The sequence below is a fragment of the Oryx dammah genome, unplaced genomic scaffold (assembly GCF_014754425.2).
Source record: "Oryx dammah isolate SB20612 unplaced genomic scaffold, SCBI_Odam_1.1 HiC_scaffold_1, whole genome shotgun sequence".
Classification (NCBI taxonomy): Eukaryota; Metazoa; Chordata; class Mammalia; order Artiodactyla; family Bovidae; genus Oryx; species Oryx dammah.
Genome location: NW_024070185.1, coordinates 70,548,572 through 70,692,750, shown reverse-complemented (window position 1 = coordinate 70,692,750; position 144,179 = coordinate 70,548,572).

Genomic DNA, 144,179 nt, shown 5'->3' with positions numbered 1-144,179 from the left:
GAACTGTGGTGTTGGAGAAGACTCTTGAGAGTCCCTTGGACTGCAAGGAGATCCAACTGGCCCATCCTAAAGGAGATCAGTCCTGTGTGTTCATTGGAAGGAATAATATTGAAGCTGAAACTCCAATACTTTGGCCACCTGATATGAAGAGTTGACTCATTGGAAAAGACCCTGGTGCTGGGAAAGATTGGGGGCAGGTGGAGAAGGGGATGACAGAGGATGAGATGGTTGGATGCCATCACCGACCGACCCAATGGACAAGGGTTTGGGTGGACTCCGGGAGTTGCTGATGGACAGGGAGGCCTGGTGTGCTGCGATTCATGCGTTGCAAAGAGTCGGACACGACTGAGTGACTGAACTGAACTGAAGGACAGACAGATATGTGTTAAAGACTCCAACTGTTCTGACACGTATCTAGGCCACCTTGCTTTTAGTTTGTATATTTTGATATTGTTATACAACTAGCAGTGTTTCAAGAGTTTTATATTTCATCAAATAGAACTGAAAGACAAATAGTTTTTTCCTTTGTTGATCCTCATTACCAGTTTTGCATCTTAAAGACAATTGAAGCTTAATTATTTCTTAAATTAAAATTTTATTGGAATATAGTTGATTTACAATGTTGTGTTAGTTTCTTCTGTAGAACAAAGTGACTCAATTATTCATATACATATATCCACTCTTTTATAGATTCTATTCCCATATAGGTCATTACAGAGTATTGAATAGAGTTCCCTGTGCTATATAATAAGTGCTCTACAATAGCTAATAGCTGTCTATTTTATATATGTTATGGTGTGTACATGTCAATCTCAATCTCCCAATTTATTCCTCTCCTACTCCTTTCCTCTGTGGTAACCACAAATTTGATTTCTACATCTGTGACCCAACTTGTGTTTTGTAAATAGGTTCGTTTGTACCACTTCTTTAGATTCTACATATAAGTGATGTCATATGATATTTGTCTTTGTGTGTCTGACTTAATTATTTCTTTTTGTTCTGGTTTGTTTTTTATTTCTTAACCAGTCTTCTTTCAAATGTGTAAATGCCCTGAGCTCTTTCTCACTCCAGATCTCTGGGTTTGTTTTCCCTCTGGCTGGAACCCTTTAACTCAGCTCTTCCTTAGGCTGCTTCCTCACTCTTTCAGTGTCTGGTCATTTCTTCAGAGATGCGTATGGAGACCACTCAATCTGTAACAGGCCCTGCCTTCCCACTTCCTTTTTAAAAAATTTTACCTTGCTTTGTTTTCCTTACAGAACATGTCCATGGGATTTCCCAGGCAAGAATACTGGAGTGGGTAGCCATTCCCTTCTCCAGGAGATCTTCCCGACCAAGGGATTGAACCTGGGTCTCCTGCATTGCAGGCAGATTCTTTATTGTCTGAGACACCAGGGAAACCCCTTTCAGAACACATGATGTTAAGTCATCTTATTTATCTCCTTGTTTAAATATCAATAGCTAGTTGTTATTTATCCCATTAGCATGTAAGCTCCCAGAACACTTATAACTTCTCTCTTCAAACATCCTGGACCTTCAGACTTAGAAGAATAACAAGCATGTCGTTGGTGATCCATATAAGTCTCTTGAATGAATGCAGCAGTGTTGGACTTACCTCTCTAATATGCTGAAGTTGAAAGATCGTTTTCATGTTCTGTGTTCTGTCTTCAAGTTTGGTCCCATGATTGGAATTTACACTGGCTGCTTCTGCTCCTTGGAATACTTTTGCACTAGATATCCACAAAGCTCACCTCTTCACCTTTTCCAAGAATTTGCTTAAATAAAATCTTCTCAGTGAGATGTTATCTGAGCACCTTTAAAAGTGCAGGTCCCTTCCTACACCATCATTTCTGATTCATCTTACCATAGTTTCCTTTCCCTTAGAGCATGTGTCATCTTCAAACAACTTAAGACAACATCCTTTATTTATGATGTTTTATTGGATGTCTTCCTCATCCACTCTTCACCCTAAACCTCTGTGCTCTGTACCCTGAAGGTCAGCTTGCGTGGACCTGAGCTCTTGGCAGGATCGTCCTATACTGGCCTACTGACTTGACCCAGGCTCACTGTTCCTGTATGATGGCCTTCTCTTGATTCCATGCTTCTGTAGTGGCTCCCTTCCTTAATCATAGATCTATTGCTTATTGTCTGTTTTTCTCATTATCATGGAAGCTCCATGAAAAAGAGCAGTTTGTTGTCTGTTCATAGGTCTCATGCATCCTGAACAGTGCTTAATGCATATAAATGTTAAAAAAATATTTGCTGAATGTTTAATGATCACTGACTCTGGGCTCAGAAAAATGTTTAACCCACTAATATTATTCCTTTTCTTCCCTTTTCCTATCCCCTATATTTTGACAATTATATTGTTGTTTATTTTTATTACTCTCCTGATTTCCTTCATAACTTTAAATAATATGATTAGAGCTTTATTTCTTATTCTATAAAATTTAGATCATGTCCTTTGATTTCCTACTGTCTAAAATGAGAAGATTAGAGCTGTTATCATACCCTCTACCTCTTCTTCCATCTGTCTCACCTTTCTATTTTATACTATTAAATTCAATATGCTTTGGTGGATTTTCTTGACCCTATTTTCCAATTTTTGTGTTAAGTCTTCTATTTTAGGTACAGTATTTTAAATTTCAAAGAGCCCTTTCTTAGATGGCTATATCTGTTTTATAGATATTTCATACATAGATATTATTCTTAAAAAAACTTAAAAACTATACTTTCCAAGCAATGTCAACAATAAAAAGGTCTCTCTTATTACAAAAGTCAGTTAGTAAATTTTACTGCCTCCAATTTTTCTTCACTCATTTATTTTCTTTTGTCAGAAAAATTTAGAAATTTATTTGGAGTTTATTACTCTTATTTTAAAAATACTTAAAAAAAGACTTAATCCAAGTTTAAGGCTACATATTTTATTCAAATAGTACTTTTGATATGCACAATAAAACATTTATATGAGATTTCTGGATTTAATTTTATATTTTACTGTTTTGCTGCTATTCTTTGTAACAGTGTATATTTTCAGAGTTTTAGTTAATGTTGCCTTTTTCCTATTACTTTGAAAATAGTTCTTTTTTCCCAGAAAAATTATATACAGAGGTTATTATCTGAGTACTTGCATATTTGAGTGACTTTCTGTTGCATGTAAATGATAAGGTGGCTGGCTTTAGAATTCTTGGTCATGGTATTTTCATTCAAAAGATTTTAGTTCTTTGTTCTTTGGCAATTAGAGTTGCTATAGACAATTGGGAGTTCAGCTAGCTATATTTTTTCTTTGTAGCTGCCTAGATGCTGGCATCATTAATTCTTCAAGCTTAAAGTTAAAAAAATCACTGGCATAAATCTAAATGTTAGTTTCTATCATGAATATTCTTTTTAATGATCTGTCCTACAAATTTTCAGATGTACATATAGGTGGGAAAATATTTCTTTTATGCAGTTGATTTTTGCTTTTATAATGTTGATTCTGATTTTACTGAAGCACTGAGTATCCATGTTTTAATTTACAAGCTATTCATAATCTAATTTCTTCATTCGGATTGCTTTCACAGTTTTTCATTTTAGGAGAATTCTCAAGTTTGTGCTTTAATCCATTTGGACTGCTATAAAAATACTGCAAACTGGGTGACAACAAAATTTGTTTCTCACATTTCTTAAATTTTTTTTTTTTTTTGGCTGTGCTGGGTATTTGTTGCTTTGCCTGGGCTTTCCCTAGTTTTAGCAAGAAGGGGCTATTCTTGGTTGCGGTGTATGGGCTTCTCATTGCAGTGACCTCTCTTGATGCAGAGCACTAGCTCTAGGCTTCAGTAGTTGCAGCATGCGGGCTCAATAGTTGTGGCTTGTGGGCTCTAGAGCATAGGCTTAGGAGTTGTGGCACAAAGGGTTAGTTGCTCTGTGGCTTGTGGAATCTTCCTGAACCCACATCCCCTGTATTGGCAGGTGGATTCTTATCCACTGTGCCACCGGGGAAGTGCCTAGTTTTCATATTTCTGAAGGCTGAGAAATCCAAGGTCATGGCATCCGGAGATTCAGTGTTTGATGAGAGCCTGCTGTAACCTTACATGGCAGAAGAGACAAGCTACTTTCTGGAGTTTCCTTTATAAGGGCACCGTTCTGCTCACATAACCTAGTCACCTCTAAAAGTTTCCATTGCCTCATATCATCATCTTGGTGGTTGAGATATCAACATATGAATTTTGCAGGGACATAAACATTCAGATCATAGCAGTAAGTCTGTAATCTACAACAGAACATAGATTCTGTCCTTTATTGTTGCCAATGCCACCTTGAATCTTATCATAGTTTCCCTGTGTTCTTTCCTTACAATGGTTTCTCAATTTTAATTGCTATCATCTTTTACCTTTTGCTTTATGTTTGGTTATTCTTCACTTTCATTGGGATTATAAAACCAATGTTTACTAGAATAAATAATTTTTACAAATATGTCCTTTCTCTGCCTTGTGTGCTGTATTTTTCTCTTTTATGCTGTTCCATTCATTTTTCAGATTTCATTGTTATTTTCTATTTATTCATCTTTCAGTAAGGAAAGGTCTATTATTTTGTGATATTTGTCCTAGTACAGTGATTTCTCTTTGGGTTTCAGAACTAATAGAAATTGTTACTATTCTCTAGAGGTATCTTATGCCAAAAAGCTGTGACTCATCTTCTATAGAGTGTGGGTTTTGTGGAAGAACCTGGTCTGTTGTCACTTCTAACAGGGACCTTCATCATTGCAAGTATTGTTCTCCTCTAGGGTTCTGGAACTGCTATACCAGTGGCTTTGTTAATACTGGAGGCAGTTGATTCTGCAAGTTTATGGGACAGATTAGGAAGCCTCATCCCTATCTTCTTCAATGCAGAAGGTGTAGAAGTGGGTCTTTACCCTCCCCAGCCTTCTGACTGCTCTCTGGACACAGCAACTTTCTCAGGAAGAGAAATTGGGAGCTACCTTTGTGAATGTCTGTAAGAAACATTGCAAGTAGACCAAAGTTCCCCACCATCCTTTCCATCTCTTGTTTCTCAGACTGATGCCTGTTTTCTTTATTGCCATGTTTGTTGCATGTTTGGAGAAGTTTCGGAACCTCCTATGAAACTTCCCCATAGTCAAACTCAGTGTCAGTCAGTCAATAAAATGTCACTTTCACAAAAGTGACTAGCTTCAGGAACAAGCTATAACTCAGGAGAAATGTAGTTTATAAATTGGGGTAAATAATATTCCATTCCTCAAAGTTTTGTTGGAAGAATCAAATGAGATTCACCAGGGCCACACACAGTAAACTCTCAGGAAAATCTAGCTCTATTATCTATATTGGGTAATTTTTTTTAAAATATTTTTTTGATGTGACCATTTTTAAAGTCTTTATTGAATTTGTTACAATATTGCTTCTGGTTTATGTTTTGGATTTTTGGCCATGAAGCATGTGGGATCTTAGCTCCTTGACCAGGGATTGAACCTATTGAAAAGCAGAGACATTACTTTGCCGACTAAGGTCTGTCTAGTCAAGGCTATGGTTTTTCCCGTGTTCATGTATGGATGTGAGAGCTGGACTGTGAAGAAAGCTGAGCGCTGAAGAATTGATGCTTTTGAACTGTGGTGTTGGAGAAGACTCTTGAGAGTCCCTTAGACTGCAAGGAGATCCAACTAGTCCATTCTGAAGGAGATCAGCCCTGGGATTTCTTTGGAAGGAATAATGCTGAAGCTGAAACTCCAGTACTTTGGCCACCTCATGTGAAGAGTTGACTCATTGGAAAAGACTGTGATGCTGGGAGGGATTGGGGGCAGGAGGAGAAGGGGACAACCAAGGATGAGATGGCTGGATGGCATCACTGACTCAATGGACGTGAGTCTGATTGAACTCCGGGAGTTGGTGATGGACAGGGAGACCTGGCGTGCTGCGATTCATGAGGTCACAAAGAATCGGACACGACTGAGAGACTGAACTGAACTGAACTACTACATTGGAAGACCAAGTCTTGACCACTGGTCCTCTATCAGTTTTCAAGCTAAGGAGTTGTTTCCCTGTTTTCCTCCAACATGACTAATTGATTATTTTTCAATTGATTTATTATATGATTATAAACACCTAGTTTAAAATATAATTTTATGGGCTTCAATCTCTTGCATTTCTTATTATTGATGCTCAATGGAAAGAACATACCATGTACCTGAAAATATAAATCTAGAATAACCAATGTCAAGACTTATTCTAGTAAAACTACTGGACTGTAAAGAGAAACAAAAAATCCTTTGGATGTCTAAATAGAAGAGATGTTTAAGGAGAAAAGTTAGGTTATCATCAGACTTTTCAATGGTGATCTTTCGTACCTAAAGAAAATGGAGTAATGAAGATATTCAAGGGAAGAAAATGTGAACTAAGGATTTTAACAGAAACTGACTTTCATTTATAAAGGACACAAACTGTAATTAACATGCATGAACTAAAGAAATATTGTTTCCATGAGCTTTTCTTGAGGAATCTACTAGAGAATATTCTAGATGAAAATGAGTAGGGAGATGTCAATGATGAGCATTAAGTTACCTGTAGAAATAAGACTAAATGAGGATTAAAAGAGAGAATAGTATATAACAGCTATATGCCCTGATAATGTTAAAAAATTACTTAAAAATGGGAGCAGAATGGGGTAAAAATATGCAAAGGTTTTTAATTGGTTTAAGTGATCAAAATTGCTATATTAGTATCACTTTTCAAAGATTGTTGTTTGTATAATGTGGGATAGAGCAAAAAGAAATTATGGGTTATTCTAGTTCTATCATGTTCTATGCCTTGAGAATTAAGATTCTCAGTGTGGAAAAAACGCAGAAGTAATATAGGACTGGGTAAAGGAAATTCCTCTAGGATTTATTTAAAAAGGAAATATGAATATGTACTCATGAGGCATCTTATCTTAAAAAATAATCTCCCTGCTTCTCTTTCCTCTTATCTCTATTTCAGTTCTTGTTACTGAACTCAGGTCCTGTTCTTCATTCTCAAAAATCAATGCCCAGGAAGCAGTGGTTGGAGAACAACTTTTGATCAGAATGTTGGCAATCTGGGCAGATGGTGAACTCAGTGTCCCCTCAAACTATCTCCAAAGATTTTGCTCAGCTGTGAAATTTTTTAAAGGGAAAAAGGAAAGTAGTCTCAGTTAATCATTGAGATGGGGGTCAGAGTCATCACCATCGCTCACTAGGTGCAGGCTTGTTGACTTCTTGTGATCTTTCCTCAGAGGTTATCTTTTGCATGCAGTGTGTTTGTGAGATTACTGAAGGGAAAGCTAGGAAAGAGATCTGGTCATCTGTAAAGTACTGGTTTTTAATTTTTACTTATTTGATCTATGGAAAGAACCAATAGTTCAAGAAAGATATTGTGTAATCAGATGATATGAAAGATGTACAAGGGCCAGAGATGAACAGAGCATGGGGTTGCCTGATTTAAGGTTCCTGTCAAAACAAAGTGGCCTCCTGCAGCGAGCTCCGTCCTGGAAAGAGGTCTTATAAATCCCCACTTGTCAGAACATCATTCCATTTCTATTAGATTATGGATGAAGTTTCGTCTTCTGTAACTTCTTCATGCTGACCTAGGGTGTCATGTTCTTAGAATGGAAGATTTTGACATGTCTGTAGTAGCTCTTTGCTGACAGTTGTACTTGCCTGTTCATGTATATGGGCAGAACAATCTTCAATTATTTTGATGCTTGAAAAGTAAGTATAGATTATTATAAACAACAGTGTTAATTCCATTCTCGTTTTAAATTTATTTTTCTTACCTATACTTAAATTAGGTACTCTAGTGCAATATTGAATAAATAGTAGCAGGTATAGCAATCGAGTTTTATTCTTAGTTATGAATCCTTATAGTATTATTATAGATTTTTTTTTATCAGGTGAGACAGTTTGTCTTATTTTTAGTTTGCTAATGGCTTAAATTTTTTTTTAAAATCAGTGTTGAATTTTATCAAATTCATTTACATAAATCATGTATTCACTGCTTTCACATTTTTGAAGTAGAAAAGCACATCAATCCTATTCTCTTAAGGCCAGTTTTGGAACTGTGCTAGTCACAGATTCAGTACTGCTCAAAATGGAACAGTTTGTCATGGCTGCAGTCTGGTCCTCAATCAGTTAGCTTTTCCCCTCTTGTGGTAGTTATAGTACCTGTAAAACAACTCAGGAATGTACATCAGACACGGGATCTTTGACTCTATTGTCCTAATCATTAGCTACTCGAGCTTGCTCTTTTGTGATTCAGGGAGGCCCGGGAGACCAGCTTTTCTGGCAGGGGACATCAAGGGGGCTTTGTACCACATGGAGGGATGATGTTCCACAAGGTACCACTTCTCAGTTCCACTCTGTCCTCTGAAAAGGCCCATAAAACAATGTCCAGCCCAGTCTCAGTGAGTATCCCTAGCTTATCTTGATTGTTGTCTTGAAACACTGTTTTCCACTGAATTGTCTGTTTCTAAGTGGAAACAGGAAATAAACAGGATGAGACTGGAACATCTTGTCATAAAAAATAAACAAGCTATTGAAGACACTAGATTCATATAAAAATGACCCAGGAACAAAATTGCAGAGTCTTCTGCTGGTCAAATTTGGTCCAATATATCCACAGTTTCTTCAGCATTTTATTAGGAAAGTATTCATACATATAGCAATGTATATACACCTTTCCTCCTATCCCTAGATTCTACTGTTAAACTTTTACTCTAATGGTTCTATCACACATCTTCATTTTAATGTATTTTGTTTTAGATGCACTTTAAAGTAAACTGTAGCTATCAGTTCAGTTCATTCACTAAGTCGTGTTCGACTCTTTGTGACCCCATGAATCGCAGCACGCCAGGTCTTCCAGTCCATCACCATCTCCCGGAGTTCACTCAGACTCACGTTCATTGAGTTGGTGATGCCATCCAGCCATCTCATCCTCTGTCGTCCCCTTCTCCTCCTGCCCCCAATCCTTCCCAGCATCATAGTTTTTTCCAATGAGTCAACTCTTCGCATGAGGTGGCCAAAGTACTGGAGTTTCACCTTTAGCATCATTCCTTCCAAAGAAATCCCAGGGCTGATCTCCTTCAGAATGGACTGTTGGATCTCCTTGCAGTCCACGGGACTGTCAAGAGTCTTCTCCAACACCACAGTTCAAAAGCATCAATTCTTCAGCGCTCAGCCTTCTTCACAGTCCAACTCTCACATCCATATATGAACACAGGAAAAACCATAGCCTTGACTAGATGGACCTTAGTCGGCAAAGTAATGTCTCTGCTTTTGAATATGCTATCTAGGTTGGTCATAACTTTTCTTCCAAGGAGTAAGCGTCTTTTAATTTTGTGGCTGCAATCACCATCTGCAGTGATTTTGGAGCCCCCAAAAATAAAGTCTGACACTGTTTCCACTGTTTCCCCATCTATTTCCCATGAAGTGATGGGACCGGATGCCGTGATCTTCATTTTCTGAATGTTGAACTTTAAGCCAACTTTTTCACTCTCCAGAGGGTTTTGAGTTCCTCTTCACTTTCTGCCATAAGGATGGTGTCATCTGCATATCTGAGGTTATTGATATATCTCCCGGCAATCTTGATTCCAGCTTGTGTTTCTTCCAGTCCAGCGTTTCTCATGATTGTAACTATTAGTAACCTTCTAAATACTCCAGCATGAAAATATCCACTTTTAAAATGTAAATCTGGAAATCAAACACAAAGTTGACCCTGGTGACAGGCTAAGAGCACTGAGGTAGAGCTAAAAAGCAAAGAAAAAGGAAATCTAACAAAGAGAAATTAAAGGCAGCTAGAAAGAAGTTCTTAATTTTGACAGTTTTGTCTGGGGCCATTCATGGGTGGATGGGTTTTTTCCTCTTCCAATCGAAGTCATTCATCTTCACACATTTTTCCCTTTGCTGTCTGTGACTTTAATTCTTTTGGTTCTTTTGCATAATTGAGTAGGAAATTCTCCATATTGTATTTTCACCTAGGGTAAAGTAGCTGCTTTTAGGTTAGGCTTTGAGTTTATAAAAGTGGAAGGAAAAATAACTAGTAAGTTATTCATTGAGACTCATTATGTTCACTTAGGGATGTAGAAGTCACCAACTTCGTCTTCCACAGTCCAGAAACTTAGCATCACTTGGAGCCCATTGAGCTTATTGCCTTTTCACTGAAGAAACTTGGAATATGGCTGGTGTCGAGGAAAAAAAAATAATCAGTTGATCTAAGAAAGAAATGGAAAATTTTATTGAAGCCAAATTGTGGATTAGAATCCAGGAATAGCCTCTCAATAAGCTCTGAGAACTATTTCCCCTTGTTTAAGGTAAAAAAGCTCAGTTGTATAAGTTTTTGAGACAAATGACTTAGTTTGCACAACCAAGGTTTGTAGGTACAAAGTGGAGGTCATCATGGCCTCTTATCAGATCAGGAAGGAATGCTGTTTTTGAAGGGGCTGTCTTGTTGGTGCTAGGAGAATATTGCTATTTCTGGTTGAGCAGGTAGTTCTGCCCATGGGGAGGTTTGGTTGATGAGATTTTACACAATGCCCAGCAGAGGGGAGAAAAAAGGGGAGAGACAATTCTTTATGTCTAATTATTTTTCTTGTCTTGCCATAAAATTTGAATTTTATTTCACACTGGAAAGCCCCCTCTCCCACTGCAAAGTGTGTACATTTGTATAAAACTATGTATATGTCAGTTATATATATTGTGCATTATGGTGGTTTAGTCATTAAGTTGTATCAGATTCTTTGCAACCTCATGGACTGTAACCCACCAAGCTCCTCTGTCCATATTTTCCAGGCAAGAATACTGGAGTGGGTTGCCATTTCTTTCTCAGGAGATCTTCCCCACCCAGGGATTGAACTTTGGTCTCCTGCACTTCAGGCAGATTCTTTACCAACTAAGCCACCAGGGAAGCCACAAGAAGAATTATAAGCAACTTCAAATTGAGGTTTATTTGCAATGGTTTACAAGAGATTAAAATGTGCATTATGTTACTGCTGCTGCTAAGTCGCTTCAGTCATGTCCGATTCTGTGCGACCCATAGACAGCAGCCCACCAGGCTCCGCCGTCCCTGGGATTCTCCAGGCAAGAACACTGGAGTGGGTTGCCATTTCCTTCTCCAATGTATAAAAGTAAAAAGTGAAAGCGAAGTCGTTCAGTCATGTCCAACTCTTCGCAACCCCATGGACCACAGCCTACCAGGCTCCTCCATCCATGGGATTCTCCAGGCAAGAGTACTGGAGTGGGTTGCCATTGCCTTCTCCTATATATACATATTTATATATGTAATATTCTCTATATATGTTCTCATGTTTAAATATAATACACATATGCATATTTATTTACATACATGCACGCACTCACCACATGAATCAACTGTCTGTTTACTTAAGCCATTTTCCATAACAGCAATAGCTCAGGAGAGACAGCAGTCAATTCATTCCTATATATCTTCTTATAGATGTAGGTTCTTCCATTTTCACTGTTGCTTTGATCAAGGATTTGGGAAAATGCTTTTTTAAGAACTAAGTGAAAAGCCAGACAGAATACTGAAACACTGGCATTAACCACAGTATAGAGGAAGTTTCAATTTATAAGGGACATCTAAAATTTATAAGGCTAAATTATGTACTATAATCTATGGACCTGCCTGTGTACATCAGTCATGACTGAAATCTTTCATTCAGAGCTAGGCACCAGCTTCTGGAGAACAGTAGGCTTCTGGCACTTTAAAAAGCTTGAATATACTTATTATTGAAGATAAAGATATTATCTACGATGATAGAAGCTGTGGAGTTACTCTTAGACCAGTTACTCTTAAAATTTTTATCATTACTGGCATTTGCTCATGGGGTACAGAATATTTTGACTTCACCATTTTAATGCAAACATTTTAGTCACCATTATGATGCAGATAAAATTCTAAGACAGTAGTAAATGATATTAAATCAATTTAATTTTGTGGCTGCTTTTTAAAAGAGCAATTAAACCATTTCCAATTTTCCCATTTTCATTTTTATTTTATAAAGTTAACTTTATCAAAATCAATTCTTTTCAATTTAAATTTTAAGATGAATATTTGGTTCATCAATCACATATTAGCTATCTAGGCTTTTGGCCACTGGGGGATTTCTTTGGTGAGAATAATTCCCTCTAAGTCCAATACTCTTTCATCAATTTTTAAGGCTTTAAATGCATCAAAATTATACCATTCTTTGATCAATTTTACTCAGTTTTCTTAATTCAACTTTAACACATTTATTTTGTGTTTATGTCTCTTGTAATGCTTGCCATGAATTAGGTATGAGATTGACTTAGAGCTAGGTGTATTTAGCAATCTAAGACAAAACTGGGAGTGATTTTGTGATGGAGAGGGAGAAAAACACACATAAAGAGATATGAAGGAGAGGTGTGGGAAGAAAAAAGAGAGGGTAACAGTAGGAGCATAGGAGGAGAAAAAGGAAGATATGAAAGAAATTATTTTGGTGTATTGAGTGCTAAGCCACAGATATGAAAGTGATACATACGGAGAGTAAGGTATTCAAAATATCCTTGGGGTGTTTTACATGCTTTACCTGTCAATGCAAATCATTGTTGTAAAGACATTTTTGGACAAAGCTTCTTCATTCACAGAAGCTTGAAATCAAGGTTTGCCCTTCTTGGTTTAGGAGCAAATTTATTTCCCTGGTGTGGAATCCTTTTCTGTTCCCGAGAGACAGGAGAAAAAACAACATTGCACAATTCATTATAAGTAACTTAGGAAAAGGGTAAACATTTTAATCACTTGTAAACCATTGTAAATAAGTCTTAATTTTAAGTTGCTTTTAATTCTCCTTGGGGCTTGCCGGGTGGCTCAGTGATAAAGAATCTGCCTGCAATGCAGGAGACATGGGTTTGATCCCTGTGTCAGGAAGATACCCTGGAGAAGGGCATGGCAACCCATTCCAGTATTCTTGCCTGGAAAATCCCATGGACAGAGGAGTCTGGTGGGCTATAGTCCATGGGGTCTCAAAGAGTCTGACATGACCTAGCAACTAAACAACAACATAATTCTCCTCACTTTTTTTGATGCGGGGAGAGAGGATAGAAGAAATATCTTTAAGCTCTGTAGCATATTTTATGGGTGGCTCACTTTCAAATGCCACCGCCCTCCCTCGCCCTTTACTGGGCTCGCCTGCATTTTTGCTAGAAAATCATCTGAAATCTTATGGTGTGTTGAAAATATCATGCCACCATCTGGACCTAAGGTAAGTGGTTTCTCCCTGTCAGGTTCTAACTTCCTCATGTGTGCAAAAGGGAGTTAAACTGTGAGGTTTTCTAGGTCTGGTATTACAAGTTTGCTGTCTTTGAGATGTTTATATACACCCCTTTGGACATTTTGTAAATGATGAGAGAGCAGTACCAACACAGCTTTGCTCTTCTGCATACAATCTGGTGACTGGAATGCTTTCCCTATTGAGCAGCTGCCAGACTTTTCTTCCATTATTGACCCCAGCTTGTGTTAGGTCAGGGGCAGGGACTCGGCTCAGGCTGACCCTGGTTAATGGGAACCCAGTGTAATTACATTAGCTCAGCAGGGAGTTTTGAAAATTACATTAGCTCATCCAACAAAAGTGAATCTGCCAATAATTTATATGATGGATTTGCAATTAGAATATATAGGTCTTTCTTCTTCTTCTTTGTGTCTTTTAAATAAAGGAACAAAAATAAAAACCACCTCAAAGAAATGTAGATTTCAAAGCATCTTACAGGTTATGTTTTAATAAAATTTCATTCTTTAGCTATTAGTTTGTGTCCCTAAGTGAAGGATACTTTGCAATGATTTTTAATTGGTTGTTTTGTATAATCTACTATGAGTTTTTGGTAAAGATCACAAATAAATAAACTTGAATAGTTATTAAAAAATTTGTCAGAGCTAAAGACTTCAGGAATACTGCTTTGATAAAAAGTTCAGAAGAATATTTCATTGCTAGGTCTTTATAATCCAATTGTTTGAAAAGTACATTAATTGAGATTGTGTGAAGTACTTAGCACCTAGATTTGGGAGCCTTTAACTCTGTCTTTGAATAGGAAAGTGGTAAGTGAAAGTGAAAGTCACTCAGTCATGTCCGACTCTTTGCCACCCCATGGACTATACAGTCCGTGGAATTCTCCAGGCCAGAATACTGAAGTGGGTAGCCTTTCCCTTTTCCAGGGGATCTTCCCAACCCAGGGATCAAACCCCGGTCTCCTACATTGCAGGTGGATTCTTTACCATCTGAGCCACAAGGGAAGTCCAGGGAAGTGGTAAAGAGACCAAAAAGGTAAGTAGGCATTTATTTGCATAGTTGGATTTGCCTAGGTAGCAACCATGAATCAAGTATAAATTTTACATCAAATATGGTGTAAGTGTTTTACATGTATTATATTAAGAACCTATGGAATATGCATTATTTATATTTCATTTCATAGGTGAAAAACTGAAGTTCACATTCTTTAATAGATTGAGCAAAACTTCAGAGTCTTGAGCATTGCTCTCAACTCAAGCCTTAGATAGAAAAATCACCTATGAGCTCAAAAATAACATCCACATCAACAACAGCAATAACAATTAAGACACTGAATTAGAATCCTTGGGAGAGGGGCCATTTTAAAAAGGACATTTAAGAAATTGCACAGGTAATTCTGATGCAGCCAGTACTGAGATGTGTCGTTGAGGGTCAGTATGGGCATTGTGGGAAGGTCCTAGTTTTGAAAAAAACCTAGTGTGTTGCTGCTGCTGCTACTGCTAAGTTACTTCAGTTGTGTCCGACTCTGTGCGATCCCTTAGATGGCAGCCCACCAGGCTCCTCTGCCCCCGGGATTCTCCAGGCAAGAATACTGGAGTGGGTTGCCATTTCCTTCTCCAGTGCATGAAAGTGAAAAGTGAGAGTGAAATCGCTCAGTCGTGTCCGACTCTTGGCGACCCCATGGACTGTAGGTAGGCTCCTCAGTCCATGGGATTTTCCAGGCAAGCATGCTGGAGTGGGGTGCCATTAATGGTAAAACAATGGAGCTTTCAGTTGCCTTCAGGAGATATGGCATACTTGTCTTCTTGTGGTAAACAATTATCAGCTATATGTATGTAAACTAAAAGTTAGTCCTGCTCTCAGAAGACTGGCAAACACCTTTCACCCTATGTTTACTGGAAGAATTGGAGTTACCTTCTTTTTTCCACCAAGAAGAAAGATAAGGTACTGAAACTAGAACACTGAAATTCCATGAAAGGAGAGAGAGGCTCTTTCTAAGTAGGGTGAGTTCCAGTCACCTAGGGAAGAGAAAATAACATCAGCTCTGAAAAAGGGTGCAGTTGTAAATGGAACAAGATGCTGGAGGCAGCATGATATAGCTGGACAATGGAGAAATGGTATTGAGATGCTGTATCTGAAACACAGACAGTCTTACTCTTGTTGCTCTCAGGAGACACAGACATCAACACCTGAGGATGAGGGTTGTATCTAATTCTGTGCATACGCTTGAAGAGGAGGATGAAAGAACTGGATGATGTCTTGAAAGAGTTAAAGGAACTTTAAGAAATTAAAAAAAAAAACTCATTTTATAAATTTTCTGAAGGAATTTGGATTGCCCCTTATCTCAGAATGGGGAACAGCAGATTTAGATGGGTGACTTCTAAAATCTTTAAAAATATTCAAAGAAACCATGTGGAGGGTGGAGCTGGTAAATTCTGTCCAGTTCCAAGGAGTACAGCTGAAACCAATGAAGTAGAAGTCAGAAGGAGACACAGTTTATTTGAATATAAGAAAATATTCTCTGACAGCCAGAAATAGCCAGCTTAGTTATGAGATACAAGTGGGCAGGCAGGGCTGGATAATTGTATTATTATTGAAGCTGCTGCTGCTAAGCTGCTGCTAAGTCGCTTCAGTAGTGTCCGACTCTGTGCGACCCCATAGATGGCAGCCCACCAGGCTTCCCCGTCCCTGGGATTCTCCAGGCAAGAACACTGGAGTGGGTATTGAAGCTACTGATCAACTGCCAGAGCTTACTCAAACTCATGTGCATCAAGTCAGTGATGCCATCCAACTATCTCATCAGTGGACAACAGAGGATGAGATGGTTGGATGGCAAACCAACTCAAGGGACATGAGTTTGGGTAAACTCCAGGAGTTAGTGATGGAGGTACAATTACAATGGTTGTACTTCCCCGTGGCAATGGTTGTACTGGTAGATCAGATAGCATTTACTGTTTCCTCTAACATGTTCTATAACCTCTGACAAGCCCTGGAAGAGGAATGCTCAGTCCCAGATAGTCCAAGCATATATTCTTCTTGTCTTATGTTGTTCTTATATAGAGAGCAAATAACGAAATTATTGGGTTGGCTAAAAAAAAAAAAATTGTCCAACTCTTTGTGACCCCATGAACTGCAGCACCCCAGGCCTCCCTGTCCATCACTAACTCCTGGAGTTTACCCAAACTCATGTCCCTTGAGTTGGTTTTGCCATCCAACCATCTCATCCTCTGTTGTCCACTGATGAGATAGTTGGATGGCATCACTGACTTGATGGACATGAGTTTGAGTAAGCTCTGGCAGTTGATGATGGACAGGGAGGCCTGGCATGTTGCAGTCCATGGAGTCGCAAAGAATCAGACATGATTGAGTGACTGAACTGAACTGATCCAGAATAAAGAACTAAAACTCAACAAAAAAACAACAACTACCAAAAAATTGAAAACAAACAAGCAAACACTAACTTCAAAACTGGATTAAAAAAGGTATTTCTTCAAGGAAGATACACAAATGACCAATAAGCACAAGAAAATATGCTCCTATACCCCACATTGGTAGTCGTTAGGAAAATGAAAATCAAAACTGCAATTAGATGCCACTTAACAGTCATTAGGATGTCTGTAATCAAAAATAATATATTATAAATTAATAACAAGTATAGGTATGGATAGGGTTGACAGTTACACAACACTGTGAATGTATTGAATTATACACCTATGAATGGTTAAAATGATATATGCTAGGTATATTTTACCACAATAATAAGATTGTTTAGAAAGAAAGACACATAGCAGAGTGATGATAATAGATGAAACTTATTGAAGAGGATGATAAATTCTGCCAGACACCATGCTCTTACAAAAGAATAAGGGAAATTCCTGGCGGTCCAGTGATTAGGAGTCCATGTGCTCACTGCCAAAGCCCATCCCCCTACCCCAGTTCAATTCCTGGTTGGGGAACTGAGATCCCACAAGACATGTGGCAAAAAAGAAAAAGAAAGAAAAGAAAAAGAAAGAAAAAACAGCAAAATATCTTAAGGCAGGACTTCAAAGACATTCTGAGGTCATTTGGATTATATAGCTCTGTTTTTCAGACTGTTGCTAACATAATGGTTCAGACAATTTGTCTCTATACAATATTTACAATCTTGGTCCAAAGCACTTTTGGGCTGTTTGAGAGAGAATACCAAGAATAATAAGGGTAGTGACTACAGTAATTAAATTTTAAGGATATAAATATATAATGTAATTATGTAATTTTAAACTTGAAGAACTGGCTGTGGCAGTCATATTTAGCCTGGATATTTTGTCAGTGATAAATTTGAGGTACAAACAAATGCTTATTATTTGTTTAAGGTCAAAGAGCAATTTCTACCAGAGTCATGTTTCCTGACTTCTAATTCAGAGGCTCCTCTACTTTGTCACACTAATGTAATCTTTATTTATTCAGACACAATAAATACAATGATTTTGAGAGTTTAAGAGCTATATGGTTATTTGGCAACATAAAACCCATAACTTGAAAATTCTGAATGACACTTAAAAATGAACTAACACTATTTTCAAAGAGCCCAGCTCATGCATAAAAGTATATTGGACCAGAAGAAAGGCTGTCGTAGTTATAAGGACTCTGTTTCAGGAAGTCATCTGACCACTTTCCAGTTATCTCTGACTCCTGTTGCTCCTTGATCCTAGCTTTCCTAATTAACCAATCCTGTCCTCATTTTGGTTCTAGGCACTGTTTATCTAAACTCTGTGATTCAGTTCAGTAGCTCAGTCATGTCAAACTCTTTGTGATCCTATAGAGAGCAGTACGCAAGGCCTCCCTGTCCATCATCATCTCCTGGAGTCTACCCAAACTCATGTCCATTGAGTTGGTAATGCCATCCAACCATCTCATCCTCTGTCGTCCCCTTCTCCTTCTTCCTTCAATACTTCCCAGCATCAGGGACTTTTCAAATGAGTCAGCTCTTCGCATCAGGTGGCCAAAGTATTAGAGTTTCAGCTTCAACATCAGTCTTTCCAAAGAACACTCAGGATTGATCTCCTTTAGGATGGACTGGTTGGATCTCCTTGCAGTCCAAGGGACTTCCAAGAATCTTCTCCAACACTGCAGTTCAAAAGCATCAATTTTTTGGCGCTCAGCTTTCTTTATGGTCCAACTCTCACATCCATACATGACTACAGGAAAAACCATAACCTTGACTAGATGGACCTTTGTTGGCAAAGTAATGTCTCTGATTTTGAATATGGTGTCTAGGTTGGTCATAACTTTCCTGCCAAGGAGTAAGCGTCTTTTAATTTTCATGGCTGCAGTCACCATCTGCAGTGATTTTGGAACCCCCCAAAATTAAATCTCTCACTATTTCCATTGTTTCCTCATCTATTTGCCATTTATGTGCTACTTATTCTGGATACTAGTCCCTTATTAGATATATGATGTGCAATTATTTTCACTCTTTCAGTACTTTGTCTTTTCATTCTTAATAGTGTCTGTTGATGAATGAAACTTCTCAATTTTGATGAAGTGGATTAATTTTTTTCTTTCATTGCCTATGCTTTGCCAAATCCAAAGTCATGAAGATTTTCCCCAGCGTTTTCTTTTGAGAATTTTGTAGATTTAGCACTTACATTTAGATTTTTGGTCCATTTTGAGTAAATTTTTCTGTATGGTATCAGGTAAGAGTCCAACTTCATTGTTTTTTTTTTTGGCATGTGACTATCCAGTTTTCCTAGAACCATCTGTTGTCCTAGGACCAATTTTTTTTTTCCACTGAATGGCCTTGGCATACTTGTTGAAAATCAATTGATCATATATGTGTGAGTTTACTTCTGGATTTTCTACTCAATTCCATTGATTCATATGTTTCCACTTATGCCTGTACCATACTGTTTTAGTCACTGTAGCTTTGTAGATAGTTTTATACTCAGGAGGTGTGAGTCCACCAACTTTATTCTTCTTTTTCAAGGTTGTTTTGGTGATTCACGGTCCCTTGCAATTCCATATGATTTTGAGGCTTGACTATAAGGACTCTTAACATTTTCACGAGAACTGCATTGAATCTGTAGATCACTTTGGTTAACATTGATGTCTTCATAATATCAACTCCTCTTATCCATGAGTGCAGAATGTCTTTCCATTTGTTTAGATCTTTAGGTTCTTGCAGCAATGCTTTCTAGTTTTCAGTGTACAAGTCTTTTACCTCCTTTGTTAGATTTATTCCTAAGTATTTCTTTTTGATGTTGTTTTTAATGGAGCTGTTTTCTTAATTTCCTTTTCAGATTGTTCATTACTGTAAACAGAAACAAAACTGACTTTTCTCAGTGAAATATTATGAGATATTATGCCATATTTACTGTATATTTCCTCTATTTGATGTGTTTTCTTTACTTTTTTTTGATGTTTCTTTCTGAATGTTTGAAGGCTTTGTTTTTATTCTAGTCATTATTTTTCCTATGCTGATATCAATCCTCTTTTCCTTATTTAGGCTTCTATTATTTGGCTTTCAGTTTTAAGACCAGAATACTGGAGTGGGTAGCCATTCCCTTCTCCAGGGGATCTTCCTAACCCAGAGATCAAACCCAGATCTCCAACACTGCTGGCAGATTCTAAGCCATCAGGGAAGCCTCTTTAAATAATATAAGCTAATTCTCACTGATAATCTAAGGATAGTAACTGAGATGATTGTACTCTTTTTTATTCTCCCATTATTTTAGTGCATCACTTCTATTTTTTTTTCTTTACATTAAACAAGAGTTAAATGTTATCCTTTCACTTGTCCTTTACATTTGTTTTTATCTTAGATGTCCAGGTAAATATATTAAAATTTTGTTATTATTCTTTTTGCTACAATATCCTCAGATTCTTGGTTTAATAAAACTTGTCGTCTAGAATATTCCCCAAGAAATGTTTTTTTTTTCTTTAAATTTTTTCTGAGTTTTTAAACCTGTCAACTGTGGGTTTTTTTTTTTCTTTTAACTTTGATATTTAAAGAAATATTTAACTATGTCTAAAACTATCTCACACTTTTCTCCTTGACATTTAAAAACACTTTTTCAAGTTGTGTGATAACAAGATAATTTTATTTCTTTTGTGAGTAACTTGGTCTGTTACCTGAAGGCTCAGACTATATTTTTATTTATCTTCAAAGTCTAATAGTTTCTAGTACGTACATAGCTGTCAACCATATCAGACCTATTTTTCCAATTCCATCCTTAAGTATTTTGTACCTTTATTTTACTTTCCATGACTGTTTTTTTCATCTCATCATTTGGATGGTCATTTCTGTTAATCATTTCAATTCTTATATTTTGAATATTTGAGTCAGGAATTTTTTTAATTTGCAAATGCTTTTTAAAGGTGTTTAGTTTATGTTGGAGTGTTTTTTTTAAATAGTTTTCCTCACTGTACTGTTGAATGGTTGATTTTTAAGGGGAGACTTTACATTAGCTGCAATATTTTTATTCTCATTTTCTTCACAGACTGGTTTTGTAAGTATACAGTTTTCTGTCATCTTTCCCTTCATCTTTAAATGTTGCATTTTTCTGAATCAGCATTAGTAGGTATATGTTGGCAGGAATTAGAGGTTTCATTGTGTTCTTGGTTTCTTATATCAAAGTTACTTTATTCTGTTAGTAAAGTGCAGTTTCTTGAATTGGTGATAATTCTTATGACTCGGTATGTTTTCTCATTTTGTGATTCTGATAAGTGTCAATAATTTCCATTGTCATTTTCTTCCTTTTCTTTACCTTTAATCCTCCAAGGGATGCTTTTCCAGCGCAAGTCACTCTTGCCTTCCACAGAAATAATTTCTTCCCAAGCTTGCTGCTACTCCAATGTGTTTCAAATCATTTTCTTACAAAGGTAACTACAGAGACATGGTATTAAATGCATGTGTAATCTTCAAACAGGTAGACATTGTCACTGGGCAACTGGCAAGACTTGATGATGGACTGTAGACTATCGAGTAGTATCGTATAGTGTATCAAAGTTAAATCTCTTGAGTTTGAAAGCTGCAATGTGTTTATGTAAGATAATTTTTTTCTCAAGGGATATACACTGAAGTACCAGGTAAAAGGGCATGATGTCTCCAACTTCCTTTCAAATAATTGAGAGAAAATAATACTCATACATAATATATTCATGTATATATTATATATAATATTATTCACATACATACTATATTTATATATAATAATATTGATATGTATTCATATGTGGGATTACCTGATGGCTCAGCAGGTAAGAAATCTGCCTGCAGTACAGGAGACACAAGAGACACAGATTCGATCCCCAGGTCAGGGAGATTCCCCTGGAGAAGAAAATGGCAACTCACCCCAGTATTCTTGCCTGGAACCCCACGGTCAGAGGAGCCTGAAGGGCTACAGTCTAAAGGGTCACAAAGAGCTAGACATGACTGAGTGACTAAGCACACATACACATATTCATATATATTAATATGAATCTACCTAAAGGCAAACAATTAATTAATTTGGAAAAGTGTCATGATTACTCCTTGTATTCTTTCTGTAATATTTCTTAAAGCTTGTATTGAAAAGAAAAAAGTTATAAATAAGAAGAGTTCTTCCTTTCAGTTTTGTAGTAAAGAGATCCATGAGGTCACAGAGCTGTTTTTGTTTTAATTTTTTTACTTCTTTTTCCCCAGCTTTATTGAAATGTAATTGACATATAGCATTGAGTAAGTTTCAATTGTACAATGTGAAGATTTGATACACATATATATTGCAAAATGATTACCACAATAAAGTTAGACAATACATTCTTCACCTCTCTTGATTACTATTTCATTGTGTTGTATAGTGAGGACATTTAAGCTCTATTCTCATCACAACTTACAATATTATAGTTACTTCTGATACAGTTACTTCTACATTGCTAAAATATCTTTTTCTACTATTTCTGTGTGTGTAAATTTGGATGTCAAACCTGTGTGAAGCACAGGTTCAACATTAAGAATTGCTAAGAATTGTTCAAACTTAAGAATTGTTAAGAAGTTTATTTTCCTACCCAGAGTCCAGAGAAACTTCCTCAATGCTCAGGTCATAGAGCTATTTTTAGTATTTCATCACTCATGGTGGAATTCTTCACTGAAGATTTACAATGTTTGTTTTTAAAACTTGTAATCCTCTATCTCTTTTGCTTGCAGAAGCCCCTGCAGTCATAAATGAGTGAGAAACTTAAGTCGTTATTTTGATAAATTACTGGGAACTGGAGGCAACATTCTTAGAGGGTCTCACACACTTTTGTGGGCTTCACCTCCATGAACTCCACCAGGTTTTCCTCCTGAAAACCTAAAGAAAAGCTCCTCAAAACTCTGGCTAGGAGAAAGTGAAAGAAAGTGTTAGCTGCTCAGTCAAGTCCAATCCTTTGCAACGCGTGGACTGTAGCTCACCAGGCTCCTACGTCCATGGAATTTCCCAGGCATGAATACTGGAGTTGCCATTCCCTTCTCCAGGGGCTCTTCTTGACCCAGGGATTGAACCTGGGTCTCCTGCACTGCAGGCAGATTCTTTATCATCTGAGCCACCACTGCCTTCATAACAAATGCCTTCTCTCCAGAGAAAGAGACTTTGCCAGTCTTAGCTGGGGAAGGATGTTCTTGCCACTCTTGAAACCTCTACCATTCCTGTATCACCTACAGGTGGTAAATATATAGCAAACAGGGATCAGAGCTTTAAAGAAATAGACTTGAAATATTATAGCCTGAGAAACTAATGGGGAAGAAAAAAAGCTATATCACTGGAGAGTCACTTGTAAAGGCCAAAGACCATAGACAGAGTCCTGCTAAAAGCTGAGATTTAATTATAAGATGACAGAATGCTTCTCTTCCCCTATACCTTATCATCACACTAACAGAGTTCTGGTATTACAGTGAATTACCATGGAAAGAACCCCAAGGCATAGATTCTCCCCAAGAGAAGTACCTAAGGAAGCCCAAAGTCAACAAGGGGGACAAAAACAAGGACATTAAGAAACCTGATGCCTCTGGCTATAGAAAACATTAAATACAGCCAAGGTCCTTGCCAAGTTAATATAAATCCTCACGTCAAAGGCCTAGTTACCTCAGTTCCTATTACCTAATACATCAAGTCCAGCTTTCAACAGAAAATTACAATATATGCCCAAGGCAAGAAAAACAGTCTCAAGAGACAAAGTAATCATTGGAACCAGACAGGTCACAGAGATGTTGTAATTATCAAAAAGGACATTTAAAATAACTCTGATTAATTTGTTAAAGACTCTAAAAGTGAAAAGTGGACAAGCTATAACAACAAATGTATAATGGAAAAGCAAATAGGAACTAAGGAAAAAGCAAAAGCAAATGTTAGATCAAAAACACTGTAATACAATTGAAAGTATTTGATGGACCATCAGTAGACTCAACACAACTGAAGAAAGAATTAATGATCTTAAAATTAGATCTATAGAAACTTTGCAAACTAAAATTCAAAGAGAATGAAGAATGAAGAAAAAATAGAATATCTAAGAAATGTGGGACAATTTCAAAAGGTGTAATTTTTGCTTGATTGAAATACCACAAACAGAACAAAGACAAGATGAAGCATAAGAAATATTTGAATTAATTATGGCTGTAAGCTTTCCAAAGTATAGATGACAAAGCAGAGATTTGGGAAGCTGAGAGTAGACTATGCAGGAGAAATACCACAAGTTAACCACATCTAGGCATGTCATGTACAAACTGCAGGAAGGAATAACAAGACGATACTCTGGATAGAAACCGGGAGGGAAAATCATTTTACCCATAGCAAGGATAAGAATCGTACGAAACTTCTTTTCAGAAACTATACAAGTTAGAAAGGAGTGATGTGAAATATTAAGTGTTGAGAGAGGAAATTCTATATTCAACAACATTATCTTTCAAAGTGAAGAAAAATAACAACAACAACAAAAACTAAGAGAATTTATCAGCAGCAGACCTCTACTGCAAGAAGTGTTAAAAGTTCTTCAAGTAGAGGAAAATGACACAGGGTGAAAAATTGGATGTCCATAATAAAGAGCATCAGAGAAGAAATAAAAGTAAAATAATAATTTAACTTTTCATATTCTTTGCTGATCTAAAAGATAATTATTTATTTAAATAAATGAGTAACAGTCTATTAGCAGATTTACATCATATTGATGAATGAAACAATTTTACAAGAGACAGGAAGAAGGAATTTGGATTCCTCCCTATGTATGTACTCCATGTGAGGTCATATAATGTTATGTGAAAGTGAACTTAGATTAGTCAAAAATTTTTATTAGTAACTCTATAACATCACTAGCAATGGCTAAAAAAGAGAGGCATAAGTGACATGCTAAGAGAATGGGGTAAAATGGAATCATAAAATGCTTAATTAAAATCAGAGAAGTCAGAAAAAGAAAAAGGTAGGAAAAAAAAAAAACAAACAGAACAAACGTGGTGAATGGAAAACGGTTACAAACGTGGTAGATATCAGTTCAACTATATCGGTAATTGCATTAAATGTGAATGTTATGACACACCATTCAAAATACAGAAAAAATTGAATCTATATAAAAAAAGAGCATCAGAGAAATAAAGATAAAATAAATACTTTCAATTTTCATATTCTCCATTGATCTAAAAGTGTAGCTATAAAGGACCCATTTACATATAGTATACAAGAAATTCACTTAACTGTAAATACTCAGACAGGTAAAAAAGTAAATGGAGTGAAGAAGATATATCACTCTAGTGAAACCTGGAGTAGCTATGTTAGTTTCAGAGGAAGTAGATGTCAGGGCTAGGAAGATAATTAGGAGAAGCAGAGAAGAATTACATAGTGATAAAGGAGTCTATTTTCCAAGAAGACAAATCAATCCTAAGTGTTTATGTAACTAACAGCACAACATTAAAATATGTGAGGCAAACACTGAAGGAAATGAAAGGAGAAATGGACAAATCCACTATTATTAGAGAATTCAACATTCTCTGATTAGTGATTGAAGGAACAAATAGCTTGGAAATCAGTAAGGAAACAGATGACCTGAACAGCACTATCAATCAAAATTGACCTAATTGACATTTATAGATTACTTCATCAAATAATGGGAGAATAGGCTTTTTTCTCAAACTCTTATGGAAGACTCACCAAGATAGACTGTATTCTGGGCCTTAAAAGGTTACAAATTTAAAAGAATAGAAATAATACAAAGTGGATTTTCATACTGCAAAGGAATTAAACTGAAAGAAATTCCCAGAATAGTTGTAAATTGAACAACATATTGTTATACAATCATTGACCAAAGAAAAAGTCTCAAAATATAAATACATTTTTAGTAAAGTAAAATTAAAAAAAATCAAAATTTGTAGGATGTAGCTAAAGCAATACTTAGAAATTTATAATAATTATATCAAATTATATATTAGAAAATAAGGCAGATTTAATTTCAGTGACTTAATCTTCCACCTTAGGAAACTAGAGAAAGAAATCTACAGCAAGCAGAAAAAGATGTAATAAAAGAGCAGAAGTCAGTGAAATGGAAAATAGGAAAATAATAAAAATAATCTGTTGTATCAAAACTGGTTATTAAAAAATAATCAGTAAAACAATAAATTGTAGCTAGGTTAATGACGGAAAAAAGAGAAAAGACATAAATTACCAATAATAAAAATGAAACAGAAGCCAGCGTTACTGATTCTGTGGACATGGCGAAGGTATTAAATAAATATTGTAAACAATTCTGTGCCCACAAATTTGATAACTTAGATAACAGGGACTAATTCTTTGAAAGAAACCAATCACCAAAACTCATACAAAGAGAAATAGTCCTAGTAGACTTATGTTTATTTTATTAAAAAATTAAACTGAGATTTAATTGACATATAACATTATATTAGTTTCAGGTATACAACAATATGGTTCACTATTTGCATATATTGTGAAATGATCACATAACAAGTCTAGTTAATATCTATCACCATAAATGTCGGTCACTCAGTTGTCTAACTCTGATCTCAGGGACTGTAGCCCATGAGTCTCCTCTGTCCATGGAATTTTCCAGGCAAGTGTACTTGTGTGGGTTGCCATGACCTCCTCCAGGGGATCTTCTGCATCCATGGATTGAACCTTCATCTCCTGCATTGGCAGGCAGATTCTTTACCATTGTGCCACCTGGGAAGCCCTGATTGTGGATGGAGGTAATGCCCAAATTTATCAGAAAAAAATTTGGACTACTAAGCATGTTTATCAAGGTTACAGAATTCAAGGTTACATACAAAATCAATTGCTTTTTCTATATATTAGCAATGAACAATTGTAATTTGACATAAAAAATTAAAAATATTTACCATTGCAAAAAATGAACATGCTTAGTGACAAATCTAAAAAAAATATTATGTATAGGATCTTAATGATAGAGAATACTGATGAAATCAAAGGAGGTCTAAATAAATGAAATTATATTTTGTGTTCATGAATTAGAAGACTTAATATTTTTAAGATGTCAGTCCTTCCCAGTTTGATCCATAGATCGAAGGCAATCCTAATCAAAATCTCAACAAGCTATTTTGTAGATATCAACAAATTATTCTAAAGTTTATATGGAAAGGAAAAAGTTTACATGGAAAGCTGACACAATACTAAAGAATAACATAGGACAGTTTTAAGACAATATAAAGCTATAGGATGAGATGGTTGAGATGGTTGGATAGCATCACTGATTCAGTGGACATGAACTTGGGCAAACTCCAGGAGACGGTGAGGGACAGGGAGGCCTGGCGTGCTGCTGGCCACAGGGTCACAAAGAGTTGGATATGACTTAGCCACTGAACAACAAACTTATAGGAATTGAATAGTTTGGACTTTTCATAGAATAGATTTCTTGGGGTGAAATTACTACATTAAAAACCATGTAAATCCAAATGATGACAGACTGTATGACTTTCCCCTTGCTGTTGTAACAAACGACTACACATTTAGCTGCTTAAAGAACACAAATTTATTATCTTACAGTTCTAGAGATTAGAAATATTAAATCAGTTTCACTGAGTTAAAATCAAGATATTGGCAGGTGTGCATTCCTTCTTCTGGAGGATCTAGGGGAGACCCACTTCGTCACCTTTCTCAGTTTGTAGAGGTTGCCTTCATTTCTTGGTTTGACTCCTCCCTCCATCTTTAAAACCGGAAGCCTACCATTCCTATCTCCTCTTTTACCTTTGCTTCTGTCCTCACATACTCTCTTCTTGACTCTGGTCCTCCTTTCTCCTTCTTACATGACTGTTTTGATTACATTGGGCCCACTCAGATAATCCAGGATAATCTCTGGTTTATATTTGGCTTTTTTTCCCCTTAAGCACAAAGAATACAGTTCTGGAAAAAAAACAAAAACAAAAACAGATGAGGTCTATTATGTAATCTGTATTCCAGGAAAGACTTAGAGATGGAATGGGTGGAAGGGAGATGGGCAAGTAAATGAACAAGAGAACTATTTGGAGTTTATATAAGGCATGAAAAAATAAATTGATTATGTGATAGAGAGTGATGATGATCTTATTATTTTAGGTTACGTGGTTAGAAAAAGTTTTACTGAGATGTGAAATATAAAAAAAGATAGCCATCCAAATAGAGAGCTAAGAACAGAGTGAAACAGGAATAGAAAGGCACATAGACAGATCCTGAAACATTTAGTATTTTGAGGGGACTTAGATCTGGGCAGCTAGAGGCTATGAGAAATAATAAGCTTGAAGGTATATGTTGAAATCAGATGAATGCAAAGTCTTTTCATTCTAAATCCAGTGGAAAGCCATTGCAGAGGATCTGATTTATGTTTTTGAAAGCTTTCTAATTGCTCTGTGGAGAGTGGATTTCAAATAGACAAGAGAGAATACTAAAAATCCATCATAATTTAATGAAGAAAGGAGAGTGGCTTGAGATATTATTAGCAAAGTGGGAAAAATTAAATGGGCTAGAAACAGGTTTTGTAGATGAAAAAGATAAGACTTGGTTATTAATTTCATAAGTGATATGATGAAATAAGATAAATAGAGTAACTATTAGAATTTGGGATTAAGCAAATGGTTGGTTTGTGGTGGCCATTTACTGGAATGGGAAAAATAAGAAAAAGTAGACTTGGATATAATATGATATATGAAGAATTCTGCTTTGTCTATGTTAGTTTTGTAATGATTGTTAGGCTTCCATGTGGTGGTATGAGAAGGATCTTAGATTTATAAACTTGAAGTTCAGTAAATGTTAGGAACGAAGGTGCAAATTTTACAAGTCACCAGCATCTAGACTGTAATTATTAAGGACACAGGAATGAAAGGGATCTCTTAAGGACAGAGTATAGACAGAAAAGTGTACAACATAGAACAGGGTCTTGAATCGTTTAATGTACTGATGTCAAGTGAAGAAGGAGAAACCAAAAGCAGTCAGTGACATAAGGAAAAGTCTAATAGTTTGGGGAGCGACAGAATTCACGAGTAGGAAGTTCTTTAAATAGGGAGAGGAGGTGAAATTTGTTGAATGCTGCTGAGAGGTCAAGTAAGATGAGGACAGGAAAGTCACTGGCAGCAGGAGTGACTGGATGTTACTGATCATGTTAATTTTCATAGCTTCAGTGAAGTGGTGGTGATGGAGGCCCAGTGCCTCAGACTAGAGAAGATGTGATGAGAGGAAGTGAAGAAAGCCTTGCTAGATAACTCATAGGATGAAAGTTTTGCTTGGAAAGGAAACAGAGAAATGGGGTGCTAACTGGAGGAGGGCATGGGGTGTGAAATACCAAATAGATGCTGATGACTCCTGGCTTCCCTCATAGCTCAGTTGGTAAAGGATCTCCTGCAATGCAGGAGACCCAGGTTCGATCCTTGGATCAGGAAGATCCCCTGGAGAAGGAAATGACAACCAACTCCAGTATTCTTGCCTGGAGAATCCCATGGACAACGGAGCCTGGCAGGCTACAGTCCATGGAGTCGCAAGAGTCAGACAGGACTTAGTGACTACCAGCTAGATGCTCTGATGCTCTGTGTGTGAAGATGGATGAGGCTAGATTAAGTTTGTATGCAGATAAAACAGATTCAGTACAGGGATAAATCAGTGATGATTAATGTGAGATTAAGACCCTGATGCTGGGAAGGATTGAGGGCAGAAGGAAAAGAGGGTGACAGAAGATGAGATGGTTGGATGGCATCATCGACCCAATGGACATGAGTTTCAACAAACTCCTGGACACAGTGAAGGACAGGGAAGCCTGGTGTGCTGTAGTCCATGAGGTGACAAAGAGCTGGACACAGTTGAGTGACTGAATGGCAACAAAAAGTCCTTTAAAAAAGTGTGGTGAGATCCAAAGAACAAATGCAGGATTGTCCTTAAATTGGATTAGTGATATTTTATCTATAGTAACAAAGGCAAAGAAGATGGTATAGGTGCAGATGCAGATAAATTGGTTGATTTAGTGATGGCAAAATGAGGCATGACTAATTGCATATTTTTTAATAAAATGTCAGACAAGATTAGCTGTAAAGGAAGTGACTGTAAAGGAAGTTTGGAAACATTCAAGGTTTGAAAAAAATAGAAGCATAAAGCTAACAATAGTTTTGGAGAATGGGAGACTGAGCATCCTGGAAAGGGTAATGAGATTTTTGGATGGTGTTTTGTGCCTAGAAGAGATTTGTGGTCATGAGTTTGCAGTTAAACTTCAGGGTGATTGTGTATTTTTCTCCAGATTGTTCTGGTTGTATATGAGCAGCTAGAGAGTAAGCAGATTTATTTAACCAGGATAGATGGAACATATGAGAGATCTTTCTCCATAATTTGACTTATTGTTCAGTCGCTCAGTTGTGTCCAACTCTTTATAACCCCACAGTCTGTAGCATGCCAGGCTTCTCTGTCCTTCATTATCTCCTGAAGTTTGCTCAGACTCATGTACATTGAGCTGATGATGCCATCTAACCATCTCATCCTCTATTGTCCCCTTCTCCTCCTGCCCTCAATCTTTCCCAGCATCAGGGTCTCTTCCAATGAGTCAGCTCTTCGAATCAGGTGGTCAAAGTATTGGAGCTTCAGCATCAATCCTTCTGATGAATATTCAGGGTTGATTTCTTTTAGGATTGATGAGTTTAATCTCCTTGATGTCCAAGGGACTCTCAAGAGTCTTCTCCAGCATCATAGTTCGAAAGCATCACTTCTTCGGCACTCAGCCTTTTTTGTATAATTTGACTAATTCTAGATATTATCAGTTTTAAATCTTTGTTAACATGGTAGCTAAAAAAAAAACCAAAAACTCATTTTATTTTATTTTGTGTTTTTCTGACCTCTAGGGAGACTATCCTTTTTGATGCGTTTCAGTCATTGTTTTTTTAATCTCCCCAAAATGGTTCAGATTCTTTGTCCATTTTTCCTACTTAGTCATTTACCTTTTTTCTTTTTGATTTTTAAAGATTTATGTAATGGATACTAACATTTCATTTGTTATATATCTTGCACTATTTTCTCTCTGGGTAGTATATATGCGTGATTTACCATGTCTTTCATTATATTGATGACTTGATAGTTTACATGGTCAAATATATTCATGTTTTCCTTTGGAGCCTGTGGATTTATGGGCTTCCTCTCTTCTATCCCACTGTAAGTTTATGAACATTGTCTCCCATATTCTATTATAGTATTTTTCAAATTTTTTACATTTGAACCTTTAACATTTAGAGTTTAATTTTGTATATAGTATGGTAAGAAACCTGTTATTTTGATGGATGGAAAGCCAATTGTCCAATAACATTTCCCAATGATTTAAAATACCATCTTTTCATATTTTATATTTATATACATACATACATAGGTGAATATATAGTCATGTATCAGGTTTCTCGTCTCTGTTCATTGGTCTGCTTGTCTTCACTTGTGTACTGTTTTAACTCTTTTTTTTTTTTTTTAGCATGTTTTGATATTTTCTAGGGTAAATCCCTCTCTTATTATTCATCCTATTCTTCCTTTAAAATGTTTGTTGACTCTGTTTTTAAAAAATGTGTTTATTTATTTGGCTGCTTTGGGTCTTCACTACATTATGCAGGATCTTTAATTGCGGCATACAGACTCTAATTGCACTCCACAGGCTTAGTTGCTCCATGGCATGTGGGATCCTAGTTCCCTGACCAGGGATTGAACTTGTGTCCCCTGAATTACAAATTGAATTCTTAACCACTGGACTACCAGAGAAGTCCCTTCTTGAGTATTCTTGTATATTTACTCCTCCAAACAGATGTTATAATTTGCTCAATTCCAGTGGGACTTGCTTGTATTGAATTTACAAATTAATATGGGAAGAGAGTTTTGCTTTGGAGAGGAAGAAGAAAGCAAAACACCTATAGATTAAACAGGGTTAGTTGAGTTGATCTTGTGGATTTAAACACATGGTCAGAGACACTCTAGATAGGAGAGTTTCAAAGGCAGAAGAAATAAGGGGGCAGATATTGAAATCAGCTTCCTTATCTCCATGTATTTGTTAAAGATTAGACTTGAAGCTTACAAATACAGTAATTTTGATAAAAACTACCTGCTGGAATAATGTCCAGTAAGTTACATCATAGCCATTTCCCCCCAAACTGATATTTACATTTGTTTAAATAAATTAATATTTGCAAATTGCTGTAAATTTTTGGGAACAAATTCAAAAGAAAACAGAAACAAACAGTAGGAGAAAAAGGCAAGAATGGTGATGGGTAGGAGGAAAAGTTTACAATTTATCAAAATAAGAGACTGACAAATTAAAATAAATTATTTTATGTGAACATCTTGGATGAAAGAAACTTTGCAAGGGAATTAGAGTTTATTCAATAAAAGAAAAGATACTAGATTACTATATTAATTCCCTCTTTAGGACCCATGAAAAACAGGCATTAGATGCCAACCCTGAAAGTACAGCGACTGAACTCCTCCCTAGCTTAATACTGAAGGAGTATTAATAATGCATATGCATTATTTTCATAGTTGCATGAGTTAAAATTCTTGTGTAAAAGAAGCCCTGCAGTCTTGAGTTATACATCTATCCACACTTCCATTTTCTTTCCTGTGAAATTTATCTTTCTGTCTGACAGAAAGCAAAAAAACTGGAAAAAAGAAGTGGTTAGAATTAAATTTCCTTCAGCAGCACACAGAGCTGCAGTGTTGCTACAAAACCTTGTTTCTAACGGGGCTAATGGCAGGGAGCTATTTATAGACCAGTTCTGAAATTTCCTTAGTAACAAGGGTTGCAAAGAACTCTCTCTCCTTGCTGCTGGAAGTGTCCCCAGCCACCCCGGAGCCTTGTTCCCGATTCCTTTAACTTTGGAATTCTTCTCAAGTGTTCCTAACCTCAGTATTATTTCCCTTCATATCAACACATATTTCATGGTTGGAGAACTTTCATGAATATTTACCAGTCCAATTTTGTACTATACTTTGTTTTGATGAGTGTGTTCTCTTGAAGGGGAGATATTTCATGTTGATGGCTAAGCTTTGTACTGAAACAACTGATGTCTTTGCCTAAGTTTCTCATGCTTTGAGATTTTTCAGCTTTCTATTATATTTCAGATTTCTGGGCATTGGCCAGAATCTCAACATTTTCTTCCTTCCCTTTACGTTTGTTCTCTTTTTCCTTCCCTCCAGCTTGACCATCTGTCTCCCTACTTTTGCTTCTGTAGAACTGTGGACTGGGACCTAGGGGTGAAACAGCACATGCTATCAAAGGATTCAGTTTTTGGAAGTCATCTCTGATCTATATAAATACCGAATGACTTCTGCAAAGTGTTCTACATCTTGTTACCATCTGGACCTATTACCTCACCTACTTAGAGCACGGCTAACAAGGCCAAGGTCATGGATTCAGAGCCCATATGATCCAGTTTACAGAGGACAGAAATTTCTTTTATGGCTGTAGTCTGAAATTGCAAATGCTAGTGGGTTCATCTTGGAAATGAGTCCATACTGGAGGACCTGGTGAGTGTTGGGTTGGAGCCAGGCCCTCATCATTATTATAGAAAACTTCAAAGCATATGTTCTACGGCTGGACAGTCAGCAGGACTCCTATCTCAATGCACTCTTTATATTAAGCTTTGGAATAGATAGGACACACATCTAAGGTCACACAGGAAAATAAGAATCCAAAATTCAGTCCAGTCTTATGTGCCGTTTTGCCCTTCTATTCATTTTTCCCTGTTAATATCCCTATAACGTGAGTCTCTGAGGAGTTACAAATTTTACGTATTGAAGTGAAGCTACTGGCACAATTAAACCTGGAGAGATGTACTGCCACATGTAACTGGGAGAGAATTGTCATTAAATGTGTACAAAATCTGAAGACTTAAAGGAGGAGAAATTTTGAGAATCTCCATTTGGCTTTTATGATACTAATAAAACATTTGCAGGATGATTTAAAATTTGTACACTGTTTTCATATCTTCCATCTTGTTTGGTTCATCCAACATGAGATTGGCTTGACAAATGTTATTTATGTTGCAGGTTAGACAAATTATGTATATAAAGATTGTATGATTTGCCCAAAGTCATACAAACTCTAAGGTCTTTGGATCATGATCCAGGGAGCTTTCCATGCTGTAACACTGTATTTTATCTCTTGACTTGTACCTACAGAAACCTCTCAATGGCAAATTGATTGTATTATTGAAACCATTTCTATTTTATTTTTGAGTTGATTTAGAGAGGGCAGATTTCATACAACTTCTATAGTCACAATTACACATCAAACCAGTTTTATGAAGCTTGAGTATGGCCTCTGAAGGAGATTGAATAAATGGTTCTGAAAATCACCAAGAGCCCTTTTAGGGAGACTAGGTCACATGGCAGCTAATAAAGTTTTTGAAATTAGAGACTCTTGCTTTTAAAACTTGGATCTGCTTTAGTTTATTTTTCAAACCTTCTTACCCTACATGATTAGGAAATAACCTTGGCAATAGTCTTTCTGAAGTGGATTTGCCAAATTGTGTAATAGCCCTGCTCAGAACTGAAATCAAAAGTGTGAAAATGATTAAAGGGATTTCAGTTCAGAATCCTGGGAGCAGGAGGAAGCAAAAGTTCTTAGTCTCCCTACCCCCGCCTTGAGACCACTATACCTCAATCGTGTGACATTTCCCTTCCAATTAAAGCCATGTGTTGTAACCAAGGGGTCTCATTTACATATTGCTGCTTTGCAAGCCCCAGCATCATCTTACCTTAGTTTTTACAATATTGCATAATGCATTATGTCTTGATGCAATTTAATGCCTCCTGCTGACTATTTAAAATTACTAAGCAGAAGGTCAGACTAGATCAGTGAACAGCTACTAAAATGCATAGGCAGCAACACGAACAGTAGATAATTAGTACTCAGTGCAAGCCAAAGCAGTGAGAAAAGTGAAGAAAAAAGATAAACAAGATGTTTGCTTAATTTTATGACAGTATCTTCCATTCATATTGATGCCTGTGGATTTAGATCTATCATCAATTTGTCTTTTTAAGGTTTGTTTATTTTTCTTCTTGTGAAATGTCTGATACATACAGAAGAGGACATAAAACATATGTACAGGTTAAACAACAATCGCAGAGCAACATTTGTGAATCACTCAGACCAAGTGGAAACTGGCCACATGCCTCTCCACAGTCAGAACAGACTCTACCGCCATCAGACATAAAATCAACCAAAGAAAGGTGACTATTTGGCCTTGCTTATCTCTATAGATATTTCACTAAGGATAAACCCTTAGTTTACCCACTAAGGGCTTCAGCTGGATTTTGTTTGCTTTCTTAATTTATACAAGCAAATTGTAGTGTTTTTTTTTTGATGGCTTCTTTCACTCAACAGTATATTTGTAAGGTTCATCCGTGTTGATGGATATTTCCATAGTTTATGCCTTTTTATGGTTGTATAGCTTAATATTATATTGGTAAAAGTTTTTGTATTGATTCTGTCTCAATGTACCTGGGATCATTTCCAGTTTGGAGCTAATTTGAACTATGCTGCTGTGAACTCTTCGGTACCTAATTCCTAACTGTACTAGAGATTCTCCAGTGTGTCTAATTCGGGGTAGAATGCTACCTTTAACTTTATTAGAAAATGCTAAACTATTTGCAAAGAATTTATATCGGTTTTCACTCCTGAGAGAGTTCTTGTTATTCATCTTTCTAACCAACACTTGAAATCATCAGACAGTATGTTTTTTTGTGAATCTAATTTCAAGATTGCCGGGAGAAACATCAATAACCTCAAATGCAGATGACACCACCCTTATGGCAGAAAATGAAGAGGAACTAAAAAGCCTCTTGATGAAAGTGAAAGAGGAGAGTGAAAAAGTTGGCTTAAAGCTCAACATTCAGAAAACAAAGATCATGGCATCTGGTTCCATCACTTTATGGGAAATAGATGGGGAAACAGTGTCGGACTTTATCTTTTTGGGCTCCAAAATTACTGCAGAAGGTGAATGCAGCCATGAAATTAAAAGACGCTTACTCCTTGGAAGAAAAGTTATGAGCAACCTAGATAGCATATTGAAAAGCAGAGATATTACTTTGCCAACAAAGGTCAGTCTAGTAAAGACTATGGTTTTTCCAGTGGTCATGTATGGATGTGAGAGTTGGACTGTGAAGAAAGCTGAGCACCAAAGAATTGATGCTTTTGAACTGTGGTGTTGGAGAAGACTCTTGAGAGTCCCTTAGACTGCAAGGAGATCCAACCAGTTCATTCTAAAGGAGATCAGCCCTGGGTGTTCTTTGGAAGGAATGATGCTAAAGCTGAAGCTCCAGTACTTTGGCCACCTCATGCAAAGAATTGACTCATTGGAAAAGACTGATGCTGGGAGGGATTGGGGTCAGGAGGAAGAGTGGACGACAGAGGATGAGATGGCTGGATGGCATCACTGACTCGATGGACGTGAGTCGGAGTGCACTCCGGGCGTTGGTGATGGACAGGAAGGCCTAGTGTGTTGTGATTCATGGGGTTGCAAAGAGTTGGACACGACTGAGCGACTGAACTGAATTGAATAGGTCTGTAATGGTTTTCTGTCAGACCTTAGTCTTAATGGTCTTAATTTGCTTTCACTTGCTTGCTAAGGAGCTGATCATATCTTCTTTTTTTAGTAACCATTTGGATTTCCTGTTTTGAGAAGAGTTTATTCAAATCTTATACCCAGTTTCTTTCAACTGGGGTATTTGTCTTTCTTATTTTTCTTTTTTGGGTTGTATGTTTTATGTGGTTTTTGAAGCAATGACCTGAAGGAGATAAGGGATTAGCCATGGGGATATACCTAAGGGAAGAGCATTCCAGATAATAGAAAATGTCCAGTGCTAATGTTCTATGCCAGAAGCTTGCCTGGAGTAAAACAATAGGAGGGAAATTTTAGTAGCAGATGAAATCATAGGGTAATGAAATGAGGTCTTATAGACCTTATAGAAATCTTTGGCTTGGACTCTGATTGAAATGGGGAGAGCAAAGGAATGACGTAGCATGACTCTTCCCTCTTTTTAAAAATTAGCATACTATTTATTTATTTAATGGAATTCCCTCAAAGCTCAGTCATTAAAGAACTGGCCTGCAATGCAGGAGACCTGGGTTCTATCTGTCTATCCCTGGGTCAGAAAGATCTCCCGGAGAAGGAAATGGCAACCCACTCCAGTATTCTTGCCTCTAGAATCCCACGGACAGAGGAGCCCAACTCTCCTCATTTTTAAAAAATTAATACATATTTATTTATTTAACATGTTTTGGTTTACAGAAAAAAATGAGTGGAATCTAATGTCTTTTTGGTAGAGTCTGTGCTTCCCATCTCTGCAACTACAGGCTCTACAAAGTTAGAGATTCTGGCCCCAAAGGAGGCACCCAGTTACTAGGAGACACTGTAAGATCTTATTGAACTGTATGCCATCCAGCCTGCCAGGGTATCTTAGAGTCCTTTTTACAGGGACCAACAGATGAGAAGAGGAGAAATTTTATTGGCAGGAGTAATTGATGACAAGAGTAGAAAGAGGCACATCTGCTTTTTCATATTAAGGTAGAGAGCAACATTTGTGGTACCCAGCTGATGCACTTACATCTCTCTAGTGCTCTCTTGCCCAATTGTGACTCTGACTGAACACAGGCATCTCTGGGGATAGTATGATTCATATCCCCAGTATGACCATACATTCAGATTCTTCAGAAAAGGTTTGGTTTAAAGTACCCAGTAAGACACAAAAGGCTTCTTTGGTGGTTCAGTGATAAAAAATTTGCCTGCACTGTAGGAGATGTGAGTTCCATCCCTGGGTCAGGAAGATCCCCGGGTTGGGAAGATCCCCTGGCAACCACTCTAGTATTCTAGCCTGCAGAATCCCATGGACAGAGGAACATAGTGGGCTACATACAGGCCATAGGGTTGCAAAGAGTCTGATACAACAAGCAACTGAGCATGTACGAGCATGCAAAGCACCAAAAGCTTTATAGGTACCAGCAGAGGGTAGAGACATTTATAGTGAATGGTAAGGGAGGGAGATGATTAATATTGACTGTAGCCCTGAAACCAACTGTACAATGAGGGCTGTAGGGAAAGAGGTCAACAGAAGCATGGAAGACGTCTAGCCACACGCCTCTGTGCAAGACAAAGTGGACCGTGGTGGCCATGGAGGGAACTGCACACTCTCTCAGCAAGCAGACCTTCTGCAGGAAGCATAATTAGACAAACATCTCCAACTATACCTTTAGATGTAACAGAATGCTCACTCTGAAACCGTACTTTCTTTGGACTGTTCCCAGCATGGTAGAGTTATTAGTTGGGACATTCCTGCCTCTAATGGGAGACCTTGCTAGTGAGATTTCATTAACCTGCTGTGATACTCTCAGAACTATGAAATGGTCCGAGGCTTCAATTTTCTTTTTCATTTTTTGCTTCTTTCACAGATGTTGGATCTGTATCATGGTCTAAAGGCTCTTCTAGCATACCCCAGTGGTCTCCCTGTGCTCCTTCACAAGTACGTTCCTCAGCAAATCTCTCACACCTCTAATCTCATTTTGGCATCTGTTTCTTGGAAGACCTGAGCTGAAATAAGGTATGTTTAATATAATTATCAGCATAATTTAGTTTCAATCTACCATCTTGCTCTTCATTGTCATTTTCTCCTATTTTCTCTTTGTTCCTTCCCCCTCCTTCTTTTGGATTGAGTTTACAAAAATATGATTATTTTATTATCTATACCTCCTTATTTTGTTTTTTAGCATTTAACTTTAGTATCATTGGAAAGTTAGGGTTTAACTTTCAAGTGCTATTCTACCACTTCATAAATGGTATAAAAAATGTACAGCAGAATTCACCCAAGCCTTCCCTCCTGTCTTTTGAGCTATTTTCAGACATTTTACTTTGGTGTATGCCGCAAACCCCACAACACATTATTATTTTTACTTTCAATAGTCAAATATCTCTTGCAGAGATAAAAAATGATGAAAAATGTCTTTTGTACTTGTCCACATATTAACCCTCTGTAATGCTCTTCATTAATTTATGTAGAACCAGTATCTAATTCGGAGAAGGCAATAGCAACCCACTCCAGTACGCTTGCCTGGAAAATCCCATGGACGGAGGGGCCTGGTGGGCTGAAGTCCATGGGGTCGCTAGGAGTCAGACATGACTGAGCGACTTCACTTTCACTTTTCACTTTCATGCATTGGAGACGGAAATGGCAACCCACTCCAGTGTTCTTGCCTGGAGAATCCCAGGGACGGGGGAGCCTGGTGGGCTGCCGTCTATGGGGTCACACAGAGTCGGACAGGACTGAAGAGACTTAGCAGCAGCAGCAGTAGCAGCAGCAGCAGCAGCAGTATCTAATTGGTAATATTTTCCATCTTTCTTTAATATTTCATAGCATGAAAGTATACTGCTAATGAATTTTTTCATATTTTGTCTGAAAGTGTTTATTTCTCCTTCATTTGTTATTGTAAAATATATAAAACAAAATTTACCATTTTAATCATTTTAAAATGTACTGGTCTATGGTATTAGACACATTTACATTGTTTGGTTTCCTTCCTCACTATCCATCTTCAGAACTTTTTCTTTACCCACAAATGCAACTTTGTACCTAGTTAAATATTAACTCCTGATTTTCTTCTTTCACAGTCCTGTCAACCACCATTCTTACTGTCTCTAGAATTTGACCATCCTAGGAACCTTGTGTAAATGGAATCATACAATATTTGTCCCTTTGACAAATCATTTAGAGTCTTTAATGTTCATCTGTGTTGTAGCATGTGTTAAAATTTTCTTCCCTTTTAAGGCTCAATAATATTTCATTGCATAAATAGATTATATGTTGTTCATTAATCCATCAATGGACACAAATTGTTTCACCTTCTTTGCTGTTGTGAATAATGCTGCTATGAACATGAGTGTACAAATATCTGTTTGAGTACCTATTTTCACTTCTTTGGGGCATATGATCAGAAATGGAATTGCTAGATTACATAATATATTAGTTTTCTAGGGCTGCCGTAACAACGTACTACAGACTCAGGGGCTTAAACAGCAGTCATTTATTGTCTCATAGTTCTTGAGGCTGGAAGTCTAAGATCAAGGTGTCTACAGGGTTGGTTCCTTCTGAGGCTTCTTTGCTTGGCTTAAAATGGGTCTTCTTGAGTCTTCCCTCTTGGCTTTTCTGTGGCCAAATTCCCTCCTCTTATAAGGAAATTTGAATCCAGTGTTAGGACTTACATTGAGTCCAGTATTAGGACTCAGTATATGAATTTGGGGGGACACAAATTCAACTCATGATATTTTATTCTCTGGCTCCCCTAAATCATATTCTTCTTGCATGCAAAAGACATTCACTCCATCTTAATAGACCCCAAGGTCCTAACTCGTCCTGCAGCCCCAAATCTCATCTCAATATCATCTAAATCAGGTGTGGGTGAGACTTGAGGTATGGTTAATCCTGAGGCAAAACTTCTCTCCAGCTGTGAAACTGAGAAACCAGACAGCAGATTGTATACTTCCAAAATATAGTGATGCACAGGCATAGACCATACATCTCCATTCAAAAGGATAAGTTGTCAAAGTTTCCTAACGGGGCCTTTTTCTTATTGTGGTAAAGACAATTAACATGAGATTCCTTTTTTTGAGAAATTTTATGTGCACAAGATAGTATTGTTATGGAGAAGGCAATGGCACCCCACTCCAGTACTCTTGCCTGGAAAATCCCATGGGCAGAGGAGCCTGGTAGGCTGCAGTCCATGGGGTCGCTAAGAATCAGACATGACTGAGCGACTTCACTTTGACTTTTCACTTTCATGCATTGGAGAAGGAAATGGCAACCCACTCAGTGTTCTTGCCTAGAGAATCCCAGGGATGGGGGAGTCTGGTGGGCTGCCGTCTATGGGGTTGCACAGAGTCAGATATGACTGAAGTGACTTAGCAGCAGCAGCAGCAACATAATACTGTTAACTAGACACACAATGTTGTACAGTAGACCTCTCGATGGAAGTGTATTTCTTAATGTCAAAATAGATGATTTTCTAGATAGTTTGGTTTTTATATAATAATTATTTATGTTAATGAGGCTTTGATTAAGCATGTGGTTTTAATGTTTTAAAATGTGTGAGGGTGTCTCTGTGGTTACTTAGATCAAGTGTGTCAATAGTGTTGTTCAGTCTCCTATACAGGCTTCAGAAATGTTGTGTATTCAATTCCAGACCCCTGCAATAAAACAAATATTTCAACAAAGCAAGTAACGTGAAGTTTTTGGTTTTATACTTCATATAAAATTTATGTTTACATTATACTGTAGTTTATTAAGTGTATAGTAACATTATGTCTAAAAAACTACATACATACTTTAATTAGAAAATACTTTATAGCTAAAAAAGTCAAAGCAATTACAGTAGTAACAATTTGCTTTAGAAGATTGTCAAGATTTCTCTGTTTTCTTACTTCATGCCAAACTGGCATAGTGGTGATAGTAACAGTATAAATTTGAGAACAAATGCCATCTATGCCAGTTGGTTTTTGAGAAGATCTAGGCTTGACATCTGGAGAAGGCAATGGCACCCTACTCCAGTACTCTTGCCTGGAAAATCCCATGGACGGAGGAGCCTGGTGGGCTGCAGTCCATGGGGTCGCTAAGAGTCGGGCACGACTGAGTAACTTTACTTTCCCTTTTCACTTTCATGCATTGGAGAAGGAAATGGCAACCCACTCCAGTGTTCTTGCCTGGAGAATCCCAGGGATGGGGGAGCCTGGTAGGCTGCCGTCTATGGAGTCGCACAGAGTCGGACACGACTGAAGTGACTTAGCAGCAGCAGCAGCAGCAGGCTTGACATCAAATTTTTTTGTTTGACTCTCTTCTCCAGTTAATTGTTTGGAGACACCAGAAAAAATAAGTAGTAAAAAGTTAATAAAAAGCTGTTTCTGTGATACTGTGCTGTTTAGTACAGTAATCCATCAATTTATCTTTTAAACAATTATCATGGCTTTTACATCACTGCACATTTGGTAAGAGTCTGCTATATTTAAATCCTGAGTGCTGAGACATTTAAAATGAAGGGAAATACATAGCAAGTTAAGTAACGTTAAAGTATTTGAATAATTCAAAGCAACAATAAAAGCAATGTCACAATGCATAAGAGTCAACAAATTGCTCAGGCAGTGACTTCTGTCAAAACTCAGATACATAATGGCTTTGATTTCAGGCAGGAATGATCTGGGGAGAGGTTTGCCAAGACGGCTGCAGAGGAACTTAGTGTGGGTAGAGGAGGTGGGGAAGGACCTTATAGATTGGTGTACCATTGTTAATAAAAGTGTAGCGGGAGTGAAGGGTAAAGGGTAGTGTGTGAACCACTTTGAGGGGCACATGGCTTTAAAGAAGGCTACTGAATGAAAAAACAGAAAGAAAGCTTGCAGTCAGATTGTTCAGGGCCCTAATTATCAAGCTAATGACCGTGAATAAGAAGCCAACAGAGAAGTCTTATTAGGTCATTAGAAGATAAGAAAAGTTGTGAGTAATCAAGGTTAATGATTTTTGTCCTGTCATACAAGAGACAAAAAACCAAAAACAAACAACAAACCTGCAGTAAGGAAGTGAACATTATCAATATGGAATCCCTAAGAGCACACTGGGCTTCCCAGGTGGCTCAGTGGTAAAGAACCTGCCTGCCGATGCAGGAGATGTGGGCTCAATCCCTGGGTTGGGAAGATTTCCTGGAGAAGGAAATGGCAACCTATTCAAGTATTCTTGCTTGGAGAATTTCATAGACAGAGGAGCCTGGTGGGCTACAGTCCATGGGGTTGCAAAGTACTGGACACAATCAAAACAACAACAGTGGGGCAAAAGTAGACCCAAACAAAATATGCAGATATATTCAAACAATTAACAATGTTTAACCCATTGCCAATATTTTCTTTAAAGAAAATGTGTTTTTATCATCTATATTAAGTGATGGCTACCAGGTGGAGCTAGTGGTAAAGAACCCACCTGCCAATGGAGGAGATGTAAGAGATGCAGGTTGGATCCCTGGGTCAGGAAGATCTCCTGGAGAAGTGAATGGCAACCCACTACAGTATTCTTGCCTGGAGAATCCCATGGACAGTGGAGCCTGGCAGGCTACAGTCTGTGGGGTCACAAAGAGCTGGACACAACTGGAGCGACTTAGCACATGCATGCATGAGAACTGTGTTCCACCATGGAAAATTATAGTTCCGTGTTATCTGAAGAATGTGTATTCAGTTGTATGCACATGTAGATTGCAACAGCCTACTCTTCTTTCTTTAGAAAACTATTGTTTGCAATGATAATGGATTTATGAGTAAATTTTTCACTCATCTAAGAATTAAAAATAATTCTGTAAAAACAGCTTATCTAGAAATTAAAAGTAGTTATGGTGCAGCATGATAATATAATCAATAAGTATATTTAAAAGAAAAGAAAAAGAGGAAAGAGAAGCAAAAGGAGAAAAGAAGAATAAGAAGGCAAATGTGGATGGTGTTTAGTGACTTAGTGGGAAGGGGAGAAATAGGGCACATGGTGGGCTCTGCTGCTGCTGCCGACAAGTCGTTTCAATCATGTCGGACTCTGTGCGAACCCATAGACGGCAGCCCACCAGGCTCTGCTGTCCCTGGGATTCTCCAGGCAAGAGCGCTGGAGTGGGTTGCCATTGCCTTCTCCAATGCATGAAAGTGAAAAGTGAAAGTGAAGTCGCTCAGTTGTGTCCGACCCTCCTCAACCCCATGGACTGCAGCCTACCAGGCTCCTCCGTCCATAGGATTTTCCAGGCAAGAGTACTGGAGTGGGTTGCCATTGCTTTCTCCATGGGGGGCTCAGGTAGGTCTAAATAGTCACTTACCTCTGAATGAAGGAGCCCTCTGGAGGCTTTTTAGTTACATCATTATTTCATGAGAAAAGAGGAAGATATTGGGATCTTCTAACTTTACAGTGTAGAAGGAATGTGCAGGTTTTCTTATAGATGGAAACTAAATGTTCTCCTGGGTATGCGAGATACTTTTTGTCCCATGCAACAGTCACTGGAAATATCCCATTCAGTTCCTGGTACAAAAGAAAGGGATTTGTGTGGGTATGGAATGTGTGTTAGTGTGTGTGCTTTATGAATATTTAAAATGATAGTGGAAAGAAGAATGTTGGACTGTGGGTCATACTATAGTGAATTCTGGGCACTGTTTTCTACTAACTGTGTAGCCCTTGATCTCTAACTCTTACACGTTTACTTTTTAACATCTGCTAAAATGAGGGGTTGTACTACGTATTTCTCTGTAGCTCATGCTAATATTCTATGATATGTTATTAGTCAAAGATACCCGACTCCTTCTGCTTTTGCAAATGATCATCTGGTACCAAGAGGCCCTTGTCCTAGGGTAAATTCAACATCATTGAATGGCCAGAATATGTACAGGATTTAGAGGCAATTGATTTAGAGACAGTTATATTTTCTAATTTATGAGACTGATGAAAATGGATAAGTTTTCACTGAAGGGTATTTAGTGATCATAGCGGTTGGGTCTAAACAAAGCATTTTAAAGGAGACTGGTGAATGTTTATTCCCAGGACAGTGGGAAAATAGTTTCAGGAAAATGTCTGTGATCTATTCTAATCAAATCTTCATTGTCTTTGGACAAAGCCTCTGTCTCATAGGATCCTGATTTCTGTCGCTCTGGGGAGGAGAAGTCATGGGAAATTGAGTTAAATTCAAATATATGTATTAAATAATAATACATGTCAGAAGACACATGGTCTTTTAAAAAAGCACCTTCTTCACAATGGCTAGGAAAACCAGAGTATTTCTGTCAGCAGAATGGTCAAGTCAGATTTACCCAATATGGCACTGATTATCTTAATTAGAAGGAACAGACACTGCAGAGTTCTGGAAAGGATGGCAGTGGAAGCACAAATATTCAGGTCCCAGCCCCTCCCTTTCCATGAGAATTGACTGAAATGAACAAAGAAATATAAAAATAGAAGAAAACCAGGATCAGTGATGTATGTGCACGTGAGCTAAGTCATTTCAGTTGCGTCCTCCTCCAGGGGATCTTCCTGACCCAGGGATCAAACCCACATTCCTTTACATCTCCTGAAGGGGTGTCAGTAATTGCCACAAAAGGCAAAGGGTCTCTGCTGGTTGTTAGGCAGATGGAACCAGCGTGAAAGCTGTCAGAAGCCTAACTCACTCTCGCTCGTGGAACGTGCTGGAAACTCACAAGGAAAATTCACAAGTCAAGTAGTTGTGGGTAGGGTGTGGAGAGAGAGAAGGGAAAGAGGGAGGAAGGAAGTAGGGCAAGGTAGAGGGAGGGAAAAAGAGAGATGTTTGGGGCATTGTTCCAGAAATGTTTGCATCCAGAGATGGCTGCACTTGGCGGTTCTTTGTGAGGCTGCCAAACTTAACAGAACCTGTAGAATTTGTTTTGATTCAATTATTTTCCAGAATGTTCCAGGGCTCATCCTCATGCTCTAGGGATAATTCTTGACCACTGTAGTGCTCCCTCCAGATGGTACAGGCAGTAGTAATACCAGTCAAGTCACAGAATATAAGATGGAGCTTTGGCTGAAGAGAAACTGGATACAGAAAACCTTCTTGGTATAATATTTTCAATAAACACAACCTGCTAGGTTTATTCTTAGTGCAGTTCCCTCTCTGTCTTTCTCATACTGTTAAGTCATGGGTCAGAAATGTTTAAGCTGACATCATCCCTTCTCCAGACAACACATGGGAGAATTCTAACACAAGTTGGAGGAATAGTATGGAAAGCTATTAATAGTTAACAGTATGGAAAATATAGTATATAAATATATATATAGAATATGGGGGCTTCCCTGGGGGCTCAGATGGTAAAGAATCCACCTGCAATGCAGGAGACCTGGGTTTGATCCCTGGGTTGGGAAGATCCCCTGGAGATGGGAATGACAACCCACTTCAGTATTCTTGCCTGGAGAATCCCATGGACAGAGGAGCCTGGTGGGGTACAGATCACGGGGTCACAAAGAGTTGGACAAGATGAGAGACTAACACTTTCACTTTCACACAGTATAGTAGTATGGAAATTACCTACCTTCATTGAGATAAATGCCAGGATAATCTAGAGCTAGTCTCATTCAAATAGGAAGAGTAGATGCATATTAAAAAAAATAATAATGCATAGTCTAATAATTCTAGATATTTTTAAAAAAGAGTGTCTGTGTGTTTGTGTGGCCAAAGGGCAGAGTTTGGGAAACAGGGAAAAGTAAAAGAATGAAGAAAGGGGATGAGAATTGTCATTGGAGTATGAGGAAAGAAACTGGATGAGTTAATGATCACAAAAACGTTAATAGAGATTTTTCCTGTGAACCAATTACTGGAAGTAGATTTAAAGCAAAAAAAGATAATGGCATCAACAATCGAATGAAAATAGAAGTTCTTGGTGTGAGCGGGATGTCTGTCTGGTGGAGCAGCCTTTTTTGGAAGTTTTAGATTCCTGGTGGGTGGACAGATGGTTGGGAACAGTGTGGTCACACTTCAACTTCAGAGGTGATTGCCTCTGATGGCCATTAGGGCAGCTGTATTATGAGCCCTGCCTATTGAATCAGGGGGTGTACATCCTTAAGGCAAATACTGTAGATAGCCATAGGATTGGGGATGAGAGCTGGGGAATGAGAGAATGGCGTAGGGACGAAGTATGACAGTGATTTCTGACTGGATGAGCTTCCAGGGTGAGAACACTGATACAGAGACCCATCAGCCTAAAAGCAAAAACAAGACAAAGGCAAAGCAAACAAACAAAAAGGCTGGACCTGCACAAATAATTTCTGATCAAATTATAAAAGTCTAAAACAAAACAAAAACAAGTGCAACTTCTGGAATATCCATTGGCTTAAGAAATCCATGTACTTTGATTTCTTTTTATCTTTTTCTATTTTCTAAACTTACTATGAAAACATGCATTTCCTTCATGCTTACAAAAATATGTAGAATACAGGTGTTGAAGAAAGGAAAGATAATTTGTAGATTCTTAGATTGGGTAAAAATTTTTATAAGTATATTATTTATAAGATAGCCAAAATTTATTGATTCAGCAGGGTTAAAGTACAAGATGTAGAAAGACATAAAAACTCAGTGTAATAAAAAAATGCAGTCGTTGCCATATCAATATCATAATTTTCAAAGAGAGGTACAAAGATAATATTTTATATATAAGATACAAAAATATGTTAAAATAGTCTTGATGCTTTGTAGTTCAGATACCATATCAGCAGACTATATATAAAGTAAATCATTTCTATATAGAAATATGTAAAATAATCAAATGACAGATTTCAACATACTTGGCTCAACCTTTGACAGAATGATTATACAAAATCAAAAGGAGTGTCTGCTCCTGGGTTTAGAAATGTAGGCATAGAAATTTGATTCTCCCACAAATTTGCAACTTTCAAGTGGTGGTTAGTTTCTTTAAGCCTTACTGGCCCTGCGTGTCAAAGGAGATTAATATATGTCCTTATATTACAAAGCTGTTTGTTACAAGGGTACACGAGGGAACGCTGGATGGGTGGATGGTGGTAAATTAAAGAAAAGGCAATCAGAGAACTTGAGGGTTGAATATTACTTAAGATTATCCCATGAACATAAACAAAGAAGAAAGAATTTCCCCTGGAGTAAGAAAAGAGGGCTTCCTTGGTGGCTCAGACGGTAAAAGCGTCTGTCTGCAATGCAGGAGACCCGGGTTCGATCCCTGGGTTGGGAAGATGCCCTGGAGAAGGAAATGGCAGCCCACTCCAGTATTCTTATCTGGAAAATCCCATGGACGGCGGAGCCTGGTAGGTTACCGTCCATGGGGTCGCAAAGAGTCAGACACGACTGAGCGATTTCACTTCACTAAGAAAAGATAGCATATGAAAGGCACAGAGGTATGGAAAAGCAGGATGATAATTGTTACTGGTTTTTTTTTTAAACTTTTTTTTTGGGATGTGGATCATTTTTAAAGTCTTTATTGCATTTGTTACAATATTGTTTCTGTTTTGGTTTTTTGGCTGGAGGCATGTGGGATCTTAGCTTCCTGACAAGGGATCAAACCTGTACCCCTTGCATTAGAAGGCAACCTCTTAACCACTGGACTGCCAGGGAGGTCCTTTGTTGTTATTCTTTTATGATTAATTTTCAGGAGAAAAAAAAGAGCAATGTAACAGTGTTGATGTAGTGGAACACAGACAGTGGAGTGATGGGAAAAAATCCTGGCGAGATTGTGCCTGTTCTAGGGATATCCATAGTGGTTAAAAGCCCTTGATTTTAAGCCGCCTCCAGGCTTCAAATCCTGTCTGAACCACTTACGACTTACCTTCTTTGAAAATATCACTGAAATCCTGCATACCTGTTTTCTTGCCTGTAGAATGGGATCGCTGATGATTCCTAAAATGTGGGTACTCATAGACCCTATATCATAGGTCTGTGTTTTAAAAGGTATGGAGTATATTTAACAAGCTTAAAACAATCCTTGGTATGTGTCATTTACTATTGTTACTGTTTATTGTGTTGTTGTTATTCTTATTACCCCAATATGGAGATATGACTTTATCCTGTAAGTTAAAGAAGCCATTAAAGGATGCTGAACAGGGCAAACCCAGATCAACATATGTTTCATAAAAACAACTCTGGTAACACTGTGATGAATGGATCACAGAGATGTAAGACTGGAGGGCCACTTATGAGTCAGTTTCCTGTATATTTCCTCATGGTGAATAATGAGCATTAGGCCACTCTGAGCTTCTAATTTGCTTTATTAGTTTTCCATCATAGATACAGTGCTACAAAGAGTGGCATGAGGCCCTGATGACTCAGGAGATATTTAAAGCGGGGGGAGGGGCAAATATATCACAGCTCCGTTGAGGTGTTGATACCCCCATTTTTCTTGTCAATACATTCTCTAGAGTGACCCTGATGAATGCCAGCCATCAGCATTATTTCTGGAAGCTTGGTAAACATTTTAATCTTTGTGCTCAGATCTTGATGGAGAGCAGATAAACCGAGTCTCCTGTTCTGCTCGCAGAACAATCAATACCACAGAAGAAAATGAAAAGCACTTAAGCTAAGCTTCCTGAATGGATACTCCCAAGAAATACACGAATGATTTTTTCCCAGAAAGGTGATCTTGAGGTTTGAATCCTTTATTTAGCACTGACAGAAGAAGGGATTAATAGAGTCTCTGAAATGATGGTGATAAGGTCATAGGCTGAAGATGAAAATAAAAATGTTTCCTTAGAACATGTCAGTTAGCAGAAATATCACTATTTATGAAGTATGCAGTCCTGTAGGGTTAGGGTAATTCTCCTTGTAATATATCAGCATTGGTCCTTTATTTGATGTATGTCTTTGAAGGTCTGACAGTGTTTCCTATCCTTTAAAATCAGGTTTTAAGCAGGTAGCTGAAATCTCACAAGGCATTTCATTCATTCAGAACCAGAACACTGTGAGTCACTGATACCTGTTACTTTACCATCCTTAACTCTGTATGCCGCGCCTTTATCTTAGACATTACTACCTCCCAGTAAGTATTCTTGATCCTGCCCTCCACGACTGAATTTTGGGTCCTTATTCTGTGCTCTCAAAGAAGTCTCTACTTCTGAAGGCACTATGTTGTAATTGCCTATTAAGTTTTTTTCTTTCCCAGCCTTGCAGTCTTTGAAGAGTTCTGCCACTCTCACGTACTGCTGACACTCTATCTGCAGCCCCTAGAATAATGCCACATGTGTCATAGGCACTCAAAAAAAAGTTATGGAAGAGAGGGAAAGAGAAGAGAGTTGATAACATTAAAAGGTTAAGTCTTGAGTGATTAAATTTTCAGAGAAGATAGTGTTATCTATCATTACCACTCCCTCCCTTCTCCACAGTCTTTTTCTTCGATATCTGTGACTCAATTCTTTCCTCTTTTTTTAAAATTGGGATATAGTCGTTTTACAATGTTGTGTTGGTTTATGCTGTTCAGTGAAGTGAATCAGTTATATGTATTCATCCATCCTAAGTTGCTTCAGTCATGTCCTACTCTTTGTGACCCCATGGACTGTAGCCCACCAGGCTCCACTGTTCATGGCATTTTCTAGGCAAGAATACTGGAATGGGTTGCCATTTCCTACTCCAGGGGCTCTTCCTGACCCAGGGATTGAACCTGTTTATCTTAGGTATCCTGCATTTGCAGCAGATTCTTACAACTAGCGCCACCTGGGAAAGCAGCTGTATGTATATTAATACATATATCCCCTCCCTCTTGGACCTCCCTCCTACCTGCCCACCCTCTTACTCATCTAGGTCATAACAGAGCACCGAGCTGCATAGCTCCCTGTGCTATACAGCAGGTTCCCAGTAGCTATCTATTTTACACATGGTAGTGTATTTATGTCAATGCTGTTCTCCCAGTTTATTCCACCCTCTGCTTCCCTCCCTCACCCCCAGCTCCACGTGTCCATTCTCTACTTCTGCATTTCTATTCTTGCCCTGCAAGTAGGTTCATCTGTACCATTTTTCTAGATTCTACATATGTGTTAACATATGATATTTGTTTTTCTATTTCTGACTTAATCTACAAACAGGTCATGCAGCTCAATATCAAAAGAACGAAACAACCCAATCAAAAAATGGGCAGAAGACCTAAATAGACATTTCTCCAAAGAAGACATACAGATGGACAGGAAGCACATGAAAATATGCTCCACATCACTAGTTATTAGACAAAGGCAGATCCTGGAGCTCCTCTTATCTCCTTGCTTTTTCTAAATATCTTTTCCAGGCACCACTCCTCGGCTGTCTCTTAGTTTCCTCTGTTTTTCAGGGTTTCAACTTAGCCTGCTTTCCTTCTCAACATGCAGAATTTCCCCACACTGTCCTTATCTATGTCATTTCTTTCCCCCCTTCCTAATGATCATATTTAACTAATGGTGATCAGATTTATTTCTCTTGCCCTATAGTCTCCTCTTGAGCTTCAGACTCATAAATTCCAACTACTGACTAAGCATCTCTATGCGATATTCAGCTGATATCCAAAACTCAGTGTATCCAAAATCATAAACTTTTCCCAAGAAACTGATTCAACTACTGATTCTGTTCCAAAGTCAGAGCCTCTGTATTTTTTATCTCGAAAATCTTTTTCTGTCATTCTCCCATTCACCTAATGAATGAACAAGTGCAGACAATTCTATTTTCCAGATTGTTCTTAAACCATCCACTTCTCTTTGTTTTCACTAGCCAACTTTCTCTCTTACCTGGATCCTTGCAACAGCACATCACTTGGTCTCCCTTTCCTCTGGTACACACACCTCTGGAATTTGCTTTTCTAAAGTGCAAATGTAAAAAAACAATAAAGTGAAAATCTAATGATATTGTCAGCAACCCCTACATTCAAAACTTTTATTATGTCCAAGGATTCTCAGGAAAAAGTTCAAACTTTTTAGTGGCCTTATCGCTTGCTGTTACTATTATCCAAGTCTACTCTTAGTCTTCTTAAGCTAGTAACAACTCCTTGAATATTTCATGGTCTTTCTCGTCCTCTCTTCTCTCTTTGCCTCTTCTCTTTAAGTCTCTTTTCCCACCATCCATCTCTCTCTCCTCTTAGTTTCTTCTCTTTGGATCTCTCTTCCTTTTCATGCCTGTCACTTGATGGTCTAACTTTTCCTTATCCTTCTGGTTTTACCTTAGATGTCACTGCTTCCTGAGAAGAATTCTTGACCCTGTCCCCCAAGTCTGGATTATGGATCCTTGTTACGTATCCCCATAGAATTCTCCACTTCCCCATTTTAAAGCATTTATAACAATATATTGTGATGGTTTATTTAATTTTTTTTTCTAAAACTATAAACTCCTTGAAGACAGATGCTGTTGCCATTGTCTTTGTACCATGTAAAATAATACCAGGCATGTGGTAGGTGCTCAAAAGTATTTCAGAGAGAGAGGAAGAGAGAGGGGAAGAGAGAGGTGAAGAGAAGAAGAGGAGGAGGAAGATGGGGGAGGAAGAGAAGCAGGAGGAGGAGAGGAAGAAGGAGGAAAAAGGAGGAAAAGAATGAATTTGTGACATGAAAAGGTTATTAAGTCCCAAGGAATTGAATTTTCAGAGAAGATGGCTTTAAGCACATTTTATTTGAGTTTCCAGCTGTGCTTAATTTAATTCATACTATGTTTAGCACAATTATATAAGTAAAATGTTTAAAAATATATGACTGGATATTGTAAACAGTACTGCAATGAGCATTGGAATGCATGCATCCTTTTGGACCTTGTTTTTCTCCAGATATATACCCAGGAATGGGGTGGTGGAGAGAAGGGATAGTTAGGGAGTTTGGGAGGGACATATACACACTGCTGTATTTAAAATGGATTACCGACAATGACTTGCTGTACAGCACAAGGAACTCTGCTCAGTGTTAAGTGACAACCTAAATGGGAAAAGAATTTGGAAAAGAATAGCCAAATCACTTTGTTGTATACCCAAAACTGACACAACACTGTTAACCAACTATACTCCAATATAAAATAAAAAGTTAAAAAAATATATGAATGTATATGCAATTGTTTTACAATCTAAAAAGAAAAAAAAAGCTTTATATACTTCAATAAACCAAATTCATAATTTGGTTTTAATTCAGATTGTTTTACCTCAGTGCCCTCTGGCTCAGAGAAGACATTATGTTTCCGTAGCTACAAAAACCATACACTCTGTCTTCCTGTCCTATATTTATCTCTGACTCCTATTGATTTTGCCTACTAAATAGCTACTTGATCTTACCTCCACCACAGATTTTTCCTTCCCCACCCAGTTTCTCCTTTAATAGTTGTCCTTGTTTTTCTAACATAATCTGATTGTCCTATCTTCAGCAGAGCTTGTATACAAATGTTGGCTCCCTTGTGGAGCATATGTGAGAGTTCTTCAGATAATCCACTGCGATCTCTTCATGACACAAATCTGTAAGAGTTTCAGTTCTGGCTAAGTCTCTGATACAAGCCCCTAACTCCTGCCATCACTACCAAGCCTCTGCTGGTGGAGTCTCCTTATCCAGTGAAATACCTGCAAAAGGGGCTCAAGCCTACTTTCCTAGGTGTTCACTCAGCCCCAAGAAAACTCTTTGCCTTTTCCACATGAAACAGTAGGCTCGGGACTTCCTTGCTGATCCAGTGGTTAAGAATCCACCTTCCAATGCAGGGGACCAGAGTTCCATCCTTGGTTAGGGAAACAAGATCCCACATGCAGTGGGGCAACAAAGAGCCAACATGCCTCAACTAAGACCCAACACAGCTTAAGAAAAAAGAAACATAGGCATTTAGGTTGCTTCATTGCATTCCCTCTCTGACCTACACCATTTATCTCCAGTTCCCTTTTCATCTAAGTAGCACAGGACTATTTTGAAAGGCTCGCTGGATGATTCAGTATTTAAAGAAGAAACAAAATTCAATTTACCATTCTTTTAGGAACTCTTCTCAAATAATTTTCTGGGATCTCCCTTCCTTGGCTTCTCATGGAAAAAGAAGGAAATAACCTCTTTGAAGGTACATTGTTCTCCCCCGAAAGGCTGACAACCTACTCCCACACCCCTAATCCTCTTACTATAATGGCTAATGTGGTAAGTTCTTTTTGCCCTGGTGCCCGTCAGAAAACCTTATTAGGAAGTGGTTAGGTCTAGCTGTTGGTAGATCTCGACCTTAAAATGTGAAGTCCTTAGGATATTTCCCCCCCTTGCTCTGTGCCTGAATCATAGTTTCAGGACAATAGAAATCATTCTTCTCAACAACGTATATGCTCAACATAAATCTCCTTTGGATGATTCAGGACAAGTCTTCAGCACTGAACTTTGTATTAATTTAGCCATATTACCACTAGAGACATGAATTGGAATATTAAAAGAGATGTATGTCATATTTGTCTCCCAAGCTAAGTGAATTATAACAATTATAAATGATTTTTTTTTAAAATAATGAGATAAAGAATGATTGAATTCAAAGAGTCACAAAAATCCATGATTTGACTTCTAAGATAAAGCTTGTAGTTACTGCTTGTGGTTAGTTGCTCAGTCATGTCCAACTCTTTGTGACCCCATGGATTGTAGCCCACCAGGCTCCTCTGTCTGTTGGAATTCTCCAGGCAAGAATACTGGAGTGGGTTGCCATATCCTCTTCCTCCAGGGGATCTTCCCAACCCAGGGATCAAACTCAGGTCTCCTACACTGCTGGCAGATTTTTTTACCTAAGGGACCCAAATGAAAGAGGTTACATAGATGTTTAGTTATCTATGGCCAATGCCATTCTACTTTTTATATTCTTCCCTTCCTGGGAAGCACTTTATTTGACCAAAGTTCTATCATCTTTCTTAATATTTGACTCAAAGTGTCCCAGAGACGTCAGTGCTGATCACATTCTTAAATATGCTGAAACATTGGAAATAGAACTATTGTGAATTCAGTACTGAGTGCTGAAATTTGAGATGGAAATCCTCATGATTCTTAGCTACTTCAAAACCTGATGTGCTTTGAGCAAAGACTTGATCTTTCCTAAGGCACACTTGGTGCCAAGCACTCCTTCTGTACTGATGTGGGCTCATATGAAGACTTTATTTGATTTCTTCTTTTCTAGGACTTTTATCCAAAGGGAAGACAAGGTCCCAAACTAAAGCATAAAAGACCCGTTTCAAGTGACCTTTAAATTCAGGCTTGGAGAACTGCTCAGATCTTTTCAACTTCACTTTGTCCTAAAAGAATTATTTGATTCTGTGGCTTAATAATATTACCTCTTGTAATTCCTAATGACTATTGTTGCTTGGATCAATCCTGGAACATCCTACAGATATTCTAAGTAGGATTCCAAATTCTGGGCTGAATGTCAACAGTATCAGCCAGTTAAAATTTCCAACTGCAATTGATTGTTGATCTAATATTGGAATGAGGTTGGGGCATTCCTCAAGCCCAAAGGGAAAACTTTAAGCTCTAACAATAGCATGCATACATTGATTTTGCACCAAATGCCAGGAACTAAACATTTTACAAGTATAATATTGATTAATCTTCAGAGTTTTCCCTATGAGGTAGATTCCATCATTAACTCCATTTCATCGATGGGAAGATTGAAAGCAAGAGATACAATTGTACAAAGTCACATGGTGAGCAGATGTCAGAACTAAGAGTGCATTTAAGTCTGTCTGATGCTGAAGCTGATGCTCTTTCCTCCCAGAATGCTAATAAAGCTGTCTTTGGCATGGCTTCTTTCCTAGGGCCACTTTTATAGATCAGTACCTCTAAGAGGTATGAGTATAAATTCTTGCAGGAGGTTATCTGTCTGTGATACTGGATTAGTGCCTAGAGACTCAAGTTTCCCCAAGATTCCTTTCAACCTTTTGCAACATAATCCCTTCATCGAGAATAAAGAGAGGACTCATGTTCAGAACAAGTTCCTTCTATCACCTTTGTGAATTTAACAAATGGGTGAATTTAACTCAGATAACCATTATATCTACTACTGTGAGCAAGAATCCCTTAGCAGAAATGGAGTAGCCCTCATAGTCAACAAAACAGTCCAAAATGCAGTACTTGGATGCAATCTCAAAAATGACAGAATGATCTCTGTTCATTTCCAAGACAACCATTCAATATCACAGTAATCCAAGTCTATGCCCCAACCAGTAATGTTGAAGAAGCTGAAGTTGAAGGGTTCTATGAAGACCTACAAGACCTTCTAGAACTAACACCAAAAAAAGATGTCGTCCTCATTATAGGGGACTGGAATGCAAAAGTAGGAAGTTAAGAGATACCTGGAGTAACAGGAAAATTTGACCTTGAAATACAAGAAGAAGCAGGTCAAAGGCTAACAGAGTTCTGCCAAGAGAACACACTGGTCATAGCAAACACCCTTTTCCAACAACACAAGAGAAGACTACACATGGATATCACCAGATGGTCAATACCAAAAACAGATTGATTATATTTTTTGCAGTCAAAGATAAAGAAACTCTATATACAGTCAGCAAAAATAAGACCAGGAGCTGACTGTGGCTTAGATCATGAACTCCTTATTGTCACATTCAGACTTAAACTGAACAAAGTAGGGAAACCACTAGACCATTCAGGTATGACCTGAATTAAATCCTTTATGATTATACAGTGGAAGTGACAAAAAGATACAAGAGATTAGATATGATAGACAGTGCCTAAAGAACTATGGATGGAGGTTCATGACATTGTACAGGAGGCAGGGATCAAGACCATCCTCAAGAAAAAGAAATGAAAAAAGGCAAAATGGTTGTCTGACAAGGCCTGACAAATAGCTGAGAAAAGAAGAGAAGTGAAAGGCAAAGGAGAAAAGGAAAGATATACCCATTTGAATTCAGAGTTCCAAAGAACAGAAAGGAGAGATAAGAAAGCCTTCCTCAGGAATCAGTGCAAAGAAATAGAGGAAAACACTGGAATGGGAAAGACTAGAGATCTTTTCAAGAAAATTAAAAGATATCAAGGGGACATTTCATGCAAAGATGGGCACAATAAAGGACAGAAATGGTATGGAATTAACAGAAGAAGAAGACTTTAAGAAGATGTGGCAAGAATACACAGAACTATACAAAAAATATCTTCATGACCCAGATAGCTATGATGGTGTGATCACTCACTAGGAGTCAGACATCCTGGTATGTGAAGTCAAATGGGCCTTAGGAAGCATCACTGCAAACAAAGCTAGTGAAGATGATGGAATTCCAGTTGAGCTATTTCAAATCCTGAAAGATGATGCTGTGAAAGTGCTGCACTCAATATGCCAGCAAATTTGGAAAACTCAGCAGTGACCACAGGACTGGAAAAGGTCAGTTTTCATTCCAACCCAAAAAAAGGCATTGCTAAAGAATGTTCAAACTACCACATAACTGCACTCATCTCACATGCTAGCAAAGTATGCTCAAAACTCTCCAAGACAGGCTTCAGCAATACGTGAACCGCGAACTTTCAGATGTTCAAGCTGGATTTAGCAATGGCAGAGGAACCAGAGATCAAATTGACAGCATCCGTTGGATCATTGAAAAAGCAAGAGAGTTGCAGAAAAATATCTACTTCTGCTTTATTGAGTATGCCTTTGACTGTGTGGATCACAATAAACTGTGGAAAATTCTTAAGAGATGGGAATAGCAGACCATCTTACCTGCTTCCTGAGAAATCTGTATGCAGGTCAAGAAACAACAGTTAGAACTGGTCATGGAACTACAGACTGGTTCCAAATCGGGAAAGGAGTATGTCAAGGCTGTATACTGTCCCCTGATTATTTAACTTATATGCAGAGTACATCATGCAAAATTCTGGACTGGATGAAGCATAAGCTGGAATCAAGATTGCCGGGGGGAATATCAATAACCTCAATATGCAGATGACAGCACGTATGGCAGAAAGTGAACTACAGAGCCTCTTGATGAATGTGAAAGAGGAGAGTGAAAAAGTTGGCTTAAAACTGAACATTCAGAAAACTAAGGTCATGGCATCCGGTCCCATTACTTCATGGCAAATAGGTGGGGAAACAATGGAAACAGTGAGAGACTATTTTAGGGGGCTCCAAAATCACTGCAGATGGTGACTGCAGCCACAAAATTGGAAGAAAAGCTATGACCAACATCAGTTCAGTTCAGTTCAGTCACTCAGTTGTGTCTGACTCTTTGCGACCCCATGAATCACAGCACGCCAGGCCTCCCTGTCCATCACCAACTCCCGGAGTTCACTCAGACTCCCGTCCACCGAGTCAGTGATGCCATCTAGCCATCTCATCCTCTGTCGTCCCTTTCTTCTCCTGCCCCCAATCCCTCCCAGCATCAAAGTCTTTAGACAGCATATTAAAAAGCAGAGATATAGCTTTGCCAACAAAGATTTTTCTAGTCAAAGGTATGGTTTTTCCAGTAGTCATGTATGGATGTGAGAGTTGAACTATAAATAAAGTTGAGTGCCAAAGAACTGATGTTTTTGAATTGTGGTGTTAACTCTTGAGAGTCACTTGGACCTCAAGGAAATCCAACCAGTCAATCTTAAAGGAAGTCAGTCCTGAATATTCATTGGAAGGACTGATGCTGAAGCTGAAACTCCAGTACTTTGGCCACCTGATGCAAAGAACTGACTCATTGGAAAAACCCTGATTGAACACGGGAGAAGGGGATGACAGAGGATGAGATGGTTGGATGGCATCACCAACTTGATGGACACGAGTTTGAATAAGCTCCAGGAGCTGGTGATGGACACGGAAGCCTGGAGTGCTGCAGTCCATGGGGTCACAAAGAGTCGGTCATGACTGAGTGACTAAATGTCTGACTTACTGATCACCTAGTTGAATATCTTTTTTATCCTGATTGTCCGAAAAATTCCAGTCTTGAATTTTGTAAACATTGAGAGGATTTTTAGTTTATTACCTGGAACTTCAGGAAGCAACAGTTAGACCTGGACATGGAAAAACAAACTGGTTCCAAATAGGAAAAGGAGTACATCAAGGCTGTATATTGTTACCCTGCTTATTTAACTTCTATGCAGAGTACATCATGAGAAACGCTGGGCTGGAAGAAGCACAAGCTGGAATCAAGATTGCCGGGAGAAATATCAATAACCTCAGATACGCAGATGACACCACCCTTATGGCTGAAAGTGAAGAACTGAAGAGCCTCCTGATGCAAGCAAAAGAGGAGAGTGAAAAAGTTGGCTTAAAGCTCAAATTCAGAAAACGAAGATCATGGCATCCGGTCCCATCACTTCATGGCAAATAGATGGGGAAACAGTGAAAACAGTGGCTGACTTTATTTTTCTGGGCTTGAAAATCACTGCAGATGGTGATGGCAGCCATGAAATTCAAAGACACTTACTCCTTGGGAGAAAAGTTATGATCAACCTAGATAGCATATTAAAAAGCAGAGACATTACTTTGCCAACAAAGGTCTGTCTAGTCAAGGCTATGGTTTTTCCAGTGGTCATGTAGGATGTGAGAGTTGGACTATAAAGAAAGCTGAGCACCAAAGAATTGATGCTTTTGAACTGTGGTGTTGGAGAAGACTCTTCAGAGTCCCTTGGACTTCAAGGAGATCCAACCAGTCCATCCTAAAGAAGATCAGTCCTGGGTGTTCATTGGAAGGACTGATGTTGAAGCTGAAACTCTAATACTTTGGCCACCTGATGTGAAGAGGTGACTCATTGGAAAAGACCCTGATGCTGGGAAAGATGGAGGACAGGAGGAGAAGGGGATGACAGAGGATGAAATGGTTGGATGGCATCATTGACTTGATGGACATGGGTTTGGGTGGACTCCAGGAGTTGGTGACAGACAGGGAAGCCTGGCATGCTGTGGTTCATGAGGTTGCAAAGAGTTGGACATGACTGAGTGACTAAAGTGAACAGAACTGAACTGAACTGAACCTGGAACTTCTCTGATTATGTCACTTGGACCGTGAGAGAACTTCATTTTATGTGGAGTCAGAATCTCTATTTCCTGTTTTAACTGTTGTTCCAAAGCTTTGTACAGTTAGAATGGTGACCTCTTCCTCCCTTCCATGTGGCAGTAATGATTCCAGTATTTCCTTATGGCCCCTTTGTGGGCCAGGCTACTGCATCTAGTAAGTGAGCTACTTGGTAGAGTATATTATCTAATTTTCTTGTAGCAATTTATATTATTAAATCAGACACATATATAACTGGAACATCATTTTCCTTTCATTTTAATTTCCCCATTTCTCCCATTACCAATCAGAAAAAGAAAATTTATCTTTTCGCTCAGTTCAGTTCAGTTCAGTTGCTCAGTTATGTCTGACTCTTTGTGACCCCATGAATCGCAGCAATTAATTCCTTTCAATTTAAAAAATCTCTTTTAGGTAATATCCACACTCAAGTATTATCATTTCAATTACTATTCTCAACTCTGTTTACAAGTGAGTGTGTTTCTTTATGAGTCTTTCTCATCCTATTTTTAATTGAATGGCAGCATGAAGGACATGTTAATACTTTGTATTATTTTTTTGTGCTGTTACTTATTCTATACTCCAAAAATGTTTATATTTTGCCACCTCAGAGATATAAATGTGATATGATTAGTTTGCTTTCTAATGTGTTTCATATAGGTCTTCTGGTTTAGTACTTCATGTCATCAGCAAAACTTTGCCTCAGACCTAGCATGTAGCATATAATCTATGAGAATTTACTTCTGTCCGCCAAAGCTCCCTCTCTTTCATTTCCCTCCCTCCTCTCCCCCTCACCGCCCACCACCCCCCCCAACCACCACCAAATAGGAATTCTCCACATGTTAACTCAAAAATAAAAAACCTGGGGGAATTTTCCAGTAAGAAGTCTATAATTAGAGATACATTTTTCATCCTAGTCATTTTGGTTATTACTCATGGAAACCTTCCATGTTCAAAATACAGCCCCCAAACCCATTTTTCATGGGTCAAGGCTTAGAGCATTCCAATTTTATTACAGAATATTTAAGACCAGGACCACAACTCTTATGGGATTCTGCCACTGCACATGGTCTTAGAGGCCAGAGGCAGTGACCTCTGTTGTTGTCATTACAAGCTACATTTTGCTGTGAAAACAAAAAACAAACAAGAAAAATAAAGTTCAGTGGCATAAACCAATGAAAACTTATCTCTCATTAACACAACACATCCATTCTAGCCCAGCAGGGTTCATTGTTGTCACCCAGGGACCCAGAGATAACAGAGCGGCCACCTTTTTGAATAATGTCAGGCGTGTTCCAGAGAGAAAGAGCATGGTAAATCATGGACTGGCTCTTATAGCTTCTAATAGAAGTGACTCTCACATTTCAAATTCAGCCACATAACCACTTCCGTGCTTAGGGTGAAGGAATGCTATCCTACTCTGTGCCTGGAGAAGAACCACGAATACTGGGAAAACAACAGCACTACATCCATGATAGGATGTATTTTTAAAAATCTGGATCATCTTTAACTCTTTATTGAATTTGTTACAATATTGCTTCTGTTTTATGTTTTGGTTTTTTGTTTGAGAGGCATGTGAAATCTTAGCTCTCCCACCAGGGATTGAACCCACACCCCCTGCATTGGAAGGGAGTGTTTTAACCACTGGACCACCAGGGAAGTCCTGTGATAGGATGCTTCTTTTGTCTTAGACGCGCGGAGATGACCCAGAGAGATGTTGTGGGGAGGGGGGTGGGAGGGGGGCTCATGTTTGGGAACGCATGTACACCTGTGGTGGATTCATGTCGATCTATGCCAAAACCAATACAGAATTGTAAAGTAAAAATTAAAAATAAATAAATTAATTAAAAAAAAAAGACTGCTGTCTTAAGATTTTGTCTTCTACTATAATTTCAGTCTCATGAGAAGGATAGAAAGGGGGAAAATGGACACTTTTAAATTTTGGATTCAGGTTCCCTTATGACTGATAAATAGCACTGAATCACTTGTGAAATATGAAAACTTCTTTTGGGACTCAGGCCTAAGATCCTCACCAGATGGAGGCTAGGAAGACCCCAGATTCTCGGTTTGTTTTGTTTCATTTATAGGGACAAGAAGGAAAGACATCTAAGCCCAGGTAAAATGGTAATAAAGGAAAGTCTTCTTCCTATAGTCTAGGCTAGAGTCAAAAGAAACATCCCACTGTTAAGCTTCTGTTTAGTAGGAGATGCCAGCCACACCAGGACAATGGCCTTGTTTATCTGAACATTCCAACTAGATGGGTGCATGGAGAGAGAAGATATCTAAAGACTTAAGACTCCAAAGCAATTATGGCACAAATCATGAATTTAAGTCTCTTTACTATAACTCTAAAAATGTCCAAATAAAGCCTAAAATAGAAAGTCTGAATCTCTCCTTCTCAAAGTTGGAATGAAAGGTGAGTGCTTGAATTCCTTCTAAAGGATAGCAGTGACCTTAGGTAAGGATCCAATTTTACTCTTCTTTATGTGGACAGATTCTCTAATAAGAAGAATTTGTTTCTGGAGAACATTGAATTTCTATCTCCTTAAATATTAATTAAAGAAAAAAAAAAGCCCTGCAGTTGCAAGGTTAATAGATTTAGAGGATTACTTTAACTATATGTTAAAAGCTACAAGACTGAGTGGCTTAATAACAAGGGATCATTTATTTTACCTTCCCAGAGTTGATTCAGTAGCATGAGCATGTCCTAAACATCCAAGTGCTTTCTTTTTTCCTGCTCTGCCATCTTTGCTATGTGGGTGGCATTTTTCCTCATGGTCACAGTATGGCTGCCTCAGCTCCAAACACTAATTACATCCTCATAGTGAAAGTGAAAGTGAAGTCACTCAGTCATGTCTGACTCTTTGTGACCCCATGGACTATAGCCTACCAGGCTCCTCTGTCCATGGGATTTTCCAGGCAATAGTACTGGAGTGGATTGCCATTTCCTTCCCCAGGGGATCTTCCTGAACCAGGGATCGAACCCGGGTCTCCCGCATTGTAGACAGACGCTTTACCGTCTGAGCCACCAGGGAGGTCGTCATAGAGAAGATCCAAATGCAGGAAGGGCCAAGTCCCCATCTATGTCCCTTCCAACAAGTGAGGAAAATGTCTTTAGAGGCACACTGTCTTAGATCTCATTTGCCAGATTGCTTTACATATCCATGTTTATACTGATCACAGTAAGGGTAATGGAAATACTCTAATCAATATTCATCGCCTGGGGCTGAGACATATTCATCTTCCTTGAGCTCAAGGGAAGCTGACTACCCAATCAAAATGGGGGTTTTGCCAGCAAAAAGTACATGAAGAGAAAGACATAGCTCATGGCAACCTCAGAATCAAGGCACAGAGAGGGGTGGTTCCTTCCCTTTGATTCTGTGAAAAGTTGGTGACAGAGTTAGATCAAGAACACTGGCCTCCTGTCTCCTCAGCACCATGACTTTTCTGTGTCTTTGTTGCTTTCTCTACAAAAGGGTTTGGCAGAGTGTTTGCCTAAATTCTATGATGAATAAGCATCATCATCCTAATTAAAAAAAAAGAAGACCTGCTGAAGGGATTACTTCCATGTGGAACAATGAAACAATCACCTAAATAGCCACAGCTCAGTTCACAGATGCTGCTGCCTGGATATGGGAAGAGTGCTGACTTACTGCACAGCTCTGCTGGGGCTATATCCTCACCCCACCTCTGACCAGCTGGTACACCTCATCTCATGCCTTTCCTAGCATTTGCTGGCTGTGATGTATGTCCCCTGCAAGAAGGAAGAAAAAAAAAAGTCTCTCCTGGGAGTTTGTACTGCAGACTAGCAATCTGCCCTTTTGGCCCAGTATTTCTGCAGAGCTGACACACACATAGTTCTTTGCACAGAGATGCTGAAACCAAGTGCCTTGTCATTGCACTGACTCAGAGAAAGAGCTGGAGCCGCTCTGGACTCAAGAGTCAGCCATCAGGGCAGCTTGATACTCCCTCTGCCTTTTGCCTTCTAGAGGCTTAGGTGCATATTTTTAAATCCTGTGGGACTGCAAAAGAGAGAAGATAAATAGGTACCCACTCACTGGTTGGGTCTAGGTAAGCTGATATTATCCCATTGAGCAAATAGGGGAGGAGAATTCACCAGTGAGGAGGGAGATTGCAGTTAAGATGAGGACTGCAGAGTTCTGTCTGAGTCAGCATCGCCTCGTCCTGCAGAGCTCTCAATTGACCCCCGGCCAAGGACACTGCAAGGACAGTGTCATGCGGTCGGACACAGAAAATGGATGCTTTGGAAGCCAACCTGCATTTGCTTTTTAATTACCTCCTCTTGCCTTCTGAAGATGATTTTTTTTTTTCATAGCAAAAAGCCCGGAAGAGAAGAAAATGTTCTTTCTTCAGAGCTAACCATGTCTGTACATTAACCTTTAACACTGATTAAGATAGATGCTGTTTCAACCCCTGATGCTTTTAGAGAAGATTTGAATTCGGGTACCCAGCTCTTGACAAGCTTGCATTCAGCTTCTGTGATGTCCCTCAGTCACCTTGGGTTGCTAATGACAGGGTAAACATCCAGTCACCTAGAATTAGTGTGACCACAACAAATGTGGGCTCTGGAGCTCCGGTTCTTTTTCTTGTCTCCTGGGTAGTTACTCAGGCACCACCAGGTCTTGTGGTCATAAATAGCTGTAAAGCAATCCACACAATGCGCCACGTGAGCAGGACTGACTGATCATAAATGCGATAGCAATTCAGAGTAGGCACTTCTGCTGAGATTATCCTGGAGAGCTTACTGGAGGAAATTGATTATTCTATTGGGGAAAATAATCATGTTTAAAACATAATCATATCCATACTTTCTTTTAGGGAGGGAGGTGAAAAATGAATAATTCATTTAAAGCTTATTTAGTTTAAAAAATGTATAGGAAGTTTATCTTTTTCTCATTAAAAGCAGCACCAACTTCCAGTCACTTTACTGAGTTCTTTTGGATAGTGGTCGTGAGGGACCCAGCTTTATGGGTACAGGCAAGGGGTGCCCAGTGGTGTTCATTTTGCCAAAAGAAAGCATGTCCTCCACAAGAAGACTGACAACTGAAATCCTGAGAACTGCAGCTGGCAGGAAACAAAGAGGCTGAGTTAGAATTTTTTTTCTTAAGCATCTGATCGTCTATCCCACCGCACCCACCTGGTAGAAGCGCCTGTGGGTCCTGTCGGAAACAAATCTCAAGATGAGTTTTTACAAGCATTTAGATCGACTGTACTGAGTTTTTTTTCCTCTTTTTCTTTTTTGTGAGAGCAGAGATCTGATGCTGCAACGAGGTAGCCCATAACTAGAGCAGGCTAGCCCACAGAGATACAGGGTTTGCAAAAGCTGCCTCATTCTCCCAGCAGGGATATCTGCTCTCAGAGAGAAGATGCATTTGTTACCCCAACATGGGTGGCTTGGGCCACCTGACCTTCACTGGGGTAGGTAATGGATAGACCCACAGGAAGAGAGTCCCTTCCTGTGAACTCTGAGTTTATTTGTTATTCATGGAGTAGCTAAGTTTTGAACCCACTCCAGTGTTCTTGCCTGGAGAATCCCAGGGACGGGGGAGCCTGGTGGGCTGCCGTCTATGGGATCACACAGAGTCGGACATGACTGAAGTGACTTAGCAACAGCAGCAGCAGCAGCTGAGTTTTGCATGAAGGAAAAGGAAGGTGACTAGGCATGAGCTTGCTCATGTATCTTCTTCCTTTTCAGAATTCTCTGGGTGTTGGGAGGCGTTATATACTGATTACTGATGATTTAGCTTATCCCACGCACAGCCTACTCCCCTGCATAAAAGAATCCAAACTGAAGAGGAACAGCGCAGAGTGAAAGAGACAGGCAGAGGTCAATGCAGCCGATTGCTCTGGAGCTGAAATCCCAGGAAGGTTCCCTCCCCCTCTTGCCTCCAAATCCAATTTGTACTGTTTCCTTTGCTCCCTAACTTCCTGCTCCTCCACTACCTTCCCTGGGGAAGTTTAGGGTTGCAGGCAGTTTTTTTTCAAGGACAGCACACTGCTGGGAGCAATTTGCTCAGGGGAGGAAATGAGCAGGATGTATTTTCAAAGGCGCCTAGTGCTGGGAGGGACCTGGTGAGACCACGGATCTTCAGTCCCCTTCAAAGGAAGGTTGCCAGTAAATCAGATTATGTGGCTGACCTCTTGTATCTATTTCATATTCTGAAGGTAGGTATATTATACATGGATTTTATTGTTCATTAACATTCTGAAGCCAGGGCAAACCTGGTTCTCATAGACCACCGCACTAGCCTGATCGGCATTTTCCTGTATAGAGGCTCCAAACTCATCACAGGAAAAATGGGAGAGTGAATCTCCTAAAGACGAGCCTTGGATATAAGCTGACTTCTCTCAGGGGTGTGGGCTGAATGTCCCCCCTTGTCTCTTCATCACCACTGCCTTGTTTCTTTCACGTATCTTAACCTCCTCTCCTTGCCTCTGTTTCTGCTTCCACAAATTTCTGTTGTCCCCCACAGGGACTGAATTCACTTTGCTTTTTGGAGAATGTGTCTTATTTTCCACTGGAAGTAGAGAAGAATATTCATCTTTACTTCCTGCACTGGAATGACTTTTAAAATGATTTGGCTCTGAGAGAGCCAATTGCAGCCCTTCATAAACTAAACCTTAGAGAATTTTGCTTAAGAAAAAAAAATCCACAAGAACCACCAGATCAAAACCTTCTCTAATGAAAACAGCAATACTTCCAATACTATCCAAGGTGCCTTCAGAGGAAAATATGTTTGAACATCAAAGATAGTATTCCTTTGAATTATTTATACCAATTCAGTTACCTAAACATTTACAAATGTGTTAATAGCAGTGGCAATGGTTTAGTGATGTAGAGTGAAAGAGGAATTATCACTGGCTGGAAACCTTACTGTAAATTTCTTAGTGTGTGAGTGTGTGTGTGTGTGTGTGTGTGTATGCTTGCATACACACTCAGTGGCTCCTGTGAACCTGTGAAGCTCGCTCAGTCATGTCTGACTCTTTGCGACCCCACGGACTGTAGCCTACCATGCTCTTCCATCCATGGGATTCTCCAGGCAAGAATACTGGAGTGGGTTGTCATTTCCTTCTCCAGGAGATCTTCCCAACCCAGGGATCGAACCTGGGTCTCCCACATTGGAGGCAGACGCTTTACCATCTGAGCCATCAGGGAAGCTCAGTCATGTCCAACTCTTTGCGATCCCTTGGACGGTAACCCACCAGGCTCCTCTGTCCAAGGGATTTCCCAGGCAAGAATACTGGGGCGAGTTGCCATTTCCTTCTCCAGAGTATCTTCTTGATTGAGGGGTTGAATCTTCCTCTCTCACATGTCCTGCACTGGTAGGCAAATTCTTTACCACTGCAGTACCTGAGAAGCCCAACTGTACATGAAACGTTCTCTTGATGTTTATCTCTTTGTCACTGTTACATCTTGAATCCATATCATCTCCTTACTCAGAGCAAGATGGCTTGAATATCCTCAAGAGCATTAGTACAATATTGCCTGCTGAATAAGTTTAATATTGTATATTGTGTCATACCCTAAGTTTGAGGGTATATTTCTAGGGTATCAGTCTATAAAACAAAGAGCCTGCTGTTTTGTAAGACCACGTAAAAGGTGGCATTTCAGATTGGTATTTTAGATGTTGCTATTTGTATCTGCAAAAAAACCCAAAAACCAAACAACTAAAATAAGGACTAGAGACCCCTCCAGGAGTCTAGGAAAGCTGAAAGAAAGCCTAGACAATCTCAGCACTCAATCTCTTTCTTCAGCTGCCCTGTCACCCTCCACTCTGGTTGTAGGGAAAATCAGTGCCTTCATGGCGTATGCTTGGACTAAGGTGTCTTGTCTATGGCTGTACGCCCTAACGTTCCTCCTTCCTTTACCCCATCAAGATATCTTGATGTGCATTCCATTTGATCCAAGGACTCAATTAATTAGTTTCATAGATAGACACACTCAAAGTATTGGCCAGATGTGTCTGGAGCCACAGCAGGGCTTTATCTTTGATAGACCTTGGTGGGTGGGGAGTGGAGGTGGGTACAGGATGTTGACTCTGATAGATAGGGAAGAAAAAACAAAAGCGGGATGTGGAAAGTTAATGTGCTCTTGCTCACCAGAGTCCCTGTCTGCCTCAAAAAGCCTGGGGTTTGCACACAAGTGAGAACTTATTTTGAGTTAGATGATGTCAGATTGCAAGAAGTAAGGAGACAGAAGGTGATTTGAAGGGCCTCTGCGTCTAGACAATATGTTAACTTTGCCACTGTGCATCAGATCTTGTGATACTTAACTGGTCAGGTGATAGAAATAGAAGTATAAATAGATTTGAAAGTCAGTCATAGTTAGAAAATAGGCTGATGGCAGAATTTCAGAGCATAAGTAAGACACTACTTCATAAGTAAAAGTGATAAGTGACACATTCTGAATCAATATGAAGAAACAAACATTATAGAAGATAGACAATTGTTAATAAGATTAAGAAACCTAGGAAAAATTAATAATAAGCATGAAATGGCAATTCACAGCAAAAAGAACAAAGGCCCACTAAGTGTAAGAAGCAATGAAAGTTATAGAACAAACAAAATGTGATCATTTTTTTCTGTTAATTTGGCAAAGAATTTTTTTAAAGACATTGACCAGTATTGACGAGGATCTGAAAAAAAGATAAGTCCATTTTGTAGTCAATACATTTGACTACAAAATGTATAGTCAAGACTATACATTTGTACAATTTTCTTGAAGGGTAATTTGGTGGTTTGGTTAAAAATGTATATAATGTTCAATTCATTATTTTTTAACAATACAAGTCAACTTTTAGGAATCAATTTCCATAAAAATAAGTTGCACACAAAAATTTAATATAAATATATTAGTTGCAGTTGTGAATAGTAAAATATTAGGAACAAATGCCTATCAGAAGTTAAGTTCAGATTGTTGGGTTGTTACTTTGCTATTAAGAGAACCAGAAATTTGTCAATACAAATTGATTCCATCACATCTTCCTAAGAAGATTGGAGGGAAATATATTTCTATATATAGGAAAAGAAAAGTGTCAGTGGAAGGCAAAGTTACATGTTAGCTGTGCTCTGAACTTCAGACAATTTGGGACATGTGGAGAAAATTTTATTTTACCAGGTCAGCTTGAAAGATCTTGAGGGGCAAAGTAATATTCTTTGCCCTTTTCTCTGGATTGTCTCAGAATTTACCACTTCAGTGACTCAAAAATCCATATTCATTATAGCAATTGACATAAGCCTGCAAAATAGCAAAAAAGAAAAGAGTAAATGTTTCCTTCTCAATCACTATCATTGGACTTTCTCCCTGACTTTCCTCAAATATCCAGTCTTGTGTAACTTTTTCTGGTGTGGACTATACTTGGTAGAAACAGATTTAGTTACCTTGACAGAAATGTATGATTGGATTTTCTAACATTTCAGAAGAAGCTCTGCCTGGAACAATGTGCTTTCAAAGACAGAAAAAAGTGAGAATAGCAATGGCTATGAATGCTGAAATTTATTACTTCAAAACATCACTGCTTAAAAAATGCAGTCATAATGCATATTCTTGAACTTGAGCAATATATCCTCCTCTAGGAGACGTTAACTATTTGCCCTGTTTTCTGAATCTTCCTTGAGAAGAATAAGGGTGAGGGAAGAAGAGGAACATTGATATGACAGTGGAGGCCAAAAATGTCCACAAATTATGTATGTCCTGGTGCATATAATTTGTATAATGTCACAAGGTCAAGACATTAAAAACCATAGACATGAAAAGTAACATCACAAAAAACGTAGAGTTTAGTGAATAAAAGCTAGCTATGATATGTGCAGTCTGAATTTAGTAGTGCAATTATTATACGTATTTATAGAAAAAGGTATATGATAATGATGATAGATAACTCAAAGAATTAAGAAGACACGAGTCACATTTCTTTCAATGCAAAAAAAAAAGATCAAACGTTTAAATCGTGATTATGGGATATTTTTTAAATCATAAAAATCAACTAATACTTCCAGCATGATGAAACAACTGTATCAGTCTTTTTTTCCTGCCATAAACTTCTGGAAAACAGAGCATATATATGGAACAACTGTCTGTAGGCACTGGAAGCAGGTAGCACAGGACTGAGACTTTTGAGAGAACAGTAAAGACCAAGATAAGAAAGAAAATCATGCTGGATTTCTGCTTGGAAGAACCTTCTGTATGGTGGGGAAGGAGAACTCAAGCAGAGGAAATTGATATTCTAGAGTCAAGAGCATAGAGATTAGAATATTAGGGTTTGGGTAACTTGAGGCAGCTGAAATATATGGGCAAGAACATTGGAGAGGTGGGAACTATGCAAAGAAGTATCTTCACAAATCTGTACAAACAGCACATGGAGACTTTGACTGAACATTAAGGTTTGTATGGAGAAGACTCTTTAAGACTCATCTTGGACAGCAAGGTGATCCAACCAGTCCATCCTAAAGGAAGTCAGTCCTGAATATTCATTGGAAGAACGAATGCTGAAGGTGAAGCTACAGTACTTTGGCCAGCTGATGCGAAGAGCCGACTCGCTGGAAAAGACCCTGATGTTGGGAAAGATTGAGGGCAGGAGGAGAAGCGGGTGATAGAGGATGAGATGGTTGGATGACATTATCGACTGAATGGGCCTGAGTTTGAGCAAGCTCCAAGAGATAGTAAAGGACAGGGAAGCCTGGCATGCTGCAGTCCATGGCGTCTCAGAGAGTCAGGCATGGCTGAGAGACAGCACAGAGAGACAGAACAACAACAAAGGTCTGTCTATGGAAGCTGAGATTCCAGGAGCTCAACAGAATAGTAGGGCATGTTGAAGTTCTCATAAACCATGGTGGAGATACCTCATGGAACACTCAAGACATTCTGCTCATGGCTCGGAAGAATCATGTCTTAGTAGTAGAGCTCAGCTCACTTTGAGGTATAGGCTATTCTGGATGCACCCCAACAAATCTTGAAAATCTGTCTCAAAAGACTCAAGGAGGTCCATGTAAGTCTTTATTACTGGCCAAAATAAAAATCAACATCATTAAGTGGGGACAATGAAATCCAGATACTCAATAAAACAGTAGTACAAATCCTAACTTCCCAGGTGACTCACTGGTAAAGAATCTGCTTGCACTGCCAGAGATGTGGGTCTGATCCCTGGGTTGGGAAGATCCCATGGAAAAGGGAATGGCAACCCATTCCAGTGTTCTTGCCTGGGAAATTCCATGGAGAGTGGAGCCTGGAAGGCTGCAATCCATGGGGCTGCAAAAGAGTCAACTAAACAACAGCAGCTAGGAATGATGTGAATATTGGGGAAAATGAAGGGGAGGTAAGGAGGGAGAAGTGATGAGAGGTAATGATGAGAGGATATATGGGAACTCTGTGTTTTCTTGTCATATTTATAAAAAATTAAAACTGCTCTATAAAGTCCATTAATTAAAACATTCCTTAGAGGAATGTTAAGAAGGTATGAGAAAAGAAGAAAGTTCACAAAACATCTCAGAGATCATAAAAACCTAAACTTCCATCTTAAGAACCGAGGAAGAAAGAGCAAAGTAAACTCAAATAAGTGGAGGGAAGGGAATAAAGAGATAAGAGCAGAAATTAGTAAAATGGAAAATGAATAAAATAAAATAAAGAAGATAAATGAAAGCAAAACTGTTTCTTTGAACACATCATTTTGATTGATAAACCTCAAGCTAGATTAATCAAGAAAGGAAGGAGAAAAATACATATTACTATTATCAGGAATAATTGAGAGAACACTGTCAGATATGCAATAGAATGGAAATGATAGTAAAGGAACAGTATGAATTACTTCAAACCAACAAATCTGCAATTTAGAAAATTGAAATTGGAAAAATTCTTTGAAAGAGACAAATTACCAACACTAATGCTTTTAAGATGCTTGCTCCTTGAAAGAAAAGTTATGACCAACCTAGACAGCATATTAAAAAGCAGAGGCATTACTTTGCTAACAAAGTTCTGTCTAGTTAAAGCTATGATTTTTCCAGTAGTCAGGTATGGATATGAGAGTTGGACTATAAAGAAAACTGAGCGCCAAAGAATTGATGCTTTTGAACTGTGATGTTGGAGAGGACTCTTGAAAGTCCCTTGGACAACAAGGAGATCCAACCAGTCCATCATAAAGGAAATCAGTCCTGAATATTCATTGGAAGGACTGATGCTGAGGATGAAACTCCAATACTTTGGCCACCTGATGCGTAGGACTGACTCATTTGAAAAGATTGAAGGCAGGAGCAGAAGGGGATGACAGACGATGAGATGGTTGGATGGCATCACCAACTCAATGGACATGAGTTTGAGTAAACTCTGGGAGCTGGTGATGGACAGGGAGTCCTGGCATGCTGCAGTCCATGGGATCAGAACGAATTGGACATGACTGAGTGACTGAACTGAACTGAACTAATACTTTTAAAATCAGAATAAATGAATTTGCCTAAAACACTGTAATAAGGTAAGAGAAATAAAGTAATTATTTACAGTAGACAGTAAAAGAGCAAGTCAAACAATCTCTGTTTATAGTTGATATGATTTTTTTGAACAGTGAAAAATCTAAGATGTCTGAAAAAATTTAGGTCTAATATGCAAATTTAGTAAGACTGCAGAATGCAATATGATTAGAGATATCAACTGTTTTTCCATATACTGCTGCTGCTGCTGCTAAGTCACTTCAGTTGTGTCCGACTCTATGTGACCCTATAGATGGCAGCCCACGAGGCTCCCCCGTCCCTGGGACTCTCCAGGCAAGAACACTGGAGTGGGTTGCCATTTCCTTCTGCAATGCTAGCAGCAAGCAAATGGAAATCTATTTACAATAGTATAAAATATGCAATAATTAGGAATAAGTTGAACAGAAGATAGTCAAGACTGCTATGCTAAACTACAATACATAATGTTGCTGAGTGAGATTAAATATTTCTGACCTCCATAAATGGGATGATAATATGTTCATGAATTGCAAGGCTCAGTATTACTAAATGTTCATTCTTTCAGAATCAATATATAGATTTCAATGCAATTCCAATCAAAATCTCTGCAGGTTTATTTGTGGAAAATCACAAGGTGATTCTAAAATTTATATTGATATGTAGAAGTCTAAAAGAGCCCATATATTACTAGTGGAAGTGTATGATGGCATATCTGATTTGAAAAAAACATAAAGAATGAATGTGTGTAAAAGATAAAATTCATGAAGTATCCAATTAATGTTTTTATAAGTTAGATTAGTCAGAAGAGTGGGAAGATAAGACAATTAGTATGCATATGTCTGTAAAGAACATGTATCAATAGGAAGTTTCAGTTCGGTTCAGTCGCTCAGTCATGTCCGACTCTTTGCGACCCCATAAATCGCAGTGTGCCAGGCCTCCCTGTCCATCACCGACTCCTAGAGTCTACTCAAACTCATGTCCATCAAGTCGGTGATGCCATCCAGCCATCTCATCCTCTGTCATCCCCTTCTCCTCCTCCCTCCAATCCCTCCCAGCATCAGAGTCTTTTCCAATGAGTCAACTCTTCACATGAGGTGGCCAAAGTACTGGAGTTTCAGCCTTAGCATCATTGCCTCCAAAGAAATCCCAGGGCTGATCTCCTTCAGAATGGACTGGTTGGATCTCCTTGCAGTCCAAGGGACTCTCAAGAGTCTTCTCCAACACCACAGTTCAAAAGCATCAATTCTTCTGTGCTCAGCTTTCTTCACAGGCCAACTCTGACATCCATACATGACACAGGAAAAACCATAGCCTTGACTAGACAGACATTTCTTGGCAAAGTAATGTCTCTGCTTTTTAATAAGCTATCTAGGTTGGTCATAATTTTCTTTCCAAGGAGGTCAGTTCAGTTCAGTCACTCAGTCATGTCCAACTCTTTGTGACCCCATGAATTGCAGCACGCCAGGCCTCCCTGTCCATCACCATCTCCCGGAGTTCACTCAGACTCACATCCATCAAGTTGGTGATGGCATCCAGCCACCTCATCTTCTGTTGTCCCCTTCTCCTCCTGCTCCCAATCCCTCCCAGCATCAGGGTCTTTTCCAATGAGTCAATTCTTGGCATGAGGTGGCCAAAGTACTGGAGTTTCAGCTTAAGCATCAGTCCTTCCAATGAACACCCAGAACTGATCTCTTTTAGGATGGACTGGTTGGATCTCCTTGCAGTCCAAGGGACTCTCAAGAGTCTTCTCCAACACCACAGTTCAAGAGCATCAATTCTTTGGCACTCAGCTTTCTTCACAGTCCAACTCTCACATCCATACATGACCACTGGAAAAACCATAGCCTTGACTAGATGGACCTTTGTTGTCAATGTAATGTCTCTGCTTTTGAGTATGCTATCTAGGTTGGTCATAACTTTTCTTCCAAGGAGTAAGCATCTTTTAATTTCATGGCTGCAATCACCATCTGCAGTGATTTTGGAACCCCCCCAAAAAAATCTGACACTGTTTCCACGGTTTTCCCATCTATTTGCCATGAAGTGATGGGACTGGATGCCATGATCTTCATTTTCTGAATGTTGAGCTTTAAGCCAACCTTTTCACTCTCCTCTTTCACTTGCATCAAGAGGCTCTTTAGTTCTTCTTCACTTTCTGCCATAAGGGTGGTGTCATCTGCATATCTGAGGTGATTGATATTTCTCCCAGCAATCTTGATTCCAGCTTGTGCTTCTTCCAGCCCATCGTTTCTCATGATGTACTCTGCATATAAGTTAAATAAGCAGGATGACAATATACAGCCTTGATGTACTCTTTTTCCTATTTGGAACCAGTCTGTTGTTCCATGGCCAGTTCTAACTGTTCTAAGTGTCTTTTAATTTCATGGCTGCAATCCCTGTCTGCAGTGATTTTGGAGCCCCTCCTCAAAAAAAGTCTGACACTGTTTCCACTGTTTCCCCATCTATTTCCCATGAAGTGATGGGCTTAGATGCCATGATCTTTGTTTTCTGAATGTTGAGCTTTATGCCAACTTTTTCACTCTCCTTTTTCATTTGCATCAAGAGGCTCTTTAGTTCCTCTTCACTTTCTGCCATAAGGGTGGTGTCATCTGCATATCTGAGGTTATTGATATTTCTCCCAGCAATCTTGATTCCAGCTTGTGCTTCTTCCAGCCCAGCATTTCTCATGATATACTCTGCATATAAGTTAAATATGCAGCGTGACAATATACAGCCTTGACATACTCCTTTTCCTATTTGGAACCAGTCTGTTGTTTCATGTCCAGTTCTAACTGTTGCTTCCTGACCTGCATATAGGTTTCTCAAGAGGCAGGTCAGGTGGTCTGATATTCCCATCTCTTAAGAATTTTCCACAGTTTATTGTGATCCACACAGTCAAAGGCTTTGGCATAGTCAATAAAGCAGAAATAGATGTTTTTCTGGAACTCTCTTGCTTTTTCTATGATCCAGCAGATGTTGGCAATTTGATCTTTGGTTTCTCTGCCTTTTCTAAAACCAGCTTGAACATCTGAAAGTTCACAGTTCATGTATTGCTGAAGCCTGGCTTGGAGAATTTTGAGCATTACTTTACTAGCATGTGAGATGAGTGCAATTGTGCAGTAGTTTGAGCATTTTTGGCACTGACTTTCTTTGGGACTGGAATGAAAACTGACCTTTTCCAGTCCTGTGGCCACTGCTGAGTTTTCCACATTTGCTGGGATATTGAGGGCAGCACTTTCACAGCATCATCTTTCAAGATTTGAAACAGCTCAACTGGAATTCCATCACCTCCACTAGCTTTGTTTGTAGTGATGCTTTCTAAGGCCCACTTGACTTCACATTCCAGGATGTCTGGCTCTAGGTGAGTAATCACACCACCGTGATTATCTGGGTCACAAGATCTTTTTTGTACAATTCTTCTGTGTATTTTTGCCACTTCTTCTTAATATCTTCTGCTTATGTTAGGTCCATACCATTTCTATCCTTTATGAAGCCCATCTTTGCATAAAATGTTACCTTGGTATCTCTGATTTTCTTGATCTCTAGTCTTTCCCATCATGTTGTTCTTAGGAGGAGGTAATACTAGCATCCATTCTAAACAACTTTTGTCAAGCAAGTCTTATTTCAAGAAATATCATCATCACCATTGCTGTGTGCATGGAGATTCCTCTTCTCCCTTGCTCTCTTTTCTTCTCTTTGGGCTAAGATGCAGTGATTAGTGTTTCCAAAATCCAGCTCTTTCTGTGTCATTGATGAGCTTTGTTGGATGGGGGAGGGAACCTCAAAGAATGTAAATGGTTGGTCATAGCTAACCCTAGGAAACAACAAACAACTTAGAACAGTATTTCTTCTTAATTCATCCTACATTATTTATTACTTATTCAAAAGTCACCTAACTGCACATTTTTATTATATTAAACCTTTTAAACAGCTATTTGCTACTGTCTTCTCAACCTTTGTTTTTGTTTTGGGGGACAAAGGGAATCAGCCTACATTGTTCATTGGCACAGAAATGTGTGTATAAATCTAACATATTGAACATATAATTTTAAAAGACATTAATCTAGCTAATTCTTCTGCCATCATGTAGATGCTGTTTTCATGCATTTATTCATTCCTTATTTCTTCTTTATGATGCTACAATATGGGCATGCCTCATTTTATTGCTGTTTGCTTTATTGCACTTCATAAATATTTCATTTTTACAAATTTAAGGTTTGTGGCAACCCTGGGTCAAGCAAGTGTATCAGTGTCATTTTCCAACATCATTTGCTCACTTCATGTCTCTTTGTCATATTTTGATAATTCTTGCAATATTTCAAACTTTCCACCAGCAAAAAGATGACAACTTGCTGAAGGCTCAGATGATGGTTAGAAACTTTTAGCAATAAAATGTTTAAAAATTAATGTGTGTACCTTTTTTTTTTTAGCCATAATGCTATTGTACACTTAATAGACTGAAGTGTAGTACAAAGTCACTTTTATATGTACTGGCAAACCAAGAAAATTCACATGACCTGCTTCATTGCAATATCTGATTTATTGTGATGCTCTGGAACTGAACCAGAAATATCTCCAAGGTCTACCTGTATGCCCAAGATTATGCTAGGTGCTGTGGTAAACAGTGGAGAAAAAAAGCAAATGAAATTAAGACCTCTGTCTTCTGTGTAATGCACAGTCACATAAACATTGTCATTGAAATAGGGCACAAGCAACATAGCTGGTGTGAAATACTCAGTGGAAGTTTTACAGAGGAGAAGATCACTGAAGTATAATTGAGAGAGCTTCAAACAGAAAAGGAGACAGATTTTTCAATGCAAGGATAAAGCAAGGTAAAATTTAGATTCTGACCACCTTGTCAACCATTCTTAAGGGCTTACGTGTCCAAACACTGAACAGATAGAGGCTTACTGGATTTGAAAAAAGAAGTACAAGTAATAGCTTTTGTATTTCCATATGCTAGGTTACATTCTGTAGGTAAATTGTTTAGCACTTGTGGGTCTGCTTCTGCATTTCTCAATCATCAGATCAGATATATTTTTAGCATATAGTGATTGGTTCTCAGCAGGTGGTGAAGATGAAACTTGTACTTATCCTTTTTATTAAGCTAAAACAACAACAATAACCTCCTCCTTGCTGTTTAAAACATTATAAACAGTTTCCTCCCTCTAAGATAGAAGCTTTGAAGAAGTGTGACTCACTGATCTCGGGGGAAAAAAATTAATCCTTGAAAGAATTCTTTTACTTAGGCAAATAAAGACTATGTTCCCACCTCTTATTCTTGTGGAAGACCTGAAAGCAAGGAAACACTCCAGATGTTAACACTTCAGCCTGAAAAACAGTATTCTGTAGAGCAATGTAATACAGATATTTCTTTTTTAATTTGCCTTTATTTTTTTGTAGGTTACACTTAAAACTGGGATATATTCCCCTGAACTTTAGTTTCATGTCTCCAAACCTGCATATTATTTCCTGTTCTTGGGGAGCTGTGGCTGTGTTTATCTTAGTTCCATTATTTTCAGATGATGTAGAGCTGGGATGTAGATTGTGGGAAGGACTTGAAAAGTTTGATGAGAAACTAGGAGGAAAAAACTTCAGGAAAGAAAGCAGCCTAGAATTGTTTCAGCATAATGTTGTCTGGATTGTGAAATTATGGACCTGGTTTTATTTACAATTCAATAACCATAACCTTGGGAAGGGGCTTCCCAGGTGGCACTAACGGTAAAGAAGCTGCCTGCTAATGCAGGAGAGTCGCGGGTTCGATCCATGGAGAAGGGCATGGCAACCCACTCCAGTATTCTTGCCTGGAGAATCTCATGGACAGAGGAGCCTGGCGGGCTACAGTCCATAGGGTCAGAAAGAGTCTGACATGACTGAGGCAACTTAGCATGCATGCCTGCAACCTTGGGAAATGTAGTGATGTCAGAAAAAGTTCCTGACCAGAAGAGCCCGATGAAGGGTGGAAGAACTGCTCAGTACCCGATGCTGGCGTAGGGGCCAGCTGCAACAAAATCGTCTTGAGACACATTTAAATGATCCCCGGTGATAAACTCTCTGGTTGTTCCAAAATGTTAGTGACTTTCAATGTTTCATTTTCATTTTCAATGAGAGGAAAGGATTTCCACTTAAAAACTTAAACAACAACAATAGTTGAAAAGATAAAGTTGATGAAACACTGAGTCAAATTGGCTATTGACTTGGACCACTGTGTCTTGGCCATTAAAAATGAAGTTAGGACTCCATAGACTGGTTAAATTTGTGATACTTACTGTGTATATTATAAATAATACACAAATAATGGATTATTGTTTCATACATAAATATAATGACAAAATGTCATTTTAATGATAGTGATAAGGTAAAATGTAGATAAACTTGGCTGGCAGAGAAATCTAGGGTTGTTGGAGAAGACTCTAGATGTGGTGCTTTATTACGTAAAATGTTTACATTTTTATATTTGCCAAAGTTATGTCAGTTTTCTGAGGATGAGTCAGTTATTTTATCTCAGTCATCTAAAAGACAAAGCATTTTCTCCTGACATTACCTCATTATTCACGAGATAAATTAACATCAGTTGTAAAACAGTGAAGAAAGGGCAAAAGTACATGGAACCCTATTGAAATTCATGCTTAATCTACTTACAAATTCAGTGCAAAATTCAGCATAGACACCTACTTAGACTTCAGACTCATTTACTTCATCCAACTTAGGGGTGGTTAGGGAGATAAAAATAAAAAGTGATATAATAATGTTAGCAACAGCTGTGGTTTTATATATCCAATTGACTTTGTATTGGATACCAGGAAGTATATACATGGTACTGAAATCATATAAAAATGTACAGGATTAAGATCCAGAAGTGTGTTAGTCATTCAGTCATGTCTGATTCTTTGCAATCCAATGGACTGTAGCCTGCAAGGCTCCTCTGTCCATGGAATTCTCCAGCCAAGAATACTAGAGTGGGTAGCCAGTCCCTTCTCCAGGGGATCTTCCCAACCCAGGGATTGAGCCCAGGTCTCCTGCATTGCAGATGGATTCTTTACAGTCTGAGCTACCAGTAGTAGTTGTTCAGTTGCTAAGTCATGTCTGACTGTTTGTTACCCCATGGAATGCAGCATGCTAAGCTTCCCTGTCCTTCCCTATCTCCTGGAATTTGTTCAATTTCATGTCCATTGAGTCAGTGATGCTATCTAACCAACTCATCTTCTGCCGCCCTCTTCTCCTTTTGCCCTCAATCTTTGCCAGCAGCAGAACCTTTTCCAATGAGTTGGTTCTTTGCATCTGGTGGCCAAAGTATTGGAACTTCAGCTTCAGCATCAGTCCTTCCAAAGAATATTCAGGACTAATATCCTTTAGGATTAACTAGTTTGATCTCCTTGCAGTCCAAGGGACTCATAAGAGTCTTCTTCAGCACCACAATTCAAAAGCATCAAATACTGAGATCATATAAAAATGTACAACATTAAGATCCAGAAGAAAGGAATCCAGTTCCAGGTTGCTATGTTAATGTGCTTTGTTATGAAGCTTTCTCCTCCTTTCTCTTGCCCTTTTCTTCTTCTTTTCCTCCTCCTTCATCATCAACATCCTTATCCATCAGTGAATGACATGATTTGTTAACAGTTACTTTACGGCTATAAAGTAGAGTGAATTCTGTTTATATACTCAGAAAGAGGGAACAAATGGAACATTTAGCACTTACTAGGTGCTAGATTTTACAGTTTGTAAGAAACATGTTTTCTCATTTTACATGGAAGTTCTCTAGAGAGGTTAAATTGCTCAACGACACATCGCTGGTAAGTGCCAGTGAGTCAGAGACCAAAAATAATTCTGCTTTATTCTAAAGCCTGTGCATTGCCCATGATACAACCTAGCTTTCCATCTGATCTCATGGCTGGATAAACCTGCAAATGCTCTCCTACAGTCTATTAACAGTGGTGAATAACTTTATTCAGAATGAAACTATGTAAAAGAAAGCTAGTATTTATTGAGAGGAGATATGCTTGGAGCTACTTTGAAATGCAAGGGTTATGAACGATGTGTCTACATGAATTGCTGGAATTAGAGGGTGAAGAGGGCTACATCTAACACTGACTATAGAGAATGGCTCTGAGTGAATGTTCAGTACCACAGATTATGACTCAATGGATCTGGTGAGTTTTCAAGTCAAAGTCACTCAGCTGTGTCTGACTCTTCAGAACCCCATACAGTTCAAAGCCTTTGACTGTGTGGATCACAATAAACTGTGGAAAATTCTTCAAGAGATGGGATTACCAGACCACCTGACCTGCCTCTTGAGAAACCTATATGCAGGTCAGGAAGCAACAGTTAGAACTGGACATGGAACAACAGACTGGTTCCAAATAGGAAAAGGAGTACGTCAAGGCTGTATATTGTCACCCTGCTTATTTAACTTCTATGCAGAGTACATCATGAGAAACGCTGGGCTGGAAGAAGCACAAGCTGGAATCAAGATTGCTGGGAGAAATATCAATCACCTCAGATATGCAGATGACACCACTCTTATGGCAGAAAGTGAAGAGGAACTAAAAAGCCTCTTGATGAAAGTGAAAATGGAGAGTGAAAAAGTTGGCTTAAAGCTCAACATTCAGAAAACGAACATCATGGCATCTGGTCCCATCACTTCATGGCAAATAGATGGGAAAACAGTGGAAACAGTGTCAGACTTTATTTTTTGGGGTTCCAAAATCACTGCAGATGGTGACTGCAGCCATGAAATTAAAAGATGCTTACTCCTTGGAAGAAAAGTTATGACCAAACTAGATAGCATATTCAAAAGCAGAGACATTACTTTGCCGACTAAGATCCATCTAGTCAAGGCTATGGTTTTTCCTGTGGTCATTTATGGATGTGAGAGTTGGACTGTGAAGAAAGCTGAGTGCCGAAGAATTGATGCTTTTGAACTGTGGTATTGGAGAAGACTCTTGAGAGTCCCTTGGACTGTAAGGAGATCCAACCAGTCCATTCTGAAGGAGATCAGCCCTGGGATTTCTTTGGAGGGAATGATGCTAAAGCTGAAGCTCCAGTACTCTGGCCACCTCATGCGAAGAGTTGACTGATTGGAAAAGACTCTGATGCTGGGAGGGATTGGAGGCAGGAGGAGAAGTGGACGACAGAGGATGAGATGGCTGGATGGCATCACCGACTCGATGGACATGAGTTTGAGTGAACTCCGGGAGATGGTAATGGACAGGGAGGCCTGGCGTGCTGCGATTCATGAGGTCACAGAGAGCTGGACATGACTGAGCGACTGAACTGAACTGAACAGAACAGTTCATGGAATTCTCCAGGCCAGAATACTGGAGTGGGTAGCCTTTCCCTTTTCCAGAGGATCTTCCCAACCAGGGATTGAACTCAGGTCTCCCACATTGCTGGTAGATTCTTTACCAGCTGAGCCACATGGGAAGCCCAAGAATACTGGAGTAACCTATCCCTTCTCCAGTGGATTTTCCTGACCCAGGAGTTGAACCGGATCTCCTGCATTGCAAGTGGATTCTTTACCAACTGTAAATTTCCAAGGCTTTTCCCCTACGTTATCATATGTTACTTTTCATAACAATCGTGGCACCTAGCTAGAGCAAATTTATTCATTATTTCTACGAAAACTTGAAATCCAGAAAGTTATGTTGCATATTAGTTAGCATTTAAAAAAATTTCTGTATAGGTTATTTTTATTATATCATATAATTCTTATCTATAAGGTTTGGGTATTAAATGGTGATACAGGTACAGCCACTACAGAAAACAATATGGAAGGTTAAAAGTAAAATTGCTATATGATCCAGGCTTCCCTCCCAGCTCAAATGGTAAAGAATCTGCCTTCAATGCAGGAGACCCGGGTTTGATCCCTGGTCAGGAAGATCCCCTGAAGAAGGGAATGGCAACCCACTCCAGTATTCTTGCCTTGAGAGGTCCATGGACAGAGGAGTTTGGCAGGCTACTGTCCATGGGATCGCAAAAAGTCACCCAACTGAGTGACTAACAGTTTCATTTTTCACCATTTGATCCAGGTATTCCACTTCTGGGAATATATCCAAAGGAAGTAAAAACAATCACTTGAAAAGGCACCCGAACCCTCGTGTTTGTAGCAGCATTATACGCAATAGCCAAGACATGGCTACAACCTAAGCGTCCACTGATGGGTGAATAGATAACAAAGTTGTGGTATATAGATAATATTCCATTGTTTGTATATAACGTTAACATTATTAACATTGTATATAGCCATTAAAATGAAGACATCCTACCATTTTCTACATGGTGGATGGATTTTCACTTATTATATTAAGTGAAATAAGTCAGAGAAAAGCATACTATATGATTTCACATATATATGGAATATTAAAAACAAATACCACCACAAAACTCATAGAAAAAGAAATCAGACTTGTGGTTACTGTAGGTGGAAGATGTGGGAAGCAGAGATTGGAGGATGGTAGTCTAAGGGTATAAACTTCCAGTTACAAGATAAATTAACACTAAGCATGCAGTGTACAACAGAATGACTATAGCTAACCCTGCTATATGTATATAGAAAAGATGTTGAAAGTAAACCTTATGAGTTCTCATCACAAAGAGAAATTTTTTCCTTCTTTTATTTTTATTGTATTATGAGAACATAGATGTTAACTGAATCTATTCTGGTAATCATTTCACAATACATGTGAATCAAACCATCATGCCCTACACCTTTAACTTACACAGGATGTATTTAAATTATTTCTCAATAAAACTGAAAAAAGAAAGGGAATAGAATTTCTCACTCCTTGACCACTGCTTTTGAAGGAGAAATATGAGAAGTTGACTAAGATATGCCTTGAGCTGAGTAAACCTTTTTATTTAATACAGAATTCCTTAGTTATTTTTTTAATCCCCAACTCCCAAAAGAAGTGGATGGATTGACCCTTGGTGTATCTTTTAGCTAGTAATATCAGATAATAATTTTTATCTGAAAGCAAATATATCAATCCATTACTTATGAAAATAAATAAATACCTAACTGGAGTATTACAGAATGGAGGTACTAACATGTTGAAGCTCAATTTGCTAGGGGTTTTACATATACTACTTTCATATTACTTTATTTCACCTTCACATTCAGTGATTAACAGATGAGTGATTTAGGTCTGTAATTTCCATTTTTTAAATGTAGAAGGGGAACTCTGAGGGATTAAATAATTACCCAAGGTCATGTAGCTTCATTTTGCAGGATAGAAACTAGACTGAAGTCTTCTGTCTTTAAAACTCATCATCTTTTCAGATCAGCTTGGAATGTTACTGTTCTATTCTTCCCTCTCTCTTACTTGGCTTGCGTTGACCTCTCAGTGGCTCTTAAACTGCTATGGGTCTTCTCATCTTACTTTGGACATATTTTGTTGCCCTGAAATATGCATCCTCCTTCTTGCTGCCGGTCTTTGAAGTCCAGCTGAAATTTTATTGCTTTGAGAAAAGTCTTGAGAAAACTGAAAGTGATCTTTGCATTCTCTGTACTGTAGTAGAACTTGTTTGTATTATTTGAATTTGTATTATTGAATTATTTGAGTTTGTATTATTGAATTATTTGACTTTGTATTATTTGAATTATTTGTCATTTGTTGCTAATTATTTTTTCCTGTCATTAAAATTTCTCCAGCTCATTCAAGGTTTTTGAGGGTAGGGACCACTCCTATTAAATCTTATCTCAGTGATGAGCAGAGTGGCATGGAGTAGTTGTTCGGTAAATATTGTTTAAATTTTAGTAGAGAGTGCTTAGTGAACAACTAACTTTGCTCAGATTTAGAGAGAGCCAGGCTTTACTAATAATCAGTGTTAAGCCATTTTAAATATTGACAGCAACATCAATGGAGCAAAAAGATTGTCAAATGGAAATTTTTCTAGTCTTGCTAGTGGCATAATATTGATGATTTGTACTAGTCCACTAATTTTATTCTATATGTAGATATTAATAAAGCCCTTCCAATTTTCACCTTAAAACAAAATAAGGTAAGTTTTTTCTATCTTTTTAACAGTATTTTTTTTTTTGCTTATCACATTTTAATCTTTTTTTTTTTGCCCCATTGAATACTAAAGTGCCAGTAAAGTGTCCCTAAAGTAAGTGCCACCTTCACTCAAAACAATCACATGTGGACTCAGTATGAACTGACAAGATTTCATGGGGTCTTTGCGAATCCTCCTGGTGCTGATTTAAGACATGAATATTTTAGGTTTTATTGTACACGAAACAGAAAACTTGTCTTATAAACATAAAGCTTTTAAGAACTGAATTTTCTGCAAGCAACTCCCTACCCTCACATTATGACCACCTCCCATAATATGATATATCTAATGTGTTTAATACACATTTTCTAGGTTAGATGTCTCAACATCTATGTTCTCATAATACAATAAAAATAAAAGAAGGAAAAAATTTCTCTTTGTGATGAGAACTCATAAGGTTTACTTTCAACATCTTTTCTATATACATATAGCAGGGTTAGCTATAGTCATTCTGTTGTACACTGCATGCTTAGTGTTAATTTATCTTGTAACTGGAAGTTTATACCCTTAGACTACCATCCTCCAATCTCTGCTTCCCACATTTTATTCTAGTTCAACAAATATACATGAAGATTTTAGACACAGACTTCAGATAACAACCTAGGAGGGAGGAAGTGGTGGGTTGATAAGATGAATATCAGTATGTTGACAGGTATTACACATCACCGTGAGGTAGAGATTTTAGATTGTGACCACAGGACTTTATAAGCCAACAGACTTGAGCTCTAATCCCAGCCAAAGACTCTTTTCTGAAGCCAGTATCTTCATCTTAACATGGAAGGTGACCTGTTTCTAGTAGGTGCCAAGTTAGAAGTATTTGGAAACTGCACATGATCTCAGTTGATGTTATTTGTGCCTAAATTGAAAATAACAAAGATTCATAAATTTGAGATTTTTAAAAAATGGTCAATTGAATGTCACATCCACAGAAGAACTGAAGTGCTCTTGAAAATCTTTTCCTCTTATCCTCTCTCTTTGGAGGCAGATCTTAACATTGACGCTGAAGGCTACAGGATAACTCACTTTCAAGAGGCCAGTCTAGGCATGTGGCATGAAGACAGTGGTTCAATTACCAAAGCAGAAATATGCCTGATTAGCCTCATTTGGTCTTCAGGGTCCTCAATCATCTTAGATGACTTATGCCACACTGCAGTTGGAACCTCAGAATTTCCAATGGTTTAAAGCACTGGTGATGTTTAATTAAAATTTCTCATATTTATAAAATTGCATAATGTAAAAAGTAATAATGCAGTGATACTAAGTCAAGAGTTGAGCTAATAAAGCTAATTTAAGTTCTCTTATAACCTTGAGGCTGCTTCCTTTTGGAAAGAATCTAAAAGTTACAATTTTATTCAACAAATTAATACAAAGAGAAATTTAGAATTATCTCTAATTCACCCTTGTGCCTAAGAAAAGTTTATTGTGTAACACTTGTATCATATTTTTAATTTTGGAAAGTACTTTTATCTATTATCTCACTCAATTCATCATCACTGCAAATCTTAGATCTTATTTATTAAAGTGGAGATGAAACAAGAACATGGTCTTTAGATTGATAAGACCAAATTTTAAGCAATATGTCAACTAAAAAAGATTAATATATTGTTGTGATGAAGTTCTATGTGGATCTGTAACTCTCATAAATCAGAAGTTCATACAGAAAATAGTCTAACACAGAGTTAGTTTATCCTAAGCCATTTATAGACTCAAGAGGGGCCTTATTTAATCATTTAATTTATTAATAAGGGTAAAGTAATTTTCTGTAAGATATACTCTAAGATTTCAGTGGCTTAGCACATAGCAATCCAATAAAAATTTTGACCCTTTCTTTGTGCTAGTCTTTCAAAGATACAGTTTCTTTCCATCTTGTGGCTCTATTATCCTCAATGCCTTCTGAAGAGGAAGGAGAGGGTAAAGAAGATCTATCTGCTTCTTAACCACATCCTAGAGGTGATATACATCATTTTTACTCATAACGCATCATCAGGAACTAATAACATGGAGATTTTCTGTGTGTCCCAGAAGAAGAGAAATCAGTCTTGGTAAACATCTAGACCAACTATGCTATCTTCTATTTTTGAGTCACTTAAAAATATCTCCTGTTCCCCATGTACCTTCCTTTATATACTTAAAATCAACTAGAATTGATTTAAAAAAATTTAACCAGAAATTATAGTTGATAGTGAGAATAATGGACCCCGAGGAAGATCTAAAGACAAACATGTTGGTTCTAGGGATATTCTTATGCATTGAAATGAATGGTTTTAACTCAACAAGGCAGACAGATGACACACGTTTATATTTTCTCTTTTCTCAAAAGTCATTAAAGGAAACAAAGGTAAAGAAAACAAACAAAAGCAAAACAAAGTATCACCCTTAATGAAACATTTGGGGGTGGACCATTAGTAGAATAGAGATTGCAGTAAATTTGTGGAAGATGGAAAGAAGGTAAGAAGACAGATGGCTGATTAAGCAGAGTGAAGGAAATTGGGTTCTAAAATATATTTGGCTGGTGGGGTCAACTGAGGCAGGAGCAGCAGCCCCTTATAGAACTATAGAACATTGGTTCTCAAAGTAAGAGTCTCAGATTGTCAGTGTCTGTGTCACCTGATCACTAGTTATAAATGTTAACTCTCAGGCTTTACCCAGATCATCTGAATCAGAAACCAAGGATGTTAGTCTGAGTTGTGAAATTATTTAATGATGCAAATGAACTTATTTACAAAACAGAAACAGACTCACAGACTTAGAGAAGGAAGTTATGGTTACCGGTGGGAAAGAAGAAAGGAAGGATTAGTTGGGGAGTTTGGGATGGATTTGTACATACTGGTGTATTTAAAGTGGATAACCAACAAGGTCCTACTGCATAGCACAGGGAACTCTGCTCAGGGTTATATGGGAGCCTAGAGGGGAGGGGATTTTGGGGGAGAAAATATATGTATATGTATGACTGTGTCCCTTTTCTGTCCTCCTGATACTATTACAACGTTGTTAATCAGCTATATTCCAATGTAAAATAAAAAGTAAAAAAAAAAAAAAAGCTATAAAATAAAGACATTTGCATTCTGGCACCCCCAACCATCTCCCTGGCCACTTCTGAGGTGAAGCCTGATGATGACTTCTCTGTTCACATAATCAGATCATCCAATCAGCATGAGGCAATTTTGTAACATTTCAGAGGAAAGAAAAAAAAATCAATAAGAAAAGATTACCCTAACAGAAACTAAGATATAGAAGATTTCACTTCTGGTATAGAAGTAATCTTTAAAATAACTCAGGACCCTCAGAACAACTTAAGAAAACATTATCGTTGTAATTAGATCAGAGGAGGTTTGAAAAATAAGTAAGTAGAGAATAAAAAATATTTTTTTGAAAATCAAAACATTAGTAAAAACATTAATATGTAAAAATTCCAATCATACAATTGGAATATAAGTTTTAGCAATTTTTTTCACTACCTAAAAAATAAACAAATAGAAAAACCAAATGAAAAGATGAGAGGACTGAAAATGGAGGTAGTCATTTGACTGACAGGAGATACAGAGAAAATATGTAGAAAGATAGAGCAAATGTTAAAAGATAAATTCTTACAGATGAAGTACAAGTGCTCTCAGACTGAAAGGGTTTAAATACCACAAATTATAAAAATGCTACTAGACATATCAATGACATTTTACAATGCCAGAGTAAATGAAAAATTCTAAAATCTTCCAGAGAATATAAAGTGTGTTCACTTATAAAGGAATGAGACTCAGACTAATATTAATTTCACATCTGCAATACTGGATACTAAAAGAAAATATATAGTAAATATTATTATAATATGGTAAATATTATCCTAACCACTGGACCACCAGGGTATTCCCCAAGGATTTTTTGAATACCAAGTAAAATTGTCATCAGGATGAGTAATAAAGATGTTTACAGAAACTAAATGAGTTTACTTCCCAGACAAACTTTCCTAGGACCTTACTTGAGGATATACTTTAGCAAAATTAGAAGAGTAAATAAGAATGCAGACAACATGGACTCCAAGGAAAGATAGATTGTAGGTAGGTGAGATAGGCAGGAGTCCCAGAATGGCAGCTTTGCAGCAGTTTAGACAAAAGTAAGGGAACAGAGGATTCAAGAGGGAGACACCTAGCAAAAAAAAATAGCATTTCATACATTTGATATTATCCCCAAGAAGGTAGAACTACTTAACAATGTAATAGAGCAAGCAAAATGAGAAAATAAGAAGGAATTTAGAAACTCCAGAAAAATTATAAAACTATACAAAAATCAAAACCAACTACTTGACTCTGAAAACAACAGTACCTACTAAGGAATAACAAGCAAAACATGATTCTATTTTTATGATCAAACTATAGCTAATCTAGAAGATAGTTTTACCCTTGGAAAAGAATGTAAACTTTATCCACCTTGACAGTTTAAAGGCAAGAGATGTTGCTTATAGTAGCTACAAAAAGAAATATAATGGTGGACATTTATTTAAAGTTACAAAAATAACTAAAAGAAAAGCAAAAAAAGAGGATAAGTATCACATTGGTGGGATGGGGCTTGGATGATATGAGAATTAGCTCACATCAGAGTAGGAAGTCATTTTCTTAAAGACTGAAAGTAATCATCAGAAATGCAATTTTAGAAATAGCTTTAAAAGTTAAAAATTGTTACTCCTGTATGAAAAACTAGAAATTGGGAGGTATAGGGCAAAAGTTTTTTGTTTTTCATTTAAACATCTTCACTTACTGCTTTTTTCAAGTCATATGAATGAATAAATCCATTTAATTAAAATTTATAAAAAATAAAGCATTTTTTTCTTAATTAGTGTAGAGGACACAGTTGGTTGCCTACTGACTTTTTATTCCCCCCCTTCTTTATTGACAGATCTCCAGGATTCTTTGTACAGCTGCTTCCTTCATGCAACTGAATGTGAGGAAGGTGACTTTATCATCAACTATGAGGTTCAAATGGCAACCCACTCCAGTACTCTTGCCTGGGAAATTCCATGGATGGTGGAGCCTGGTAGGCTACAGTCCATGCAGTCACAAAGAGTTGGACACAACTGAGTGACTTCACTTTTTTTAAAAAATAAGGTTCATTTGCATTTACCTAAATTATCAAAGTATTGATAATTCCATTTTCTAATAGATAGATAGGGTTAGTTATTTATATGATCCAGTTCTGACCAAAGAGAAAAGAGGTGTGTCTGCTAGCAGCTTTTGAAAAAGGACTCCTCGTTTTAAAAAAAGGTACCAAAAAAAAAAAAAAAAGGTGTTGCTGTTCATAGGTACGACTTCTGGAACTTTGCAGGCCAACTGACAACCCCGAGGGCAGCTAGTCTGAGGACAGAGAAGAGATGCTAAGGATATTCAAACAGAATGATGGTAAAAAACTTGGGTCCTTGGTGAGGTTGATAAAACTCTCAACTCAGCAACTCTCCGAAGTTATGGAACCATGCATTCCAAGCACTTATTGTGTGTAATACCTTTCCTTGAAATACCATTTGTCTTAGAAGTCCAGCTGAAATTTTACCTCTTTGAGAAAAGTCTTGAAAAAATGGAAAGTGATCCTTGGAGTTTGATATTCTTTTCTTTGGGGTTGAGGGCATAAACCCAAAACCAATTCTTTCTCAGGATGTTTTCAAACAGAAGTAGGTTGGGATTGGGCTCTGAGGGCTCTCCCAACAGTGTGATTGCTTTTTTTCCCCTTTATTTAAATTAAAAAATTGATTTATTCATTGCTTTTATTGAAAAGCATAAAGAGCTAAAAAACTAAAAGACCAATCCAGTTCATCATAGGTATTCAAAATATAGAAGTAAATAAAAGAAAGCACCTATGATTCTGAGCTAATACTGAAATTTAAATATTATTTGTACTCAAATTAATCTTTCAAATCAGCTTGGAAAATCACATAACCATATTTAATTCCTCTGAGAAGAATTGTTCATTGTTCAGTTCCAACTGTCTGCTAAATTAAGCTGTGGTGATTATAATGGTTATAACAAAGCTGATATGAAAGAATGTAATAACTTTAGGTATAAAACAAAGCTTTGGGAGAATTTTGCAACCTTAAAATGAGGAATAACATACAGTGGAAGTGAGAAATAGATTTAAGGGCCTAGATCTGATAGATAGAGTGCCTGATGAACTATGAACTGAGGTTCGTGACATTGTACAGGAGACAGGGATCAAGACCATCCCCATGGAAAAGAAATGCAAAAAAGCAAAATGGCTGTCTGGGGAGGCCTTACAAATAGCTGTGAAAAGAAGAGAGGCGAAAAGCAAAGAGAAAAGGAAAGATATAAGCATCTGAATGCAGAGTTCCAAAGAATAGCAAGAAGAGATAAGAAAGCCTTCCTCACAAATCAGTGCAAAGAAATAGAGGAAAAAAACAGAATGGGAAAGACTAGAGATCTCTTTAAGAAAATTAGAGATATCAAGGGAACATTTCATGCAAAGATGGGCTCGATAAAGGACAGAAATTGTATGGACCTAACAGAAGCAGAAGATATTAAGAAGAGATGGCAAGAATACACGGAAGAACTGTACAAAAAAGATCTTCACGATCCAGATAATCATGATGATGCAATCACTAATCTAGAGCCAGACATCTTGGAATGTGAAGTCAAGTGGGCCTTAGAAAGCATCACTACAAACAAAGCTAGTGGAGGTGATGGAATTCCAGTTGAGCTGTTTCAAATCCTGAAAGATGATGCTGTGAAAGTGCTGCACTCAATATGCCAGCAAATTTGGAAAACTCAACAGTGGCCACGGGACTGGAAAAGGTCAGTTTTCATTCCAATCCCAAAGAAAGGCAATGCCAAAGAATGCTCAAACTACTGCTCAAAATTCTCCAAGCCAGGCTTCAGTAATATGTGAACCGTGAACTCCCTGATGTTCAAGCTGATTTTAGAAAAGGCAGAGGAACCAGAGATCAAATTGCCAACGTCCACTGGATCATGGAAAAAGCAAGAGAGTTCCAGAAAAACATCTATTTCTGCATTATTGACTATGCCAAAGCCTTTGACTGTGTGGATCACAAGAAACTGTGGAAAATTCTGAAAGAGATGGGAATACAAGACCACCTAAGCTGCCTCTTGAGAAATCTGTATGCAGATCAGGAAGCAACAGTTAGAACTGGACATGGAACAACAGACTGGTTCCAAATAGGAAAAGGAATACGTCAAGGCTGTATATTGTCAACCTGCTTATTTAACTTATGTGCAGAGTACATCATGAGAAACACTGGACTGGAAGAAACACAAGCTGAAGTCAAGATTGCTGGGAGAAATATCAATAACCTGAGATATGAAGATGACACCACCCTTATGGCAGAAAGTGAGAGGAACTAAAAACTCTCTTGATGAAAGTGAAAGAGGAGAGCGAAAAAGTTGGCTTAAAGCTCAACATTCAGAAAACAAAGATCATGGCATCCGGTCCCATCAGTTCATGGGAAATAGATGGGGAAACAGTGGAAACAGTGTCAGACTTTCTTTTTTTGGGGTCCAAAATCACTGCAGATGGTGACTGCAGCCATGAAATTAAAAGACGCTAACTCCTTGGAAGAAAAGTTGTGACCAACCTAGATAGTATATTCAAAAGCAGAGACATTACTTTGCCGACTAAGGTCCGTCTAGTCAAGGCTATGGTTTTTCCTGTGTTCACGTATGGATGTGAGAGTTGGACTGTGAAGAAGGCTGAGCGCCGAAGAATTGATGCTTTTTTTTTTTTTTAATTGATGCTTTTGAACTGTGGTGTTGGAGAAGACTCTTGAGAGTGCCTTGGACTGCAAGAAGATCCAACCAGTCCATTCTGAAGGAGATCAACTCTGGGATTTCTTTAGAAGGAATGATGCTAAAGCTGAAGCTCCAGTACTTTGGCCACCTCATGCGAAGTGTTGACTCATTGGAAAAGACTCTGATGCTGGGAGAGATTGGGGGCAGGAGGAGAAGGGGACGACCGAGGATGAGATGGCTGGATGGCATCACGGACTCGATGGACGTGAGTCTGAGTGAACTCCGGGAGATGGTGATGGACAGGGAGGCCTGGCGTGCTGCGATTCATGGGGTTGCAATGAGTCGGACAGACTGAGCGACTGAACTGAACTGAAAATGAGGAGAACAGATTTTTCAATGTACTAGAACTTTAGGGGTGGTGAAGGCCAAAGTGTAACATCACATATCCGTAAATTTTTATTTTATTTTAGGAAACATGACCACCAAATTCTATCAAACTATCAGTTTTCCAGATTCTTTCTTTTACTGTGACTCATTAGACTATTTTTTTTCTTTTCTTTTTAACTGGTAGTAATGAAGATTTTGTTTCTTAATTCCTAAAGAAACAAAACTTTTAATTTCTTTAAACTTCAACAAAAAAAGCATTTCTCCTACTGTTCCACTCCCTTCCTCTTGCAAGAGCCAATATGTTCTCTCTATCCGTGAGCTTGTTGTTTTATTCTTGTTCTTCTTTTTTCTTTTTGAAATTCCACATGTAGGAGATATCATACAATATTTGTTGTTCCCCATCTGACTTATTTTGCTTAACATAATACCTTTGAGGTCCACTTATGCTGCTTCAGATGGCAAGAGTTCATTCTTTTTATGGCTGAATATTATATAACCACGGAGAAGGGAATGGCACCCCACTCCAGTACTCTTGCCTGGAAAACCCCATGGACAGAGGAGCCTGGTAGGCTGCAGTCCATGGGGTCGGGAACAGTCAGACATGACTGAGCGACTTCCCTTTCACTTTTCACTTTTATGCATTGGAGAAGGAAATGGCAGCCCACTCCAGTGTTCTTGCCTGCAGAATCCCAGGGATGGCAGAGCCTGGTGGGCTGCCGTCTATGGGATCACACAGAGTGGGACATGATTGAAGTGACTTAGTAGCAGCAGTATATAACCATATATATATATATATATATATCACAATTTCTTCATTTATCCATTAATGGGCATGATCATTGCAGATTTGATTTGCATTTCCCTGATGATTAATGATATAGAGCATTTTTTAAGGTACCTATTGGTCATCTGTATGTCTTCTCTAGAAAAATGTTTATTCAGATCTTTACCTTATTTTTAAATGCTGTTTTAGTTATTGAGTTCATGAGTTCTACATATTTCCAGTATTAACACTTTATTTGATATATGATTTGCAAATATTTTCTCTTTTTCGTAGATTGACTTTTCATTTTGTTGATGGCTTCCTTTGTTGTCAGAAGCTTTTTAGTTTGATGTAGTCCCACTTGTTTATCTTTGCTTTTGTTGTTTTTGCCATTGGTATCAGATTTTAAAAAAATCATCAAGACCCATGTTAAGAAACTTCCTGCCCATGTTTTCTTCTAGCAATTTTATAGTTTCAGGTCTTATTTTTAGATCCTAAATTCATTTTGTGTTAATTTTTGTATATGATATAATCTAGTAGTTCAGTATCATTCTTTTGCATGTGGCTATCCATTTTTCCCAGCACCATTTTTGAAGAGACTGTCCTTTCTCTTGGTCATAAACTGAATAATTGCCCATGTATGCATGGATTTAATTCTGAACTCTCTATTCTGTTTTACTGATCTGTGTGCCTTTTATGCAAATATTATATTGTTTTAATTATAGTAGCTTTGTAATATTGTTTAAAATCAGGGAGCATGATATCTCCAGCTTTGTTCTTTTTCAAGATTGCTTGGATATTTGGTGTCTTTTTGTAGTTTCATACAAATTTTAGGATTATTTGTTTCCAAACCTGTGAAGAATGCTATTAGAATTTTGATAGGAAATTTCACCGAGTCTATAGATTACATTGGGTATACAGACATTTAACAATATTAATTTTCCCAATTCATGAGCATAGAATATCTTTCCATTTATTTGTGCCTTCTTCAGTTTCTTTCATTAATGTTTTATGGTTTTCAATATGCACATCTTTCACATCCTTAAATTCATTCCTAGGTATTTTTTCCTTAAGATGTAGTTTTAAATGAGATAGTTTTCTTAATTTCTCTTTCTGATAATTTATTATTAGTATATAGAAACTCAATAGATTTTTTTGTATTGATTTTATATCATGCAACTTAATTCATTTATTAGTTCCAATAGTGCATTTTATGGAGTTCCGCACATGAATATATATTATATATGGGCTTCCCTGGTGGCTCAGATGGTAAAGAATCTGCCTGCAATGCAAAAGACCTGAGTTCAATCCCTGGGTCTGGAAGATCCCTTGGAGAAGGGAATGGCTACCTACTCTAGTATTCTTGTCTGGAGAATTCCATGGACAGAGGAGCCTGACAATCTACAGTATATATAATATCATGTCATCTGCAAATAGTGATAGTTTTACTTCTTCTTTTCCAGTCTGGATGCCTTTTATTTCTTTTTCTTGCCTAATTGCTCTGGTTAAGACTCCCAATACTATATTGAATAGAAGCAGTGAGTGTGAACATCCTTGTCTTGTTTTTGATCTTAGAGGAAAAAGTCTCAATTTTTACTGTTGAGTGTGCTATTAGCTGTGCACTTGTTATATATGGCCCTACATATGTTGAAGTACATTTCCTTTATACCTATTTTACTGAGAGATTTTATCATCCATGGATGTTGAATTTTCCCAAATGCTTTAATACCTATTGAGATGATTATATTATTTTTATCCTTCATCTTAATGATGTGTATCAAATTGACTGTGATGTTGAAATATCTTTGCATCCCTGGAATAAATCCCATTTGATCATGTTGTGTAATTCTTTTAATGTACTGTTGGATGTGTTTTGCTATTAATTTGTTAAGGATTTTTGCATCTATGTTCATCAGGGATATTGGCTTGTAATCTCTCTCTTATTTGGTATACTTGTCTGGTTTTGACATCAGAGTAATGTTGACTTCATGAAACGTGTTAGGAAGAATTACTCCCTTTCTATTTAAAAAGATTGAGAAAGATTGGTATTATCAATAATTCAATTCTTTGAATGCTTGGTACAAACTAACAGTAAAGCCATCTGGTCCTGGACTTTCATTTGTTGGAAGGTTTTTGACTATAGATTCAGTCTCCTTACCAGTAAATTATCTGTTCAGATTTTCAATTTCATCATGACTCAGTCTTGGCAAGTTGTATGTTTCCAAGAATTTATTCTTTTTAATCAGTTTTTTTTTCCCAATTTGTTTACATATAATCGTAGTAATCTCTTATGAATATTTCTGTTTCTGTGGTATCAGTTGTAATATCTCTTCTTTCATTTTTGATTTAATTTATTTGAATTCTCTTTCTTTCTTGGTGAGTCTAACTGAAGTTTGTCAGTTTTGTTTACCTTTTCAAAGAGTCAACTCTTAGTTTCATTGATCTTTTAACTTGTCTTTTTAGTCTTCATTTCTGCTCTAATCTTTACTTCCTTCCTTCTACTAACTTTGAGCTTCACTTGTTCTTCTTTTTATGTTTTTTATGTTGTATGTTTTTTATGATGTCTCAAGGCCATGTTCAAAAGAACATTCCTGGTATAAGGAAGCAAAGTGACAAGCTCAAACTCTAACTCCCTCTTGAAACACTCAATTTGAACCCAGGTTGTGAGTGTCAGCCATGAGCCTCGTATTAGCTCATGCTAACTTTATCAACAGATTAATTGCTTCTAAGTTTGTTAGTTTTCATGGTTCTGCCATTGCATTAATATGAACAGGGATACTTACCTTTTCTAATGAAAAACAGTGCTGGTATCAAAGGTGTCACCTAAGGAACTTTCAAAAATGATTTCTCTCTATTGACTTTTATTGCCTAGGCTATCATTAGTCTTTTCTTTCCACATAGTTGATAGAAGCCTGAATAGTAGCCATTTCTCAGATGACAGCCAGAGGAGATATTTGTAATTTGGCACTAGCTTTGATGGATATAGTCTAGGATTTATGGTTTTGGTGAGTGGAAACCAACCAAGATAAAATTAAGATATTATAGCTTTGGGAACAAAGATATTTTTGGTCAGTTTTCTTGGACAGTTAATTTGTATTTGGCAGATGGTTCTCAAAGTAACGGTGATGAATAGAAATAACTTTACCCTGAATGACCTTTCGGGGAGCATATTCCTCTTAATGTCTCAATTTATAGGGCCTGGGATCTACAGAATTTGGTAACATAGACATAAGCAGAGATGTTCTGCTGAGTACTCAATGTTCTTTTTACATAGGCATCATTTTTCTTGACGTTAAAGTGCATCAACTCTCTGGTCTAATGAGTCTTCATAAGCAAGGAGGTGAGAGTATCACTATGTTTTTGGATGGGCAAGCTGAAGTACAATAACTCAACATCTCTCTAATTGTCAGAATTAGGGCCATGTGTAAGATTGAAATCTCCTGAATTCTGGCTTGTCCATGGTACTTGAGCTGACTATTTCTTTGCATTTTCTGAACTAGACAAGGTCTCTGAGTTGTCATATCAATAGAAAATTGAATATCCAAGGTCAGTGCTTCAGAGTTCTTTGGAAGAGGGCTTTAATTCTTTGTCATAATGTGTCAATGAGGAGCCAGGTGAATTTGAATAATCTTAGGTGCATATGCCCATGCTCAGCCGACTCTTGAAACATTTGACAAGGGTAGAAATTTATCTAAGGGGATTCTTATGAGCTTTATGTCATTTTCTTATAGCATATTCATATCTTCATCAGCCTTTCATTCTCCAAGTTACAAGTCCAGGAAAACAGGCTTTTATTTCTGCCTGGTGAGATTCCATGTAGGAAAAATGATAGTCACTGCTTCTGCTTTGGACAACTTTTCTGTTTTCATGGAACTCTGGTCAACTGATTTAAACTAAAACTTCTTTTGTTTCCTTATATTCTACCACCCAGTTGGCTGTCCTTGGGTTCTCTGGTTGAAACACTATGGGCACTAATGTAAATCTTGAGATATTAGTTTGAAAATGTTATGTTTTTAAAGCTTCTGGGGTCATTGGTATATAATTTCCCCTTATTCTTCACACTGCTAGGAAGTTGGAAAGAAACAAGTGTGTTTTGATGAACACAGAGAATCCCTGTGATGACTCCAAAGCTCACAGTTCATCATGAAGCTTACTCTATATTAATTTTCTCACCTTTGTAGAATTGCACTCTTTAAGAAAATATTATATTAGAGGCTAATGAATAAATTAGGAGTGATAGTGATTATTCATATTAGCTTTGAATATGTGTCCTTCATATTTGCTATGAAAAGTGTCCCTTCCAAATTCATATGTTGAAATCTAACCCCCCAAGGTAATGATATTAGGAGGTGTGGGGGTGGTCTTTGGGAGGTGGGGGAGGTCTTTAGGAGGTGATTAGGTTATGAGGGCAAAGCTTTTATAAATGAGATTAATAACTTTATGAAAGCGGTCCGAGAGAGTTCCTTCACCCCTTCTATTGTATAAGAACACCACTGGCAAGAAGGTACTCTCTATGAACCAGAAGGCAGATTCTCACCAGACACAGAGTCTGAGGGTGTTTTCATTTTGTAGTTCCTAGCCTCCAGGACCATGAGTAATAAATTTCTTTTTCATAAACTACCCAGCCTATGGTATTCTAAAATAGTAGCCTGAATGGACTAAAGCAGATTTCTAAAAGATTATATTTTTAAGACTAATATTTGGGGGCAAAAAAGATAGACTCTGAATAATATTTTTTTCCAAAATGAAGAAGTGTTTGTTTATAAATCATTAAATATTTGGGAAGAAAGGGGTAAGCTGATGATAAAGAATGGTAATGTGGTAAACAATGCAGGCAAATAATGTGATGACTTAAGAAAAATCATGCCCTTTAAAATAAAATTCCTGGAAAGGATAATACAAGTAAATTTCCAAAGTGTTATTTTGGTTAAAAACAACACAACTTTTCAGCACACATTTCAACCAATAAGTCAAATAAATATGTTTAATAAATGTTAGACTTTTTCAATGTTGTTCCATGTATTGAGAAGAAAACAGAACAAATGTAAGTTATTGGAGAAGCTTCCATTCAAATTGAAGAGGCATGATACATTATACGCAACAGTTAAAGGAAACACAGAGAGTAGGTGAGGTCCAGGGTTCCATTGTGCAAAACAATTCTCAAGCACTATTAGTGTTTCATACATGGAAAGGTGAAATCAATAAGGATTTCTTTTATCATGACAGCTCCATTGGAGGAGATAGGAAAAATCATCTTTATGATTTGGAGCTTTCCAGTTCTTATAGTTATCCTATACTTAACTCAAGTGAATGGAAAACTAAAGATTTCTATTGTGTTCAAATATTTAAGTGGAATGATCTTGTAAAGCTTTCTATTATTTCCAGAGTATGTTTGTTTAGTGTTAATTCAAAGGATAGAGGAGAAGGGCAACAGGATGGAGGGAGACCTGGAGAAATGCAGGAAGAAAGAAAAAGAACTTTTAAACATCCTATAGGAATTCTCTGTTTGTTTGCCTTTAATGAGATAGCATTTACTCTAATAGCAAGTCAAAGGATAATTTTCACTCTGCCATTTCTGTACACTGTATTGTGGCCACAGGACTGGAAAAGGTCAGTTTTCATTCCAATCCCTAAGAAAAGCAATGCCAAAGAATGTTCAAACTATCACACAATTGCACTCATCTCACATGCTAGTAAAGCAATGCTCAAAATTCTCCAAGACAGGCTTCAGCAATACATGAACCATGAACTTCCAGATGTTCAAGCTGGTTTTAGAAAAGGCAGAGGAACCAGAGATGAAAGAGAGTTCCAGAAAACAACTACTTCTGCTTTATTGACTATGCCAAAGCCTTTGACTGTGTCGATCACAACAAACTGTAAAATTCAAGAGATGGGAATACCAGACCATCTGACCTGCCTCTTGAAAAACCTATATGCAGGTCAGGAAGCAGCAGTCAGATCTGGACATGGTACAACAGACTGGTTCCAAATAGGAAAAAGAGTATGTCAAGGCTGTATATTGTCACCCTGCTTATTTAACTTATATGCAGAGTACATCACGAGAATCACTGGACTGGATGAAGCCCAAGCTGGAATCAAGATTGCTGGGAGAAATATTAATAACCTCAGATATGCAGATTATATCACCCTTTTGGCAGAAAGTGAGGAAGAACTAAAGAGCTTCTTGATGAAAGTGAAAGAGGAGAGTGAAAAGTTGACATAAAGCTCAACATTCAGAAAACGAAGATCATGGCATCCAGTCCCATCACTTCATGGCAAATAGATGGGGAAACAGTGGAAACAGTGGCTGACTTTATTTTTTTGGGCTCCAAAATCACTCCAGGTGGTGACTGTGGCCATGAAATTAAAAGATGCTTACTCCTTGGAAGGAAACTTATGACCAACCTTTGCTAAGTTGCTTCAGTCGTGTCTGACTCTGTGTGACCCCATAGACGGCAGCCCACCAGGCTCCCCAGTCGCTGGGATTCTCCAGGCAAGAACATTGGAGTGGGTTGCCATTTCCTTCTCCAATATGACCAACCTAGACAGCATATTAAAAAGCAGAGATTTTCCAACAAAGGTCTGTCTAGTCAAGGCTATGATTTTTCCAGTAGTCATTATGGATGTGAGAGTTGGATGGTGAAGAATGCTGATTGCTGAAGAATTGAGGCTTTTGAACTATGGTGTTGGAGAAGACTCTTGAGAGTCCCTTGGACTGCAAGGAGATCCAACCAGTTCATCCTAAAGGAGATCAGTCCTGAATGTTCATTGGAAGGACTGATGCTGAAGCTGAAGCTCCAATATTTTGGCCACCTGATGCGAAGAGCTGACTCATTGGAAAAGACCCTGAGGCTGGGAAAGATTGGGGGCAGGAGGAGAAGAAGATGGAAGAGGATGAGATGGTTGGATGGCATCATCGACTCAATGGAGATGAGTTTGAGTAAACTCCGGGAGTTGGTGATGGAGAGGGAGGCCTAGCTTGCTGTGGTCCATGGGGTTGCGAAGAGTCAGACACGACTAAGTGACTGAACTGAACTGAACTAAACTACTGTGTAAATAACCTGCATTCCTTACACGTATTACAGTCAAATTTGGTTAAAGAAACAGCATCAGCTAGTTCACAGACAGCTGTCCAAGGCATTTTTTTAATGAAACCTTTTCAGAGCATCCCTCCTATACTTCCTTGTATTGTCTACTTGACCTTCAAAAAGAAAAAATGAATTTTTTAATCAGATGTTCAGGACTGTGTGGGTTTCATAGACAGCACTTCTTCACTAAATCTACTTTAGCTCTAGAACCTATACTTCATTAAAGTTGTGTTGCTTTCATATTTTTCACTTTATTAGCAGCAATTAATTTTCTACACATCTATTATTGGTCAGAGAAGGAAATGGCAATCCACTCCAGTATTCTTGCCTGTAGAATCCCATGGACAGAGAAGCCTAGTAGGTTACAGTCCACAGGGTCTCAAAGAGTCAGACACGACTGAACGACTTCACCTAAAATTATTGGTCTATAGGCCCCCATCTGCCTGAAAGGAAAGATTGTTTCACACATGATTTGAGGTTCTGTCTTAACCTTGCATGCTAAAGATTACATGATGCTTTTTCTAAACATGCTATTTAGGTCCTTTGCCACCATTTCTCTTTAGGGAAAATGTCGGATGAGGTGGTGTTTTACTCTCAAAGACTGTTGGTGCAGTGGAACATGTCCCAGTAGTACAGACAGCTCAGGTTCAATTTTACAGATCCGAAAGTAATTCATTTAAAGCAGCGACTTACTCATGTATGAAGCACTTGACTTTTAAAACCATCTGGCTCATAGTTTCAGAAATAACGCAGCAGTCTTTCAATTGTCCCCTCATCTCCCATTCTGGGAGAGGCCATTCCATTTCATTTCAGAAATGGCAAAATCTTGATTGACTGCCAAGTATCAGCTTTCAGTGCATTTTTGATACTTCCATTTACACACCCTCCCAAAGATCAAGGTAGTATGTGGAAAAGCTTATGGTGTCTTTGCTCTGGCTTTGGTGTTAAAGCAAATGAAGGTGCTGTAAAATATATAATCGCACAACTTGGGATACTACAATATTATATCCTCCAATTTTAAAACTGGGCAAAATACAGCACAAATTCTTCAGATAGCTTATTGACTTCTGGATCGATATTAACTTCTCTCTCTCTCTTTGTTACATATATGCTTATTTTTCTGATTAGCCTTTACTATTTGTTCTGGCTTTGGTCGTGTAGCTTTTAGTGAGATAAAATTATTTCAGTTTATCATCTAACTATGCAGAGAAAAACCTTGTGCTGCCTTTTGGAATTATACACAAGAAAGTATTATGGCTATAGCAGAATATAGTCGTATTTTTAAAAATGTCCCAATGTGTACTTAGTGATTGTTTTCATAATCCTAGTTTACGTAGAGAGTTTATAATTAGCTACACTAAAATGTAGTAGACAAGAGAAATAAAACATCTGCTTAATTTAAGATTTGTTTTTGATGCTGGTTATGTAGGTAACATTCCCCTCTAGGATGCAAGTTTCCTGGAATTACATTGTTACTCTTGTTTCTTGCATTTCTTGAATATTTCTGTGCACCTATCAAACTGAATCACTTCTTTTTTTCCCCTAGATATTTGCACACTTTCCTGTTTTGCAATCTTTTCTGTTTTCTTGTGTTTCTCTAACTTCAGTTAACTGTTCTAAAAGAACTACTTCTTATCACCTCATGTCCAAATTCTATCCTTCCCTTTTCTGTATTCTAAACCACTGCTTCTTTCTGTGGACCAGACATTGCAAATTTTTTCTTTGACCTCCTATAGCACTTACTTTCCATCATTTCAATCTTTAAATTAATTAATTAATTTTAAATTTTAATTGGATGCTAATTACTTAGTAATATGGTGGTGGTTTTTGCCATACATTCACATGAATCAGCTATGGGTGTACATGTGTTTCCCATCTTGAATCCCTCTCCCACCTCCCTCCCCATCCCATCCCTCAGGGTCATCCCAGTGAACCAGCCCTGAATACTCATGCACTGAACCTGGACTGGTGATCTATTTCACATATGATAATATACACGTTTCAATGCTATTCTCTCAAATCATCCCACCTTCGCCTTCTCCCACAGAGTCCAAAAGTGTGTCTCTTTTGCTGACTCACATATAGGGTCATCATTACCATCTTTCTAAATTCCATATATATGCATTAATTTACTGTATTGGTGTTTTTCTTTCTGACTTACTTCGCTCTGTATAATAGGCTCCAGTTTCATCCACCTCATTAGAACTGATTCAAATGCATTCTTTTTAATAGCTGAGTATATTCCATTGTGTATATGTACCACAGCTTTCAAATCAGGTCATCTGTTGATGGACATCTAGGTTGCTTCCATGTCCTGGCTATTGTAAACAGTGCTGTGATGAACATTGGGGTATACATGTCTCTTTCAATTCTGGCTTCCTCGGTGTGTATGCCCAGCAGTGGGATTGCTGGGTCATATGGCAGTTCTATTTCCAGGTTTTTAAGGAATCTCCACACTGTTTTCCATAGTGGCTGTACTAGTTTGCATTCACACCAACAGTGTTAGAGGGTTCGTTTTTCTATGCACCCTCTCCAGCATTTATTGTTTCTAGACTTTGTGATAGCAGCCATTCTGACTGGTGTGAGATGGTACCTCACTGTGGTTTTGATTTACATTCTCTGATAATGAGTGATGTTGAGCATCTTTTCGTTTGTTCGCCATCTGTATGTCTTCTTTGGAGAAATGTCTGTTTAGTTCTTTGCCCCCCCCTTTTTTTGTATTTTGAAATAAAAATTTATTATTTTTTAAATTTTTTAATTTTTTTTAAAGAGACACCTTATCTTTGACAAAGGAGGCAAGAATATACAATGGATTAAAGACAATCTCTTTAACAAGTGGTGCTGGGAAAACTGGTCAATCACTTGTAAAAGAATGAAACTAGAACACTTTCTAACACCATACACAAAAATAAACTCAAAGTGGATTAAAGATCTAAACGTAAGACCAGAAACTATAAAACTCCTAGAGGAGAACATAGGCAAAACACTCTCCGACACAAATCACAGCAGGATCCTCTACGGCCCATTTTTTTTTAATTGGGTCGCTCATTTTTCTGGAATTGAGCTTCAGGAATTGTATATTTTTGAGATTAATTCTATGTCAGTTACTTCATTTGCTATTATTTTCTCCCATTCTGAAGGCTGTCTTTTCACCTTGCTTATAGTTTCCTTCATTGTGCAAAAGCTTTTAAGTTTAATTAGATCCCATTTGTTTATTTTTGCTTTTATTTCCATTATAATGGGAGGTGGGTCATAGAGGATCCTGCTATGATTTATGTCAGAGAGTGTTTTGCCTATGTTTTCCTCTAGGTGTTTTATAGTTTCTGGTCTTACATTTAGATCTTTGATGCATTTTGAGTTTATTTTTTGTGTGTGGTGTTAGAAAGTGTCCTAGTTCCATTCTTTTACAATTGGTTGACCAGTTTTCCGAGCACCACTTGTTAAAGAGATTGTCTTTTATCCATTGTATATTCTTGTTTCCTTTGTCAAAGAGGTGTCCAAGGAGTGTGGATTTATCTCTGGCCTTTCTATTTTGTTCCATTGGTCTATATTTCTGTCTTTGTGCCAGTACCATACTGTACTTGATGACTGTAACTTTGCAGTATAGTCTGAAGTCAGGCAGGTTGATTCCTCCAGTTCCGTTCCTCTTTCTCAAGATGGCTTTGGCTAGTTGAGGTTTTTTGTATTTCCATGCAAATTGTGAAATTATTTCTTCTAGTTCTCTGAAAAATACTCTTGGTAGTTTGATAGGGATTGCACTGAACCTAGATTGCTTTGGGTACTATACTCATTTCACTATCTTGATTCTTCCGATCCACGAACATGGTATATTTCTCCATCTATTTGTGTCCTCTTTGATTTCTTTCATCAGTGTTTTATAGTTTTCTATATATAGGTCTTTAGTTTCTTTAGGTAGATATATTCCTAAGTATTTTATTATTTTCGTTGCAATGGTGAATGGAATTGTTTCCTTAATTTCTTTTTCTACTTTCTCATTATTAGTGTATAGGAATGCAAGGCATTTCTGTGTGTTCAGAGTCAGACACGACTGAAGCGACTTAGCAGCAGCAGCAGCAACCTGCTGGGTTATTGTGCGTGTGTGCTCAGTCACTCAGTTGTGTCCAACTCTTTGTGATGCCATGGACTGTAGCCCACCAGGCTCCTCTATCCATGGGATTCTCCAGGCAAGAATACTGGAGTGGGTTGCCATTTCTTTCTCCAGGGGATCTTCCCGATCCAGAGATCGAACCCAGGTCTTCCGCATTGCAGGCAGATGCTTTAACCTGTGAGTCACCAGGGAAACTTTCTGGAGAGTTTTTATCATAAATGGATATTGAATTTTGTCAAAGGCTTTCTCTGCATCTATTGAGATAATCATATGGTTTTTATCTTTCAATTTGTTAATGTGGTGTATCACATTGATTTGAGAATATTGAAGAATCCTTGCATCCGTGGGATAAAGCCCCCTTGGTCATGATGTATGATCTTTTTAATATGTCGTTGGATTCTGTTTGCTATAATTTTGTAAAAGATTTTTGCATCTATGTTCGTCAGTGGTATTGGCCTGTTCAGTTCAGTTCAGTTGCTCAGTCGTGTCCGACTCTTTGCGACCCCATGAATCGCAGCACGCCAGGCCTCCCTGTCCATCACCAACTCCCGGAGTTCACTCAGACTCACATCCCTCGAGTCAGTGATGCCATCCAGCCATCTCACCCTCTGTTGTCCCCTTCTCCTCCTGCCCTAATCCCTCCCAGCATCAGACTCTTTTCCAATGAGTCACTCTTCACATGAGGTGGCCAAAGTAATGGAGCTTCAGCTTTAGCATCATTCCTTCCAAAGAAATCCCAGGGTTGATCTCCTTCAGAATGGACTGGTTGGATCTCCTTGCAGTCCAAGGGACTCTCAAGAGTCTTCTCCAACACCACACTTCAAAAGCATCAATTCTTTGGGGCTCAGCCTTCTTCACAGTCCAACTTTCACATCCATACATGACCACAGGAAAAACCATAGCCTTGACTAGATGGACCTTAGTCGGCAAAGTAATGTCTCTGCTTTTGAATATGGTATCTAGGTTGGTCATAACTTTTCTTCCAAGGAGTAAGCATCTTTTAATTTCATGGCTGCAGTCACCATCTGCAGTGATTTTGGAGCCCTCCAAAATAAAGTCTGACACTATTTCCACTGTTTCCCCATTTTTGTGGCATCTTTGTCAGGTTTTGGTATTAGGGTGATGGTGTCCTCATAGAATGAGTTTGGAAGTTTACCTTCCTCTGCAATTTTCTAGAAGAGTTTGAGTAGGATAGGTGTTAGCTCTTCTCTAAATTTTTGGTAGAATTCAGCTGTCCAGCCATCTGGACCTGAGCTTTTGTTTGTTGGAAGATTCCTGATTACAGTTTCAATTTCCGTGCTTGTGATGGGTCTGTTAAGTTTTTCTATTTCTTCCTGGTTCAGTTTTGGAAAGTTATATTTTTCTAAGAATTTGTTCATTTCTTCCAAGTTGTCCATTTTATTGGCATATAGTTGCTGATAGTAGTCTCTTATGATCCTTTGTATTTCTGTGTTGTCTGTTGTGACTTCTCCATTTTCATTTATAATTTTGTTGATTTGATTCTTCTCCCTTTTTTTCCTTAATGAGTCTGGCTAATGGTTTGTCTATTTTATTTGTCTTCTCAAAGAACCAGCTTTTAGCTTTGTTGATTTTTGCTGTGGTCTCCTTTGTTTCTTTTGCTTTTATTTCTACCCTAATTTTTATGATTTCTTTCCTTCTACTAACCCTGGGGTGCTTCATTTCTTCTTTTTCTAGTTGCCTTAGGTGTAGAGTTAGGCTATTTATTTGATTTCTCTCCTGTTTCTTGAGGTAAGCTTGTATTACTATGAACCTTCCCCTTAACACTGCTTTTACTGAATCCCATAGGTTTTGGGTTGTTGTGTTTTCATTTTCATTCATTTCTGTGCAGATTTGATTTCTTCTGTGATTTGTTGGTTATTCAGAAGCATGTTGTTTAGCCTCCATATGTTTGTATTTTTAATAGTTTTTTTTTCCTGTAGTTGACATCTAATCTTACCACATTGTGATCAGAAAAGATGCTTGAGATGATTTCAACTTTTTTGAATTTACCAAGGCTAGATTTATGGCCCAGGATGTGATCTATCCTAGAGAAGGTTCTGTGTGCACTTTAGAAAAAGGTGAAATTCATTGTTTTAGGGTGAAATGTCCTATAGATATCAATTAGGTCTAACTGGTCCATTGTATCATTTAAAGTTTGTGTTTCCTTGCTAATTTTCTGTTTAGTTGATCTATCCATAGGTGTGAATGGGGTATTAAATCTCCCACTATTATTGTGTTACTGTTAATTTCCCCTTTCATATTTGTTAGCATTTGCCTTACATATTGTGGTGTTCCTATGTTGGGTGCATATATATTTATAATTGTTATGTCTTCTTCTTGGATTGATCCTTTGATCATTATATAGTGTCCTTCTTTGTCTCTTTTCACGGATTTTATTTCAAAGTCTATTTTATCTGATATGAGTATTGCTACTCCTGCTTTCTTTAGGTCTCCATTTGCATGAAATATCTTTTCCCAGCCCTTCACTTTCAGTCTGTACGTGTCCCTTGTTTTGAGGTGGGTCTCTTGTAGACAGCATATATAGGGGTCTTGTTTTCGTATCCATTCAGTCTTTGCCTTTTGGTTGGGCCATTCAACCCATTTATGTTTAAGGTAATTATTGATAAGTATGATCCCATTGCCATTTACTTTGTTGTTTTGGGTCCAAGTTTATAAACCTTTTCTGTGTTTCCTTTCTAGAAAAGATCCTTTAGCATTTGTTGCAGAGCTGGTTTTGTGGTGCTGAATTCTCTCAGCTTTTGCTTGTCTGTAAAGCTTTTGATTTCTCCTTCATATTTGAATGAGATCCTTGCTGGGTACAGTAATATGGGCTGTAGGTTATTTTCTTTCATCACTTTAAGTATGTCTTGCCATTCCCTCATGGCCTGAAGAGTTTCTATTGAAAGATCAGCTGTTATCCTTATGGGAATCCCCTTGTGTGTTATTTGTTTTTTCCCTTGCTGCTTTTAATATTTGTTCTTTGTGTTTGATCTTTGTTAATTTGATTAATATGTGTCTTGGGGTGTTTTGCCTTGGGTTTATCCTGTTTGAGACTCTCTGGGTTTCTTGGACTTGGGTGACTATGTCCTTCCCCATTTTAGGGAAGCTTTCAACTATTATCTCCTCAAGTATTTCTTCACGGCCTTTCTTTTTGTGTTTTTCTTCTGGGACTCCTATGATTCAAATGTTGGGGCATTTAACATTGTCTCAGAGGTCTCTGAGGTTGTCCTCATTTCTTTTAATTCGTTTTTCTTTTTTCCTCTCCACTTCATTTATTTCCACCATTCTACCTTCCACCTCACTTATCCTATCTTCTGCCTCAGTTATTCTACTGTTGGTTCCCTCCAGAGTGCTTTTGATCTCAGTTATTGCATTATTCATTATTGATTGACTCTTTTTTATTTCTTCTAGGTCCTTGTTAAACATTTCTTGCTTCTCAGTCCTTGTCTCCAGACTATTTATCTGTAACTCCATTTTGTTTTCAAGATTTTGGATCATTTTACTATCATTATTATGAATTCTTTTTCAGGTAGACTCCCTATCTCCTCCTGTTTTGCTTGGTTTGGTGGACTTTTATCATATTCCTTTACCTGCTGAATATTTCTCTGCCTTTTCATCTTGTTTAGGTTGCTGTGTTTGAGGTGGCCTTTCTGCATGCTGGAAATTTGTGGTTCCTCTTTATTGTGGAGGTCCCTCCTTGTGGGTGGGGTTGGACGAGTGGCTTGTCAAGGTATCCTGGTTAGGGATGCTTGCGTTGGTGTTCTGGTGGGTGGAGCTGGAGCTCTTCTCTCTGGAGTGCAAAGAACTGCCCAGTAGTGAGTTTTGAGGTGTCTATGCGTTTGGTGTGACTTTTGGCCACCTGTATTTTAATTCTCAGGGTAATGTTCCTGCATTGTTGGAAAATTAGCTTGGTATGTCTTGCTGTGAAGCTTGTTGGCTCTTGGGTGGAACTTGGTTTCAGTGTAGGTATGGAGGCTTTTAGATGAGGCTTTTTTGTGGAGGCTTTTGTTGATTAATGTTTCCTGCATTCAGGAGTTTTCTGGTGTTCTCAAGTTTTGGATTTAAGCCTCCTGCCTCTGGCTTTCAATCTTATTCTTACAGTAGCCTCAAGACTTCTCCATCCATACAGCACTGATGATAAACCATCTAGCTTAATGGTGAAAAGATTCTCCACACTGAGGGACACCCAGAGAGGTTCATAGAGTTACATGGAGAAGAGAAGAGGGAAGCGGGAGATAGAGGTGACCAGGAGAAGAATAGGGGAAATCAAAAAGGGAGAGTGAAATCTAGCCAGTAATCAATTCCCTATTTGCTCTCCACAGTCTGGAACACTCAGAAAGATTCACGGAGTTCCATAGAGAAAAGAAGAGGGAGGAAGGAGATAGTGGTGACCAAGAGGAGAGGCTGTTGCTGCTGCTGCTAAGTTTCTTCAGTCGTGTCTGACTCTGTGCAACCCCATAGATAGCAACCAACCAGGCTCCCCCATCCCTGGGATTCTCCAGGCAAGAACACTGGAGTGGGTTGCCATTTCCTTCTCCAATGTGTGAAAGTGAAGTCGCTCAGTTTTGTCCGACTCTTAGCAACCCCATGGCCTGCAGCCTACCAGGCTCCACCGTCCATGGGATTTTCCAGGCAAGACTACTGGAGTGGAATGCCATTGCCTTCTCCAGAAGAGGAGAGGAGGGGGGGCGGTCAAAAGGAGAGAGACCAGTCTAGCCTGTGATCAGTTCCCTAAATGTTCTCCACAGCCTGGAGCACCTAAAGAGATTCACAGAGTTAAATAGAGAAGAGAAGGGGGAGGGAGGAGATAGAAGTGACCTGGGGGAGAAAAAGAGTCAAAAGGGGAGAGAGCAATCAAGCCAGTAATCACACTCCTAAGTAAAAATGGGTACTGAAGATTGGATTCTTAAAGGCACACAATTGATGACAAATACCAAAAAGCAAAGATTAAAAATCTAGAGTAGAGATTAGACTCTCAAAAATATAATATTAAAAAAACAAAACAAAATTGCAAAAATTATTAAAAACATATATATGAAATTTGCTTTAAAATAGGGTCTTGTTTTTGGAAGGTAATAGTAGGTTTTAAAATGAAAATTAAAGGAAAATTTTTTAAAAATTAAAATGTGATATTGGTAAAATATATCTAGGAATTTCTCTGTAGCTATTGAGGGCATTGTGGCATTAGTTTAGTTTCAGATAGTTCCTTGTTCCAGCTTATACTTCTTCTCAAGGTCTATAGGTCCCCTCTGATGTAGTCAATGCTAACTATTTTAATCTATTGCACCTGTCACTTCCAAAGCGGTTCCCTCTTCTTTATTTTGACTTCCTCTGCAAGTCTATTCAGTGTCTAATTTCCACCCTGACACAAGGGGGCGAAGGTGGTCATTTATTTAGGCTCACTTGTTCAATTGTGCTAGCAAATATCACTGGTGTGTGTGGGGAGTGCTCGCAGCGTCTGGGCCACACTGAGTTTGCCCCCACTCACTGCGTGTGTGTTTTCCCCGTCTACTCTGCTCAGGCTCCAGGTTGCTCTGCAGGGGAACTGTCTAAGGCGGGCCCTGGGTTGCATGCACTTCCCAAGTCTAAGCTGCTCAGGTTCAGGTTCTCAGGTACTCCACAACGGCACAGACTTGGTCGGGCATGTGTTTTGTGCCCTCCCCAGGTCCGAGCAGCTCAGGTGACCAGGTGCTTGGTGAGCGCACACTCCTGAGGTGTGCGGTGCATCTTATCGCCTCCCTGGTCCCAGTCCCTCGGTTTCCTGGGTGTGCAGTGGGAGTGCTGCCTCAGGTGGCCATGTGTCTCCTCTGGGGAGCTGATCTCTGGCTGTGACCCTCCTGGCAGATGTCAATCGTCCAGGATCCCAGGAGGACTTTGTTAGCAACTGGCAGCCTGCTTGCACTTTGGTAGAGGATGCCATCTCTGGGGCTGAGTTTGCCTCTCGCCTTCCAGCTCTAGCTGTCGCCAGCCTGCCTTGCTGCCTCCAGGAGGGGATGGGCGGTCAGCTACTGGCTAGCTCTCCTCTGGTATTCACTCAGTCCATTGTTCCATGAGTGGGCCCAGCAGTGCCTTAGGTTAGAGCTTTTCGCGGGAAAGTTCTCTCTCTCTTTTTTTTTTCTCTGTCTATCCCACAGTTTGGGTTGCTACCTCACCTTAGCTCCCTCAGATCGTCCTCAGGGCATTCGGGCCCAATTCTTACCCTAAGCAATGCAGCCCGCGCCTCCCTGATCAGCCCCCGCTTGCTGGTGGTGGATGCGAGCATCTGAGCTACTTCTCCGATGGGAGTTGTGGTTAGGCGCATAATCTGTGGGTTTTATTTGTTTATTTTTTCCTCTTGGTTGTGTTGCCCTCTGAGATTCCAAAACTCCCCCCACACCCGCTGGTGAGAGGGTTTCCTGATGTTTGGGAACTTCTCTTTTACAACTCCCTGCCTAGAATGGATTTCCATCCCTAACTCTTTTGTTTCTCTTTTTATCTTTTATATTTTGTCCTACCTACCCCCTTTCAAAGACAGTGGGCTGCCTTTCTGGATGCCTGGTGTCCTCCGCCAGCATTCAGAAGTTGTTTTGCGGAGTTTGCTCAAATGATCCTTTGATGAATTTGTGGGCGAGAAAGTGGTCTCCCCATCCTATTCTTCTGCCATCTTAGGACTGCCCCCCTCCATCATTTCAATTTTATTCTCTTTCTTCTTATATTATATTTCTTCTATCTATCTGTCTTCTCTCCATCCACCCATTTATTTATCCATTCATTCTCCATTCATCTACTTAGTTTCATTTTTTAATCTTTTGTTGTAGCTCTGTACACTGATTCATCCTTGTATTCTTTCACTATATTCAGCATGCTTTAATTGTGATCTTATGATAGCTATTCATTAAATACTTATTGATAAGTCAATGAATGAAAATCTCTGCAGGTCATTGCTGCATAATAGATTTTTTAAAAATTGCAATAATTACAAACTCCCTAGTTGATTAACTTGATTCTTATAACCATTTCAAGTTTTGGCCTTGGTTCTTTTTTTTTTTTTATCACTCTCATTAGATAAAGCAAGTGTGTAGTGGATTAGAAATAGTTAAGATTAAGAACATAAAAATGGAAAGAGAAAACAGGAAACATCTTTTCTTTTTCTCTTCACTATCATAAATTTATTTTGTTTCCTTTACAGGAGTAAAGGCAGAAAATTTCATTTTCCTTGAGCATTGTGAAACCTATCATATTCTCTCTCCAATGAGGGGGATTTTTTTTTCAAAAAAATTTGATATTTCTTGAATACTTTTTGTAGCAGATGAGTTTTTTTAAAACCAAAATATAAAAGTTTCAAATTTCCTCTGACACAATCTGCCATGTATCTTTCACCATGTACCATTATATCTGGAAGGGAAATTAGAGGTTTCAAGAGTGATTGTAAATTATTTTGTCATAGACTTTGGGATATATTTTGGAGGAGAGCAAGGTGGCATTGACTTCAAAAGTGTAGAGCAGTATCATGACATGCCTTAGTTTTCTTTACAAAGGTATTAATATACCACTCCTTGGGAGTGAATGTCTAAATCAACTTTAAATTGCATTTTCAGTCTGCATAATCTTAGAAGAAATGAGTGTTTAACTCTAGGATTCACTATATATCTATTTGATAAAAGTTGGCTTATATAGATTGCATCATTCCAGTTAAAGACTCAAGGACATCTCTAGGACTTGACTAAGTATAGGTACTTATACTGAACTTTGAAAAGAAGATTCTACCAGAAGTGTGAGAGGCATAATATAATAATTCTCTTCACGTTGTGAGCAGCATGGAAGACACTAGCCTGGAAGAAGAAAGTGTTGGATACTTGGGGAAACAGCAGGGTCAGAAGCTAAGAGCCATCTCTAATCCAAAATGGACAAGTCTCCCTGAATGTAACATGATTTCATTCCATTCCCAGGCAAGCAAATAGATTGATATAAAGTGAAGTAAATCTGGTTAGTTTTGGAGGAATATTGCCTGCTTTGAAATTTCTGGATGGCTCTAATATTCACTGTTGGTACAGTAAGATCTTTTAGCTAGTGAATTTGATGTAATACAAGTTAAGCTGCAGTGAATAGCTAAGATTCATTAAAAAAAAGTGGCCAAGATCTCATAATTGGTAAATGCCCCAAGAGGGGGCACATTACTGGTATCCTTCTAGACACCAACAACTCAAACTTACCGACAATTTCCAGAGACCTGGAAAGTTTGCCTTCCCATCTTCAAGTGGATGGCAAATAAATGAAATACTGCTAGTCATTCATTCATTTGTTCATGCTAGTTTTTATTGAACACTTGTTCTTTTAGCCCCTAAGGTGTTGCAGATGTAAGGATGAACACAGAATATCTCTTTGCTCTGAAGGAGCTTACCTATGGTGGTGGGAGAGTGGTAGACTGATTGTATGGTGGTAGTTCAGTTGCTAAGTGGTGTCTGACTCTCGTGACCCCATGGACTGTAGCTCCCCAGACCTCTCTGTCCCTAGGATTTTCTAGGCAAGAATACTGGAGTGGGTTGTCATTTCCTTCTCCAGGGCATCTTCCCCACCCAGGGATCAAAGCTGCATCTCCTGCATTACAAGTGAATTCTTTACTGACTGAGTCACCAGGGAAGCACAGACTGATTGTACAAATGACCCCAATTCTTCATCCTATCTGTATATGAATCATTTGACTTGAAATTTTGAATTCTTCTGGCTGAAAAGACAGTGTATTTCTATGCACCTTGATTCTGAGTTTGACCACGTGACTTGCTTTGGCCAATGGAATTTTAGCAGAGGTGAGGCACCTGAGACTTAAAAAAGGTGCCTCTTTGCTTCTGCTTGAACTGTGAGAATATTTCAGGGTTAGCCTCGGAGAGGGATGCAAAAACTCACAGAAGAGAGCCAAGTGATCCTAGCTGATAACTAGTCAACTAGGCATGTGAAGAGCCCATCTCAGCTCAGAAGAACCATCTGTTCTAAATCATCAATTCATAGATCTATGAGCAAATAAAGGTATATAGTTTTTAGTCCTTGCATTTTAAGGTGGTTTGCTTGTTATAGTAGAAAGTACCTAATATGGGAGATATAGAAAAGTCAGCAGTCATAATTTAGAGTGATAAAATGATAAGGACATGATAAAATGCACACAGGGAAACTTCTGCTTCTGGAAGATGAAGTAGTACTTACTCCTAGTTCTCTTGGTAAGTTCAACTAAAAATTTTCAACATTTACATAGAACCTAACTTAAGATAACTTGGAAAGTTGTAGAGATGAAGGCAGGTGGGTGATAGATTTCAAAATCCAAGGAATGATATGATGGTTAATTGCCTGGATTCCTTTTCTGTCTGATATATACCAAACTTGGAGCTGAAAAAACTGCCAACCCAGAAATATTGCCAGGTGCAGAAAAAAAAAAAAATCTCCAACCAAAGCTTTCTAGCCAAAGGACCAGAAGAGAGGAAGCATAGCAATACAAAATTATTTTTCAATGATAATTGTCCTGCTCCAGACAAACATCATAGAAAATACTGTGGCCCAACCCCCAACCCACCAACAAATTAAAAAGTTTAATTTTTAAAAATGCACTTGGGGTGAGGGAGAGCCAGCCACCTTCCTTGAGTTTTTATTATTATTATTACTTCCTAAGTATTTTGCTCTGTGATATTGGAATCACAAGTGATTTTTTGATAGATTCGATTCAACAAAAAAACTAGTAAGAAAACATCCCAAGCAGATAGATGGTGTGAGAAGGGTTGGATATGAACCTATATATAAAAGTTCTTGTGCCTCTGGCCTGGTTTTGATATTCTTATTACAGGTGAAATTTTAGTTGACCGTGTGTGTGTTTATTTCTGGCTCTGGATTCTGTTTCACTGTTCTATGTGTCTATATGTCAGGCATACTGTTTTATTACCATAACGTTGTAGTAAAGCTTGAAATAAGGAAGTCTGATGCCTCCAGCTTTGTTCTTTCTCAAGATTTCTTTGGCTATTTGGGATCTTTTGGTTATTGTTGTTCTATATGAATTTTGGAATTGTTCTTTTTATTTATGTGAAAAAAAATCTTTGGAATTTTGGTGGGGATTGCATTAAATCTATATATGGCTTTGGGTAGTATGGACATTTTAACAATACTAAGTCTTTTGATTCATAAACATGGGATATCTTTCCCTGTATTTGTGTCTTCATCAATTTCTTTCATCAGTGGTTACAGTTTTTGATTATAAATTTTTCACTCTGTGGCTAATTGTTAATAAATATTTTAGTTTTTAATTATCAGATTCTATTCACCTCCTTCTCTCCTACATTATTGCTTACCTCATTTATTGCCTAGAAATTTAGGAGGCCTGGAGTGGCTTGGGAGACATGGGTTCATACATTAAGGGAGGCTCTGTATATAGAATTACACAGATTCGAAAAGTAACACTTAAAACTGATAAAGCTATTCATTCTATATGTAAGCATTTTTTTTCATTGAAGTATAATTTACATACATTGCAATGCACAGACTATATGTGTACAAATTGGAGAGTTTTGATAAACATATTCACTGATGTAGCCATCACCATAATCAGAACATAGAACAAGTCCATCACCCCAGAAACATTCCTTATTACTCCTTCCAGTCAATCTTCACCAGACATATATAATTGACCTTCTATATCTCTTTTCATAGATTAATTGTGCTTTGTCCAGTTTGTCATCTAAGTGGAATCACTGAGAATGTGTTATTTTTGTCTAACTGAAGGCTGTACCAGTTTACTTTCTTACTGGCAATGCTTCATGCTCATGCTATTATTGAGAAAATGACAAATATTCAAAAGACACTCATCTTCCAGAAAAATAGTTTATCACATGCTATCTGATTTTCATGTTTACAGTTGATCATCATCTTTTGAGTGAACTTCCAGAAATCTTGATGCTGTAAACATCAACTTTTTAACATACAATTCAAAACTCAGACTCACAGCTCCTTGACAACCCAGACACTGACATTAACTCCGCCAAGCATACATTCTCTCAGGGAACTTTGATTTAGAAATGAGTAATGTGAACAGGCTCAACAATGAGCTCTCATTTTGCTGGCAAAAGTATCATTTTGTTTATTTTGATTTTGGGATAATGTTCTTGGAAATTTAGTCTTGAATCTGTTACTTCAGGTCTTCTCGTGATTCTGTGAACTATCTCATATTCTTTGATATTCAGCTTAACTATCCAGAACCTATCCAAATTATCTGCATCCAGGAACTCTGAGTAGGGCACTCTATGTACCATGGAATTCTTATGTTTTAGTTTACTTCCTCCACTAATATAAAGTAGTGTGTATTGCAATTGTGCTGACTCTTGACATTTTAACTTGCTTCAAAATTATCACAGAAAATGGATTTTGATTTAGTATACGCTTTGGATTAGACGTATTTTGATACATTTTAATTCTTTGAAAGCTATTTATTTCTTCTATAGCTTAGAGAATCTGAGTGGTGTTACATTCACAAGAAGAGTCAAGACTGACATAGCACTCCTTGTTGTTGTTCAGTTGCTCGGTCATGTCTGACTCTCTGTGACCCCATGAACCACAGCATGCCAGGCTTCCTTGTCCTTCACTATTTCCTGGAGTTTGCTCAAATTCATGTCCATTGAGTTGGTGATGCCATCCAACCATCGTCCTCTGTCATCCCCTTCTCCTCCTGACAGTCTTTCCCAGTATCAGGGTCCTCAAGTTGGCACTTCGTATCAGGTGGCCAAAGTATTGGAGCTTCAGCGCTTCAGCATCAGTCCTTCCAATGAATATTCAGGATTGACTTCTTTTAGGATTGACTGGTTTGATCTCCTTGCTGTCCAAGGGACTGTCAAGAGTCTTCTCCAGCACCACCGTTTGAAGGCATCAATTCTTTGGCACCCAGACCTTTTTATTGTCCTACTCTCACATCTGTACATGACTACTAGAAAAACCATAGGTTTAACTATACTTCTAGTAGTACTATCTACTTCGAGTAGAACTATCACACATGTAATTTAAAATTTTCCAGAAGCCACAGTAAAAAAGTAAAAAGCAAATAGGTGAAATTTCTATTAATATTGCATTTTATTTGACTCAAGAATACAAACTATCTCAATATCTAGTCAACTTAACAGCTTATTAATGATGTAACTTACATTATTTATTTGAATTAAATTTTCAAAACCCAGTGTGTATTTAACACTTATAGTATATCTCTGTTTAAGTTAGCCACAATTTCAAGTGCTGGATAGCCTACAAAGACTGCTAGCTGCCATGCCAAACAGAGCATGGATGATTTACCATGGTTTACCCAAAAATGTCAGCACAGAATAGAACTGAAATTGTTGCAGGAAGGGGAACCCCTTCCAGGGCCGGAAACTGGGCTCTTGTCTAACACTCGGAAATGAATTGTTCAAGACACATGTGCTGGCAAAGCAAGAGATTTTATTGGGAAAGGGCACCTGGGCGGAGAGCAATAGGGTAAGAGGGAGACCTGCTCTGCCGTGTGGCTCCCAGTCTCAGGTTTTATGGTGATGGTGTGCACGCCTTGTTTAGCCAAGGTGGATGCCAGTGAGAAGGATTCTGGGAGGTGGTCTGACAATGTGGTGTCTCCTTTTGCCCTTTCTCAAACTCTTCCTGTTGGTGGTGGCTTATTAGTTTCATGTTCCTTACCAGGACCTCCTGTCACAAAACAACTCGTGCAAATGGTTACTGTGGTGCCTGGCCAGGGTGGGTAGTTTCAGTCAGTGTGCTTCCCCTAACAAAATGAAAAAACATTTAAGAAAATGCTAAGCCATATGGGGTGAGTTGGATATTAATAGAATCAGATGATTTATCCAGGGGTAGAGCTAAGCCCCAAATGGTGTTTGTATCAGGAATAAGGATCAAGATTCTAAAGATGATGTATTGTCAATAGGTTATCTTCTTAGGCAAGTAATTTATCATTAAAAAAAATTTTTTTTGACTCTTGTAACCCATCCCTTTGTTCAAATGGTACCCATCTCACAATGAGTGCACTCTGCCTTGACTGCCAACTGATGAATATTTAGGGATTCTTATAATCAGGTTAAGTAACTGAACTCCACATTCTCTGGCTGTACTAAATAACAATGTTGAGTGCACCTTTATTGTTTAAGCAAATGATGTCTCACATGGAGTAGGTATTCAAAAAATTTCAGGTTCCCATCCCCCCTTTTTAAAATGCTCTATGGGATTTATTTATTTATTTTGGCCAAGCCTTAGTTCCTTGAGAAGGGATCAGACCTGCACCCCCTACATTGGAAGTGCAGAGTCTTAATCACTCTGGCAAGTTCCCTCCTCCTTTCTAATGTTCCTAGTCAATTACCCAGTCCCAGCAAAAGTGTGCAACTCTTGGCAGTTGGACCATTTTCCATAAAATATGAACTATTAGAAGAGATAATTGCTTCTAGATGCCTTGTTCTATTCTCTGAAATATAGGGTTACATCTTTTTTTGCCTGTCTCATGGGATTATGGGTCAGATGAAATGGGACAGATTATGAGAACTTTCAAAAATTAATTGTGTAAGAATTATTGAAAAAAATTTGTAATAATATTATTTAATATTAATAAATAAATGTTACTTAGTAATAAAATAGTATTATCCACTAGTTTTGTGGTGTCATGAAGTATTTTCTTAAGAAAATCTATTTCTATTTAAAATTTATTTTTACTTAAACTCAAATTTAAAAGGTTATTATAATTAGTTAAGGCAATTATTAACTGTCTCTTTTTAAAATAAGCAATACAAGTTCTAGTCACTGGCATTTTATTTAAAAAATATTAATTCAAAATTTGAATGTTTTCAGTGGAGGGAAATACTTGCATGAGTTTGTATTATGTTTTGATCTATGGAGGGAAATGAGAGTTTAAAAAAGACAAAAAACAGAAGGAGTTTCATTGATAATTCACTGAAAAAACTGAACAAGGTCATAACAAAAACTACAGTAGTTTGCACTGAACAGAGTTTCTTCATAATTGCAGACTTCATTATCTGAAGCCACACTGACATTGATGTGGGGAGAAAGGAGATAGATTAAAGAATCATTTAGCTTTGCTAACAGAATGGTTAACAAACAGGCTTGGTATCCACCAACCTATGGAGGAAAATGAAAGACCATGACCCCTCAATGCCATTTGACCTGCTAGAGTACAAATGTATCAGATATCTTATCTAGGATTAGTATTCCTCTTTTATTGCTCTGTCAGTATAATGGAAAACCTCTAATTTTTCCTTCCTGAGTAGAGGAAAACCCCATTTTCCTGTCTGTGTGTTTCTTGTGAGTCTCTTACTTTTATATAAAACACCTCACTTCTTGTCACTTCTATTCATCAAATATATGGAGATTTTTCATCACACCAAGCAGTTCTCTGTGACATCAGCTGTGTGTTTTACAGTTTAACTCAGTGCTGACTCCTAGTACCAGGAGATAGTGTCAGCTCTTACAGGTTAAAGGTTCAGCCCTCCAAGACTGCCCCCCACCCCCAATGCATACTTCAGATGCCAGGTACAAGTACAGGTTGTAACCTGTGGAATGCACTAATTAAATTGGAATATCTGGGCAAAAAGGACTCAGAAACATAAGTATATCTTAGAGGTCCTAAATGATCCAGGCATACAGCTGGGCTTGAGACTCCCTGGCAATGATGCAGCTGTAAATGGGTTCCTTCTAGGAGCTACTGTGTCAGAAGACTTACCACCTGCTGACTTCTTCTTAGATTTCCCAGGAAAATTGTATCTATGTGCTGTAGTTAAAACAGGGGTGAAATTGATATAAAATGGAGTGCTCTCCATTTTTCTCACAGCCTTCGTTTAACTTTAGATATTTTCTTTTAGATAAGTGGGCGTTCATGACAGTTTGCAAATATCTTTTCTATTTACTACTTAAGGCAATGTACCAGTTTCTGGATAAAGGATTTTGTGAGTTAGTTGTTTGAAATGCCACTAACAGAAATATCTGTCTGTTGGATTATGTTTGTGTGTGCTATGTGCTCAGTCATGTCTGACTCTTTGTGACCCCATGGACTGTAGCCCTCCAGGCTTCTCTGTCCATGGGAATTTTCAGGCAAGAAGATTTAGTGAGATGCCATTTCCTCCTCAAGGAGATCTTCCCAACTCAGAGGTGCCGGGGTCCAGCCCCGGTGGATCCAGGGAATTCGAAGCAGGGACGGAGTCGGCAAGGAGAGACTTATTTAATTAGAGATATAAAGAAAGATTAGGAAAGAATAGTGTAGTAGGAAAATTAGTGGAGAAAAGAGGCTGATATTCCTTGGTTTACACAGGAAGCTAATAAAGTCTCAAGACAAGAAACTTGCACCGTCTACGTTAGGCCACAGGCACCCACTTGAATAGCAGAGGGTGCCCTGCCTTGGGCTCCCTCTCGCGTGGGTCTTAGAAGCCCGGGCAAATAAGTAGACATGGAGAGCCTCTTCATTCCAAGGGATCAGCCTGAAAAAGGGAGGGAGGGAGAGGGAGAAAGAGAGAGAGAGTCGACACAGGGGGAGCCATATTTCCAAGAAACTAGGTCGAGAAACTGGCCTGAGAAACTGGTCGATCCTTTATTTTCCAGGAAAGCTTTTTGTACTTTTGGTTGTACATAGAGATCAATGGATAATACAAAGTTACGCAGGGTCAGCAACCCTGACCCTTATCAAGACCAGGCTTTCTTTCTCCAAATGTTTCCATATACAAAGGGTCTCAGGTGATTTACATTATCTTCTGGCCAAAAGGCCTGTTAACATTTTATGGCTCTCTTCCTTAATGAATGTTAATCACATTTTCCCTGTAGTGTTTTTCCTTAATCTGCATCACTTTCAAAGTACTAAATAAAGTTACATTAAAAGATATGAAAACTTGGCAGCAAGTATTGGCTCAACAATGAAACCTTTAATCAGTTTTATTCTAATGATTTTTCCTAGAATTTCTTAAGCTTTCAGTGCCGCGGTTGGAAGGCTGTAAACAATTCACATGTGCAGTTGTAAAAATCCAGACAGACGGTCAGGTAAGTTAGAAAGCTATCAGAGGGGTTTAAGCTGAGACATTCTTTTTAAGCCCAGGAGACTTATTAACTGGAGCTCTAAGTTAATTCCTTTTAGCGAAAGGTGGTGGGGGACAGCCCCTGTTAATGTCAGAAGCATAAGCGAAAAGCATAAGGCAGTAAGGCAGGCAGACTCTGGTTTGGGGGGTAGATGCTCGAGAAAATCCAGCGAGGCTTCCTTAAGGCCTGACTTGTCTTTGCCTGTTGGGCCCCTTAACCTCATGACCTTTGCCACGGGCAGGACTCCTCGTGCTGTCTCCCGGCATAGAGGTCAAACCCATGGCTCTTAACATCTGTGTTGGCAGGCAGATATTTTACTACTGTGCTGACTGGGAAGCCCCTACAGGATTCCACTTTTGTTTATTTTTTTTTCATTACTGATGTTGGATTCCCTATATTTTTATATTTCCTTTGGGTTTCTTGAAAGGGAAAGTTAAGTTGCTCAGTCGTGTCTGACTCTTTGAGACCCCATGGACTGTAGCCCACTAGGCTCCTCCGTCCATGGGATTCTCCGGGCAAGAATACTGGAGTGGGTTGCCATTTCCTTTTCCAGAGCATCTTCCCGACCCAGGGATTGAACCCAGGTCTCCTGCATTGCAGGATCTTAGTTGTCAGCTAATAGGAAGAAAGATGCTTGTGTTTCATAATAATGATGATGATGATGATTACAACCACTATATATTGAGTACATAAAGATATCATAGCCATCAACTGTGCATGACTGATCACATTCAATCTTTGCAATAATTTTGAGAGGTAGATACTATATCTCTGGTTTAAATGATACTCCAGTTGTCATCCTACCTGGCAATCTTCAGCTAAATTGTGAAAAATGACAAAAGGCAATCTATCATATGACATGGTAGTGATGGGTTCCAGGGCAAAGAGGAGGGTGGAGAGATGGATTAATGCAAGGCATTCTAGTACCACCAATTCCAGCACACTCAGGACCAAGCTCCATGAGAAACAAGGTTCGTAAAATTAGAAACCACTCCCCAGCAAATATTGTTTAGAAGTAGTCTAATGAGCCTGGTTTCCTTCATTCTTCCAGCAGTGATTTCCATCCTTCCTAGTGTAACAAACCTGATGAAAAAATTTTAATTTGGTGTCCATAAGAAAACTGAAACTTAACTGACTGAATCTATTGGATTGGCCAAAAAAGTTCATTTCCACCACATTGGATGGGAAAACCTGAATGAACTTTTTGGCCACCCCAATAATCTTCACCACGTGTGGAAAAGTTTTCTTTTCTTTTGATTTTTATTAAAGTATAGCTGACTTTCAATGTTGTGTTTATTTCAGCTGTGCAAAGTGAATCAGTTATACACACATCCACTCTTTTTGGACTAATTTTCTTGGAGGGTTCTTGACAGTCTGGTGCCTTGGATGGTTCTCGTTGGGAAATGCAGCCTCATTTTTAATGTCTGAGAACTGACTAACAGCCATGACCATCTCATTTTCTGTTTACCCATCTTCTCTGGGGGCTGAATTCTGCCTCAGAGCTCCTTTGTCCCATCCTTGCGTGTATGCTTAGTGACTTCAGTTGTATCCAACTCCTTGTGACCCCATGTCCTGTAGCCTTTTTATACTGCTCATGGAGTTCTCAAGGCAAGAATACCGAAGTGGTCTGCCAGTCACTCTCAGGACTGTAGCCTGCTAGGCTCCTCTGTGCATGGGAATTTCCTGGCAAGAATATTGGATTGGGTTGCCATGTCCTCTTCCAGAGAATCTTCCCAATCCAGGGATTGAACCCACATCTCTTGTGTCTCCTGCATGAGCAGGCAGATTCTTTACTGCTGAGCCACCTGGGAAGCCCTGTCTTATCTTTTAAAAATATTTTTATTTTTAAAAATTGTATTGTGTGTCCAGTGTGTGTGTGTGTGTGTGTGTGTGTGTGTGTGTCTACACACATTTTCTTTATCTGTTCATCTGCTGACAGATACTTAGGTTGCTTTCATATCTTGCCTTGTTTCACTATAAATGAGCTTATCTTACCTGGTGAGAATGGCTCTTGCCTCAATAGTTGGATGTGTACATTCTGTTCGGTTGATCTATCTTGCTCACTGAGGGTTTTTTTTTTAAATTGGGATATAGTTGCTTTATAATGTCGTGTTAGTTTCTGGTGTACAAAGAATTGAATCATCTATATATGTACATATATCCTCTCCTTAGACCTACCTACCAGTCCCCCATTCTACCCCTCTAGAGGTCATCACAGAGCACTAAGCTGAGTTCCCTGTGCTATACAGCAGCTTCCCACTGGCTTTTTCTTTTTTTTTTCCTTGATCTTAAGGCTTTATTTGCTAACGTTGATGGAGATATTGATTAAGAATGCTAGGAACAGGATTTGGAAAAGGAAAATTAGAAATGTAATTTTCTTAGAATATACTTTAAAAATTTTAATTGGAGTACTTTACAATATTGTGATGGATTTTGCCATACATAAACATGAATTGGCCATAGGCATACATGTGTTCCCACCCCCACTCCCCTGAACTCCCCTTCCACCTTTCTCCCCACCCTATCCCTCCCGGTTGTCACAGAACACCAGCTTTGGGCATCCTGAGTCATAAAAACTCCCACTGGCTATCTGTTTTACATATGGTAATATGTGTGTTTCAACGCTATCCTCTCAAATCATCCCACTCTCTCCTCTCACTGAGTCCAAAAGTCTATTCTTTATGTCTGTGCCTCTTTTGTTCCCAGCGAAGTAAATCAGAAAGAGAAAGACATTATTGTTTATTAATGCATGTATATGGAATCTAGAAAGATGGTACAGATGATCTCACTAGCTGTTTTACACTTGGTAGTGTGTACATGTTGATCTCAATCTCCCACTTCTGATTACGTGATTTTTCCTTTTCCTTACTCTGTCAGTTATTTCTAAGTGTGCTGCTTTTCCCTTTAGGATGGAAATGCATGGTCAGTTTTCCCAATTTCTTATCTTTTCTACAAGGACATCCTCTGCTTTCCTCTGAAATAAAGTGCTCCACATGGTATGTGTCCAGGAGAGAATTGACTCTGACACTTGTGTTTATTTGACTTGAATTTCTTATCAGTGTTTCTGCAAAGAGGCTACTTTGATTCTCACGCCACTGGGATTTCTAGGGGCCTGCCCTGTTTTTTCCTCCCTGATGTAGACAAGTGTGTCTTGTCTCCTTCAGAACTTTGGTGACATACACGTTAGAGAAACTCCAAAATACATTTAATCAGTCATTGAAGATTTTCTATCTTGAAAAGGAGAAATCTCAGCCACAGCTCAGGATTACCTATATCTCATTATGAAAGCAGAAGAATATAACATTTTTGAAGGCTGAGACGGTTTCATTCCACCTGGTCATATCACAGTGAAAGGAGTATATGGGGTTGACATTAGGAACCTTGGCCAAAAGTATTAAGCTGTTGTTGTTGTTTAGTCGCTAAGTCATGTCCGACTGTTTTCTGACCCCACGGCCTGCAGCCTGACAGGCTCCCCGTCCGTGGGATTTTTTGGGCAAGAATACTGGAGTGGATTGCTGTTTCCTCTTCCAGGGGATTTTACTGACCCAAGGATTGAACCTATAGCTCCTGCATAGGCAGGCGTGTTCTTTACCAGCCAAGCGATCAGGGAAGCCCATTAAGCTGTTAATCCCTCTGAATCATTGTCAGTCTGTCTCCAGAATGCCAAAGGTTTGCAGTACACTGATGAGCCTACTCTGTTATTTCTCCGTCTTATCTCACCAGGAGCTTCTCAACCAGGTGTTCAAAAATGTCAATATTTGAAATTTCAACAGTGATCTCAACTCTGTAGAGACAACAGTTAGCTGGGGAATTGATCAGAAGCTTTGAACAAGAAGGTCAGGTTGCAGAGGGATAAAACTCCCCAACAGGGACAGTCAGGAGAAAAAGAATGCTTTGAATAGTTTATTTTGAGTCATTGGCTGACTTTTATTCTCACAATTTGCAAAAGTTCAGTAGAGGAAAGAACTTCCAGCTTGATAACCTGGGATATCACCTCTCACAAACACATTTGTCCTTTCAGATGTTTGCTGAGCCCTGGCATGAAAACTAGTCCCCATGCTGTGATGGGCAAGACACATTCCAGCCACAAAGCATTTTTTTTCTAGATGGATTCTAGCAGAAAATTGACCTTGCCTGAAAGCTTGGAGGTAGACACCCTTGGGAGTAAGTGACAAAAAGGAATTAAGCAGAAGTTTCTTTCAATTACTTAAGATCAGTCAGGGTATACTTTTTTAAATTTCTCTTTTTCATCCTTGGTAGTTAAAAGTAAGAGTCCTAATCTTTCTTTCAAAAAATTTCTGGCCAACTCAATGATCCCCGTTAATTATCTCTCTGTTAAGTACTTTCATTTATCTCTAGGTTTTTGAGCAAGACAAATCTGTTCTGTCTCAGAAGCTGGTGTGATTTTAATCAGGGCCTGCTGTAACAGATACCCTATGTTTATGAACAGAAATAATAGAAAGAATTCCATTTATTCACTTATGGATCTTGCAGGAAAAGTTGACTTCTTCATGTTTTATCAGTAAAAAAAAAAAATTAAAATTTAATTTCTTACAAAAAGAAAAAAAAAAAAAAAAGAAGAAGAAGAACCAAAACATCTCTAGGAGCTACCAGACAAAGGGGAAATTTCTTCCCATTCTTCCTTTTTTTTTCTTGCCTTCTAAGCAAACCTTTGTTCTCAGTATGAGGAATAGATGTTTCTTTCATAACAGCAGAATTGTACTGTTTCAACTGCCTTAGTAAAATTAACAACACAGAAAAGAAAATGTTGGTTCAGAAATTTAGTACAAGATAACAGAAAAGCAAGCATTTATTGAGTGCGTTAAATAAGCTAACCCTAGTACGCAGTTCTTGACCTACAGTAAGTTTTCAGTTCTCTTGCATGAGTGCACGTGTGTGTGCTCAGTCGTGTCTGACTCTTTGTGACCTCACGGTCTGTAGCCTCCCAGTCTCCTCCATCCATGGGATTTTTGAGACAAGAATACTTGAATGGATTGCCATTTCCTACTCCAGGGGATCTTCCCAACACAGAGATCATACCCAGTTCTCTTGCATCTCCTGCGTTCGCAGGCTGATTCTTTACCACTGAGCCCATCTAGGAAGCCTCAGTTCTCTTAACATTCTCTAAAATTATTATCCATTTTACAGGTAAGAAACTAAATGTTCATAAACATTAGGTAACTTATTCAAGATCATGCAGGTATTAAATAGCAGATCCTGGATTTAAATTTGAGATTGTCTGATTTTGGGATTCTATTTCATATCCATTACACAATACTTCCTTTCAGTATGAAGTTACTTTATAAAACTTGTGGAAAATATATTTTATTCTATTAAGTTTCAGGTAATCACTGACTCTCGCATGCATGCTCAGCCGCTGAGTTGTGTCTGACTCTTTGTGAACCCATGGACTGTAGCCCTCCAGGTTCCTCTGTCCATGGAATTCTCCAGACAAGAATACTGGAGTGGGTTGCCATTTCCTTCTCCAGAGGATCTTCCCAATGCAAGGATTGAACTTGAATCTCTCTCATCTCCTGCTTTGGCAGGCAGATTGTTTACCACTGAGACACCAGTGAAGCCCACACTTTCCATTACAGCAAAATTAAAGCCTTTGAATGCCAAATGTGGTACCCTTAGCCAGGGAAATAATATCTAGACATGGAGTATTTTATCTAAAGGATGACTCTTAGTAGGTAGGTATCATTGGAGAATAAATATACTGCAGAAATTTTAAATGGGATCAACAAGATTTAGTCTCTCTTTCCTTTAGAAAGGTTTTAAATAATGTGGTGTGAATTCATTTGTTTGAGAACCACACAAGTAGACTAGAGGAATTGGATAAAACCACTGACCTTTGGGAGAGGGTGATAAATCAGGAACTTGTAATTAACATATGCACATTACTATGTATAAGGTAGATGATCACCAAGGACCTATTTATCATACAGCACAGGGAATTTTATCAATATTCTGTGATAACCTATATGAGAGAAAAACCTGAAAAAGAATGAATGTATTTATAACTGAATCACTTTGCTGTATACCCGAAACTAACAGAACATTGCCAATCAACTATAATCCAATAAAAATTTTAAAAATACTGATTTTTTTTTCATATAAATCACCCAATTTAGTGAGCAGGGGGAAAAAGTAGAAACAGTGAGAGACTTCACTTTCTTGGGCTTCAAAATAACTACAGATAGTGATTGCAGCTGTGAAATTAAGACACTTGCTCTTTGGAAGAAAAGCTATGGCAAACTTAGATAGTTTCTTAAAAAGCAGAGATATCACTTTGCCGACAAATGTCCATATAGTCAAACCAATGGTTTTTCCAGTAGTCATGTACAGAAATGAGTGCTGGATATAAAAGTGGCTGAGCACTGAAGAACTGATGCTTTCAAAATGTGGTGTTGGAGAAGACTCTTGAGAGTCCTTTGGACAACAAGGAGATCAAACCTGTCAATCCCAAAGGAAATCAACCTTGAGTATTCATTGGAAGTCTGATGCTGAAACTGAAGTTGCAATACTCTGGCCACCTGTTGCTAAGAACTGGCTTACTGGAAAAGACCCTGATGCTGGGAAAGATTGAGAGCAGGAGGAGAAGGGGCAATAGAGGATGAAATGGTTGAATGGCATCACTGACTCAATGGACATGCTGCTGCTGTAGCTGCTGCCAAGTCGCTTCAGTTGTTTCTGACTCTGTGCGACCCCATAGACGGCAGCCCACCAGGCTCCCCCGTGCCTGGGATTCTCCAGGCAAGAACACTGGAGTGGGTTGCCACTTCCTTCTCCAATGCCCGAAAGTGAAAAGTGAAAGTGAAGTCGCTCAATCATGTCCGACTGTTCACGACCCCATGGACTGCAGCCCACCAGGCTCCTCCGCCCATGGGATTTTCCAGACAAGAGTACTGGAGTGGGGTGCCATTGCCTTCTCCTCAACAGACGTGAGTTTATGCTAATTCCGGGAGACAGTGAAGGACAGGGCAGCCTAGTGTGCTTCAGTCCGTTCAGTTGTAAAAAGTCAGACACGACAGCAACTGAACGACAAAAGTGAGCAGGAGGCTAGAGTTCAAGGAAGTTTGGTGACGTCAAATCGTCATACTCGGCACTGGCCCAGGTATCTTCTGAGTACACAGGGTTTATAAGCATTGGCTTTGGAACAAAACTGACTTGAGATTGAGCTTAAATTCCAACACTACCCAGTTGTATGGTTTGTGGGGAGTTTTTGCGTGTCTCAGGGACTGTGTCCTTATTCATAAAGAAGGCGTAACAATGGTACTAGTCACCAGTCATATGCTGGTAAATGTTTAACAGCCAGTTCTCTGGAAGAAAAACAAAACCTCCCAAAACTGAATTGTTGTATTTGCTGATTGCTCTTAAGCAGGTAATCCCACCATGGCTAATTTCAAGGTACTATGTGATGTCACTGAACATAGACTAGGGAAAAGATGCAAACAGTAAAGAGAGGCTCTCACCAACTGGTACAAGCTGGCTCCAACACATCACTGTTAATCACAGAAGGCACTGGGAGGCTTGAACAGCTACTGCTCTTAATGTGCTTAGCACAGGGTCTGGCAAATAGCAGATGCTCAGTAGTGTTCCCAGGTATTTCCTGGTTTTCCTGACTCCTAGTGGAGTACCTCTTTCACCCTATCAGGCTGCTTTTTATAATGCTGCACACAAGCTTATGAATCATGTCTGCAGTGGGACTGGGACTGGACTGATTAATGCAAGTGCACTGTTGCTTGTCCCTTGATGCTGCCAGCACCCACTTAATGCATTCCTGTTGTTTTGGAATCACAGTTGAAATCATTTATCAAACTGAGTCTGCCTGAGGGCTTTCTTCCCACTTGAATGGCATCACTCCATTCTTTATGTCCTATTCTACAAGGTCAGCCTCTAGGCCTACCTGCTTCTTGGAGAATTTTAACGGTTTTTGACAAGGAGCATCTGTTCCTCCTTCCAAGAGTTCTCCAGATATCTGTAGTCATTGCCTCCAGTGGCTTGGAGGATAGCCGGAGCATGCGTGTGAGGTTTTGGCAGCCTGTGAGTGCATGTATACATGCTCAGTCACTCAGCTGTATCTAGCTCTTTGAGACCCCATGGAATGTAGCCCACCAGGCTCCTTGTCAACTCTTTGAGACCCCATGGACTGTATAGCCCGCCAAATATCCTCTCTGTCCATGGGATTATCCCAGCAAGAATACTGGAGTGGGTTGCCATTTCCTCCTCCAGGGGATCTTCCCGACCCAGAGACAGAAACTGAGTCTCCTGTGTCTCCTGCATTGCAGGTGAATTCTGCACTTGCAATCAAATGGCACTTCTCTCCTAGCTAAGGAGCTGTCTCATCTAATGTATCTCAGATTATGAAACAGAATAGTTTCCCAAAATCCACTCTAGTTGAGACAGTCTGTGACTCTCTGGTTCCTCATCCTCTAAATTCTTTTATTGTAGCACAAATTAAATGTATTTAAGTCTTAGAGAAGAAATTCAGAGCAAAATGAATTTGTCTGTCTGCTTCTATTCGTCTACTTCCCCCCTGTATCCTTTTAGAATATCCATTCTTTTCACATAAGGTGCTTAAAGACTTAACACTGATTTTCCTTTCTAACTCCTGTTGGGTGTTCTTCTCATTATTTCCAAGCTCCTAGCTGTTAAGTGAAAGGATGGTTTTTATTTATTTATTTACTGTCTTAAAAATTGTATTATTGGAGTATAATTGCTTTACAATGTTGTGTTAGTTTCTGCTGTATAATGAAGTGAATCAGCTATCTGTATACATGTAACCCCCGCCTCACACCGCCCCCCACCCCATCTCACCCCTCTTGGTCATGCCAGAGCACTGAGCTGAACTCCTCTGCTATACAGCAGGTTCCCACTAGCTATCTGTTATACACATGATAGTGTATATATGTCAGTGCTCCTCTCTCAATTCATCCCTCCCTCTCCATCCACTGTGTTCACGTGTCCTTTCTCTACATCTGCGTCCTTATTCCTGCCCTGCAAATAGGTTCATCTGAGGCATTTTTCTAGAGTCCATATATATGTGTTCATATATGATATTTGTTTTTCTCTTTCTGACTTACTTCACTCCATGAGACTCTATGTCCATCCACATCACTACAAATGACCCAATTTCATTCAAAAGGATGGTTCAAAGCTAATCAAATAAAATGATTTCTGATGATGGTTTTTAGCTTTCAGTATGTAATTCCTCCTAGATTGTGTAATTTAGATTATTGGAATGTTAATTTACGTTCCTCCAAAAGGTCCAAAATAATAATGCCAACAGGCAGCTATGAACATTGTGGCAGGGATATACAGGATGGTACTGGGGTGTGCTATGGTAAAGGACAGGGATTTGGGGGTACAAGTATCCCTAAAATAGTGCAAGACAGGCATGACTGCAGATGGTGACTGTAGCCGTGAATTTAAAATTGCTTGCTCCTTGGAAGGAAAGCTATGACAAACCTAAACAACAATTAAAAAATAGAGACATCACTTTGCAGACAAATGTGCATATAGTCAAAGATATGGTTTTCCCAGTAGTCATGTACAGATGTGACAGATGGACCATAACAAAGGCTGAGTGCCAAAGAATTGATGCTTTTGAATTGTAGTCCTGGAGAAGACTCTTTGAGAGTCCCATGGACAACGAGGAGATCAAACCAGTCAATCCTAAAGGAAATCAACCCTGAGTATTTATTGGAAAGACTGATGCTAAAGCACCAATACTTTGGGAACCTGATACAAAGAGCCAACTCACTGGAAAAGACCCCGATGCTAGGAAAGACTGGAGGCAAAAGGAGAAGAGGGCAGCAGAGGATGAGAAGGTTAGATGGCATCACCAACTCAATGGACATCAGTTTGAGCAAATTTGGGGAGATAGTGAAGGACAGGGAAGCCTGGTGTGCTGCAGTCCATGGGGTCACAAAGATTCAGACATAAGTTAATGACTGAACAATAATAACAACTGGCATGATATTGCAGTGTGACAAAATGAAATTTTTTTCTAATTCAAGTGGTGTTAACAAAACAACCTACGCAATGATTTTCTAAAAATCTCTGTCAAATTTTCACATCTAAAATGATCAGATCTTTAGCTTCCTTAATATGCAAGGCTCAATGAGCTATGGCTCATTAGAATCATATATAGAGAGAAGAGGATTGTGTTTTGTTGGAAAAATTTCCTGGACTCTGAGATTAGTATGATTCTGTATCATTTTTCTGGGCAAAACAGCTACTAGAACAGACCACCATATGCCAAGTGGGTAGTAATTCCTACGAGTTTGGAAGAGTTAGTTGACAGAGGTATTCCATGCATGAATTTTATCTTTTATGGAGTTTTACATTCTCCCCAATAAATGGAATTTTGGATATTTCATAAATACCTGTTAGTGTCAGTGATTTCTTTGGGTGCTCTGTGTCACTGAAAAAGTAAAGTGACAGTGTTAGTCACTCATTAGTGTCCGACTCTTTGCAACCTCATGGATTGTAGCCTGCCAGGCTCCTCTGTCCATGGGATTCTCTAGGCAAAAAAACTGGAGTGGGTAGCCATTCTCTTCTCCAGGGGATCTTCCCGACCCAGGGATCCAACCTTGGTCTCTTGTATTGCAGGCAAATTCTTTATTATCTGAGCCACCAGGGAAGCTGCTCTATGTCAGTAGATTCACATATTTTATTGGGACTACTTGGATTTTAGACATTTGGTACCTTACTTTGTTCCTTCAGTATCTCTTATTTGACTCAAGATGGATAAGGCATTTTCATCTGCACACTTAGTGAAGATTCTGCTGAATCTGTTTTATTGGAGCTATTTATGATTGTTGATTTCTCACTTGAACATTTTCATTTGCTGAACTAATCTGTCAACCAAGTGTATTGATTGAGCACCTCTGTTTACAAGGCAGCAGGCTGGGGTTGATTCCAAAAACAATAATGCATTATACATCTATCAGAGGCTTTTCTGGCAAAAGAAAGCTCCATGAACACAATCTTATTTTATTCTCTCTGAGAGAGATTAATGGAAAATAGATTCAATTCCATCTTTGCATCTATTCACACAAGCCCCCAAAATGTTTTTTGACCTGCTCAAGGTCATGCAGAGAGTGAGAATGAAAAACTGACAAATCGGAATCAGAGAGTTAAGTGGACACAGGATTTTTAAGTCGTGGGCTCATGTAGGACCCAGGATTTCCGTTATGCATATTTTGGAAAGCTTGTTTCAGCAAAAACAATTTGTGCAGGGGGTAATCTGATTATTGACACTATCCATCTTGACAACGCAAGGTCAGCATTGACTTTCACTTTGGCATTCTCAACAGCTGGGCGAGGTAAACATAATCACAGGCAAATTTCAACTATTTGGCTTGTTCAATTTGTGCTTACCCACATGGGTTCTTCAAATACAGAAAAAAAAAAAAGCTGCTCAGGCTTATCATAATTTTCACTTCTCAGAGCTGAGATTTTTTGATTAGGACTTATCAAGAACAAGACTTTGACCTTCATTCCAAATATGTGTTTGCCTGTATTTTTTAAATGCTGAAGTAGAGGTTGAGTTGACAGAAACCATTTGACCTTGAGAATGTATTGAGATCTTCGTTTTCTTGTTTTATCCTGAATAGAAGAAGTTAAAAAAACCCAAACAACCAAAATCCAAGAAGTCACCCAAAACCAAACAAAACCAAAACATTGGAGTCATAACTCATAAGCACCAGTTTAACTACTTAGTTTGAAATACAATACTTGCTAGTTGCCATAATTATGTGGAAGCGGCATGTGTGGTGAGGTGAAGAGAGGTGGTATTCTCAGCCATCTCATTATCAGTCATATGTTTCCATTTCTTCACATGACTGGTGGTCTTTTATTGGATGCATGCATTGTGAATTTTTCTTTGTTGAGTGCCAAACATTTTTGTATTGCTCTAAATACACTTTACCTTAATTTTAACATGCAGTTAAGAAATTTGGAAACAGCTTAATCCTTTGGAATTCTTATTAAGTCAAAACTCGCTTTGCTTGCCAGACAACAGACCAATAAATTGGAGATGAGGTGCTGAGACAAGGAATACACCTTTATTCAGAAATGCCAGGCTTCCGAGAAGATGGCAGACTAATGTCCCCAAATTATCATCTCACTGGGGTCTGGATGCCAACTTCTTTTTAGAACTCAAGCAGGTGGAAGTTAAGGAAGTAAAATAAAAAGGACATTAATCTTGCAAATATCTCTTGAAATGGCCATCCTTGGCGGGCAAGGGGGGAGTGCTGTGTGCTAATTTCTTCCTTCCCGAGGCCATTCACAGGGGGACAGGGTCAGGATGTTTCACTGAACAGGGGCATTTTAGTTTAACATTCAGGCCAAGGGGCAGGGTTCCCCAAGGCAGGCCATTATGTATAGATAGTATCCTTTCAGTGAACAAAAGCAATGAGAAGCAAGGGTTAAAGTAAAAGAAACAGATCCAACATGGAATCAGACTTTTTTATTCCCTGTTAAAGACTCTTGTTTTTAAGGTGGAGTCAGAGCAGTACCATTCCCCACTAATGAAGCAAAATGATTCTGAGTACTCTATGCAATATGCAATGCTCCATGAATGATAAGGTTTTCCAGTCTGTCCAGTGAGAGCAGAGACTATCCCCAGACTTGTATGGCTACTGGGTACTGCTTTTTCTAATCCTTCAAGAAGTTTTTTCTCCTGACCTTAGGTAATTTCTTCACTTGCAAACACTGGAGTGATGAATAATCCAGCAAGATGCTCTAGAGATCTCTGGGGTTCTCTCTGTGTACAGAACTTTTGCACTCTCTACAGAGTCTTCTTGTGGGTATTATCTCCTGAGAGCTCTGGTTGCCTTGCTCTCCCAGATTCTTAGTTCTCTCTGCTCAACTCAGGGAGTCTGCAGGTCTCTGTCTGAATTCTTTCTCCCTGCTCTTTGGGACTCTTGACGCAGGAAACTGGGATAGCCATATGACTCATCTCATTTGTTCTCCAGCTCCTAGAGGTCCCTATCCTTCCTTGTCTTTTATACAGTGTTTTGAAATTTACTGAGAAGATGGCAAAATAATGTCCCTCAATAACTAATTTGGGGTGTGTGTGTGTGTGTTTATTTCAAGTGTCAGGGAAATCTGGTCCCTGTTATCACATCTGCGCCAGAAAGAGAGGTTTGTGTTGATCATGAGTGGTAGAAACTGCAACCAATAAATTGAGAAAAGCACTTGTCAAAAACCAATAGAAAAGATATACAATGGAATATTACTCAGCCATAAAAAGAATGAATTTGAGTTAGTTCTAGTGAGGTGTATGAACCTAGAGCCTATTATACAGCATGAAGTAGATCAGAGAGGAAAACAAATATAGTGTATTAAGGAAAATGGGTGCAGTCTAGAGATATGATACTGATGGGCCTATCTGCAGGGAAGGAATTGAGATACAGTTGTAGAGAATGGATTTGTAGACACAGTTGGGGAGGGAGAGAGTGAGACAAATGGAGAAAGCATCAACATATATACATTATCAATATATACACTATCAGGTGTAAGATGGATAGTTGGTGAGAAGTTACTGTGTAGCACTGGGAGCCCAGTCTGGTGCTCTGTGATGACTTGGAGGGATGGGATGGGGGAAGGGGAGGGAGGCTAGTGGGGGAGGGAGGCTAGGGAAGGAGGGGACTTTTGTTGTTGTATGGCAGAAACCAGTACAACATTGTACAAAATTAAATATATAAGTGCATGCATGCTCGGTTGCTTCCGTTGTGTCCAACTCTTTGCAACCCTATGGACTGTAGCCTGCTAGGCTTCTCTGTCCATGGGATTCTCCAGGAAAGAATACTTGAGTGGGTTGCCATGCCCTCCTCCAGAGGATCTTCCTGACCCAAGGGTTGAACCCGCATGTCCTGTGTCTCCTGCATTGCAGATGGATTATTTGTCACTGAGCCATTGGGGAACCCCATATGTACTTATATGTAAAACCAATAGAGGCTGGGCCAGGGAATATCATTTCATGATAACTCTTGCTAATAGCCAGGTCAGATCTGGGGATGGGCTGAGAAATAGGTGTCCAGATACCTGAGTGCTTACTAGAAGGGAAGTGTGTTTGTACATTTCTTCTACGGCGATGACTTTTCTTTTCCTTAAAGTGACAGTGCTCTTGAGTTACCAATCAATATTTATAATCTACTTATTGGAATATTAATATGGTGCAGTCCTTTGCAAAAAAAGCACCAATATTTACCACAAGAGGTATCTATCATTACAAAAAGATCTTTCCTAATTTAGAGGAATTACTTTCTTTTAAATCTGATACAGAAATACAGCAGATTCCTGTAGTGCATTTGTGTACTTAATACAGAAGACTGTTTGTCAAGGAGAAGCTTGTGAGTGGTTTTTATGAGTTTCCTTTACACTTTCAAAGATTTGATCTTTACTCATCCGTTGGGAAACTACTCAGTTTTTTTTTTTTTTCTTTCAATTCTGTTGGGTTTTGCTTTATAGCTTTTGATGCTCTTTTGTTTGGTGTATACACACTGAAGACTGCTAAGTGAATTGACCCCTTTATTATTGTATAATGATCCTCTGTTCCTAATAATTTTCTTTGCTCTGAGGTCTACTTTATCTAATATTAGGATAACTTCTTCTGCTTTTCTTTAACGCTTGTATACTATTGTTTTCCCCATAGTTTTATTTCCAACCTACTATATCATATTTGAAAAGTGAGTTTCTTTATGCCAACCAAATAGTTCAGTAATTTTTTTTTTAATTCACTCTGGCAATTGAATCAGACACAACTGAAGTGCCTTAGTAAGCATGACAATCTCTGGTATGTTTAAGCCATTTACAGTTAAAGTTATGATACATTAGGGCTTAAGTCTGCCATTATTTTTTGTTTTCTGTTTGTTCCCTCTGTTTCTCATTTCTCTAATATCCTTTTCTTGCTCACCTTTTGGTTTCTTGAACTTCTGTTTAGAATCTACTTTATTTGTCTTGATTTTGAATATACCACTTTGCATAATTTTCTTAGTGATCGCTTTAGATATTACAATATACATATATAACCTATCACTATCTACTGGTAATGAAGTTTTACCACTTCGAGTGAAGTGTAGAAATCTTATTTTCATTTAGGCATCTTTACCCTCTCCACTTAAAAAATATAGCATTTTTAGTATTGGGTTGGCCAAAACTTCGTTTCAATTTTTCCCTAAGATCTTATAGCAAAATCAAAATGAAGTTTTTCACCAACCCTCTATTTTCTCTTCATACACTGAGTGCCACATTGGATAATATTATATTTTTCGTCAACTATCAAAGGTAGTTTTAAAAACTCATGAACAGAAAGATAGCCTATTTTACTGAGTTGATTTTGACCCATTCTATTGATCTTTCTTCCTTTGCAGATTTCCACATCTCCTCTCTTATACTTTCTGTTTGGGGAACTTTTTGTTTGTTCACGACAAATTCTCTTAGCTTTCTTTCCTTTGAGAATGTCTTTATTTCCCCTTCATTGCTAAAGAATATTTTTTCTGGGTATAGAATTCAAAGGTAGCATTTCTTTTTGTAAGCATTTTAAAAATACTGTCCTGCATCCTGTTGGTTTGATTGTTTCAGATGAGATACTTACTGCCATTCAAATCATGGTTCCCCTGGATGAGTCCTTTATTTCTAGCTGCTTTCATTAATGTTTTCTTTGTCTTCCACTTTTAGAAGTTTAATTATGATGTGTCTTGATATAGATTTCTTTCAGTGAATACTGTTTGGCATTTCTTCAACGTCCCAGCATAATCAACAAGTCTGAAATAATTATTCTCATTTTAGTTTCTTTATGGATTTATATGAGAATTTCTCTAGGATATATTCTCAAAACTGGGATGTCTGATTGTATGTATAGATAATAATGTAAAGACTCAATTTCACAAGGATTGACAGAGTACTTTCCCAAATGGCTCTTCTGGTTTATCCTCTCCTTTGCAGCCTAGAAGATTCCTGTCTAAACACTCTTTGCCAGCATTTAGTATTATGTGGCCACCTCATGTGAAGAGTTGACTCATTGGAAAAGACTCTGATGCTGGGAGGGATTGGGGGCAGGAGGAAAAGGGGACGACAGAGAATGAGATGGTTGGATGCCATCACTGACTCGATGGACGTGAGTTTGAGTGAACTCCAGGAGTCGGTGATGGACAGGGAGGCCTGGTGTGCTGCGATTTATGGGGTCGCAAAGAGTCGGACACGACTGAGCGACTGAACTGAACTGAACTGAACTATTATGTGGTGGGCTTGAAGGGTTGTTTTATTTTGGATTTCTCTGACTGCTAGAGAATTTGGGGCTTCCCTGGTGACTCAGATGGTAAAGAATCCACCTGCAAAGCAGGAGACCCAGGTTCAAACCCTGGGTCAATAAAATCCCCTGGAGAAGGGCATGGCAGCCCACTCTAGTATTCTTGCCTGGAGAATCCCATAGATAGAGGAGCCTGGTGGGCTATAGTCCGTGGGGTTGCAGAGCTGGACATGATTGAGCGACTAACACTGTCACCTTTTCAATAGAGAATTTGAACATTTCTTCCCATACTTGATGGATCTAAAAAAAAAAAAAATCAAAGGGAAGCAAATTCATACTGAGTTCCTATTGTGTGTGTGTTTTATGTGTTGAATGCTTCTTATCAACTCATGCTGAAGGCATTACTGTATTCTCATTTTCAAGATAAGAAAGCCAAGGTTTAGATAATTATGTCAATATTCTAAGTTCATACTGGGATCCCTTTGTAATCCAGTCTGTCTCACCCAAGCTCAAGATTAACACAGTTCATTACTCTGGGCATTAGAATGTTCATTGAAGAGGTTAAATGGAACTTTTTTCCCTCTTGGCAGAAGCAAAGGAATTAAGTGGGGAAAATGAAGGCAACTGCATAGTTCTGCAATTTCCTCTAAGAAAAAAGAAATTGCCAACATGGTTTTAAGTAATGGACAAGTGAGTTTGGCTGGGCTGACATCTTGCTTCAGGTTCTGAGTCATTAAAATTCATTCCCAAACACTTGCTGTACCTGCTGTATGCCCAGTATCCTGGAGACTATGAATGCTGGTGAAATAAATTAGATATGAACCTTGTCTCAAGATACTTTCTATTCAGCTGAGGATTAAGTGAAAATAGCCACAATTCTGAGTAGCATGCAGGAAGGTACAGGGACGGACTTAATTCTCCATAGGCACCTAGTGTCAGCTATCAGGGCTCAGTGCGTCCAAGACCATGTAGAGGTCACCTTCAGTGATCTGTGTTGTTTTCAGTACCTTCTGATTAAAAGAAACTTTCTGATGTTGTAAGTAACATGCAAGACAGATGTTGGAGAGGGTGAACACTTTAAGATGTTTTTTTGGATACAGACCATTTTTAAAGTCTTTATTGAATTTGTTACAATATTGCTTGTGTTTTATATTTTGCTGTTTTGGCTGTGAGGCATGTGGGATCTTAGCTCCCCTACCAAGGATTGAACCTACACACCCTACCTTGGAAGGTGATGTTTTAACTACTGGATCACCACATAAGTTTTTGAAACCTTTATTTTAATAAAAATTCTGGGATTCCCAAAGACACCAAAAGTAAACTAAAAAAAAAAAACACAACAACTAAGATTGTGATGCATTTAAGGGTAGCTTCATATTAAGGCAAAATAATAATAATAATAATAATAACATGACCCCACCATCCCATCCCCTGAATGTTTGATGCCAGCATTCTGCCCTAAACCAGCTTGAGTGAATGTAACAACCTGAAACTGACACAGCCTCATGGAAAAAAGCCCATTTGTTTCCTCAATTTACCAGCCTACTCCCACCTACCAGTGCACACACATTTGGCTAAGGCTCCTCCCATGCAGACTGGTGCAGAAAAGGACTACCCCTGACAGTCCAGAAGGGGTAAATTATTGCAAACTGACACCTATCAGATCAGCGAAACTCTCTGATGTTCAGCACCCGACATCCTTTGTCTCTCTTCTCCAATGATCTTCAGAGATGTTAAGGCAGTCATAGGGAAGAAAAAAGATAGTTTCAAAAACTCCCTGAGAAGTATGTACACTTTATTAATAGCTTTCATTGAAAGAGTTTTCCCCAATTTTGTATCAGTATGTGCAAAATCTCTGATACAACCTGGAGAAGCAGATATTATTCCTATTTTATAGATGAGAAAACTGAGGCTTAAAGAGGTGATTATTAATACCTGACTGAGTTCACCAAGCAAGTTAGCAGCACATCTAACCCGTGAACTCAGGCTGCCTGTCTAAAGCCCATGTTTTAAACCCATCATTTTAATATAAAGAGGGAAACATTGGACTTTTGCAAAGCCCAGTTCATGATGTGTCTAAAGCTGGAAAAATAGAAAATCATGCAAGAAAAAAAGTATAGTAAAAATGGACCAGAAAGGACTTTCCTGGTGGTTCAGTAGCTAAGACTCTGCTCTCCCAACTCAGGGGGGTCAGGTTCAATTCCTGATCATGGAACTAGATCCTTCATGCCATAACTAAGTTCTTTTGTCACTGTAAAAAGATCCTGCATGCTACAACTAAAGATCCTATATGCTGCAACTAAGACTTGACACAGCCAAATAAATAAACAAATAAAATATTTTCCAAAATGAACCAGAAGAATAGAAACAAGGGGTATCACCAAGGAAAAGGTAGCCCCTCCCTCCTCCACATTTTTTCTGAAGTATTTAATAAATTGCTTGGGGTTGGTCCAGATGTCTTTTCTATTCCAAGGAGACCAAAGCAGGGGATTGGTTTTTAAAAAGACTGTTAGATTAATGGATGAAATATACTGCAGTCCTAAATAGCTTTCATCATTTCATTATTTACAAATTCACTGAGGCCATGCATTGCCAGCTCCAGGACACAGGTCTCTTGGGTCAGCCCAGTAATGGCTTTGGGTGCCTCCAGACTAATCCATCTCAGGCACTGGATGACATTTATAAGAAAGTTAAAAAAACCTTTGACCTAGTTAAAGAAACTCATGAAGTAGAAAATATAAACATACTAGATTTACATATACAGTTACAAAGGAAAATAGGAACATGTTAAAAAAAAAAAGATGCACAGATGCCATTCTGGGTGAGACAGCTATAGGATGGAGCTGATAAAGAAGAAATGAAAAAATTTCCCAGCACCGCTGGCTAAGAAGTTTAGAAGTAGAGGCCACCAGAGTTTTTGGAGAACAAATGCTGCTTCTGAGTCAAAAGAAAATGAAAATTTAAGGCTGTATTGTGGAGTAGGAAATGGCAACCCACTCCAGTATTCTTGCCTGGGAAATCCCATGGACAGAGGAGCCTGGCAGGTGGCAAAGAGTCAGCCACGACTGAGTGACTGAGCATGCAAGCAAGGGTATATTGTATGATTTAGTTGATCATGTCAGGGAAAGTTGCAAATGGGAAGAAAAGAGCAAGACAGGTGAAGGGCAGAAGGGTCACAGGTATAGTCAGCAGAATAGTGAAATTCATTGCAGCTTAAGCCTGTGCCTAAGATAGAAGGTTTTTGAACAAGTGAAATGTTTGCAGACCTCCATCTGTAGATAGGATAAAAGTTAATAAGTAGAGGATGATGCAGTTTTTTGGAAGTGAACCAGTTTCTGTTTTAATCAGCTAAGTATCTCCTTTGGATAGAGGCGGAGACAAGAGGGAGCTAGCTTTCTTTCCTGTGTCTAAGCAGTTTCAAAGTATCCTCAAGGCACTTTTGCTTCTTCCCTTATTTTATTCTCTTCTTCCCCTTCCTTCCAGAACTCATTACTTTAACTTTAAAAGTATTTTCATTGTATATATGTACCACATCTTCTCTATCCATTCCTCTGTTGATGGACATCTTGGTAACTTCCCTGTCCTGTAGCTGTTGTAAACAGTTCTGCAATGAACATTAGGGGTACATGTGTCTTTTTGAGTTATGGTTTTCTCAGGGTACATGCCCAGTAGAGGGATTGCTGGCTCATATGGTACTTCTGTGCTTAGTTTTATAAGGAATCTTCAAACTGTACTGTTAGGTTCTATGGCTGTACGAGTTTACATTCCCATCAACAGTATGAGAGGGTTCCCTTTTCTTCATACCCTCTCCAGCATTTATTGTTTGTAGATTTTTTTGATGATGGGCATTCTGATTCAGCCATAAAAAGGAATGAAATTGAGTCATTTGTAGTGATGTGGATGAACCTAGAGCCTGTAGTACAGAGTGAAGTAAGTCAGAAAGAGAAGAACAAATATTGTATATTAATGCAAATATATGGAATCTAGAAAAATGAGACTGTTGAACCTATTTTACATCTGTGAAAGTCAAAGCCTGCATTTGCTCATAACCTAAAAAAACAGAAACCAAACCAAAGCTGAACATTGAGACATATATAAACTAGAAATGTTCAAGATACAAAAAAAGAATGTTTTGATTCAAGATCTTTAAAAATAGATAGTAAATGTTTAGGTGAAATAAGGAGCTAAGAGATACTTTGGATGCTGAAGAGTTTCCAGCTAATTTTTATGACTGCTGTAAAAATATATAAACACACACACATATGACTCTTCCACACTCTTTGGGGCTATAAAGCCATACTTTCTAATTAGATATATAAGACCTGGCTTGCTCAGAATCAGTTTTAGTTCTCAAGCAACTGATTTGTAGCAGCTGGGAGTTTTAGCACTCTGTGCTGTTGTTAGAACTACTAGCCTAACTGCTCAGAACCAGGCCTTGGAGAATGTTCTCCACTTTTCTTGCTTTGAGGGTTCTATATTGAATTGTTGGGCAATTGTTGCAGAGAAATAGAAGATGTTCAGAGGGATTCAAATCCAGTGTTTATTTAGCACTTATTTGATAAGTGTTTTAGAGGAGATAACTTATTTAATGCTCACAAAAGTCATTGGCATTAGGTACCCTTGGAGACTCCATTTGATAGATTAGGAAACCAGAAGATGTTTTACAACTAGTTATACAGTTATACAACTAGTTAGTAATGACAATGAGATGTGAACTCAGATAGTTTGGAGCAAGCCCATATACATAAGTACTGCCTCCTACATAAGTGCCTGTAACACCCTTCTCCCCTGCCTCAAGGGAGAAAAATATTCCAGTAGGAGCATACCTTGTTTTATTAGACTTTGCTTTATAGTGCTTCACACATACTGCATTTTTCACAAATTGAAGGCTTGAATCGAGCAAGTCTTGTCAGTATCATTTTTCCAACCATATTTGTTCACGTCATGCCTCTGTTTCACATTTTGGTAACTCTTACTATATTTCAAATTTTTCCTTTATTATTATATTTGCTATGATGGTCTATAATCAGTGACCTTTGATGTTATCATTGCAAAAAAATTGCAGCTTGCTCAAGGTTCAGATGATGATTATAATTTTTTCACAATGAGATTTTTTTGCTTAAAGTTTCTATTTTTTAAATTAGTTTTTTATTGGAATATAGTTGTTTTATAATGTTGTATTAGTTTCTGCTGTACAGCAAAGTGAGTCAGCTATATGTATACATATATTCCCTTTTCATGGATTTCCTTCCCATATAGGTCTCCGAAAAGCACCAAGTAGAGTTCTCTATGCTGTGTAATAGGTTCTCATTAGTTATCTATTTTATACATAGCATCAATAGTGTATATACATCAATCCCAATCTCCCAATTCATCCCCCTCCCTTGCCCCTTGGTATTCATTCGTTTGTTCTCTACATTGGTGTCTCTATGTGTGGTTTTGCAAATAAAATCATCTTTACCATTTTTGTAGATTTCAAATATATGCATAATTCTGATGTCACTCTGTATGACAGTCTCTAGGTCCATCTACTTCTCTGCAAATGGCAGAATTTCATTCCTTTTGGCAATGAAGTATAGTAAAATTAAATTGTGTATCTATATTTAACATAATACTATGCACACTTTATTGATTAAATTATAGTGTAAACATAGCTTTTACATGCATTGAGAAACCCCCCCAAATTTATGTGACTTGCTTTAGGGAATATTTGCTTCATTGCAGTGGTCCGGACCTGAATCTGCAGTATCTTTGTGGTATACCTATACTTCATCAGCCCCTGGAAAAAAAGGTGTTTTCTTGTTTTGTAGGCATGGAAAATAATTATAAGTGTGAAATGAGAGTGACATTCAGTAAATTATAAATACTGTACACGGGTTCATGCACGCTGAGTCACTTTAGTCATGTCTGACTCTTTGCAACCTTATGGACTTTAGCCCACCAGGCTCCTCTATCCATGGGATTCTCCAGGCAAGAATAGTGGAGTGGGTTGCCATGCCTGCCTCCAGGGGATCTTCCCAACCCAGGGATTGAACCCACGTCTCTCATGTTTCTTGCATTGGCAGGTGGGTTCTTTATCACTAGCACCACCTGGGAAGCCCTGTAAATACTGACAGGGCCCTGAATATATTGCTTCTTATTCATGCTTCTAAGCCTTTGCTCTCAACATTTCCCCAGTCCACAGTTCCCTCTTTCTGCTTCCCTGGCTACAAAAACTTCCCACGGTGGGTGGGGATTAAAGTCCACATCCCCTATTCCAAACCAATTTATGTGATTTTATGTTGTTCCTCCGAGTCATGGACATCCTTGACACTTCGAGTTTGTTTCATTTAGAGACAGATGGATAAAGTGGAAAGGGCATTGAAATTGAAATCAGAATAACTGTGTTTAAGAATCAACTCAAACATTATTTGCTGGGTGATCTTCAGCAGATCACATCTCTGAGACACCCCCTTTTTTTTCTTGCCAGTTTTAATAAGAAGCAGATTTATCCATTTAGGAAATGAACTTTATCTAAGGATTAATCAAGATTAAAAATGTAAACGTTTGTAAATTGTAAATGTGCTCTACAATTTGTACTATGGTGTCATTCTAATCTCTTTCCCTCAGCTTCTGGAAATTCTAATTTTAACACATTTATATTTTCTTTAACACCAAGCTTCATGTCTTGAATGTAAGGGGTGCTCAATGAACATTTGCTGATTTGATTTGCAGATGAAGGTGATTTTCTCCCCAGCCCCACCCCACAGGGAGCTATTTTTAGTTTTTTATACACATTCAGTTTATCTGCATTGGTACATTGGCAGGTATTTTTTCTCAAGTTATGTGTTTCCATTCTTTACATTTTGCCTTTCTGTTTTGGGAATATATAATTTCAAATGACAGGTGTGTGTGTGGGAATTTCTACTTTTTGCAAACTTAAAGATGAGGGAGAATGAAAGAATAAGGCATAACATATAGAAGAAAAAGTTGGATTCATGTTTTGGTGAGACAGAAACTGGAAACAAGAAGAAATATTAAGGCTGGACTTGGTGTTTGTAGAGGTGGATTAGATGATGTTGAAAAGCTACCAATATTCTTCATTGTTTTGAGTAGAGATATGCACAATACCTGTTTCAATTCTTTGTGTTCGGATGGGATGGAGATTTTAGGGGCCTCGGTGGGGAGTTAATTTAATCCGGCCTATAGGATGAAGCTAACATATGGCCAGTTCCTCCTCCATAGGCCAGAGCAGCTTCCGCTCCCTATTATGGGGAAAGACCTGATCTTTTCTGTGTGTGTTGCAAAGCAAGGGAGGCAGTTGGTTATATTCCTAAATGCTGGTTGCACTTTGTGGGCTGCTTAGAAACGATTGCTAAGGTGTTTCCCATCCTTTCAGTTCTCTGCTGCCACCTGGGCTCCTGAGGAACCTCCCAGAGCTACAGAAGGATGGGCTGATGGGCGGGTGGCTAGATTGCTGCTCAGCCTCACCACCTGGCTCCATAACTGCTCCATTTGTCAGTTATTCCGGGCAGCTGAAGAGTCCAGCAGTTCAAAGCTCCACTCCGGGCTGCTTCTGAGCATTTCTTTATTCTCCCAAGACCCAATTTTCTGGCCATAGAGAGGGCATTGGAGCCAAGAGCTTCTCATCCCAGCAGCCCAGGGTATATAGAGTTGGCAGCCAACAAGCCCCATGCTGTTCTGCTCCTTAGGAATTTGCATAAGAATTGTTGTGCTTATTTCTGTTCATTTTACTATTTTCTCTTTTCATGATTTGTCTGTGAGAAGTTTGAGATGAATTATAAATTTACTTATCCAATAAGGCTTGGAGGTAATGTAAGGTGGTACTTCAGTAATGGCACAAATAAGAAAGCTGAGGTTTATTTAGTAAATCTGAAAAGAAGAAAATGCTGTTAGTGTTGGAGGAATGTTAGCCTGGCAGATCCAGGGATGCCCCTTTCTGGGAAACTGAATTGACACTTAGGCAGATGTGTGTGCTGTCCATTTCCAAGACCATTTTTACAGTCAGGTTTTAAGGATTTGGATTACCTACCTGTGTTGTAGCTGCACAATGCAGACAGAGGAGCAAATGAGGTTCCTTTATTGATTTTCTATTTGTACCTAACAAACTACCTCACACTTGACTGCTTAAACCACACACATTTATGTTCT